At 42.3% G+C, this 144179-nt stretch overlaps 2 protein-coding genes across 2 annotated transcripts; both read right to left on the reverse strand.

Moving 5' to 3' along the window:
* Window positions 1–20338: 20338 nt before the first annotated feature.
* LOC148023062 (pentatricopeptide repeat-containing protein At5g27110-like) lies at window positions 20339–113684 on the reverse strand. The gene is made up of 11 exons (XM_087695304.1): window positions 113550–113684; window positions 107189–108088; window positions 106823–106913; window positions 106462–106554; window positions 92333–93187; window positions 91940–92041; window positions 91558–91610; window positions 21764–21983; window positions 21120–21652; window positions 20717–20807; window positions 20339–20448 (listed from the first exon to the last, which is right to left on the reverse strand). The coding sequence occupies exons 1-11, from the start codon at window positions 113682–113684 to the stop codon at window positions 20339–20341; spliced, it is 3183 nt and encodes a 1060-aa protein (XP_087551430.1).
* Window positions 113685–115487: 1803 nt separating this feature from the next.
* Window positions 115488–120034, reverse strand: LOC148023063 (pentatricopeptide repeat-containing protein At4g18520, chloroplastic-like). The gene is made up of 5 exons (XM_087695305.1): window positions 119957–120034; window positions 116550–117432; window positions 116181–116375; window positions 115737–115829; window positions 115488–115594 (listed from the first exon to the last, which is right to left on the reverse strand). The coding sequence occupies exons 1-5, from the start codon at window positions 120032–120034 to the stop codon at window positions 115488–115490; spliced, it is 1356 nt and encodes a 451-aa protein (XP_087551431.1).
* Window positions 120035–144179: the final 24145 nt, after the last annotated feature.

Below are 144179 nucleotides of genomic sequence, written 5' to 3' on the forward strand. Positions count from 1 at the left end.
ACTCCATAATTCTTAGATTTTATCAGTGAAAGAGCAGATTATAGTGTGTCAAGAGACACAAGTAATGACAATGTGAAAACACACTATGTAAAGACTATGTCCGGGAACTCAAATCTTCTTAGTTCGGGGTCGTTGATCTTCTGTCAATGAATCCAAGCTCTTCTCCTCCTTGATTTGATACTGGGATAGTAGATTGGAGTGGTAGTGGTTTGTTCTAAGTGGCAGGATAGAGAAAATGATGAGATTTTTGAGCTTGGTGAAGTTTTGCTATGGCTTCCTAGATTAGGGTTTTGACCCAGCCTTGGTTTTTTACTGATTGTGGGAGCTATACTTGATCATTTTGAAAATTTCTTATATGAGGATGAAGCTTACTTCATGGGCTATCATTCTCCTATGATGGCAACTAAAATCGTGCTGCACAGAGATGGATCAAAGCATTCGATCAACATGGGCACATATTTTGACAACGTGGCGAATCTCCAGCAATGCTGAAGCATATGATGGCCAATGTTGCAGCATGATGTGCCATAGAGATGCGCCTGATGTTGAGGAAGATTTCCCGAGAAGACATCATGATGAATGGTGTCTTGTAGTGTGAGATCCATAGGCTCCAAGATGCCTAGGTATTGATTGGCTATGGAGGCCACATGATAGATCCTGAGAAAAATGACAATGTTGATTAGTGGACAGGGCAATCTCAAGTTCTAAGGTGATACAGAGAAGCTCTAGGAGCAAAACAACACTTATCCAAAAGAAAGTTTATCAAGATCTCTTCTGGTTGAAGAGTTGTAAGGGCTTGAAGCAGGATATGTGCAGGGTGGCTATGGCTGCCACAAGGTCGAAATTTGGAGAAGAAGGAGTGGGAGATGAGCTCCTAGACTTGATCTGGACTAAGCTAAAGCTAAGCTAGATGAGAGTAGAATGGAGCTGGAGAAGCATGCCCAACTGGTCTCTGATACCGTATTAAAATATGCGGGATCTAGAGCATGGCAGTTGCGAAAGCTATGGAGGTTGAAAGAGGAAGAAGAAACTCATGAAGACATTGACCCAGACAAGGAAAAATTGTCACACAACTGAATTAGGTTCCAAGATTGAGACTTGGACTCATAAACACAAGCTTGTGTGTGTACATTGACATAGACACTTTACTGGAAAGAAAAGAGTACTATCATTGCATTAGAAAACGAGTGCAAGTACAATGCTTTATAGGAATTGAGTGGTGGCACTTTCTCCTACTGTGCATGTATGGGATTTTGGTCATGAGCCCTCATTGCTCCTTACAAAGGGACTGAAGTAGGTGTGATTGCAAAATATCTCAACAATATATTGGGAAGCTCTTCTACACTTACCACTCTGATTGTTCCTTTCATTTTTTTTCTTTGGCTTTCGGGTTTATCAACCTTTTCCATTGACTTGTGCATCTTGGATATAATTCTTCTTATTTCTGCAGGGGAAGGGGGTAAGGTGGAAATAAGAATAAAATGCAAAAGAAAATGAAAACAAATCAAAACCAATTCATGGCTAAGAAAAAGGGTCATAAAATTTGGAATGTATGGACTACTTGAGGGAGACGTTTAATTCTATAATTAAGCATTTCAATTCCATTAGCATCTGATCTTTTTCCTCTGCATATAATTGTTTTGAAAAGAACTAATGGTGAACACGGATTCATGACAGGCACCCAGCATGATGACAGGCCAAGAGAAAGCCAGCAAGTTGCCATTTTCACAAGAAGAGCAAGCAAAATATGGCCTTTCCGTGAAAATAAGGGCCTTTAACCAGTTCAAGTCCAGGCCCTGTCTTGAACTTGGAGGATGTTGCCAGGGAGCAACAAGCAGTGAAGCAGATTGTCGAACAATGCCATCTGCAAAAGTACATGGAGGTAGTTGGTCAAGGAGTGGACTACAGCTAGTGTGTGGAGTTCCTTCGGACCTTTGGTAGGAGCCACGGCACCATGACAGTGCAGAAAATAGAAGAAACCCGCCAAGTCGAGATCGAATTGACTCCAGAGTTGGTGGAGAAAGCATTGGGTCTAGCCAATGATAAGGTGGAAAGGCAGCTGAAGAGAGATGTGTATGCCATGTTAGGAATGGACAAGTTGATGGTCCACATAAATGATGGCATCAACTTGGCAAACATCCCCAACCCCGAAATCCAACTCCAAGCCAAAATGATGCATACACTATTCTCTAGCCAAAGGTACAACTCAATAATGAGCCGAATCAATGTGCCTATGCTGGAGAGCATTGCAGCAAGATCCATTGATGAAGTAAATGTAAATGGCTTTGTGTGGAAGACCATTGAGTCTTCAGCAAAAGAACTAGCTACAGGAGGGAGGAAGACCGCTAGGAGGAGAGTCCCCTACTACCAAGGCAAAAAGAAAAGTGTCATCCTCAAAGGCCTCTACCATCGGATTCGGTGGGGTTTTGACAACTGTAATAAGCGAAGCATTGGGGGAAGGACAGGGTGAAGGAGAAGGAATTGGAGAAACACTAGAGAGGTCACCTCCACAATGAATAGTAGCCACACTCTGGTGAAAGGACAGTGAGTAATGATGAGGAAGGAGAAAAATAAATGCCAAGAAGCCCAACGAAAGCCAAAGAAGAAGGATTTGCAAGAGAAGGATGAGGAGGAAAGCAGGAAGAAAGAAAAATTAGACTTACAAAAAGCTAAAAAAGAGTCTAAGAAGAAAGAGGAAGAGAGGAAGAAGAAAGAAAACGAGGAGTCAGAGAGGCTGAAAGAAGAATCAAGAAAATCTGAGGAGGAGAGAAAAGGGAAGGCAACTGAATAAGAGGAAGAGTTTAAAAGGAAGGAAGATGAAGACATGGTTCTAGAAACACGTATATCTATAGAGGAGCAGTGTAGACAGGATGAGTTGTGTGCCATGAGAGCCGACTAGAGATGAAGACCCTAGCTCAAGCACACAAGCACTAGAGATCACGCCACCCGTAGTGAAAAAAGGCAAGGGCAAGGCCCCAATCGATCCCATCCCTACTCTCCTAGTGCCCACGACCCTAACAACTATATCCACTCTAAGCTCCATAGCCAAAGTGCATGCTAGCAACCTCATGGCTCGGGTACAGTAGTTTGTTAATAAAGAAATGGCCCAAGGAATGGGGGAAGATACCCCCATACCAGGAACTAAAACACCGATGGCAGAGCATAAACCGAGTCTAGGCAAGATTCCAAGAGGTAGAAGGTGGAAACCTCCACAACCTCCATTCCCACGATAAAGTTGCCACACACCTGCAGATACTATGAAAAATACGTTAAGGAGCTTCTTTCAGAGCTAGAGAAGGAAAAGGAGGATAAGAAGATAGTAGTGGGTGGCTGAACTAGAGGCAGAAAAGGAGGCCATGGATGCATCCCAATTAGAGAAAACTTGTCAAGTAGCCATGTGCCAAAGGGAGATAAGTGAGCTGAAGGAGCAACTGCAAGCCAAGGACAAAGAAAAAACCAATTGGCACGCAAGGCTGGATGAAGAGACTCAAGCCTAGTGAGCCTACGATACCATAATGAGTGATGAGCTTGTAGGGCTCTATGAAGATCTGAAAGGGGAGATGGAAAAGTTGCATAAAGCCCAGAAGAGTTAGAGGTGGCAAGAGAGGAAAGGGCACGTAGGTACCGAGAAGAGATAGAGAATTTGAAAAGAGAGGCAACCTCGGAGCAACAGGAGGAACAGAGGCTGGAAAGAGAGATTGAAGATCAAGAGCAAAGGTTGATGATACTAGACAAAGGCAAGGAGAAAGCCTTTGCGGAAATGAAGAAGAGAGCAGAAGACTAGGCAAACCATAATGAGATAAGAGTCAAAGTTTTGGGGCGTCGTCTCGCTCAGGTGGAAAAGAACAAAGTGCTAGCTAAGAGCAAGGCACATGCCGCCCAAGTGAGTTTTGAAGCCTAGCAATGCACCTTCTTGAACACACTACTAGATGTCATTCAAATGGAGGAAGGGGAGGTCGTTGACTCCATAAAGAAGAAGCTAGGGATTGCATGCAAGCCCCTAAGAGCAGGCCTATAGATGTCAGCGCAACCCGTAGGTGCGAGCCTTGCCCTTGAGGAGCAATGAAACTATCTACTACAACAAGCAAGCCTGACCCCACAAGAAGTTGATGCAGTAGGGTTTGTTGAGGGGGACAGAAAAGGAAGACCAACAAGGAGAAGAGGCTAGCACAAGCTTTGACACGGGACCTCATGAAGAAGAAATTGTCCCACAAATTCCTTCCCCAGGCGCAAAAGAACAACAACAATAGGTGGACACCTCTGTTGAAAGAAAAGCGGAGCTTAAAAGGAGGAGACAACAGATGGTGGAGCATGTAAAGAGAAGATTGAATGCCCAGTCAGTAGTGGTGCCCACTATGCCTATCCCACCAAGCCAAGATGACTTTTCAGCAATATTTAATGCTAAACTTATGATTTGGGAGCAACGGGAGAGTGGTAGGGAGCCCTTCGACTTTACTTTTCAATTCCCCACCCACTTGCGTAGAGTACTACCAGTCAAGGTGGTGAAAGAGGGGACTAATGTTGGAAGCAAGCTAGGAGACAAGAAGACAAAGCAGAATCCCACCCTATGAGGGACCGAGGATGTAGATTTTTGGCAAGATAAAGTTTTTGAAGTGCCCAGGGCTGTGAAGGTCCATGGATGCGAACCCACATGGAGGAGGCACATTTTTTATGTAAACATGGATACATGGATAGCTTTTTGTAACACCCCACCCTTTGAGAGGAATAATGCAACCTTCATGCCATATTCAAGAAGGGTAGGAGTGGATTTTAACCCAAGCATCCACAGCCGCTACGACTTTCCATGGAGCTACAATGCCAATGCTACTAAACCCAAAGAGGCCCTCATTTTCATGTTAGAGGACCTATATGATTCAATAGTCTGCTTCATCGACGAATTCTCTTCCTGTCCCGATTCCCACCTTCATCAGAACCTGTAATTATCTAAGATTTCTTAGGATACTACTTAGACAGGATCCCGCACCACAAGAGCATCGCTTCCACCCCTCTTTTTTGATCCCAATGGAATAGATAGTTGTGCCATGGCTAGATTGATGATGCGAGCTGCTCTACTAACTTCATTTTTCTTAGCCCTCTTGGAAGACATGAATGATAGCCGCTTCACCCATTGAAATCATCCATTTCTTTCCACTACCACTCTCCAAGTATGCATGTGAACCTCAGAGGGTACATGTAGAGCTGGAAATTCCTGATTAAATCTCGTAAGCCCCCAACTCCACCCTCTCCCAATAAAATTTAAAAAAACAAAAAGCAAAAGAAAAAGAAAAGAAAGAAGAGAATCAAAATGAAAAGAGAATGAAATCACAAGAAAAGCAATTAACTCCACATTGATACAGTCACTACATCGAGGGGTTCTCAAGTTATGTGTGTCCGATGGCCTCGGTCGGCTAGCTCCATGTCTAACCTCCTAGCCCTTATTTTGATTCCCCACACATCACGCTTAGGGCACATTAAGGGAAATACATACCTAGGAAGGTCACACTTGCCTATGGTTAGACCTGTCACCCTAAGCTACACCCACCGCATCTCCCTTATACACAAACTAGGTCCTCAAGTGTGGGTCAACACCTAGGCTCAACCCAACTTCCAATTCCACTAGCACAAGAAAATTCACCACATGGTAAGGTAGAACCTCCCCATAGGTGGCGCACTTAATGTCTTTTTAGGTAAAGACGAATATTGCAAATCACTAATATCAGAAGCCCCGCCATCCACTCTACATACCCCTGGCCTCCAACAGTGCAACCATTTGCCAAAGCTTCTCACCCAGTGCTAATCCACATAAGGCACCACCATCAACTTGGGAACCACCCTTCAAAGAATCAAGCCCTCATCAATAAACACCCGCAAGTGCCATGGGACTAGCACTCCTCTAGGAACCAGGTAATGTTAACCCCAATTCGAGACGGATAAAAAATAAGTCAAGAATGTAGATGCAAAGGAAGAAGCAAGATGAAGAACAACCAAAAGCATGAGGGCGGCCTCAAAAATCAAGTCAAAGACAAAGGTGAATTTTTAAATGCAAGGCGTCCCTTAAAATTTTGTGAAAGAGCACCAGGATCCAACCTGTGCAGATTGTATAAAAGGTAAACGTGCATAGGTAAAGAGATAGGGCAAATAGAAGGGAATGAGAAAATAGAACCTTGCCACAATGGCTGGTCATGTAAAAAAGGGGATCGGTGCCCAAGGGATTTAGGGCATGTATAAAAGCCAAAAAGTGAATAGAGAAGATCATTCTTTGGTGTGTGGCAAAGTGGACTCATCTTCTTCTCTTCTTATCATCTCCTTCTTGCTTGCTTGTGTGTGCTTGATAGAGGGAGTGTAAGAGAGTGAGTGTGTGAGGGTCAGGGATATTGGAGGTGAAGCTTTCCATCATCTCCTCTCTTCTTCTCTTCTCTTGTCTCGCATGCGGCTATGGAGGATGGAGCTTGGAGGTGGAGGCTTGAGGATGTTTTAGCTCACATCTCAAATCATGGAGCTACTTGTGTGCTTGAGGGAGGGGGAAACTCATTCGGTCATTGAGGTAAGCTCACTATACCCCGGTAGGAGCAAAGGTAAATCAGCTAGGTGAGAGATAGCCATAGGTGTTTGCTTGAAACAATAAGTGGTATATGGATCTTCGCGGTTGAGCATGAGCTCGCATTTACACTTTTCTTTATTTGATGGACCTTGAGATGTCATAGGCTCATAGATTTGACTCTGTAATCTTTTTTTTTTTGTTGGAAAATTTATAAAAAGAGGGTACATATCTATAATAGCCTCCTTCATCCTATCTTCCAACTCTATTCACTCCTTCTTAACCAATCAAATTTATAGGACCATCAAACCCTCTTCTCCAAGATCTACCTTTGATAGCTTCAAGACTCATATTATACATTGTTTCAACTTCTAGAAAATTCTCCATTTTTTGTGACAGTCATTTCCTATCTAGCTAGCAATGAGAAATTGCTACAATCTACTTCTATGGTTTTCTCTCTAGCCCTTAGCATGGGTCTTTTTTCTTTGGAGCTTTTGCTATAATCCCTCTTTCTCATCTATTCCATGTTTATGTTCCTTTTCAATGGATATAGCTAGAACTTCTTTAATTGTGCCAAGGTTCTTAACCTCAAGTTTCATCTTGATGTCTCCATGGGGTTTATCGATAAAATGTTTGATCTAAAACATAGTAGGATCTCCCTCCCCAATTTAAGGAAATCTCAATCTTTCAGTATTGACAAAATATATTTTTATGCTCTTTAATAATTTCTCATGCCTTGAAGCTCATGAAAGACACCTCTTATTGTCGAGTTGTCTTGAAACTTTCCACTCACAATTCCAACTTGCTCCTTGCAATGTTTCCTCAAACAAGCCAAGGATTTTCCTGTAGAAGAATTATTAGGGTCTTTCCTAAATCAAATTATTGCAAAGATGCTCCATTAAGAATCTTTTGAGGGTTTTGTTAAACTTTTTCGTTTCACATTTCAATCATTAGGATTGTAGGGAACAATTGTGGCTCTTTCCTTGGCAAAACGCTTCTTTGATTAAACCCTTAGATAGTTTCTTCCTCGATCTCTTTCAAAAGATCCTGGCTTCCCTTAGTTAGGTGCACTTCCATGGTTTCTTGCTTTACAATCTTTCGTTCGGAACTTATTTGGAAAATTCTCTCAAGATCTTGAACCATGCTTCAAACTTTCCTTTCAGTCTGAGTTGGATTTCAAAGTGTGTTTCCTCCTTTCACATTCCTCTTAAATGCACTTTATACATTCAAATTACGATTACACCACAAAAGAAAACTGCAACTAAACTTTTGCCCTTGACAACTAGCTTTTTAAACCCAAGTAGTAGGTAAAAAAAACTCAAAGACTTGAAACAAACCCATATATAACATGTACATTTTCATAGAAAAAGAGACGTTGAGGTTTTCCATGTTGATCCACTTTCCTAAGACCCTAGAGTGCTCTTTTCCTTGTAAAAGGGTATTGCTCATACTCTAATTCTTTTAGAGACAGTGGGGTTCATCCATATATTCAAACTATCTGGTTCACTCTAATGATTTATCTTATCTTTGAGATGATACAAAATCTAGAAGCAATCATTTCTAGGAAGGCCCTAATCTTGAATGCCAAAAAAAAAACTCTTTTATCTACCACCATTCATTGTTTCTAAGGATGAAGTGTAATCTATGATCACAACCCATAATCTATCCTTCATAATATTCTGAGTGTAGGGTCTCACTCTCTATTCTTGGAACATATTTTCCTATTCTCTTTATGGTCTCTAGGTTGGACTTTATTTTACTTTGTTTCATAGGTTTTCTTCCTAGTGATCAAAGTAAGGATCTAAGGTCTTTTGTTGTATTTTTATTTTAAATTGTTGTTTGTTTGTTTGTTTGGTTGTAGCTTTTATTACCAAGAATATTTAGCTTGGGGCATGAGACACACATAGAAAGCATGCTCCTTTTTTCTCAATAGGTTTTTATGGATTTGTAACTGCTATAATAACTGTTGATTTTTTGGATCCAAGATTTTTTTAAAATATAAAACTATTCAAAGCTTAGGATCAAGAAGAAACTCTTTTCAATTCTTCTTTTTCAAACAAAGTTCATCACAACCTCTTCCTTTTAGCAAGAATATCAACACATCATAAATTACCATTACATGATAAAAACATGTTAAATTTTTTCCTACCCAAAGACATCGAAAGGAAATCTGAGCTCTGGGCGTGCACATGTGGTTTTTCCAATTCCACCTTTTCACAAACTGTTTGGTGAAGACAAGCCTTAAACTTGTCAAGCTTGAGGTTGTTTTCATGTTAAATACGAGTATTCTTCCCTATCTTCAACTAAAGAGCTTCAAATCGATGTAGAAAACTTTGGAAATCCTCTCTTGGATTTTGATGAAGACGTTGAAGCTTCTCATCAACTTGTATTGCTGTTTCATGATGAGCAAAGTGTGATACAAGAGAACTTGTTAGTTTATCCCAATCTTGCTTCACAGCATCATCCAAAGCTTCATACCAAATCTTTACTTCTCCCTACATAACTAGATGAAAATCATAAAGCTTCTCTTCATGAGTTACCATGTGACTCATAAACATAAACCATTCACAATGTGCAAGCCACTTCGTTGGATCTTCCTTACCCATAAACACTCGACTCGATAAGCTCATCATCTTCATACAATTGAAGGTTTCCTTGAGTTCTTAAATAAAAATATATTGAATCCTTTATGGGGGTACCAAAAGATGACAAAAAGAGAGATGATCACAATCTCCAATGTGTAAAATACTCCCTCTATAACTCAATGGCTAACTATTCTGTTCTATTATTGGTAGGATGAGAAAAATTGAGTTGCAAGTGAGATTTCATGTAGAAAAATCATAACTATTCACCTAAGGGAGAATGTGCAAAAGCGTCTCCCCTTCACACGTCCCTCCTAGAAGCACCATAGGTGACAAAATATGGAGGGATGTGCCATGGGATGATTGCCTTTTTTATTGTAACCAATTAGTTGCAAAGCTGATAGCACAGCTTAATCTCAATGGCTGCAACTTTTAGTTGATTTGAACAAGCTATGTAGAGGAGTTGAGTCTGAGTCTCACCCCCTCTATAATTATAAAACTCAGGGGTCATGCATTCTCACCTCTGACAATAGGAACGCTGATCGAGCTACATGTTGAGAGTAACATGGGCAACTACGATGACAATATGTATATGGGTAATCTATTTTTGGACGGGGAGGCATTTTAAAGAAAATGTGGGCTTGACTGACATTCCATTGCCCTTGGTATCACTTACATGAAAAGCATCCAATGGTTTCAAAAAAAAAATCTCTAAAAAAGACAATCATCTTATGGTTGCAAAGGGCCTTATCACTATGGATAGAGAGCATATATGGATTTTTACTTGTGAAACCTTCAACGTTGGGTGTTAAGATGAATCTGGCACATAGCCTCTAAATTTTACCTCATTTGAAGACATTTGAATTGATTACATGGTAGGGAACTTATATGTGCATCATTCAAGAGGGAAAGAAAGATGCCTCCTTAGAAAATAAAGGTTGAGACCTTTTGTAAGATGGAATATTTTAAGGATATGTTGAAGCTTACTTGACATTGTAAAAAAATACGATCATTTTAAAAAGCCTTAGAAAAGAGGACCACCACAAGAACTCTATCTCTCAAAAATTTTCTTGCAAAAGAGGTGAGGTACCCATCTAACACATCCATGGACAAAGGACAATAGAGACATTGAGCAATTATTGCACTAATTTTAAATCATTTTTGTCACAGAGAGGAGTCAAGAAGAAAGTAGCAAGAAGTCAAAGAGAACATGGGAGTATACTCTTAAATAGGATATCTCCGGTCCATTTGATTCTCCTCCCCTCTCTACCATGACAAAGAAGAGTACCAAAATTGAAATTGGTGGCAAGAGAGATAGTGGTAGCAAATTGGGTAACACATTAACGTATCAAACCCCAAGCAAGATAGCATTTTTCCCATGTGATGCTTCTACTGAACAAAGTAAGACCACACAAGCATTGAGGCAAAATAATAGTGAAGGACCTAGGGACCCTTAGGTGTTGAACAAAAGCATGCTCTACCTTCAAAGTCCTCATGTATAAAATGAAAACCTAAAGAGGATCCACTGACATGTAAAACTCAAGAGTCTCCATCAAAGTCCTCATGTATAAAATGAAAACCTAAAGAGCATCCACAGACATGTAAAACTCAAGAGTCTCCATCTAGCTCTTTGACATCAAATTATGCATTCTTGGACAATGCAAATTGTTAGATTTATTGAGTACCCATGAGAAGTTGGACACCTCTTCTTGCATATGAAGTTATTAACCCATATTAGCATTTGAAAATTGTTATTTTCACATTTTTTCATACAAGATTGATATATATGAATAAATTTCTTGTCAATTAAGTATCAAAATTTTGCTAATTAATTTTTTAGGTTTTGAGATAATTATAATGTATCATGCCTAATTTATTATTAATTTCTAGAAAAAATATAAATTTATGCTATATAAACTTTATGATATTAAGATACTACCTTGCTTAGAAAAAAAATCCTTTAAAAATGATCTAGTTTATAAATCAACATCCTTGTGTCATAGTAGTTTTTATTTTGAAATGCACAAAATTAAAATTATCAGAAACTTATATGTTATTTTTTACCCAATTTTTAAAAATGAGTCATTCTCTTAAGTTTTTTTAAAGAATCCAAGGGAATCTCCTTAGGAGAAACATGCAGCTTACTTGACAGGTTTGCAACTATGTTGAAGAACAAACTTAGCGAAAACATGGTCTATAAAGAAAGCCTAGAGAGTCATCCTCATAGTATTCTAATACCCATCTAAGATTTGTCACTTTGCAGCCAATGAAATATGCAAGTAGCAAAAAATTACTTAATTCTAGAGAGGGGTAGTTGCGTCCATTAACCTAGCATTATTTCAGCTCACTCCCCTAAGATAGTATTAGCTTGGGTTCTATCCTACTAAAGGTGATTATGCTCCTATGATTCTTCCTAAAATTTCTTTGATTGAGAAATTAGTCGATTGAGTGTGTCCACCCATCCATAAGAGTTAGTAATTAAGATTGGGCTTGCCACTTTCCACATGCTCACCCAAGGTTTAATTATTAAATCCAATAATTATGTAGATATTTAAGAACATCAAAGGTATTTTTAAATAACTAAGTAAACTATAAACATTCATAATTTTTTCTTACCAAGAGACCTCCATGTTCCTTAAGTCCAAATCCCAAAAAGAAGGTTATGAAACTTACCTGAGTAGCACTAACATTAACTTTATACATGTACTAAGAACTATTGACTAAAGAGTTTTTTTAAAACGATTCTCTCTTGCTTACATTCTAAGCTTTCTTTTTCCAACTTTATAGTGAGTCCACTGTGATAAAAGGATTTATATTCTCTTCCAATTGACTCTCTTCTTCTCAGATTTCCATATAATTTAATCTCTTGCTTTTCTTTTTCATCTCTTACTTTAAAAGTTTGGAGATTTCTTTCTCATCTCTTAAATAAAAGCAGAAGACCTCTTTTATCTTCTATTGGAATCTAATTTTCTATCTCTTTCAACATACGTTTTCATTGATTTCTTAATTACGCTTATCCCTCTTCTCTCTATCATTAGAGAGAGCTCAACTTTGCCAAGCTAATCACCTTCCATACTTTTATTATCATCTTCTATTTCTCAATTACATTTATCTCTCTTCTCTATATCATTAGAGAGACCTCAACTTTACCCACTTCCTCGTCCTTTGATTTCATACTTCAATTTTATTTCTACAGCAAGGGGTGAAACATATGTAGAAATTACATGGCACAACGGGCAGAGTTTGAGCAATGAGTAGAGAACACATAACAACTATAAGGAGAATAAAAACTGCTTTAAGTTCAAACAAACTAATACGAAGATGGTTCTATCCACCCATGTGCTTCTACTTTGAAGCATAGATGGTGATCTATATAGATAATAGGCGAAGAGCTTAAGGATAGCTGGAAGAACTCGAACTAGTTGAAAGATAGATTGATGATAGCTTTGGAAGGATCTTCCTTTTATAGCTTGAGAGAATAGTCTGATCAGCCTCTCTAACTATATTATGAACCTCCCCTAGTTAGCGAGGGAATATTCCATGGACTGTCGACGGCCGCGGACTAGGGGCACTTGTTTATGACATCTAATATCTCTTGCATTTCTTTAGGCTATATACCATAGTAATCTCAAATCCTACTCTAGATATTGAGAGCATGGGTTTGGTAGAAATATATAGCCAATGGTGTTGCATCTTCTACTATGACTAGCAACACTTTATGCACTTGTGAAACCTTTTCATTGGATTTTAACTCAATAACTACATTATATTTTTCAAAATCAGAAAAGATAGAAGCAATTTTGAATGTATTAAAGTTGACCCTAAAAAGATAGAAGCAATTTTGAATTGGCTGATACCTAAAAATGTGCATGAATTACTTTCTTTCTTAGGTCTTGCTAGCTTTTATAGAAAATTTGTGAAAAATTTTTAATTGCTTGCATTACCTTTGACAAAATTATTAAAGAAAGGTATTGTATATCATTGGTTTGAAAATTAAAAAAAGTCTTTTGATTTATTAAAACATGACTTAACACATGCTCCTGTATTGCAACTCCCTGACTTTAATAGGCCATTTTTCCTAGTAGTCACTGACGCTAGTGGATCTGGAATAGGAGCTGTCCTTATGCAAGATTCCCATCCCATAGCCTACTCTAGCCGCAAGCTTAAGCCCTCTAAACTCAAGTATTCTACCTATGATAAGGAATTGCTAGTTGTAGTACAAGCTTTACGTCAATGGAAGCACTATTTAATGGGATCTGAATTCATGATTAAAACTGATAAGATATGATATTTTCATGGGTGACAAGTTTAAGGATCATGGTTTCCTCGATGAGGATATTATTATGGATAACTTGACTTGTTCTTTTTCTGATTTTGAAAAATATAATGTAGTTATTGAGTTAAAATCCAATGAAAAAGTTTCACAAGTGCATAAAGTGTTGCTACTCATAGTAGAAGATGCAACACCATTGGCTATATATTTCTACCAAACCCATGCTCTCAATATCTAGAGTAGGATTTGAGATTACTATGGTATATAGCCTAAAGAAATGCAAGAGATATTAGATGTCATAAACAAGTATTTTAGAAAATGATGAGATTTTTGAGCTTGGTGAAGTTTTGCTATGGCTTCCTAGATTAGGGTTTTGACCCAGCCTTGGTTTTTTACTGATTGTGGGAGCTATACTTGATCATTTTGAAAATTTCTTATATGAGGATGAAGCTTACTTCATGGGCTATCATTCTCCTATGATGGCAACTAAAATCGTGCTGCACAGAGATGGATCAAAGCATTCGATCAACATGGGCACATATTTTGACAACGTGACGAATCTTCAGCAATGCTGAAGCATATGATGGCCAATGTTGCAGCATGATGTGCCATAGAGATGCGCCTGATGTTGAGGAAGATTTCCCGAGAAGACATCATGATGAATGGTGTCTTGCAGTGTGAGATCCATAGGCTCCAAGATGCCTAGGTATTGCTTGGCTATGGAGGCCACACGATAGATCCTGAGAAAAATGACAATGTTGATTAGTGGACAGGGCAATGTCAAGTTCTAAGGTGATACAGAGAAGCTTTAGGAGCAAAATAACACTTATCCAAAAGAAAGTTTATCAAGATCTCTTCTGGTTGAAGAGTTGTAAGGGCTTGAAGCAGGATATGTGCAGGGTGGCTATGGCTGCCACAAGGTCGAAATTTGGAGAAGAAGGAGTGGGAGATGAGCTCCTAGACTTGATCTGGACTAAGCTAAAGCTAAGCTAGATGAGAGTAGAATGGAGCTGGAGGAGCATGCCCAACTGGTCTCTGATACCGTATTAAAATATGCGGGATCTAGAGCATGGCAGTTGCGAAAGCTATGGAGGTTGAAAGAGGAAGAAGAAACTCATGAAGACATTGACCCAGACAAGGAGAAATTGTCACACAACTGAATTAGGTTCCAAGATTGAGACTTGGACTCATAAACACAAGCTTGTGTGTGTACATTGACATAGACACTTTACTGGAAAGAAAAGAGTACTATCATTGCATTAGAAAACGAGTGCAAGTACAATGCTTTATAGGAATTGAGTGGTGGCACTTTCTCCCACTGTGCATGTATGGGATTTTGATCATGAGCCCTCATTGCTCCTTACAAAGGGACTGAAGTAGGTGTGATTGCAAAATATCTCAACAATATATTGGGAAGCTCTTCTACACTTACCACTCTGATTGTTCCTTTCATTTTTTTTCTTTGGCTTTCGGGTTTATCAACCTTTTCCATTGACTTGTGCATCTTGGATATAATTCCATGAGCTAAGAGAAAGATATATTAGCTCTTCTTTCCCTTAAATCATATCATAAATTATAGTCTTCTTCACCCTCTCCTAGGGGTATATTAGCCGCATGACAACGTTTTCAAGGAGCTTCTATTTTTGTCTCCTTTTTCTTTGCATCATTTTTAGCCTTTTCTTTTGTTCTTTAAGATCTTTGTTTGCCTTTGTCCTATGTCATTAACATACTTTGCTAGTTTTGGATTCATCTCTCACATTCTCTCATTCTCTTCGTGCTGGTGCTACATCTACTTGCCCATACACCATTAAGCGCACTCTTATCTTTTTCTTTAGTTGATGGACATTGGGTGGCTATAGCTCATGGATTTGACTATGCAATCATTTTGCTTGAGAATCTTGCCTTTGGAACTTATTAGGAAAATTCTCCCAACAGCTTGGGCCACGCTTCAAACTTTCCTTTCAATCTGAGTAGGATCTCAAAGTGTGTTTCTTCCATTCACATTCCTCTTAAATGCACATTATACATTCAAAGTAGTAGGACTGTGCCACAAAAGAAAATTGCTACTAAACTTTTGCCCTTAACAACTAGCTCTTTAAAGCCTCGCAACGAACCCATATATAACACCGTTCGTTACGTGGGATGGTAGGATGCCTTATCCTTCAACAATGTTGCATCCCGCGTATCCCACATGCATCGGCGTGCAATCCGGGCTTTGCGTATAAATTGTGCGGAGAGCAGCGTCGCCTACCTCGTCTGTCCCCGGTGGGCTCTCCTTGTTGCAGACCCCGCGTTGGTGGAGATACGATGCAACGGAGTCGTCGTTGGCCGAGTGAGCTCTCCATGCCACCCGCCGTCCGAGAGCTTGTCTCTCGCGAGGGGTAAGGCATGGACGGGGATGCTCGGCCTTGTCGCGGGAGGCTTGGGACGGCCCCCTGCCACCACCTTACTTACCTTAACATAACAACGAACGGAACAGCACAACAACAACAAACCACAAGAAGAGAAGAGTAAGAAAAGTAATAATTAATAAAAAAATAAGGAAGCAAAAGAAAGAAATGAAGAAAATTGACCCCCTAGCTGCCCGGCCACGGCCAACGATCCCACCCACCGTTTTCTGTTTTTAGTTTGACTCATACATAAAAACAGATGGATGGTTGAGTTGCCTCCTACGAAGAGGCCGCATGCATTGTACCTGAAGTAACCATTTGCGTATACAAAGACACCGAGTAATGCAATACCCGCCTCGCCAATTTTGAGGTCAGAAGGCCCTTGTAAGCATTTGGATTGATTCATACTTGCATAGAAATAGGAGAATGAGTAATAAATACAGATAAGGAAATAAAAGAAAAAGAAGAATCGTTGCATTCAAGCGAAGCACGTGAAAGAAATGAGGAAAAGTAGAGAAGTACCACCCGTCGGCACGCCGAGAACCAACCACCATTCTCTACTTTGTATTTTCCTCTCCTTTAAATATATGTAATAGCAACTCTCTAGTGGTATTATGTGAGGCTCGTAATGACAACCTTATGATTTTGATCCTTTATGTGGATGATATGTCGATTGTTGGGAGAGCTCATGATGAGTTGAATGCCTTGAAAGGTCAAATTAAGAAGATATTTGAAATCAAGGACATGCGATAGGCCTCACATATTCTTGGGATGCACATTACGCACAATTTCTCTAAGGGGATCCTCTACTTATCGCAGAAGGAGTACATCCAAAAGGTCCTTGAGCAGTTTCATATGTAGGATTGGTTGTCTTTTACCTTCTCACATGAAGGTTAGTCAAGCCGATTTTCCACAATGTGATGAGTAGAAGGCTGAGATGGCCAAGATGCCTTTTGTACAAATGCAAGGCTTGGGGAGAAACAACTGGTTGAGAGAGTGTAGAACCCCACCCTTTGGGGCACAGAGGATACATCTTAGATCGCGCACGTAATGAGGAGCTTGATCTGGGAGGTTTCCCAGAGAAGATCCACCAAATGTTGAATGAATATGACGTTACTCTCTTGGTGGCCACCACTACCACCACCATATCCACACCTAGCTCTACAACCCAGGTGGACACTAGCAACACTCATCGTGTGACATAGCATTTGCAATGGGAGTTGTGACATGCTATATGGCTACACCTGGACGATGGCATTGGGATGCTACCAAGGATATCATAAGATATTTAAAGGGCACAACAGCTATGTGCATCTATTATGGTGGCTAGGATATAGGAGTCATGGGATACATTAACTTTGATTGTGCAGGACATGTAGATAGCAGGAAGAAGTCCACCTTTGGCTATGTCTTTATCTTTGCTGAAGGTGTTGTTTCTTGGATGTCGAAGGTGCAGAAATACATCGCCCTATCTACTATAGAGGCAGATTATATTGCTGCCACTAAGACTTGCAAGGGAAGCCTTTCCTTAGGCTATCTAGTGGTGGCAAAGACCTTGGTATTATTGATGCAATCCCTACACTATATTCAGGTTCTATGAGTGCTATTCACTCAGCCAAGAATCCAGTCTTTCATGTGAAAATGAAGCACATTGAGGTGTGTTACCACTTTATTCAAGAGGTCATTGAGGATAAGTTTATTGAGCTTGTCAAGATCTCAAGTAATCAAAATCATAAAGATATGCTCAATAAAAGTCTCTCAGCAGCAGCGGCGGAGCATTTTTCCTTCCTTAGGAAGTTGATGGCCATTGGATGAGATGACGTCTTTTCTCATCTTGTGGTAATAATGTAGATTTGTACTTTGTCACTTTTTTCTTATTCTCTCCTCATTAGTGGGAAAACTTTCCTTTAAGTGGAAGGTTGTTGGGGATAAAGGTGCCTATGTCTAGCCACTCGTATATTAGTTACACTGGCAGTACCTACATACCCGCACACTTATACATTGCAAGTGGTGGATACCCATCACATTGTCACTTCATTCTTTATTCTTTCAATGACATTTGAATAAAGGAAAGAGTAATCACACATTGTGATTAGTAGAGTTCCCATATCTTATGTGTGTCTCTCTCTCTTACTCTTGCTTCTTCCACCATAGCTCTTGCTTCTGCTCCATGCTTTCACTTTAGGGCTCACTCCCTTCACCTTTATGGTGTGATGCTTTTTGTGAAAATCCTAAAAACCCCTAACTTTGGGTTTTTGAAGACCTTGTACAAAGATTTGGTTAATGCTTGTTGGTTTGGATACCCAATAAAACTCAACCTTCTAACACCTTAGGAGTTCAAATTCTCTTTATTCTTTGAATTTCTATAAATCATAGGAAATTTCTCTTGTCAAATTTGAGTTGTTGTACAAGTTGACCGGTGATGAGTCGGAGGTAAGTTCACACAGTGATCTTGAGGTGCCACAACCACCTAAGACCAGACGCACCAAAGGGGACCTGCCACTCCACCTAAGGCGTCGAAGGTTGAAGGAAGAACAACACAAGTAGTCTAGGGATATACAAGCTGAAGATCAAAGGAAACCACAAGACTTGCCAAAGCAATTTACTAAGTTTAAGAAAGGCAAGAGGGTAGTGATCTTGCTAGGAGCCAAATGACAAGGGCAAGCAAGCGAACTAATAGAGGTGATAACCAAAGTCAATGAGGTTAATCTCCCTAAGGAAGGGGAGATACCCTCACTTGTCTTTATTGCGGATTCCTTGACCAAGGAAGAGGAAGAAAGTCTCATTGCCCTCTTGTGTGAGAGTACATGGATGTCTTTGCTTGGTCCCTCGATGAGCTGAAAGGGGTAGATCCAAGTGTCGTACCTCATAATATCCCCATGACCCCCGATGCAATGCTGATCAAAAGTAGCGATCGTACCCTATGAATCCCAAGCATGCTCACTTTATCAAGAAAGAAATTGACAAGCTGCTAAGGGCACGTTTCATTTATGAGATTGAGCACACAGATTGGGTCTCGCCTATAGTGACCATACTGAAGAAGAATGGAAAGATTAGAGTGTGCGTCAACTACAAGAAGTTAAACGCTGCTACCAAGAGGGACAATCATCCTGGTGATCGAAATCCACACTAGGAGCTGTGTTGTGCTAGCTTGGTGACCACAATCTCGACTATCTACTAAAATTTGCTAGCAAATAACTCATAGTTATACAGAAATGAATTACTCACACAAACAAAGGAGAGGGGCTAGTGATGGTGTTTTTCATAAAGAAAATTCAGCATTATCTTCTGGCTATGCCCTTTATTTTCTTTGTTGACCATCAAGCCTTGCTGTATCTAGTAAACAAACCTTGCGCTATAGGATGCATATAGCTCGACGATTACTTTTGCTTCTTGAATTTGACTTCTTTTTCATCGTACGCAAGGGAAAGAAACACTATATGGCTAATCATATGTCTTACATACCTAGGTGAGAAGTCGTTAGATGATAGGGCATTGGAGACAAATTGCTAGATGCACATCTATACACCCTATCTACTAGCGAAAGAGACATGTTTAGAACCAACTTGATGCCATACTAGGCATACAACATGGTTCAAGTGCTTGAGTATAGACTACTTGACCAACCCATAGAAAAGGCCTGACTGAGGCGACTCATTCTCAAAATCCAACCCTATTAGTTAATAATAGGCCAACTCTATCAGCTAGGGCAAGACAGATTGTTGCGGAGATGCATGTGTGAGCACGAAATGCACCACGTACTAGTCGAGGCGCTATCGAAGGGTTTTCGAAAGCAAAGTCGCAACCACGGAGGACCTTGTCTAATTTTAGGATAGAAGATCAATCTAGTGAGATCAGATTCAATTTGAAAGCTCAATTTCAGATAATATGAGACATACAATCAGCTACATCTGATTGGGAGCATCTCCAATAAACGTCTTGACAAAAACTCATGTCATATAAATAGCATGTCTCTCCCAAAAGGAACAAAGTAATCTGAAGTAAGATCTAAGAGGTTGGAATAGGATCAAGAAGACATCTTTGTATTCAGGTACAGAAGAGTGATTTAATGGCAAATCAGACCAGATCCATCAATGGTTTCTCAAGGGTTTTGGAAGTAATGAGTGGTAAACATGCAGGTAATTGTCAATTTCGCACAATTCCAAAGGTTTGACCCAATTGTTTAAGCCTTGGTGAAGCAGAACTTGGTTGCAAGCAGTGGAAGATTACTATAGAAAGAGTGTTTAATCAAAACCATAAGTAATGCATCAATCAGCATCATTGTATCAATCATTGGGAGTTATCATCTAAAAGCAGAATCTGTTATGGCTGTTCAGTAATTTCCACATCATAATTTGTCCTTGATTTTTACTCCCCCTAGCACTTTGCCGGAATTATGCCACTTAGAAGTGCAGATAGCTCTTTGATTTGCTGAAAGAAAGAACAGTCAGCATAAAGAGGACTTCTTTCTCAACAGGAGTAGCATTGAATTTTAGGATCTGGAAGCTTTCGAACAATTTTGGACCATTTTCCACACCATGTCAAAGTTTCCTTCTCAGTGTAGAATTTCACAGCAAAACCGTGTCTCAGGACTGCCCCGCTCATGAATCACAGTTGAAAACCTGACAAGTAATGGTCTCTGCACACCAGGAGCACGTAGAAAATCTGCACATATGAGGTGTGAAATATCATGAGTCACTTCAAAGAAGCCCTTTGCGCTGGTACCTCTGGCATGGACAATACGTTCAGGAATTCTGCTGGGATCGCAATTGATAATCCCCCTGCTGTTCTGCGAGATTAAACGGGTAATTTTTTTTTAAACGCACAAACTTGGCGTCCTCTCCTTATTAGCAATCATTTGTTTTTTCCCTTCCTGATCACTCTCCTCCTTTTTTCCCAGAAAATCCCACAATAGCCCCCTCCCCTCTTTCACCGTTTTCAACAATTTGCCGCCCACCTCCAGTAATTCCTATGATAAGTGCATTCCATGAAACTATGTCTTGAACTGAACACCTGCCGTGATTCTGTAAACAAGCCACAGCTATGTTGTACAAAGTCACAAGTGTGTTGCCAACATGAAGCTCTTTATCCAGTCCCCTTTTGTATATCTCTACATGGAGTTCTCGGCCTGTATCTAAAGCTCCTAAGGTGGCACAAGCTCTCAAACAAAGAGCAAAGTAATGGCACCCACAGACACACCTTCCACTACCATTTGTTTAAAACAATCTAAAATTTATTCACCAAGCCCATGCTGAGCATAAGATGCAACCAATGCAGCCCATGACACTGCATCTCAAACAAGCAACTGATCAAACACCTCTCGTCCTTCTGCAAACTGATCCACACTTCCCATACATGCCAATCAATGTGTCACCAACAAAAATGTTTTTTTCCAGCCCTGATTTCCTCAACTCTGCATGTATTTCTCGACCTGTCTCCAAGGCTTGAGTAGTATCACAAGCTTTTAACCAGAGAACAACTAGGACAGTATCCACAGATATACCCTGCTCTTTCATTTCCTCAAAACATTGTAAAGCCAAATTGCCCTCATGGTTATCAACGTATGCCTTTATCATTACAGTCCATGAGACAATGTCTTTAACAAGCAGTTTGTCAAACACTTTCTGCCCTTCTGCATACAACCCACATCTGCCATACATGTCTATTAGCATGTTTTCTATTAAAAAATCTGTTTCTAATCCTGATTTCCTGATCTCAGCATGGATCTCTCGACCTGCTTTTATGGCTCCTCTACTGCCACATGCTTTCAAGCAGATAATAAATGTGATAGCATCTGCAGAAATACCATCCAGCTGTAGACGTTGGAAACATTCCAGTACTTTCTCATTGAGACCATGTTCAGCGTATCCTGCAATCAATGCAAATCAGACAACTACATCTCGAACAGGTAGTGCATAAAAAATTTGGCATGCCTTTGCCAATGATCCACAATTGATGTACATGTCTACCAGTGTGTTGCCGATGTACACATCTGTTCCAAATCCCCTAGTAATTACTTCTCTATGTATTTGATAACTTGTTTCTGGAGCTCCTGTGATACTAGATGCCTTCAAGATGGAAACGAATGTGATGGGATCAGGGCTGCAACCTTCAAGTTGCATTTGTTGAGAACATTTCAGTGCCTCATCACCAAGGCCATGTTCCACATATGCTGCAAAATGGCCTTCACTTGATTTATACTTTCAGCATATATTTGCATTATTAACAAATTGATTGCAAATGCAATTCACTGATCTACTAGCAAATCTGACCAGATCTATACCTGAGGCTTTATAAATCCAGGTAATCACTGTCTTGTCCGCTCCTCCTGATGCAAATCTTTTACCATCCCTTGAATAGGCCACACAATACACGATATCTTTGTGCCCCTTAAGACTATGAACAACAATCCCTTGCAAATTTTGAATGTACAAGCTCAGTCTTTCTTCTTCCTCTTCACCTCCATTGCAAGATCCAAGGTAGATGGTAATCGATCTTCTAGTGCTTCTGAAACTGAGCCAAACTTCCCAAAAATCTCCACCACTATGCTTCCCACAAATATATTCACTTCCAAACCCCTCTCCACTATACTAGCACGCAGAACAAAAATGTAAACACAACAATTAAGTATGTACAAAGTAACAAATGTCACACACACAACTTTTTGGTGGATTCCACACCTCGGATGCACAGTAGTACGACAGTGCACGGTGGAATTGCCGCAGAGGACACTTTAGGGGGGAGATACGACACCCCGCAAGGTGCTATAGTCTCAACTCTAGTAGCCCACGCTTTTCCAAGATACAACATGATTTGTGAAACAATGTGATGAGTTCCAATGGACCAAGGTGCCAGTTTTCAAGGACACAATGGAGCTAAGTCCCATCATTGCAAGACAATCATTCGAGAAATGGAGGATTGACTTCATTGGGCCTATCAATCCCACAGCTCAATATTTGAAAGCCAAATACATCATCATTGCCCCAATTATCTCACAAAGTGGGCGAAAGCTCGAGCCACCAGGAAGAGTGACGCACAAGCCACTGCTAAGTTCTTATGTGAGCAAGTAATCTCTCGATTTGGTTGCCCCATCGAACTTGTCAGTGATCAAGGCATGCACTTCATCAATGAGGTGATTGCTCATCTCCTGTCCATTGAAAATCCCCACCCTACTACCCTCAAGAAAATGGTGATGTGGAATTGAAAAATAAGACTCTAGTAAATGTCCTGACCAAGGTATTCTCTTATTCTTGTAGAAACTAGGATAACAAGCTAATGGCAGCCTTGTGGGCCTATCGAATAGCTTATAAAGTAGCTGTGGGATAGACTCCCTTTAGGTTGACCTATGAAACTAAGGAAATTCTACCTGTGGAATTCTCCATTCCTAGCTTGAGAATCGCTATTCAAGAGATATGGGAGGGAAAGAAAGCATGGACAGAATGTCTAGTTGAGCTAAAACTCTTATAAAAAACTTGACTTCTAGCCACCCATGCGCTGATCTGCAAAAAGGCACGATGCAAGAGCTAGTTTGACAAGCATGTCAAGCAGTAAAATTTCAAACAAGGTGACTTCGTATTGTTCTACTCGGTCAAGGGACATAAGCAGAAAATGAATTTTAGGGGGTTAAGACCTTTTAGAGTTCGCACCATACGCCAAACTGGTAATGTAGAACTTGAAACCCTAGAGGGTTAGGGCATAGGCTTCTTTAATGATAGCCACATAAAAAAGTACTACCCTCCCACACATCTACTACATGAACCCCCTATGCTAGAAGCCCCTGTCAATGTAGGAGTAGCCACCATTACGGAGATTAAAGATGAGGATGAGGAAGTTGTAGCTCCGTTGGCTTACCTACACATGACCATTACAACCCAGGAGACACACGCCATTGATGCATTGATCGATGAGGGCATTAACTTTAATATCACGACTCACGATCATTGGACTCAAATTGGCAAACCATAGCTACAGCCCACTAATGCCAAACTTAGCCCATTTGGGGGCCGATCATATGAACTTCTGGGAAAGTGCAAAGTTGCAGTCTCTATCAAGTCAAAAATCTTTCCCATGATCTTTTATGTGTTTCCAAACACGAAAGATGTAGGTGCAAAATCGTTGTTAGGACAAACCTTTAAGAAGTAGGCCCACTGTGATGTTGACTACTAGTCATAGTGTATTCACCTAGCCATCGGCAACGTACAAATCGTCGTAGCTTTCAGCAAGGGCTATGCGACTCCATCACCATCGGTAGAGAAATCCACCATCAAGCCTAAGGAGGGGGATCGTGATTTGTCGCCACCACCCACCAAACCTCAGCACCAAAAAAAAGCCAACCACAAATCTAAAACCCTTGAATACTAGTTCAAATGGGTACAAAAACATCCAAGACTGCCGCCTAGGAGCACCCAACCATGAGCTTGCAAGGCTAGAAACCTCCCCTCAAAACCTAGGACGCCTAGAAGAAACCATATTGCGAGCGTAAGGCTATTATGAAGGTAATACTTGGATTTGGATACCTACAGTGAATATGGCCAAGGACACTATTGAAACGCTACCCTCAAGCATGAGCACACCAAACATCAAGATGAATCAAGCATCAATGCCACAAAAGCCTCTGGCTGTGCTACAAGGCCCATTGCCATTTGAAAACCTAAATCCATCAAGACTCAATAAGTCTATAGATCCAAATCGTAGCCTGCTACTCCTAAACTACCTCAACCTTGCCCTGGTAGTACCCCAACCATCGCCCAAGCATCTAGTAGTGCACCACCAACCTCACTGGCCATGCCAAGTGTACGAAGGCCACAACCCCAACCAGAACCGCAACCAGAGTTGCACCTGTCAGCTACTGAACAGTCAAGCCCAACCAAACCTCAATCACTTGTTAGCCTTAGGGGATCCATTCTAACCTTGGCCACAGACTTAGGTGAGAATACATGTGATGTCTTGGTTGCTTTCCGCAGATGCTTGGATGCCACGTTTACCATGCTTGCTGAAAGCTACGATCGACTAGACTGAGGTCTTTTGGATGAGGCTTTAGCAATGGAAGTGTGAATGCTACCTTGCTCATGGGAGGAATCTGAATTCGTATTTTTCAAAGCATTCGACCACCCTACAACATGGACCAATATGCCCAAATGCAATAAAACCCCAATTTTTATCCTTGGCTTATGCAAAAGTAAGCACACTAACCATGCGTGGAACCCCCTTAATCTATAATCCTAGGAAGGATTCTTCTTATTTCTGCAGGGGAAGGGGGTAAGGTGGAAATAAGAATAAAATGCAAAAGAAAATGAAAACAAATCAAAACCAATTCATGGCTAAGAAAAAGGGTCATAAAATTTGGAATGTATGGACTACTTGAGGGAGACGTTTAATTCTATAATTAAGCATTTCAATTCCATTAGCATCTGATCTTTTTCCTCTGCATATAATTGTTTTGAAAAGAACTAATGGTGAACACGGATTCATGACAGGCACCCAGCATGATGACAGGCCAAGAGAAAGCCAGCAAGTTGCCATTTTCACAAGAAGAGCAAGCAAAATATGGCCTTTCCGTGAAAATAAGGGCCTTTAACCAGTTCAAGTCCAGGCCCTGTCTTGAACTTGGAGGATGTTGCCAGGGAGCAACAAGCAGTGAAGCAGATTGTCGAACAATGCCATCTGCAAAAGTACATGGAGGTAGTTGGTCAAGGAGTGGACTACAGCTAGTGTGTGGAGTTCCTTCAGACCTTTGGTAGGAGCCACGGCACCATGATAGTGCAGAAAATAGAAGAAACCCGCCAAGTCGAGATCGAATTGACTCCAGAGTTGGTGGAGAAAGCATTGAGTCTAGCCAATGATAAGGTGGAAAGGCAGCTGAAGAGAGATGTGTATGCCATGTTAGGAATGGACAAGCTGATGGTCCACATAAATGATGGCATCAACTTGGCAAACATCCCCAACCCCGAAATCCAACTCCAAGCCAAAATGATGCACACACTATTCTCTAGCCAAAGGTACAACTCAATAATGAGGCGAATCAATGTGCCTATGCTGGAGAGCATTGCAGCAAGATCCCTTGATGAAGTAAATGTAAATGGCTTTGTGTGGAAGACCATTGAGTCTTCAGCAAAAGAACTAGCTACAGGAGGGAGGAAGACCACTAGGAGGAGAGTCCCCTACTACTAGGGCAAAAAGAAAAGTGTCATCCTCAAAGGCCTCTACCATCGGATTCGGTGGGGTTTTGACAACTGTAATAAGTGAAGCATTGGGGGAAGGACAGGGTGAAGGAGAAGGAATTGGAGAAACACTAGAGAGGTCACCTCCTCACAATGAATAGTAGCCACACTCTAGTGAAAGGACAGTGAGTGATGATGAGGAAGGAGAAAAATAAATGCCAAGAAGCCCAACGAAAGCCAAAGAAGAAGGATTTGCAAGAGAAGGATGAGGAGGAAAGCAGGAATAAAGAAAAATTAGACTTACAAAAAGCTAAAAAAGAGTCTAAGAAGAAAGAGGAAGAGAGGAAGAAGAAAGAAAACGAGGAGTCAGAGAGGCTGAAAGAAGAATCAAGAAAATCTGAGGAGGAGAGAAAAGGGAAGGCAACTGAATAAGAGGAAGAGTTGAAAAGGAAGGAAGATGAAGACATGGTTCTAGAAACACGTATATCTATAGAGGAGCAGTGTAGACAGGATGAGTTGTGTGCCATGAGAGCCGACTAGAGATGAAGACCCTAGCTCAAGCACACAAGCACTAGAGATCACGCCACCCGTAGTGAAAAAAGGCAAGGGCAAGGCCCCAATCGATCCCATCCCTACTCTCCTAGTGCCCACGACCCCCACAACTATACCCACTCTAAGCTCCATAGCCAAAGTGCATGCTAGCAACCTCATGGCTCAGGTACAGTAGTTTGTTAATAAAGAAATGGCCCAAGGAATGGGGGAAGATACCCCCATACCAGGAACTAAAACACCGATGTGGAGCCCCGAGAGGAACACCAAGGAAAAGGGAATTCTCTTGCAAGAAAATCTATCTTGTAACACCAACAAGCATGTTTATTATGTTTCATATGATCACAATGAAGAAAAGAACACCAAGCACAACAAATCTTCATGCAGCATCATGTAGATCTCCCACGGATTTGATAGAATCAACCATATTCTTCAATATCTTCATAAAATCCATCAATAGAACAAAGAAAGCAAAGGAATACACCATCTTGGAATGGAAATACATCACATAGTATTCATCTTCAATATCTTCATAGTCTTCTCTCTCAATCTCTCATATACAATCACTCTGTTTCAGTAGATTTGGCTATCTCTGACTCTCTCTCTCTCTCTCTCCATCAATAATACATCATATCCTCACTACAATCTCTCAAATCACTCTCAAAAATCCTTCTTAGGTCGTGGATACCCCTCCCAAGAGGTATGTCTGATATGAAGAGTCACCAGAGCCACTACAGTGTCTTTTCATAGCTCACTACTGTCACTTCACTCTAGTCTTCACTTGAGTCTTCAGCAGCTACTTCTTCTAGCTCTTTTTGCACTTGTATTCACCTCTTTCCAAGGCTAGAAAAATTTCCCAAGCTACATATACATTCTACAGAACACATACAGAAGCATACAGAACAGTCACAGAACAGTACCAGAATAGCTACAGTACAGAACAGAAACAGAACAGAGACAGAAGCTCAGAAGACCTACAGAAGGTTACAAAAGGTTATCAAAACCACATAACTCATACTCAAACCATTCCAAAATTTCACAAACCATTCAATAAGCTTTCACAAGATCTCAGTCTTCATCAATCAACACTCCATCCCTCCTTACAGAAGACAATAAGAACAAAACAGACCAAAACAGAGCAAAACAGAAGGTATACAGAACCAATCAGAACCTATCAGAACATCATAGAGCCACCAATAAACATCATGAACTTCCAAAACACAATCAATATCATCCAAAACACTCTCAAACCACTTCCAAACCAATCAAGCATCTCATAAAATCAGCCATTCAGCTCTCAAAAACAACAAAAATCAGCCAAAAAACAAGTCATTTCAACACTCAACATATCCCCACACTTAATAAGGAAGCATCCTCGCGACCCAGGAAAAAGGGAATACAAGTTCAGGGAAAAGCTCAACTTTGATCGTCAATATCTCTTCAAAAAGAATCCATCCACCACGACCCCAACTTTTAACCTGTTTCTGATATAAAAATACAAAGAAAGGAAAACCCTTTTTACAGTAACACTTCTCATCAAACTAAAAAATCACAACAAATTTGTAAAGGATATAAGAGGATTCTTCTTCTTCATCAGCATCAGCTTCAACTCTGCAACCACGACCCAACACAACAATTCTCCAAAATGTAACTCGCACACGAAATCCAATCCAATAGGAAACCACCACGTTCGTTTGACATAAATGAACTCACAACACAAACACTACACACAACACAATCATCTGAATGACTCCTCCAAAAAGAGAGATTTTCATTAAAAAGCATCCACCATACATTGGAAAGGTATCAATGAAGATGATCCCTCTTGAAAGATTGATGTTTTCGGAAACGATCCATAGATAAGGATTCATCTACAAAGTTTTTGGGAGGATTTTGAAAAAACTGAAGACATCACATCCTTTCTAACAGGACCAGGTATCTGCTAGGCAAACAAAGGGCATGAAAATACAAAATATCCAGCTGTTGGGAATCAATGCTCACATTGACATTCATGCACAACTTTGGAATAGGCTTGGAATCATTATGAGAGTGCCTATGCATATACGCCAGGTACCAAGCAAAGTGAGTAGTTAATCTCACTGAGGGATCCGCAGACTGGGAATACTGCTGAGCAAAATGAACATAGTTCTGATAAGCTTGACTGGAAGCTGTCCATTCTCCTGGAATTACTGGCCAATTGATCTGAGGTCTTGTAAGGGAATCATCCGAACTCCATCCCCTTCTCCTGGAAATCTGATTATCAAACCCGTCACAGTCACTAACCAACTGAGGTGGTTGAGATATAGAAGTGTTAGGAGAGGGTAGTGGAATAAGGGAAGGGGATGAAGGGAGGGATAGGCAAAATCATAAAAGGAAGAAAAGGTTAAAGAAGGAGTGGCAGAAATTTGGAGGGAATCACTAAGGAAGGGTGTTAACTGATAAATAGGAAATGTGGAGGGTACATGAATGGATGGAGAAGGACAGGGTGGAGAAGGGGAAAATACCCTATCCTCAATAAAGGAACAGTATGTAAAAATGGGAATTTGAGGGAAAGATGAAGGTTGGAAAAGAAGGGGTAAAATAATTGTGGAATTAGATTGACAAAGGGAAAGATATATAGCATAGCAGTGAGCCATTTGTTGGTAATAGAGGAGGGTAGGAACAGAAGGTCCTAAGAGAGATCGTCGATGATAGGCATCAAAGAAGGAAGCATCAAACGGATTATGTTTTGAAAGATAGGCTAAGAGATCCATCCTCAGTTGATTAGTACTCTGGGCAGAGATAGGAGCTGTGTTTTGTCTTTGATTCAGGACCACAGAATCAATCATGGGATGCCACGAATTATCATGACAATCAGCCACTTTGGAGGAGTAACTCTGGAACATGTCAGCTATGCGCAATTCCAAATGGTTGACATACAAAACAGCCTGTAAGACCACATCCCCCACATACCATGCCATATCCACCTCATCTGGAATTAACAAGTCTCCTCGTAGATACATGTAGGATATCAACATGGTATCTGGCGTGACAGAATCTTCAAACACCATCCTTACTACCTCTGTCAGCAACTCAGCAGACCAAGTCCCACTCCATCCATTCTCTGGAAGAGGTAAATCCATCGTGGAAAGCTTCATGTAGAAGACCAACTTCTGTAAGTGGTAGTGGACAAAGAAAGAATGGTCTGGTGGAACATATTCCTGAAACTGCTCAAATGTAGACCATAACAAGTCTATTCTGGACTGCAATCTTTCCACTTTATCTTGGAATAGAGGACACAAAGTAGCCTGTCTCTGAAGAGCAGCCAAGTCCTGCTGTGAAAGAGAAGGAATCAATGGAACATTAGGGCTTGGAGGAACAGAGTGGGATTTTGCCAGTTGATCTTGCAACTGCTGGATTTGAGAGGCTTGGGAGGCCACTGTGTCATTAGCAATCTGTAAAGCTGAAAGTTTGTCATCTAAGATAGCTTGAAACTCCTGTGCTTCTCTGGACATCCTCTCATTATCCTCTGAAAGGCTAGTAACCTGGGATTGAGCCTCTAGTAACTGGATCTTCAAAGAAGAGATCTCATCGCTTTGGGTGGCAACCAGTTGGGTTTGTTGTTCCATTTTCTTAAACAAATCTGCTAGGGTATCCTTAGCAGAAGCTAACTCGGATGTTGCCTTATGCAACTGGTCCTTAGACTGCATGAGTTCTTCATAAAAAGACGCGTACAGCTGTTGAACGCAGGCTGTCACTGACAACTCAATGGAACTCTGAATATCTTTACAGAGGAAAGGAATTGCATCTCCTGAGACTAGACTGTTCAGTGAGGGAACTGATATGTCCAATGATCCTTCTCGATGTGCTCTGAACAGGTTATTACAAGTGAGATACCCAGGAAGATCACTGCCAGAGGTAGCAAGAATGGGTACTGAAGGAAGTACGGAAGGAGCTTTATCCGCTATCCTCTTCAAGCGTTTGCGCTGGATGACCAGGGGAGGCGGAGAATCATCATCCTCTATGTCAATGGGTTCGGACTCATCTGAAGGTGGAGGAGGAGGTACGGGATCTGATGGAGGAGGTGGAGGCACAGTCTTCGGTAAACCTGAATAGGTCAAGTAGGCAGACAAATATGATCTATATGTGACATTGGTAACATTACCCCTGGTGACTTTGACGAAATGTTGATCCATTTTAGTGAGGAGGTAAGTGCTCCAATCAATAGCAACTCCTTTCAACACCATCCTGGAAGCTGTAAAAAGCTCTTTGGACAAGTATTGGGATGGCATTTTGGCAGGCATAAACCTGTCCTGGAGAAAATGACAGATCGACTTCCATATGGGATCAGTGATCATGGAAAAGGAAACTCCTGAAGAGTTGATCACCTTCTTAACATCCAGCATTTCCCTTGTTTGCTTTTGCAACAGCTTCAGAATCTCTTCATTAGAGAAAAGCTGACGAGTGGTAACAAAAGGTTCACCTTTGGAGGGAAGAGACAGAGCCTTCCCTAAGCCTCGAGGTGTCAAAGTCATAGAAATTCCCTGGACTAGTCCTATCTTCTTGCTGTAGGAGGCCAGAAACTCATCACATAACGATGGATCCTCTGGAAGCAATGGAAAGGAGGTAGCCACAAAAGCAGCGAGTCCCGTCTTCGTGAGAGGCTCAAAAGTAAGTAGGGAAGAGTAATCCCTACTAACTAATGGGACGTACTGGATAGGGGGAGGAGCATGAGAAGGCGCCATTCAGATGGTTACATACACACCACAAACACAGACAATCAAGGAGAATGCCTGCAAAGCAACAGACAAAAATCCAAGGATAAGAGAATAACCAAAACAATAAAACGTGACTCAACCAACTAACCCCAAGCAAACCACAGCCTAGAAAAAATTCGACATGACCTTGAGACAAATGCGACTGAAAGCTTCATGCTATGCATCAGACAAACACCCAGAACCCCGTATCAGGCAATGAAAGAAAAAACTGCATATCGTACCCGTAACCGTATCAAAGACAGGAAACCAAAACAATACCACATCCGACACATATCAAGACTACATAGTTGATAAACCAGTGGTTAACCATGGAAATAACTCCAATGACTGCGCATACCCATCCCACGAAACGGTTCATTAAAAAGGGGAATTAAGTGCAGTGAGGGGGAATCAATTTAATGAAGGGTTGATTTTAATAATTTATTAAGAATGGGTGAATTTTTATTAAGTGATAAACCTTAGCAAGAAAACAGCGGTTCCTTATTATAAATTTAATTACCAATTATTAGGTGAAAACGGTGCATTAATTCGAATCCCGGACTTCGATACCCAGACTGGGTCTCTAAATGGAAGTTCATGGATTACAAATTAAGGTGATGTGGAGCGCTTTTTGCTAGCGCGTGCCCTTGTGACGGCGGGTTTATTTTAATTAAAAATTAAAGTGCCTCTGTAGCGCACGTAGCGCGTGCTAAGTGAACGGCGGGTTTATTTTAATTAAAAAAATATGGTGTAGTTATATAACGCGAATGCGCGTCCCATGGTAGTAGTCAGGTGTCATTTATGTTAATTATGGGTTTCGTTTGTTTGTTGTGGTTGGTTTTCGTGGTGGAGTTTTGTAGTTTTATATTAACCGTGGGTTTTGGGGAGCTTTTGTTATTATTATTATTATTTTTTTTGTTTTAAAAAACATAACAAAAAAAAGGGAAATACCTGGTAGTGGGTGTATGAAAATGCAAAGAATGCGCTCTCCTCAATCCAAAAATATCTGGATTTTTTTTTCCTAGATGGTTAGTGGGTGTGTGGATGAAAAATGAGTTTTTATGTTATTTTTGTTTTTGATTTTTTTTTTATGAATTTAGGTGTTACATGAAGTAGTTGTTCAGCTTAGAAAATATGTCAAAAATAAGTAAAAATGGTAATGGAAGTTTTAGGAAATTTTCGAAAATTAATTTGGAATTTTTAAGCATTTTTAAAGAATTTTTCATGGTTTTGAGTATTTTTAAAAGAACGTTGAATTTTTTTATAAAAATAGGTTGAAGTTTTTTCTTGAAATTGACAGGTTAGAAAAAATAGGCAATTGGTTGCAGAAATAGTAGGAATGTGTCTAGATTTTTCTTTTCTTTTTTTCAAAATTTTAAGTGTTTTTTAATATTTTTTTTAAATTGTCAATGGTTTTGTTTGTTTGTTTTTTTTTTTGAAAGGTTTCGGGTGTTTGAATTAAAAATCTAGGAAAATACCCAGAAATAGGCTGCGTGGCAGCTGCGTGTCAGCAACCGGCTAATGATCTTCCGCACACGATCCCGCACACGAAATCGCACAAGCAATCGCGATCACTCACTCGTGCGTACACACCTGCGCGTGTGTCGACGGCTCGAGGGTGGCTGCAGGTGGGACGGGGGTTTATGGAGGTTTGGGTGTGGTGAGCTGCTTCGGGAGAACAGGGGGCTTACAGCGGGGTAGGGGGGTTGTGTGTGTTTGTGGGCGCGGGTGGGGGTTAGGTGGAGGTGTAATGGTGGGGAGGAACAAGGGCTTGCAGGAGGTAGAGTGTGTGTGTGGAATAGTGGGGGGAAAGAACTGAGATGGGGTAGCTGGGTTTGGTTGCAAGGGGGGAAGGGGGGTTTAGGTGGGGGGGTGTGGTTATGTGTGTGATGGGGGGCTTGGGTGGGGTAATGGGGGTGGGAGGGTTGGTGTGTGTGTTTGGGGGAAGGGGGGCTTAGAGGAGGTAGGTGTGTGCTTAATGGGGGGTGTGAAGGGGGGCTTGTATAGGGGGGGGGGGGGGGGGGGGAAGGGGTGTGTTCTGGGGGAATGAGGGCTAAGATAGGGAAATGGGGGGTGGATGTGGTTGCTAGGGGAATGGGGATTAGTGTGGGGGTGGGGTGGGTGTGTATGTGCAGTGGTGGGAACAAGGGCGTGTGTGGGGGTGAAGAGGAGAGTGTGTGTGCTGGGGGGAAAAGGGGGCCTGGTTGGGGGTGGGTGGGGAGTGTGTGATGGGGGGCTTGGGTGGGGTAATGGGGGTGGGAGGGTTGGTGTGTGTGTTTGGGGGGAAGGGGGGCTTGTATGGGGGGGGGAAGGGGTTTGAACTGGGGGCACGTGGCAGGGCGGATAGGGTGGGAGGAGGTCAACGTGGCGAGAGGTCGTGGCAGAGGCGGGCGGTTGACGTCGTCACGGCGGCAGGCTACACGGTGGAGCGGCGGCGGGGCTCACGTGGCAGCTGTGACGGGCGCTGCGACGGCATTCGCACGGCGAGCAGGGGCAGGCGATCGACGTCGGGCAACGGCATGCTGGAGCAAAGGTGGGGCGGTTGACGTCAGGCGATGGCGGCAGGCTAGAGCAGAGGCGGAGCGGTCCACAGAGGCGGCGCTGCAGGACGCCACAGGAGGGCGTCGTCGTCCCGCACCTAGAGGCGACGGCTACAGGGTGGCGAGGGGAGGGCGCCGGCGACTGCAGGGCTGGCAGAGAAGGGCGCCGGCGACTGCAAAAGAGGACGAGGGGAAGAGGGAAGGGAAGGAGGGCGTCGTGAGGGAGGAGAGAAGGGAGGAGAGAAGGAGGAAGGGAGGAGAGGAAGGAGAAGAAGGAGGGGAGGAGAGGGAGGAGAAGAAGGAGGGGAGGAGAATGGAACAGAGGAGGAGGAGGGAAGGGTAGGAGCAGGGAGATGGAGATGGAGGGAGGGAGGGGGGGACACGCAGAGGGAGAGGGAAAGGTAGTTGGGGTGGGGAGGGTCGGGGAGAGAGAAGGGTGGGGGGATAGGTAAGGGTATGGGGGGGTGGAAAGGGTGGGAGGGTATGGGCAGGGGCCCATGGGTTAGGGTACCCAAGGGATGGGGCAGGGGGGGTCCATAGGGGGGTGCCCAAGGGAGAAAATGGGCGGGGGGCCCAGGCAAGAGAGGCGTACCCCCGTCCCACGCGCGTGCGCGGGGCGGGGTAAAAAAATTTGCTGTGACGGGATTGAAAGGGCGCTCGGATGCGGGGACGAGGCACGTGGATGCGACCGGGGCGCGTTAAGACGCGTAAAATTGAAAACGGGCGCGTTCATGCGCGGGACGGGCGCGCAAAAACACATAAAAATAAAGAAAAATTAATATCTCCCAATCCAGACGTCAAAACGAAATGGCGTAAAAACAAAAAGTGGACAAGACTGCAGGGGGATGACAGGAAAAATAGGCAACGGGGGTTCCGGGAGAAAGACAGGCCGTTCACGTGCAAAAAACACAAAAAAAACGGATCAAAAAACGCAATTAAAAATTAATATCGGAAGATCCGTGCATCGGAATGAGGTGCAAAAAAAAGAAAAATTGTGCATAAAGACGTGCCCGACAATCTTATCACATCAAAACATAATTCCGACGAAGATAAGACGCATTCACGTGGAGAAAACCCAAAAAACAACCCCGAAAATGGGATCGGAAATTAATATCGGACGAACCGTTTGCCGGAATGACATGCAGTAAGAAGGAAAAATGTCCGGAGGAAGGAGTGGCACAGGGTTATCACGTTAAACCGCAGTTCCGGTGGAAGTAGGTGGGGTTCACATGCGAAAAACTCCAAAAATACACCTGAAAACTCACTGAAAAATTAATAAGTAAAAATTCGGAAGTCGAAAGAGGGGGGAGGAAAAAGGAAAAAGGTGGGGGAAGACACGGGGACACGGCTGTCAAATCAAATTGGAATTCCGAGGCACACAGGGTAGGTTCTCATGGAAAAATATCAAAAAGACGCACGAAAAAGTTGTAAAAAACCGAAAAATTAATATTGGACAAACGGTGCATCAAAATGACACAGCATAAAAAGGAAAAATGTCAGGGGAAAAGTGCTTGGTAGGGCTATGACGTCAGATCATGGTTTTGAAGCAAGAAAAGCGCGTTCATATGGAAAACCGGCTAATTTGCGCAAAATGCTTCAAAAATTAATAACGCGAAAATCGTACACCGGAACAAGGGTAGGTAAAAAGGAAAAATGGTCAGTTCAAAGAGAGGAACAGGGCTACAAGGTTGGATGTGGACTTCGGTAAACGTAGGATGCATTCACATGGCAGATCCTCAAAATTAGGGAATGAAGGAAAACTGCAAGGGAACAGCCCCAAGGGTGGGTGGAAAATGAACGGTCGGGTGGGAAGGGACCCCATCAGGGTAACAGCAAGTCATGGCATACATGCATGAGCAGGTTAAGGCATATGCAGAAGGGTATGCAATGTAGACGCGCAGGGACGCGTCCCCACACTTAAGACCTTAACGGATAGGGTTAACCGAGCAACAGGGACCTAGGATCACGCCACAGACCATCCACTAACTTCCCCACACTTAAAACATGAACATTACGGGGAAACAGAAGGTGTAGGGTTAGAAAAACTTGGCCCATTTTGTTGAGGATCAAGGTCAATTGTCGATGGCACTTCCTGTGTTGTTGTTGGCTTCTGGAGGTACCAAGGCATCTTCTCGGCACACATCCATCATAGAAGGGACCACGCGGCAGCACCCAGGGAGGTAGCTGGTTGAAGGAATCGCAGGAAATTCGTCGATGATGAGGGATATTGCACTCAACTCACAGTCACTCATATGGAATGAAAGAACAGTCACTCGCCCCATGACTAATATCACTTGAGGAATAAGGATTGAAACCCATATCTCGTACCCGGTTGAGGAATCAACATGGGAATGGTGCAGAGGGAGTATGCCAGGGTGCACAGTTGATGGTACATTAGTGCGTCCAACCCGTCTGGCATAGGTGCAAGAAGAAAGGCAAGGGAGTCTTACAGTGCAGTGTACAGAACAGGGTGATGTGTCTTGTGATAATGGCAAAGACCCATCCCGTGGGTGCACAAGGAAACGGGAACATACCTGACTCCAAGTATCGTAACGTCCCTCAATCTCACCTCTCGGTAATTGATTGAAGAAACTCCAGTCACACTCAGCCCACCCCCTATGTCTCACGCTCTGTTGAGAGATACAAGAGGGTAGCCTTTTCCTAAAACCCATTGAGGTAATCCTCACGATCACTTGTGCAAAGGTTGTATGCCTTGTGCGCATTCGATGGTGCAACGGTGCATCCCGCCCTGTGCCGGCATACGGTGCGAGAAGGAAGGCCAGGGAGCCTTATAGTGCAGTGCACAAGAACAAATCGTGCCTTGTGCATTGAGAGGCCCATCCCGTGCGTGCAACACTTCATTCACACTTCTCACCTCTCATTTGATTTGAAGGGAAAAGACTGGTCTCTCGGCCCACCCTCTGTCCCACTCATTGTTGAAAGTTACAGAGGGCGACCCCTACTCACGTCCCCATCCGGTTAGGATGAAAGCTCACATCACTTGATTGTTTGTCGATGAAGATCATGTCGTCAGTTGTTGAAGAGGCGTAACCAGGGAGGTAGCCATCAAATCGAACATTGTGTTAGATAGGAACATGTCGTCTGGTAAAGGACAGTTAGATGCTCTGCAGAGAGACCCAGGACATAGCGTACCAAGGGAGGTAGCTTCGAAATGGGATCCTAGGGATATTAATCAATGAATCCACTTTCTGGACTGTTGGGTGTTGCCACCTTTTCCATAGCCAGCTTCCCGCCCAAGGGTGTTTACCACCTTTTCTTGGAACGAGGCCTACTATGACAGGGAATTGCTTCCTTTTCTCCCATAACAGATTTGTTTTTTTTTTTCTCTTTTTTTTTCGTTTCTTTGTTTTTTTTTTTTCTTTCTTTTTTTTTTCTTGTTTTCCCCTATTCCCGAGAGTGTTTCCACCTTTTCTCGAAGAATAGGTCGACATGACAGGGACCTAAGTCCTTTTCTCCCATGACCGATATGTATATATTTTTTTTCTTCTTTTTTTTTCTCTTCGAATTAAGCAAGGGAAGGATAGAGAGACCCTGTATCAGAACCAACCTCGCCACTGTCGCTGGTAGAAAATAGAGGATAAAAGATCAAGGCTGGAAGGGGGTTTGAGGGGACAGAGGATTGCGTCCACCACATCAAGAGTGGCTGAAGAATGGCTATCAGAAGTAGCATCCTAAGATATACAGTGCCGCGCCAATGAGGGAAAAGATCAAGTGACCGTAATTTTCAAGATCCCCAAGGAGGGAAGTACTTCTTCAGGCGATATCTATTGATCAGAAAGGGATCATCAGAGGCATCTATGGTCTGCACTTGGACAGAGCCATTAGGGTTGACGGCAAGTACCTTATAGGGGCCCATCCACCACTGTTGGAGCTTGCCAGGAAACTTGCCAAATCGTGAATCATAGGCTAGGACCAAATCACCTTCTTTGAACTCCTTGTGCTTGATGAAGCTATCATGGTAAGCCTTGCGTCGAGCTTGCGTGGCTTCCATGCACTGTAGAGCCATACTACGAATTTCGTCCAAACATTCCAAGTGCAAGAGATGGCGTTGCAGTGAATCATCATCCCCCAAACGCTCTTTGATAGCCACTCTCAAAGAGGGTAATTCCAGTTCAACAGGAAAAACAGCTTCTGTACCATACACCAGCTGGAAAGGTGTCTGTCCTGTTGCTGCTTTATGGGAGGTTCTGTACTCCCAGAGGGCCCTGTAAGTCGATCATCCCAATCACGACGATGTGCGGCAATCATTCTTGTCAGAATCGAGCAGAGGATGCGATTGGTGACTTCGAATTGGCCGTTGGCTCTGGGGTAATAAGGAGTGGACTTGCGATGGCGGATCTTATACAACTCTGTCAACTCTTCCATGACTTTGTTAAGGAAATGAGTGCCTCTGTCACTTACCAGCTCTAAGGGACTGCCAAAACGGGTGATGATATTCTCGTACATGAACAGGGCCACGCTGTTACCATCATCCCGCTTTAGAGATTTAGCTTCACACCACTTTGTGACATAATCCGTACATACAAGGATGTATCGGTTCTGTTTCCTTCTGGTAGGAGGATCGATTGGACCTACGAAGTCGATTCCCCACTTCTCAAAAGGCTTCAAAGGAAGGATAGGTTGCAGTGGCATGGCACTTTTCTTGGTGGGTTTCCCCATTCTTTGACAAGCATCACATCTTTTACAATAATCATAGGCATCTTTGTAAATTGTAGGCCACCAATATCTTGCTAGCAGAGCCTTTCTGGCTGTAGCTTCTCCTGCAAAGTGGCCTCCACATGGCTCGTCATGGCAAGCCTTCAGAACAATCCCAATTTCATCTCCTGCAACACATCTTTGGAGCACTTCAACTTTGCCTTTCTTGTACAGTGTGCCACCTAGCAGGGTGTAGGGGACTGATTCTAACATGAGCTTTTTCCTTTCCCAACTAGAAATACCAGGAGGATACTGTTGGGTTGCCAGCAGATTGGCAATGTCTGTATACCAGGGAGTTACAGTTTCTACCAGGAATAGAGAAGCATCAGGGAGGTCTGGGTCATCTTGCTCCTCATCTGCAGTTTGTGGGATACGCGACAGATGATCAGCCAGAACATGGGAACGACCAGGCTTAGTAATCACCTCAAAGTCGAACTCCTAGAATAAAAGGAGCCATCTCATCATTCGTCCTTTCACATCTGCTTTGTTCATCAGGAAGGATAGGGCCTCATGATCCACATAAAATTTAAAGTGGGTGGATAGGAGGTAGGGGCGAAACTTCTCTAGGGCAAACACCATTGCCAAGCACTCAAGCTCTGTCACTGTATAGTTCCGTTCCCTATCAGTGACTTTTCGGCTTGCATAATAGATCGGTTGATCCAGCTTCGAGGAGCCCTTCTGGCAAAGGACAACACCTAAGCCTTCAATTGATGCATCAGTGTGTACATGGAACTCTTTCGTCCAATCAGGAGGTTGCAGAATGGGTGCCTCAATCAGACACTGCTTCAGAGTGTGGAAGGCTTTGTCACATTCTTCCGTCCAAGTAAACTCTGCATCTTTCCTCAGAAGCTTGTGCAAGGAGGTTGCCTTTGTTGCAAAATGGGCTATGAACCTTCTGTAGTAACCCACATGGCCTAAGAATCCCCTCAACTGTTTGAGGTTGGTGGGTACTGTCAGAGCTGCAATCTTTTCGATCTTTGCAGGGTCTGTTGATATCCCTTGTGCAGAGACAATGTGGCCCAACAGAACTCCAAAAGAGGCCCCAAAAATGCATTTGTCGGGGTTGAGGGAAATCCCATACTCCCGGCATCGGTCAAAGCATTGTTCCAAGTGTTCCCAATGTTCACGGATCAAACTATAGACACAGAAGTCATCCAAATATACCTCAATAAAGTCGTGCAGATGATTTTGAAATGCAGCCATCATGACTCGTTGGAAAGTAGCAGGGGCATTGCAGAGCCCAAATGGCATCACTCGGTAAGCATAGGTCCCCCATTCTGTGGTGAAGGTTGTTTTGGACTGGTCTTCTTCTGCTATCTGCACTTGGTTATATCCGTTGAATCCATCCAAAAGGGAATAAAGCTCATGTCCTGCCACTGTGTCCAACAGTTGGTCTGTGAAAGGGATAGGAAAGTGATCCTTCTTAATTTTAGAATTGAGCTTTCGGAAGTCAACACATATTCGCAATTTTCCATTCTTCTTGGGTACAACCACGATGGGTGAAACCCATTCACTATTTGCCATTGGATAGATGAACTCGGCTTCCAGAAGCTTCAGCAGCTCCGCTTTCACCAATGTGGAATAATTCGGGTTCATTCACCTCTGTCGTTGCCGTACTGGCTTGCATCAGGCTCCAAGTCAATAGGATGTTGACATATTGTGGGATCAATCCCCTTTAGGTCTTTATAGGACCATGCAAACACGTCCAAATTTTCTTTCAACAAGTTGTACAAGGTTGACAACTCCTCTTCTGGGAGACTGCTACCCACCTTCAAGTGGCGTTCAGTGCCTTCTGCATCCACAAAAGTTAACTGCCTTTCACCTTCTACTTCACGGATGAAGGTCCCATGGACTGCTTCTGGATACAGATCCGACTCCTTCAAGGGAGTGGTGTCCTCTTCTGATATCCCACTAGAACCAACTTCTTCTTTTGGTGGAGACTTAAGTTGCTCCTTGAGATGTTGAAATGGGATTAGAGCTGTTTCGGGTTTGGTTTCAAAATTAATTACCTCTTGGTTTGAAGACTCCTCTTCTGAAGATGACACATCCAAGAACGTCACATAACAGGGACCCTCTGATGCCTGTTGGGTTTGTGGGACTGGTGCTCGTTGGCACGGTGCATCATCATCATCTTTCTTTGGCAAGGATGGGTGAGGGCGGCATGAGCCATTGCTAAAAGACGGCTTGTTCTTCTTAACCCACGTCTTATAGAAATTTTGCATATAAGAAGATCCATTTACCAGACCAAATGGTACCATCGTCATTCTGTCCCATAGCATGAGCTCGTCTACTTCTGATGCTTCTGAAACTTCTTCTTCAAATATATCCTCTGCAGGTGGGATAGATTCTTCTGGCTCACTTTCATAACCTTCTTTGTCCATATCATATTCATCCTCTTCTGTCTCTGTCTCTGCTTCTGCTTCTGCTTCTGTCTCTGTAGGCGCTCTGTAACAAAGAAAAAATTCTCTGTTTCCTCTTCTGCCTCTTGTCTCTGCTTCTGCTATGGCCATGTAACAGGGAGAGTAGTACATCCATGCTTCTATCTCACTGTCAGAAGTGATTTCAGAAGTCATTCCTGGGTCATGCAGGAAGTATTCACCCATTGATAATGGCTTTGTATCTTTTGGAAGTCGGCTTACAGTATCCACTATTAAGGAACGTGTCACTGTTTTCTTGGGAAGGATCTGTTTGACAGCATCTTCGTCTGCTGATGTTCCATCCATAGCCTCATTAGGGGAATCAGAAGATAATTCCAAGGAGGTGGATCCATGTCCTTTTTGAGAACCATACAGTTTCAGCACCACTTTATTGGGCCCTCTACCCAAGGTCAAGGTTCCTTTGAACCAATCCGTCCTTGCTCGGGCTTCAAAAAGCCATGGTCTGCCCAGTAACAGAGGGTAGGATGTACCATAAGAATTTGGCTTCACCACCAGATAGGTTAGCCAATAATCTTTTCCAGCCACTGTAGTCTTCACATATGGGAGAATGCCCAAAGGCTTGATTCTGCTCTGATCCGTCAGTCTGATGAGCCATTGGGTAGGTTGCACACCTTGTAGGCCTAGATCCTTCATTGTCACATCCGTCATAATGTTTACTGATGAGACTCCATCAATCAGTGCATTTGCAATGAAGTAGCCTTCTATCCACGTGTCAGTCTCTGGAGTACCCGGATCTAGAAAGACGTTAGCTACGTCCACTTCTTTGACAGGCTCTGGAGCCTTGTTGGACTTTGTTGCTGTTGAGGGAGCAATCCTTAAACCACGTCTTCTTGTCAGTATACTTTTGAACCTTTTTCGACAACTGGGAGACAACATCAATAATTGTCGGAATGTGAGGTTTGGTTTAAAGGCATCTAGATCTCTGACCAGATCGTATTCCTTAATAGGATCCACTGGCTTCTCTAATCGGTTAGGGAATGGGGCAACACCCATTTTCATTTTCCCTCTTTCTTCCAACAGAGGCATCATGGGAACGTCTTCTACCACTTGTGGCACTTCCTCCTCTTCTGTCTCCTGGACCTCTGCTCTTGTCTCTGTAACTCTCTGTGGCACTGTAGGGCTCTGTACGGCACTCTCAAGCTCTGTTCAGTTCTGTTCTTCTGGTGGAAGATTGAACTTCACTGTTCTGGCAGGAGGGTTATTTTCTTTTTGGATAGGTGGTTCCTTCTGCATTGCACGCGTGATGGCAGCAACTTCCAATTCCACTAAATTGGAGGTAGGCTCTTGGGCCTTGGCCGGACTATCAGTAGCACTGTTTTTCACTGGGGCTGGGCTTGGACAGTCTTTTGCAGTGTGGCCTTCTCCTTTGCATCGACTGCATAAGGGCTTGTAATCCACTGACCTTCGAGGATTTGGACAGTTTGGTGAGATATGTCCCTTTTCTCCACATCTATAACACTCCACTTTTGATCTCTGACCACCACCAAACTGTCTTCCTCTGTAACTTTGAGAAGGAAATATTCTAGGTCCGAAATTAGGGCCAAACTCTCTAGGCTTGGGTCCAATATCCTGTGTTGTCATTTTGGATTCCAGCAAGTTGAATCTTGCGTCTTCTTCCTTCCTTCTCCTATCATGCATCTCCTTCAAAGAGCAAATGTCCTCTGTATGGTTCTTCCGCAAACAGTAGGAACAGAAGGCTCCAGGAATGGTTGGTTTTCGTGTGCATTCAGTGGCTAAATGGCCTGCTTGATGACACTTACCACACCAAGTATTTGACCGCATCACATCTCTTCCTGCTCCTGCAATGTTGGATATGCTAGCGGTATTCACTTTCAGCATCTGTAGCTGCTCTGTAATTACATCCATCAACTCCTTTTTTATGTTTGCAACTGAGTTGGATAAGTAATCCTTCAAGCTTTCTCCTCCGGACGTACTGGCAGGAGGGTTTTGAGGAGTCTCTGTAATCACTGCATAAACAGGTTGGGCTGGTACAGAGGGGTCTCTGTTCTGGTTCTGATTCAGAGCTCCTGTTTGAACTGTTGGCTGTTGGCTCCAGTTGGTAGGGTTCCACTGTTGCTGCTGATTTGTCATGGAGGAAATTGGTTGGGACCATTGTTGTTGTGGTTGAACCATCATTTGAGGCATGGATTGTGGCCACTGTGGATTTGGTGCATTGTACTATGATACCGGGGGCATCTGTTGGTAGGGATAGGAAACAGTCCCAGGAACTGCATTTGGTGGATACATCATTCCTGGCATCAGAGGAGGTAGGACTCCTCTTCCTGTATTCATCGCTAATCTAGCTTCCACTTCATCGTACAATCTTGCACCTTCTGTTGCAGCTTGCAGGGTGGTTGGTCTTTGCAGCTCCACAAACTTACGGACTTTTGGTTGTAATCCTCTGAGAAACACCCCCTTCTGAATGCCATCATCTAGATTATAGTTAGTCCATCTCTTCAGGATGGATTCCATTCGTGAGACATAAGCTTCTACTCTTTCTCCAGAGGACTGACTTAGGTTCATGAATTCCTCTCTCATCCGCTCTTCAAAACCTTCACGCCTGAATTTAGTGAGGAAGGCCAACTTCAGGTCGTCCCATGTGCCAAAAGTTCCTGCTGCTTGTCTCTCATACCACTGAAACGCCGCGCCTTTGAAAGTGGCGGGGAATATTGCTAACCAATGCTCAGGGGTTCTGGCATTGTTAGCCACACATGCTACCATAGACTCTGCTACGTGAAGATCAGAGTCTTCATTGTACTCTCCCTTTAAAACTGGCAATGGGACTACATTCGCTGGCCTGTCATCAATATTTCCAGGACGGATCTGGCTTGGAAGTGGACCTCCAGCAGGAGGAGGAAGGGCTTGATGTGCCATTGGGGCTTTTGTAAAGAGTTCCGCAAGGGCGTCAAAGGCGGCTTCTGCTGCGAGCTCGTTCTCAGCCTTGATTTTTGCTTTCTCTCTTCTCACGTACCTCTGGACTCGTTCTAACGCTTACCTCTTTATTGCGTCATTCATCAGGGGGTTGGCTCCACTATGTTGTTAGTGCTCCACAGAGGGTTAACAGAAGGCTTCAGTCTCTGGAGGACTCTCTTGCCAACATTTCTTCTACTTCTTTCTTTTCAACGTCCCTGAATTTTGCTTTCATGCCACTGCACAGAGGAAGGTATTCGGTTCTGAAGGTGTCAAAATGCATCCGTCTAAGCATTGTGGTGGTGCCAGCATCATAGTAATGCCAGCTTCTGATGGTTTCAACAGTGTATGTTGTGAAAAACACTCTGTCTACCAACTTCCAGTGGGTTGCTAATTGAACAAACAGAAGATTATCAGTGCACCAAGCATCCCATGTATCTTGCTGTTGAGCATCCACGAACAAATTCCAACTCTTTTCCTTCTTGTCTTTGTGAACCTCTACAGACCAAGACTCCTGAAGCTTCTTCAAAACCTCCCACTTGATGTTGTCTGGAAACTTCTCAATGAATGCCAAATCTTCCATTGATGGTCATTCTCTCTGTTTCTTCTCTTTAGTTTATTCCCAAACAGTTGGCCACCAAGATGCAAGTTTCTGCTGCTTCAACAGAAAGAGGAAACTGTCCACCACATAGAGCATGCATCATGATGGTGATGTGTTTCCACCATTGTGGGATGAACTTCTTGTGGAAAGTGGCTTTGATTATGAGAAATTCCAACTCTTCAGTGGAAGAAGGAACTTTACAAACATCCATTGAATTCTTCTCTTCTTGGCAATGCCATTTCCTTCATTTTCAGCCTCTTCTGGTGCTTGTTGATGGCAAGTTTCCCCCGCTGCGCACCAAAAACATGGAGCCCCGAGAGGAACACCAAGGAAAAGGGAATTATCTTGCAAGAAAATCTATCTTGTAACACCAACAAGCTTGTTTATTATGTTTCATATGATCACAATGAAGAAAAGAACACCAGGCACAACAAATCTTCATGCAGCATCATGTAGATCTCCCACGGATTTGATAGAATCAACCATATTCTTCAATATCTTCATAAAATCCATCAATAAAACAAAGAAAGCAAAGGAATACACCATCTTGGAATGGAAATACATCACATAGTATTCATCTTCAATATCTTCATAGTCTTCTCTCTCAATCTCTCATATACAATCACTCTGTTTCAGTAGATTTGGCTATCTCTGACTCTCTCTCTCTCTCTCTCTCTCGATCAATAATACATCATATCCTCACTGCAATCTCTCAAAATCACTCTCAAAAATCCTTCTTAGGTCGTGGATACCCCTCCCAAGAGGTATGTCTGATATGAAGAGTCACCAGAGCCACTACAGTGTCTTTTCATAGCTCACTACTGTCACTTCACTCTAGTCTTCACTTGAGTCTTCAGCAGCTACTTCTTCCAGCTCTTTTTGCACTTGTATTCACCTCTTTCCAAGGCTAGAAAACTTTCCCAAGCTACACATACATTCTACAGAACACATACAGAAGCATACAGAACAGTCACAGAACAGTACCAGAACAGCTACAGTACAGAACAGAGACAGAAGCTCTACAGAAGACCTACAGAAGGTTACAAAAGGTCATCAAAACCACATAACTCATACTCAAACCATTCCAAACTTTCACAAACCATTCAATAAGCTTTCACAAGATCTCAATCTTCATCAATCAACACTCCATCCCTCCTTACAGAAGACAATAAGAACAAAACAGACCAAAACAGAGCAAAACAGAAGGTATACAGAACCAATCAGAACCTATCAGAACATCATAGAACCACCAATAAACATCATGAACTTCCAAAACACAATCAATATCATCCAAAAAACTCTCAAACCACTTCCAAACCAATCAATCATCTCATAAAATCAACCATTCAGCTCCCAAAAACAACAAAAATCAGCCAAAAAACAAGTCATTTCAACACTCAATACGATGGCAGAGCATAAACCGAGTCTAGGCAAGATTCCAAGAGGTAGAAGGTGGAAACCTCCACAACCTCCATTCCCACAACAAAGTTGCCACACACCTGCAGAGACTATGAAAAATACGTTAAGGAGCTTCTTTCAGAGCTAGAGAAGGAAAAGGAGGATAAGAAGATAGTAGTGGGTGGCTGAACTAGAGGCAGAAAAGGAGGCCATGGATGCATCCCAATTAGAGAAAACTTGTCAAGTAGCCATGTGCCAAAGGGAGATAAGTGAGCTGAAGGAGAAACTGCAAGCCAAGGACAAAGAAAAAACCAATTGGCACGCAAGGCTGGATGAAGAGACTCAAGCCTAGTGAGCCTACGATACCATAATGAGTGATGAGCTTGTAGGGCTCTATGAAGATCTGAAAGGGGAGATGGAAAAGTTGCATAAAGCCCAGAAGAGTTAGAGGTGGCAAGAGAGGAAAGGGCACATAGGTACCGAGAAGAGATAGAGAATTTGAAAAGAGAGGCAACCTCGGAGCAACAGGAGGAACAGAGGCTGGAAAGAGAGATTGAAGATCAAGAGCAAAGGTTGATGATACTAGTCAAAGGCAAGGAGAAAGCCTTTGTGGAAATGAAGACGAGAGCAGAAGACTAGGCAAACAATAATGAGATAAGAGTCAAAGTTTTGGGGCGTCGTCTCGCTCAGGTGGAAAAGAACAAAGTGCTAGCTAAGAGCAAGGCACATGCCGCCCAAGTGAGTTTTGAAGCCTAGCAATGCACCTTCTTGAACACACTACTAGATGTCATTCAAATGGAGGAAGGGGAGGTCGTTGACTCCATAAAGAAGAAGCTAGGGATTGCATGCAAGCCCCTAAGAGCAGGCCTATAGATGTCAGCGCAACCCGTAGGTGCAAGCCTTGCCCTTGAGGAGCAATGAAACTATCTACTACAACAAGCAAGCCTGACCCCACAAGAAGTTGATGCACTAGGGTTTGTTGAGGGGGACAGAAAAGGAAGACCAACAAGGAGAAGAGGCTAGCACAAGCTTTGACACGGGACCTCATGAAGAAGAAATTGTCCCACAAATTCCTTCCCCAGGCGCAGAAGAACAACAACAATAGGTGGACACCTCTGTTGAAAGAAAAGCGGAGCTTAAAAGGAAGAGACAACAGATGGTGGAGCATGTAAAGAGAAGATTGAATGCCCAGTCAGTAGTGGTGCCCACTATGCCTATCCCACCAAGCCAAGATGACTTTTCAGCAATATTTAATGCTAAACTTATGATTTGGGAGCAATGGGAGAGTGGTAGGGAGCCCTTCGACTTTACTTTTCAATTCCCCACCCACTTTCGTAGAGTACTACCAGTCAAGGTGGTGAAAGAGGGGACTAATGTTGGAAGCAAGCTAGGAGACAAGAAGACAAAGCAGAATCCCACCCTATGAGGGACCGAGGATGTAGATTTTTGGCAAGTTAAAGTTTTTGAAGTGCCCAGGGCTGTGAAGGTCCATGGATGCGAACCCACATGGAGGAGGCACATTTTTCATGTAAACATGGATACATGGATAGCTTTTTGTAACACCCCACCCTTTGAGAGGAATAATGCAACCTTCATGCCATATTCGAGAAGGGTAGGAGTGGATTTTAACCCAAGCATCCACAGCCGCTACGACTTTCCATGGAGCTACAATTCCAATGCTACTAAACCCAAAGAGGCCCTCATTTTCATGTTAGAGGACCTATGTGATTCAATAGTCAGCTTCATCGACGAATTCTCTTCCTGTCCCGATTCCCACCTTCATCAGAACCTGTAATTATCTAAGATTTCTTAGGATACTACTTAGACAGGATCCTGCACCACAAGAGCATCGCTTCCACCCCTCTTTTTTGATCCCAATGGAATAGATAGCTGTGCCATGGCTAGATTGATGATGCGAGCTGCTCTACTAACTTCATTTTTTTTAGCCCTCTTGGAAGACATGAATGATAGCCGCTTCACCCATTGAAATCATCCATTTCTTTCCACTACCACTCTCCAAGTATGCATGTGAACCTCAGAGGGTACATGTAGAGCTGGAAATTCCTGATTAAATCTTGTAAGCCCCCAACTCCACCCTCTCCCAATAAAATTTAAAAAAACAAAAAGCAAAAAAAGAAAGAAAGAAAGAAGAGAATCAAAATGAAAAGAGAATGAAATCACAAGAAAAGCAATTAACTCCACATTGACTACAGTCACTACATCGAGGGGTTCTCAAGTTATGTGTGTCCGATGGCCTCGGTCGGCTAGCTCCATGTCTAACCCCCTAGCCCTTATTTTGATTCCTCACACATCACGCTTAGGGCACATCAAGGGAAATACATACCTAGGAAGGTCACACTTGCCTATGGTTAGACCTGTCACCCTAAGCTACACCCACCGCATCTCCCTTATACACAAGCTAGGTCCTCAAGTGTGGGTCAACACCTAGGCTCAACCCAACTTCCAATTCCACTAGCACAAGAAAATTCACCACATGGTAAGGTAGAACCTCCCCATAGGTGGCGCACTTAATCTCTTTTTAGGTAAAGACGAATATTGCAAATCACTAATATCAGAAGCCCCGCCATCCACTCTACATACCCCTGGCCTCCAACAGTGCAACCATTTGCCAAAGCTTCTCACCCAGTGCTAATCCACATAAGGCGCCACCATCAACTTGGGAACCACCCTTCAAAGAATCAAGCCCTCATCAATAAACACCCGCAAGTGCCATGGGACTAGCACTCCTCTAGGAACCAGGTAATGTTAATCCCAATTCGAGACGGATAAAAAATAAGTCAAGAATGTAGATGCAAAGGAAGAAGCAAGATGAAGAACAACCAAAAGCATGAGGGCGGCCTCAAAAATCAAGTCAACGACAAAGGTGAATTTTTAAATGCAAGGCGTCCCTTAAAATTTTGTGAAAGAGCACCAGGATCCAACCTAGCAATGCGCCTTCTTGAACACACTACTAGATGTCATTCAAATGGAGGAATGGGAGGTCGTTGACTCCATAAAGAAGAAGCTAGGGATTGCATGCAAGCCCCTAAGAGCAGGCCTATAGGTGTCAGCGCAACCCGTAGGTGCGAGCCTTGCCCTTGAGGAGCAATGAAACTATCTACTACAACAAGCAAGCCTGACCCCACAAGAAGTTGATGCACTAGGGTTTGTTGAGGGGGACAGAAAAGGAAGACCAACAAGGAGAAGAGGCTAGCACAAGCTTTGACACGGGACCTCATGAAGAAGAAATTGTCCCACAAATTCCTTCCCCAGGCGCAGAAGAACAACAACAATAGGTGGACACCTCTGCTGAAAGAAAAGCGGAGCTTAAAAGTAAGAGACAACAGATGGTGGAGCATGTAAAGAGAAGATTGAATGCCCAGTCAGTAGTGGTGCCCACTATGCCTATCCCACCAAGCCAAGATGACTTTTCAGCAATATTTAATGCTAAACTTATGATTTGGGAGCAACGGGAGAGTGGTAGGGAGCCCTTCGACTTTACTTTTCAATTCCCCACCCACTTGCGTAGAGTACTACCAGTCAAGGTGGTGAAAGAGGGGACTAATGTTGGAAGCAAGCTAGGAGACAAACTAACCTCGAAGACAAAGCAAAATCCCACCCTATGAGGGACCGAGGATGTAGATTTTTGGCAAGATAAAGTTTTTGAAGTGCCCAGGGCTATGAAGGTCCATGGATGCGAACCCACATGGAGGAGGCACATTTTTTATGTAAACATGGATACATGGATAGCTTTTTGTAACACCCCACCCTTTGAGAGGAATAATGCAACCTTCATGCCATATTCGAGAAGGGTAGGAGTGGATTTTAACCCAAGCATCCACAGCCGCTACGACTTTCCATGGAGCTACAATGCCAATGCTACTAAACCCAAAGAGGCCCTCATTTTCATGTTAGAGGACCTATGTGATTCAATAGTCAGCTTCATCAACGAATTCTCTTCCTATCCCGATTCCCACCTTCATCAGAACCTGTAATTATCTAAGATTTCTTAGGATACTACTTAGACAGGATCCTGCACCACAAGAGCATCGCTTCCACCCCTCTTTTTTGATCCCAATGGAATAGATAGCTGTGCCATGGCTAGATTGATGATGCGAGCTGCTCTACTAACTTCATTTTTCTTAGCCCTCTTGGAAGACATGAATGATAGCCACTTCACCCATTGAAATCATCCATTTCTTTCCAATACCACTCTCCAAGTATGCATGTGAACCTCAAAGGGTACATGTAGAGCTAGAAATTCCTGATTAAATCTCGTAAGCCCCCAACTCCACCCTCTCCCTAAAAAATTTAAAAAAACAAAAAGCAAAAGAAAAAGAAAAGAAACAAGAGAATCAAAATGAAAAGAGAATGAAATCACAAGAAAAGCAATTAACTCCACATTGACTACAGTCACTACATCGAGGGGTTCTCAAGTTATGTGTGTCCGATGGCCTCGGTCGGCTAGCTCCATGTCTAACCCCCTAGCCCCTATTTTGATTCTCCACACATCACGCTTAGGACACATCAAGGGAAATACATACCTAGGAAGGTCACACTTGCCTATGGTTAGACCTGTCACCCTAAGCTACACCCACCGCATCTCCCTTATACACAAACTAGGTCCTCAAGTGTGGGTCAACACCTAGGCTCAACCCAACTCCCAATTCCACTAGCACAAGAAAATTCACCACATGGTAAGGTAGAACCTCCCCATAGGTGGCGCACTTAATCTCTTTTTAGGTAAAGACGAATATTGCAAATCACTAATATCAGAAGCCCCGCCATCCACTCTACATACCCCTGGCCTCCAACAGTGCAACCATTTGCCAAAGCTTCTCACCCAGTGCTAATCCACATAAGGCGCCACCATCAACTTGGGAACCACCCTTCAAAGAATCAAGCCCTCATCAATAAACACCCGTAAGTGCCATGGGACTAGCACTCCTCTAGGAACCAGGTAATGTTAACCCCAATTCGAGACGGATAAAAAATAAGTCAAGAATGTAGATGCAAAGGAAGAAGCAAGATGAAGAACAACCAAAAGCATGAGGGCGGCCTCAAAAATCAAGTCAAAGACAAAGGTGAATTTTTAAATGCAAGGCGTCCCTTAAAATTTTGTGAAAGAGCACCAGGATCCAACCTGTGCAGATTGTATAAAAGGTAAACGTGCATAGGTAAAGAGATAGGGCAAATAGAAGGGAATGAGAAAATAGAACCTTGCCACAATGGCTGGTCATGTAAAAAAGGGGATCGATGCCCAAGGGATTTAGGGCATGTATAAAAGCCAAAAAGTGAATAGAGAAGATCATTCTTTGGTGTGTGGCAAAGTGGACTCATCTTCTTCTCTTCTTATCATCTCCTTCTTGCTTGCTTGTGTGTGCTTGATAGAGGGAGTGTAAGAGAGTGAGTGTGTGAGGGTCAGGGATATTGGAGGTGAAGCTTTCCATCATCTCCTCTCTTCTTCTCTTCTCTTGTCTCGCACGCGGCTATGGAGGATGGAGCTTGGAGGTGGAGGCTTGAGGATGTTTTAGCTCACATCTCAAATCATGGAGCTACCTGTGTGCTTGAGGGAGGGGGAAACTCATTCGGTCATTGAGGTAAGCTCACTATACCCCGGTAGGAGCAAAGGTAGATCGGCTAGGTGAGAGATAGCCATAGGTGTTTGCTTGAAACAATAAGTGGTATATGGATCTTGGCGGTTGAGCATGAGCTCGCATTTACACTTTTCTTTATTTGATGGACCTTGAGATGTCATAGGCTCATAGATTTGACTCTGTAATCTTTTTTTTTTGCTGGAAAATTTATAAGAAGAGGGTACATATCTATAATAGCCTCCTTCATCCTATCTTCCAACTCTGTTCACTCCTTGTTAACCAATCAAATTTATAGGACCATCAAACCCTCTTCTCCAAGATCTACCTTTTATAGCTTCAAGACTCATATTATACATTCTTTCAGCTTCTAGAAAATTCTCCATTTTTTGTGACAGTCCTATCCTATCTAGCTAGCAACGAGAAATTGCTACAATCTACTTCTATGGTTTTCTCTCTAGCCCTTAGCATGGGTCTTTTTTCTTTGGAGCTTTTGCTATAATCCCTCTTTCTCATCTATTCCATGGTTATGTTCCTTTTCAATGGATATAGCTAGAACTTCTTTAATTGTGCCAAGGCTCTTAACCTCAAGTTTCATCTTGATGTCTCCATGGGGTTTATCGATAAAATGTTTGATCTTAAACATAGTAGGAGCTCCCTCCCCAATTTAAGGAAATCTCAATCTTTCAGTATTGACAAAATATATTTTTATGCTCTTTAATAATTTCTCATGCCTTGAAGCTCATGAAAGACACCTCTTATTGTCGAGTTGTCTTGAAACTTTCCACTCACAATTCCAACTTGCTCCTTGCAATGTTTCCTCAAACAAGCCAAGGATTTTCCTGTAGAAGAATTATTAGGGTCTTTTCTAAATCAAATTATTGCAAAGATGCTCCAATAAGAATCTTTTGAGGGTTTTGTTAAACTTTTTCGTTTCACATTTCAATCATTAGGATTGTAGGGAACAATTGTGGCTCTTTCCTTGGCAAAACGCTTCTTTGATTAAACCCTTAGATAGTTTCTTCCTCGATCTCTTTCAAAAGATCCTGGCTTCCCTTAGTTAGGTGCACTTCCATGGTTTCTTGCTTCACAATCTTTCGTTCGAAACTTATTTGGAAAATTCTCTCAAGATCTCGAACCATGCTTCAAACTTTCCTTTCAATCTGAGTTGGATTTCAAAGTGTGTTTCCTCCTTTCACATTCCTCTTAAATGCACTTTATACATTCAAATTACAATTACACCACAAAAGAAAACTGCAACTAAACTTTTGCCCTTGACAACTAGCTTTTTAAACCCAAGTAGTAGGTAAAAAAAACTCAAAGACTTGAAACAAACCCATATATAACATGTACATTTTCATAGAAAAAGAGAAGTTGAGGTTTTCCATGTTGATCCACTTTCCTAAGACCCTAGAGTGCTCTTTTCCTTGTAAAAGGGTATTGCTCATACTCTAATTCTTTTAGAGACAGTGGGGTTCATCCGTATATTCAAACTATCTGGTTCACTCAAATGATTTATCTTATCTTTGAGATGATACAAAATCTAGAAGCAATCATTTCTAGGGAGGCCCTAATCTTGAATGCCAAAAAAAAAACTCTTTTATCTACCACCATTCATTGTTTCTAAGGATGAAGTGTAATCTATGATCACAACCCATAATCTATCCTTCATAATATTCTGAGTGTAGCTATGGTTGTAATTATCTTGGGGGCCCTAGCAAATGCAGCATTATGCCTTGTTCAATGTTGAAGAGTAGCATGTTGAGTAGTAGTCAAAGGTGATGTTTATTGATGCTAGGATGATCCTATTGTGATGTGTGCTTCCCAAACCCTTATGTATATGTCTAGGGCACATCATTTTATCCACAAAGCTTAAAAGTGTGACATTTTACAAGGCCTTTATCATGGCGTCCCCAAGGTTCTAATTAGTCATCTTCTTGAACTTGTCTAGCCACTCATTGACTTTTGGATCAATGGCTGTGGTACTAGATGAGAAACTAGTTTGTCCTAGTGGTGCATCCTCTTTCATCCTTGCATTGTATATGTCTACTAGGGCACATCATTTTATGCATTCTAAGGCTTAAAAGTGTGACTTTTTACAAGGTCTTTATCATGGCTTCCACAAGGATCTAATCAATCTTCTCCTCGAACTTGTCTAGCCACTCATTGACTTTGGGATCGATGGCTATGGTACTGGATGAGGTACCAATTTGTCCTAGCGTGCATCCTCTTTCATCCTTACATTGTCACCTACAACTATCTATTAAGTGGGTCAACACTCACAGAAGAGGAATCCATGGGTGAGCACTCGAAAAGTGACCTAGATGGGTAGATATATTCATAACTCCGCATCAACCCAAAAAACTCAAGTGTGGATAGAAAGCTTCTCATCCTATAGATCTCCTCAAAGATGCTTGTATAGTACCATAGCCATGGATGCCACTTGTAGGAATAGCTAGGAGGCAACAAAGCAAGGATGTAAGAGGATGCAGGACCATGATGCACAGGTTACTTGTCTCATGCCATAGTCATCGATTCAAAAATCAAGGAGTGGCTAGACAAGTCCGAGGAGAAGAGTGATGAGATATTTTGCATTGAAGTGGAGTCTTATGTACAAATCTATAGACCCATTTAATGGAGAGGACGCCCATATAATGGGGTAGGGGCTGACCCGCTAAAAAGGGTGGCCCTTTTATATAGAGACCCGTAGTATAGGGTGAACACAAAGGCATAGACAGACACAGGAGAGCCAGAGAGAAGGTATCCAAGAATATAGATCCCATGTTTGACTAGGCAACATAGAACCGCTTTCTTTACTTAGGCTTGGTACAAAGACACAAACAGACATAGGAGAGTTGCAAATAAGGTTTTCAACAATGTAGACCTCATGTCTGAGCTCTGGGCATGCACATGTGGTTTTTCCAATTCCACCTTTTCACAAACTGTTTGGTGAAGACAAGCCTTAAACTTGTCAAGCTTGAGGTTGTTTTCATGTTAAATATGAGTATTCTTCCCTATCTTCAACTAAAGAGCTTCAAATCGATGTAGAAAACTTTGGAAATCCTCTCTTGGATTTTGATGAAGACGTTGAAGCTTCTCATCAACTTGTATTGCTGTTTCATGATGAGCAAAGTGTGATACAAGAGAACTTGTTAGTTTATCCCAATCTTGCTTCACAGCATCATCCAAAGCTTCATACCAAATCTTCACTTCTCCCTGCATAACTAGACGAAAATCATAAAGCTTCTCTTCATGAGTTACCATGTGACTCATAAACATAAACCATTCACAATGTGCAAGCCACTTCGTTGGATCTTCCTTACCCATAAACACTCGACTCGATAAGCTCATCATCTTCATACAATTGAAGGTTTCCTTGAGTTCTTAAATAAAAATATATTGAATCCTTTATGGGGGTACCAAAAGATGACAAAAAGGGAGATGATCACAATCACCAATGTGTAAAATACTCCCTTTATAACTCAATGGCTAACTATTCTGTTCTATTATTGGTAGGATGAGAAAAATTGAGTTGCAAGTGAGATTTCATGTAGAAAAATCATAACTATTCACCTAAGGGAGAATGTGCAAAAGTGTCTCCCATTCACATGTCCCTCCTAGAAGCACCATAGGTGACAAAATATGGAGGGATGTGCCATGGGATGATTGCCTTTTTTATTGTAACCAATTAGTTGCAAAGCTGATAGCATAGCTTAATCTCAATGGCTGCAACTTTTAGTTGATTTGAACAAGCTATGTAGAGGAGTTAAGTCTGAGTCTCACCCCCTCTATAATTATAAAACTCAGGGGTCATGCACTCTCACCTCTGACAATAGGAACGCTGATCGAGCTGCATGTTGAGAGTAACATGGGCAACTACGATGACATTATGTATATGGGTAATCTATTTTTGGACGGGGAGGCATTTTTAAGAAAATGTGGGCCTGACTGACATTCCATTGCCCTTGGTATCACTTACATGAAAAGCATCCAATGGTTTCAAAAAAAAAATCTCTAAAAAAGACAATCATCTTATGGTTGCAAAGGGCCTTATCACTATGGATAGAGAGCATATATGGATTTTTACTTGTGAAACCTTCAACGTTGGGTGTTAAGATGAATCTGGCACATAGCCTCTAAATTTTACCTCATTTGAAGACATTTGAATTGATTACATGGTAGGGAACTTATATGTGCATCATTCAAGAGGGAAAGAAAGATGCCTCCTTAGAAAATAAAGGTTGAGACCTTTTGTAAGATGGAATATTTTAAGGATATGTTGAAGCTTACTTGACATTGTAAAAAAATACGATCATTTTAGAAAGCCTTAGAAAAGAGGACCACCACAAGAACTCTATCTCTCAAAAATTTTCTTGCAAAAGAGGTGAGGTACCCATCTAACACATCCATGGACAAAGGACAATAGAGACATTGAGCAATTATTGCACTAATTTTAAATCATTTTTGTCACAGAGAGGAGTCAAGAAGAAAGTAGCAAGAAGTCAAAGAGAACATGGGAGTATACTCTTAAATAGGATATCTCCGGTCCATTTGATTCTCCTCCCCTCTCTACCATGACAAAGAAGAGTACCAAAATTGAAATTGGTGGCAAGAGAGATAGTGGTAGCAAATTGGGTAACACATTAACGTATCAAACCCCAAGCAAGATAGCATTTTTCCCATGTGATGCTTCTACTGAACAAAGTAAGACCGCACAAGCATTGAGGCAAAATAATAATGAAGGAGCTAGGAACCCTTAGGTGTTGAACAAAAACATGCTCTATCTTCAAAGTCCTCATGTATAAAATGAAAACCTAAAGAGGATCCACTGACATGTAAAACTCAAGAGTCTCCATCAAAGTCCTCATGTATAAAATGAAAACCTAAAGAGCATCCACAGACATGTAAAACTCAAGAGTCTCCATCTAGCTCTTTGACATCAAATTATGCATTCTTGGACAATGCAAATTGTTAGATTTATTGAGTACCCATGAGAAGTTGGACACCTCTTCTTGCATATGAAGTTATTAACCCATATTAGCATTTGAAAATTGTTATTTTCACATTTTTTCATACAAGATTGATATATATGAATAAATTTCTTGTCAATTAAGTATCAAAATTTTGCTAATTAATTTTTTAGGTTTTGAGATAATTATAATGTATCATGCCTAATTTATTATTAATTTCTAGAAAAAATATAAATTTATGCTATATAAACTTTATGATATTAAGATACTACCTTGCCTAGAAAAAAAATCCTTTAAAAATGATCTAGTTTATAAATCAACATCCTTGTGTCATAGTAGTTTTTATTTTGAAATGCACAAAATTAAAATTATTAGAAACTTATATGTTATTTTTTACCCAATTTTTAAAAATGAGTCATTCTCTTAAGTTTTTTTAGAGAATCCAAGGGAATCTCCTTAGGAGAAACATGCAACTTACTTGAAAGGTTTGCAACTATGTTGAAGAACAATCTTAGCGAAAACATGGTCTATAAAGAAAGCCTAGAGAGTCATCCTCATAGTATTCTAAATACCCATCTAAGATTTGTCACTTTGCAACCAATGAAATATTCAAGTAGCCAAAAATTACTTAATTCTAGAGAGGGGTAGTTGCGTCCATTAACCTAGCATTATTTCAGCTCACTCCCCTAAGATAGTATTAGCATGGGTTCTATCCTACTAAAGGTGATTATGCTCCTATGATTCTTCCTAAAATTTCTTTGATTGAGAAGTTACTTGATTGAGTGTGTCCACCCATCCATAAGAGTTAGTAATTAAGATTGGGCTTGCCACTTTCCACATGCTCACCCAAGGTTTAATTATTAAATCCAATAATTATGTAAATATTTAAGAACATCAAAGGTATTTTTAAATAACTAAGTAAACTATAAACATTCATAAATTTTTCTTACCAAGAGACCTCGATGCTCCTTAAGTCCAAATCCCAAAAAGAAGGTTATGAAACTTACCTGAGTAGCACTAACATTAACTTTATACATGTACTAAGAACTATTGACTGAAGAGTTTTTTTAAAACGATTCTCTCTTGCTTACATTCTAAGCTTTCTTTTTCCAACTTTATAGTGAGTCCACTGTGATAAAAGGATTTATATTCTCTTCCGATTGACTCTCTTCTTCTCAGATTTCCATATAATTTAATCTCTTGCTTTTCTTTTTCATCTCTTACTTTAAAAGTTTGGAGATTTCTTTCTCATCTCTTAAATAAAAGCAGAAGACCTCTTTTATCTTCTATTGGAATCTAATTTCCTATCTCTTTCAACATACGTTTTCATTGATTTCTTAATTACGCTTATCCCTCTTCTCTCTATCATTAGAGAGAGCTCAACTTTGCCAAGCTAATCACCTTCCATACTTTTATTATCATCTTCTATTTCTCAATTACATTTATCCCTCTTCTTTATATCATTAGAGAGACCTCAACTTTACCCACTTCCTCGTCCTTTGATTTCATACTTCAATTTTATTTCTACAGCAAGGGGTGAAACATATGTAGAAATTACATGGCACAACGGGCAGAGTTTGAGCAATGAGTAGAGAACACATAACAACTATAAGGAGAATAAAAACTGCTTTAAGTTCAAACAAACTAATACGAAGATGGTTGTATCCACCCATGTGCTTCTACTTTGAAGCATAGATGGTGATCTATATAGATAATAGGCGAAGAGCTTAAGGATAGCTGGAAGAACTCGAACTAGTTGAAAGATAGATTGATGATAGCTTTGGAAGGATCTTCCTTTTAAAGCTTGAGAGAATAGTCTGATCAGCCTCTCTAACTATATTATGAACCTCCCCTAGTTAGTGAGGGAATATTCCCTGGACTGTTGACGGCCGCGGACTAGGGGCACTACCTTGACACTCCAAAATAAGGGTCTTGATAAGTTCCACACCCCACAACTCAATACATTATGACTCTAGTTGCTACTAGCATAAGTACTCTATCAAACCCAAAGGCTAGATCCACAAAGGTCACCTTTTTGCCATCCAACCACATTGACCTTATCTAAAATACAAGTCCAGACCCAACCAATATTCATGCTCACACATGGCTTCTCCCTATAATGAGGGCCTTACAACTTAGACTATCATGGACCATTGATGTGGCACCTTACGAAGGTTAGCCATTGAGGATATCTAATATCCCCCCTCAATGTCCTTGAACTACATCGTCAGCCTAATGGTGAGTCTCTAAAGATAAACTCGAAGCAGATCCTTTGTATAAGAGCTTTGATGAAGATATATGCTCCATTATCCTTCCTTGGATAGTAGATGACCTCTACTATCCCATCCTCGATCAAGTCACGCACATAGTGATACTGGATTTGAACGTGTTTAATACGTGATCAAGACTTCAAGCTCCTTTGATTTGAGCTTAGCACCACCATCTATTTTAAACTTCTTCACACTTTGCCCTATTTCATTCTCAACAAGTTTTAGACATCCTTTAAACTTACCAAAATCTTGAGCCTTATCACGAAGGATTTACACCCACATCTTCTTACTATTGTCGTCAACAATCAACATAAAACAAGAGGATCCTCCCAAATTATGCATGTGTAGGCCTTTTACCATACAAGTCAGCATGCACTAACTCTAGAGGATCCCTCACTATAATCTTGCTTTCTTGTCCTTTATTTCAGCTAGTGCAAGTAGGTGAGCAATCATACATTGCTTAAGCATCTCTTTTAACACTGCAAAATCAATGTGACCAAATCTTTCATACCGAGGCTTACTTGCACCCACACCAACACTGGCTGTAAGAGCACTGAGCTAATACATGTTGTTCCTTATTTCTTCTTTGCCAATAGCTTTGCTAGAACTGTAAATGATTTTTACACTTGTCTTAATGAACCTCACCTCATGGCCAATGAAGGATTTTTTAAATCACCATTTGAAAAATAAAGGAAAAAGTACCTGTATCCTTAGTAGGACATTTTGCATTATTTCCAAGAGTCATAGTAATGGATTCTTGCAAAGGCATTATAGAACTATCAGACCTTTCTTATTGGTCATGCAACAAGAGACACAACTATCCAATACCCATCAGTCAATGGTAGATATTTCTTGCACTAAAGGAACAAACTTTCTCAATGCTTGCCATGAATAAATCCAACTCTTGTCAGCCATATTGACTTCTCTCCTTTCCTTTACTCTTCAGGGTGCTATTCTTTTCATCTGCCTTATTAACACGCAATCTACAATCGCATATCCTTACTTCTTGTAGTAGAAGCACTCTTCTTGAAACTTTTTTTTTTCCACACTTCTTCTTTTTGTCACCATTCGTAGAGAAATAATCTTTTCCTTTCATGTTCATAGAAAATGCAACACCTTTTTCTTTCCACCCTTCTTCTTTTTGTCACCATTCGTAGAGAAATCACCTTTGCCTTTCATTTGTAGATAATGCAGCATCTCCACTATTGCTATCTTCTCGTGAGCTTTTACCTGCAACTCCTCCTCCATTTGTAGTGTACAAAACTCCTTAAACATCAAAGCTTGGAATCGCACTTGAGTGTTTAGGGTAGTTATTTGTCGATTAAACTTTAGTGGGAAAATTTGAAGACATCTCTAATCTAGCTCCTCACTAGTCTTTTATATCCTAACATCAACCATCTAGTCACATAAATTCTTGATCACAATGATGAATGCTTCATCTATCTCTCCTTTAGCAAACTTCTCTACTACTAGTCGAGTCTCCAAGTTTTAAATCTATGCTTGATTTTGCGTTTTCTATTTTCTCCTCAGTATGTTTCAAGCTTTTGATGCCTTGGTTGTATGCTGAATCAAGGTCAAAATAAAGTTAGAATATTGTGTAACTAAGTCACACAATGCATCTATATTTGGAGGAATCATGATACTCAAATTTGATGGGCCAGGGATGGGTTGGGGTGTTGGGTATGCCCTCATCATTATCTTAAGAAGCTTATAAGAATCAATGATAGTTGTAATTTTAAACTTTCACAAAGTGTAGTTTCTACCATCTAACTTGCCTTCATTGAAGGCTGGTGGACCAATCCTAAGTGTTTGAATTATCGATACAATACCACTACCACTTGATGTGCCAGCACCACTACCTGATGTAGCAAATGAAATTTCTTATCTTTCATATTGAAGCCCTTGCCTCTCAAGAACTCTTTACTCCTTAGAGCCCCCTACCATGTAGAAACTACACAACGTAATAAACAAAATCTTAGCAAGGAGTAGAGACCATACAACAACTATGAGAATAAAAAAAGTACTTTAATTTCAAACCAATTGATACAAAGATAGATTTAGTCATCCTTGTGCTTTCACTATGAGGCTTAGATGGTGATCCAAAAAAATGATAGACAAAGGCCTTAAGGATAGCTGGAAGAACTCTGATTGGGTGAAAGATAGATTGGTGATGGATTTTGAGGGGCTTTGCTTGTAGTCTAGTCGGCATGTCCAACCATATTATGAACCTTCATTAGTCGGCTAGGGAATATTCCAAGAAATATTTTCTTTAAGGTTGGGCCAAGGGGCCAAGGGTGCTACTCTCCGATCCTTGTCAAGGGGCTTGTTGACCCCCCTAAGATCCCCCTAGCGAAGGACCACTTTGGCGGTCCCTAGATCCCAAAATAGGGGTCCCTGATAACTCCCACACCTACCTGGCAACTCGATGGATTGTGCCTCCAGTTGCTACCATCATAACTACTGTATCTAACCCAAAGGCTAGATCCACAAATGTCACCTTTTTTCCATCTACTCATATATACCTCATCTGATATACAAGTCAAGACCCAACAAATGTCTATGCTCACACATGGCTTCCCCTCATAATGGGGATGTTACATCTTAGAGCACCATGGACCTTTGGTGGCACCTTACAAGGGTGCGACATTGAGCATATCTAAAAACATCGGGCTTCTTGATCTCAGAGCTTTGATCTTCTTTTTCTTCTTCTCTTGAACTTTACAAATCCCTTTTCTCTTCTATATCATCTTGAGTGAATTTCTTTCTTATTGTCATTTAAAATATTCTTAGCACTCTACATTTTTCGTATATTGTTATCAAGTCTTATATCACTCATGTATTTCTAAGATAGTACCTCTCTAATATAAAAGGAAATGATCCTAAACCATATATAGTTATATAACAATTTACCTTGATAGGTGCCTCGTAAATACTTGTTTCAAATATTATGTGTGTATAGTTACATAGACACTTCACTGAAAAGAAAAGAGTACTATCATTGCATTAGAAAAAGAGTGCAAGTACAATGCTTTTTAGGAATTTAGTGGTAGCCCTTTTTTTTAATTGTGCATATGTGGTTCTTGTCCTGAGCCCTCACTGCTCCTTACAAAGGGATTGAAGTAGGTATGATTGTAAAATATCTCAACACCCCTCCTCAATCACAATCAGAAGAACAAAGTGTGTAGAGGCTTTAGTGAGAGCAACACTTGTAAAGTGTTGGCACACCATAAACAAGGCAAAACACCAGAGGCTATCGCAGAAAAGGCTAAGTATGGATACCACAAACATGGTGGTCATCTAGAGGCTGTAGCAGGGGCCTCACAAAGTGTACAGAGGCTGTAGTAGAAGGCTAACTGAGGAGTTTACAAGTTTATGTCTGAAGCATTAGGGCTAGGAAATACAAAGCTAAAAAAGTCTATCTGAATAGAAGGACTGATGAGGTTTGTCTTTCTCGTGGTGGTCTATGTTAGAATATCAAGCTCATTTAGTGTGTGTTGACCGACATGAGCTGGACACAGCTAGTCTAGCCATAGTAGTTAGATACATTAAATAAGTCGGTGCCTTTGGTGTGAATGGTCTTATGACCGTAGGTTGTATCTTTCACTATTGAGTGTGGTATAAATAATAGAGTGTGAGAGAGGAAGCGTGTTGCTTCACTCTGTCTGTCATCTATCTGCCTCTTTGAATCTGAACATGGTATCAGAGCTTCATCCATGAGGCTGTGGGAGAATGGGCATGACAACTTGCAGTGCAAAGGAGATGGAAGTAAGGAATCAGGAAAAATCGTGGACTGCCTCCTGAAACCTGTGTTTGAAAATCGTGGACTGCCTCCTGAAATCTGTGTCCTGAAATCGTGGACTGCAACCTGTGTCCTGAAATCGTGGACTGCAACCTGTGTCTGAAAATCGTGGACTGCCTCCTGAATGGACAGCAACCTGTATCTAAAAATCTGCGCCTGCTGATCTAAATGGATAGCAACCTGTATCTGAAAATCTGCGCTTGCTGATCTGAGCGAATAGCAACCTGTCAATCTTCAGTGGGGCACCTGGACAAGGTTCATAGAGCATGTATGCTCACTATTGAAGGTATTTGAAGTGTGCAAGGAGTAAATGCTTGTGTGGGAGCTCTGTTATGAGCTAGAGTGACAGACACAGACCTGTAATCATTTCTGAACTGCTATAAACATGAATGGACAGCATGCATTCAGTCATTACTGACACACAGGAGCCTTGTACTACACTCAGAAAGCATCTTTGGAGCACAAGAATGTGTCAAAGCATGTATACATTGGATCAAATGTCTTGGAGTTGAGATCTCTTGCTCAGAATACTCAGATCTGAAAATCTGAAAACTGTCATACACAGTCAATGACAGAATACTCAGATCTGAAAATCTGAAAACTGTCATACATAGTCAATGACAGAATACTCAGATCTGAAAATCTGAAAACTGTCATACACAGTCAATGACAGAATACTCAGATCTGAAAATCTGAAAACTGTCATACACAGTCAATGACAGAATACTCAGATCTGAAAATCAATGATAGGCTGAAAACTGTCATACACAGCCAATGACAGAATACTCAGATCTGAAAATCAATGACAAGCTGAAAACTTTCATACACAGTCAATGACAAGTACTGTGCATTACTGAAGCAATACAGGTCATCTTGGGGGTTCCATCATCTATATGAACTGGCCTATACATGCTAATGCATGGAGAATTGAAGCAAGCAATGAGCATCATTGAAAACTGAATTTTGAAGCTGAAGTAAATGCAGTTACACTGTCCTGGCTAATTACAATTTTGGAGCTGCTTGGAGCTTGGTATGCTGAATTCTGGTTGACTGCAACCTGAAACTGAATTTGTTGACACACTCAGTTTTGGACTTGAAATTGCTGCTGGTTACTCACAGTTTACAGTTTTCAGACTGCATGTATGTACCCTCGCAGTGAGGTTACATAAGCTTAAGCTGAAGCAAACACATAGCTTATGTATTGACAGTTATATCTACAGTTGAGACCACTTGTTTGTGGGTTGTTTTGGGGTGTCAGTGGGCTGAAATACTCTGGTTTTTTTACTGCAATTAATTGCAGAAAACTGTCATAAACAGTTTCGGACTGAAGTTGAACTGTTAAGAAAATCTTGGTTTGCAGGTAGTCAGGCAAGGTCTGCAACATGGCAAATGCTGATAGAACTGATAATGTAACCCAGATTGTGGGAGAAAAGCTTGATAGCAACAACTATGCAATATGGAAGTTCCGCATGGAGAACTTTCTGATAAGCAAAGGATACTGGGACTTAGTGACAGGTGTTGAGGCTGAACCTGAAGTTCCAGATAGGAATCCTACAGCTGATCAAAGACGAGCACATCGAGCTTGGACGAAAAGAGCTCGCAGAGTTTTACATTGGCTGTCATTATGTATATCGGATGCTATGGTGATGCAGATCATGAACTGTAAATCCCCAGCAGATGCATGGAACATATTGGTCAGGTACTATGGCACAACTACAAGTGCCAGGAAGATACAACTGAAGCAAAAATTCAACAACATAGAGAGGAAGAACAGATCCATACAGGACTATGTCACGGAGATTAAAACCTTAGCAGATCAGCTCGCATCTGTTGGCTCACAGGTAGAAGATGAGGATATGGTTGCAGTGACCTTAAATGGCTTGGGTCCGGAGTATAAGTCTTTTGACACTTCAGTATCTGTGCGGGCTGAGATGCCTGATTTTAATGAGCTGGTTGCATTATTGATTCATGAAGAGGTGAAGCTTGGCTTAGCTACAGGGTCAAGCAGCTCTAAGAATAAGGATGCAGTTTTTTATTCGAATCAGCGTGGTCGTGGTAGCCGTGGTAGAGGCTATGGATCTGGCAGAGGAGGCCAGCAGAATGCATCCTATAGTAATAGCAATCAGCAGTCATCAAATGCAAGAGGTAGTGGCAGCTTTCGAGGTAGGGGGAGATCGAACTCCCGTGGCAGAGGCTCATGGCAGCAGCAGCGTCAGTCAGACAATCCAAATAAGGACAAGGATTGTCACTACTGCGAAAAGTATGGGCATATTGCAAAGGATTGCTGGAAGAAGCAGGGAAATCAGAAGGGCAAGCAGCATGGACATTATGCTACGTCCAGTCAGGCAGATGACTCTGGTGATAGACTGTTTGCCATGCAATATGTCAAAGATAAGGCTGCTAAAAAATCATATGATGATGTAGTGTGGTACATTGACTCGGGGGTGTCGAATCACATGACCCCTCATGGTGATTGGTTCACGGATATGGTGGCTGAAAAGCATGGCTATGTATGCACAGGTGATGACACGCAACATAGCATTGAGCATAAAGGCAAAGTGCCTCTGGTTGTACATGATGGCAGGAAGAAGAATCTTCATGATGTTTTGCATGTTCCTTCGATTACGAAGAACCTATTGTCTGTGGGTCAAATGACAGAGCAGAACTTGCAGGTTCGCTTCAATAAGCATGGCTGCTTTATTGAAGAGTTTGGCAATGGATGCAAGTTGATCGCGAAAGGCCACAGAAATGGAAGAATGTTCACTCTTGATGCTACACTGCCAGAGCTGAATTCCGCTATGTTTGCTCAGGGTTCTGGCACTATCAGGGACTTAGAGATTTGGCACAAGAGAGTGGGGCATGTCAATTGTTGAGATATCGAGCTCCACTCGTGATACGCCAGGGTGACCGTTGTATATTTATGTCACCGACTTGTCAGTTGCAGACGCGGTTGGTACACCGCCCATGAATAATAGCTACATGATAGCTATCCTTATCTACTCTAGTTCGTGGCTCAGTTAGTATGCCACCTTAGTTAGTTGAGTTTGGTTTGAGACCCATATATAGGGTTCTTCTATTTCTTTGTACTTGAGTTCTTTTGGCTTACACAACTAAGAAGAGGAAAACTGTTTTCAGCCTCCACCCTTGTGTGTCTTCCCCCATTGTGCAAGCAAGAAAGCTTCAAGCGAGACTCCTTCCTTCTCTCCCACAATCTTGTCATGGTATCAGAGCCTTGTTCGTGGTAAGGAGCTCAAGATATCAAGCCAAGCTCGCGGTGGTCTGGTAAGAGGAGCAGTGTTGCTTTCATTTCCTGTTTTGGGAGCAGATCTCTGCAAGTAGCACAGCCGGAAATTGCAGGAGTGCATTGTCTCAGGTTGACCTTGTTTTTTTGATTTGAGGCCATTTCGGGGCCTGTTTTGTAGACGGAAGTTTTCTGCACGCACTCAAGAAAAGGCTCAGTTTTATGCTGTGCGACCACTGTTCTACAGGTCGGTGAAAAGTTACTGTAGAAATTGCATCGTATGCTTGTGCGCAGAGACATTGGGAGTTTCAGAATCATCCTTGGTTCCTGTTTATGCAAAATCGTCACTAGGAAGTGACTGTGTGGTCAAATACCACTTTCGCCAGTTTTGCAGATTTGCCCTTGTGAGGGTGAAGCTATGTTTTTTGCAGTGACAGAATTTCTTGCAGTATTCTGTAATGGCGTCTGATTCTCTTTCACAGATTGTCACTGAAAAGCTTGACAAGAACAACTTCCAGGCATGGAAGTTTAGAATGACAAATTTCCTTATGGGAAAAGGAAATTGGGAATTTGTTGCAGGAAATGAAGAAGAACCAGTTCTTCCTGATGTTCCCAATCAACAACAAATGCAGGCATTTAAAACATGGCATGAGAGAGCCAGGAAAGTTATGTATTGGCTGTCTATCAGTATTTCAGACTCTATGATTGTGCATATTCAGGATGCAAGTACGCCAAAGGAGGCATGGGATACTTTGTCAAAAATGTATAGCACAAATACGCAAGCCAGGAAAATGCAGCTCAAGCAAGAGTTGCATAATGTGCAAAGAGAAAGTATGAGCATCAACGACTACCACATGAAGGTGAAGAAGATTGCAGATGCACTTGCTTCCATTGGGTCGCCAGTGGAAGATGATGATTTAGTTTCCGTGACCTTGAATGGTCTAGGAAAGGATTATGCACAGTTTCGGACATCCATTTCAGTTCGTGAAAGATTTCCTGATTTTGAGGAGTTGATTGCTCTTCTAATTTCTGAGGAACAGAGAAATGGTGGTGCATCTTCTTCAGGAGGAACTTCAAAAGAAGCTGTCTTCTACTCAAATGCTGGAAGAGGTAGAGGCAGAGGTAGAGGAGGCCGATTTGGAGGCCGTGGCAGAAATCAGAATATGCAGCAAACTCAAGAAAACCAGTCCTATGGAGGAGGACGTGGTAACTCTAGAGGCAGGGGGAGCCAAAGAGGTCGTGGTGGATGGCAAAGAGGCCAAAATGCAAACAGTAATGTTGAATGCTACTACTGTGGTAAAATGGGTCATATGGCTAAAGACTGCTATAAAAAGCAGAATGACATCATGAATGGAAAACTGCAACAAGGGAATTATGCATCTTCTAGTAGACAGGGTGATGACAGAAATGAGCATTTGTTCATGGTGCAGCACATGAACAATTCTATGACAAGTGCAGAAGAAAGCAATGATGTATGGTATGTTGACTCAGGTGCATCAAACCACATGACAGGTCATGCAGAATGGATGGAGGATGCAAGGAAAATGGAAAAACCAGGATTTGTGGAGACTGGTGATGATACTGCACATCCTATTGTGCACATTGGAAAAATTCCCTTGTCTATGCAGGGTGGGAAAAAGAAATACCTGTCCGATGTATTTCATGTCCCGAATATCACCAAGAATCTGGTTTCAGTTGGTCAAATGGTTGAACAGGGCTTGCAGGTCAGATTTAATCCTCATGGATGCTTTGTTGAGGATATGAAAAATAAAGGTCGCTTGATAGCAAAAGGAAAGAAGAAGGGCAGAATGTTTACATTGGATGCAGACATGTCTGAATTGAGTGCAGCAATGTTTGCACATGGGACCGGTGTAGTTGCAAATATTGATATCTGGCATAAACGCATTGGTCATGTTAATGTACAGCGACTTAAATCAATGCAGGCCCAAAATATTGTTGCAGGTTTGCCGAAATTCAAGGTTGCAGAAATGCATAAGGTATGTGAAGCCTGTCAGTTTGGAAAACAGGCAAGGAAACCATTTCCTAGACATGTTCAAGAGAGTGAGAAGCCATTGGAATTAATTCACTCTGATGTGTGGACAACTAAAGCTGCATCTCTTGGAGGCTGTCATTATTTTGTCAGTTTTATTGATGACTATAGCAGAAAAGTTTGGGTGTATTTTATGAAAAAGAAAAGTGAAGTTTTTGGGCATTTCAAAACTCTTAAAGCTATGGTTGAAAAAGAAACAGGCTTGCAGATAAAATGCCTAAGGTCAGATGGAGGGGGAGAGTACCTCTCAAATGAGTTTGCAAAGTTCTTGCAGGAGCATGGCATAAAGCAGCAATATTCATGCAGTTATACCCCACAACAAAATGGAATTGCAGAAAGGAAAAACAGGCATATTGGAGAGGTATCTCGTGCCATGCTCAATGAAAAAGACTTGCCAGATTTTTATTGGGCTGAAGCAGTTGCTACAACAGTCTACATAATGAACAGGACTCCCACTGCAGCAATACATGGAATGACTCCAGAGGAGAGGTATACTGGTAGGAAATCAGATATTTCTCATTTGAAAATTTTTGGTTGCATTGCCTATGTACATGTGCCAGATGAGCTGAGATCCAAGTTGGATCCAAAAGCTGAGAAGTGCATCTTTATTGGTTACTCTCTGCAGCAAAAAGGGTATAGATGCTATAACCCTTCTACTCGTAAGTTTACAGTGAGCAGAGATGTTGTTTTTGATGAGATGAGTAGCTGGTATAAACCAGTAAATGTGATTGATGATGAAGATGCACAAAATGGTAATGCTACACAGAATTCACAGCAGCAGTCACAAAATATTAGTGGACCTGGAGCGTCCTCTAGCAGTGGTTCACACTCTTCGCCATGGACAGGCAGATTGAGATCAGGAGAATCTTCTCAAAGCAATGTAGATAGTGGTATGCAGGTATCACGAAAAGGAAAAGAGAAGGTTGATCAGCCCATGTTTGATGTGAATGCAGGTCACTCTTATGTGGATGGTGAATCCAGTGGCTCAGAACAGAGCATTGATGATGAGTTGGGTATTCCTTCTATTGTTACACCTGGAGTAAGGAAGACCAGGGATGTTTTGAGAGCACCTGGGAGTGAACCTACTTTGCGCAGGTCTACAAGAGCTAGGTATCCTATGGATAGGCTGAAATATGATGGATTTACAGCCATTCACTATGCATATATGGTCAAAGTGATACAGGAACCAGAACCCACATCTTTTGAGCAAGCCATGGGAAAAGAAAAATGGGAGAAAGCCATGGATGAAGAAATGGATGCCTTGGAAGCAAATGCTACATGGGAGTTAGTACCTTTGCCTAAAGGTAAGAATGCAATTGGCTGTAAGTGGGTTTATAAGGTGAAGCACAATGCTGATGGTTCTGTGAACAGATACAAGGCAAGATTAGTAGTCAAGGGGTATGCACAAACATATGGCATTGACTATGAAGAAACATTTAGTCCGGTTGCAAGGATGGCAACCGTAAGAGCAGTCATTGCTATGGCTGCATCAAAGGGATGGTCTTTACATCAGATGGATGTAAAGAATGCCTTCTTGCATGGTGATTTGCAAGAAGAGGTCTATATGGAGCAGCCACCAGGTTATGTGCATGCTGTTCATCCTGAGTTTGTTTGCAGGTTGAAGAAAGCCTTGTATGGCTTGAAGCAAGCACCTAGAGCATGGTCTGACAAGATAGGACAGTATCTTGTCACTATTGGCTTTCAGATTTCCAAGGCAGATTTCTCACTTTATGTGAGAAAAACAGAGAAAGGTATTATGCTGCTTGTCATTTATGTTGATGATTTGATTATGACAGGTGACAGTGATGAAGATATCCTTCATGTGAAAATGCTATTGAAGCAGAAGTTTGAGATGAAGGATTTGGGAGAGCTGCGTTATTTCTTGGGCATTGAGGTGATTAGATCACCAAGTGGGATACAGCTCTTGCAGAGGCAGTATGGATTGGACATGCTGTCCAAATATGGGATGACAGGCTGTAAGCCTATTTCAGTTCCTTTGGAGCAAAATGTGAAGCTGAGCACAGATGCAGGTGAGCTTCTAGAAGACCCTACTATGTACAGACGCATAGTAGGAAGTTTGATTTATATGACTATTACCAGGCCAGATTTAAGCTATGCTGTTGGATTGGTAAGTCAGTTTATGCAGGCTCCAAGGAAACCACATTTGGATGTGGCTAGACGCATACTTAGGTATGTGAAGTCCACATTGCAGTATGGACTATTTTATGAGACTGGGGTTCAGATACAGTTGCATGGATACACTGATGCTGATTGGGCTGGTAGTATTTCTGATAGACGATCTACCAGTGGATATGTATTCTCTTTTGGGAGTGCTGCAGTCACTTGGAGCAGCAAGAAACAGCCTACAGTTGCCTTGTCGAGCACAGAGGCTGAGTACAGGGGTGCAGCAATGGCTGCATGTGAGGTAGCTTGGTTGCATAAGCTACTTTATGATATGCATCAGTCTACAGATGGGCCAGTTGTCATTTATTGTGACAACATGAGTAGTATACACTTGGCAAATAACCCAGTCTATCATGCTAGAACAAAGCACATTGAGGTGCATTATCACTATGTGCGAGAGAGGGTTTTACTAGGTCTTATTGATCTAGTTTATGTCAGCACAGAGGATCAGGTAGCTGACATATTCACGAAGGCATTGGGCGCAGAGAAGCTGCGCAAGTTCAGAGACCTGCTTGGTGTGCAGGAATTGGGATTGAGCTCGAGGGGGAGTGTTGAGATATCGAGCTCCACTCGTGATACGCCAGGGTGACCGTTGTATATTTATGTCACCGACTTGTCAGTTGCAGACGCGGTTGGTACACCGCCCATGAATAATAGCTACATGATAGCTATCCTTATCTACTCTAGTTCGTGGCTCAGTTAGTATGCCACCTTAGTTAGTTGAGTTTGGTTTGAGACCCATATATAGGGTTCTTCTATTTCTTTGTACTTGAGTTCTTTTGGCTTACACAACTAAGAAGAGGAAAACTGTTTTCAGCCTCCACCCTTGTGTGTCTTCCCCCATTGTGCAAGCAAGAAAGCTTCAAGCGAGACTCCTTCCTTCTCTCCCACAATCTTGTCATTCAATTTGCAGAGGCTGCAGACCATGCAGAAGAAGCAGCTGGTAACAGGGCTACCTAGATTCCAATATTCAGATGTTGGTCATGTCTGCGAGGCTTGCCAGTTTGGTAAGCAGTCACAATTGCCGTTTGTCAGGCATGTAAGACAGAGTACACGACCACTGCAGTTAGTGCACTCTGATGTTTGGGGACCAGCTCATAATGCATCTATGGGGGGTTCCAGATACTATGTATCCTTCATTGATGACTACAGTCGATATACCTAGCTTTACATATTGAAAACAAAAGATGAGGTCTTTGCTGTTTTTCAGAAATTTAAGGCACAGGTTGAGAAGGAATTTGAGTGTTACATCTCTTGCTTGAGATCTGATAGCGGTGGGGAGTATGTCTCCAATGAATTTGCTGATTTTTTGGCTGAAAATGGCATTCGTAGGCAGCTAACCTGCAGCTATACTCCGCAGCAAAACGGAGTAGCTGAAAGGAAGAACAGGGTTCTAATGGAAGCTGCCAGGGCCATGATGAATGAGAAGCATATGCCGCTTTACTATTGGGCAGAGGCTGTTGTGACAGCCGCATATATTCTGAACAGGACTCCCACTGCAAGCATTCATGACATGACACCGTTTGAGAGGCTCTACGGCTATAAGCCGGATGTAAGACACATGAAGGTCTTTGGCTGTCTTGCTTATGTGCACATTCCAGATGAGAAGAGGAAAAAGCTGGATCCCAAAGCGCATAAGAGTGTGTTCATTGGATACTCGCAGGAGAAGAAGGCATACAAATGTTATGATCCCTCTACCAGGGAGACTTTGGTAAGCAAGGATGTCATCTTTGATGAGCTGGGCTCTTGGTATGTCTCACCAGTTGCAGTGCTATCCGATCTGTCTTCCACTCATGTCTCTACAGTTGATATGCAGCAGAGCACTGCTATGACAGGCCCTATCAGTCAGACAGTATCCCCATGGACAGGGAGATTAATGAGCTCACTGTCCACTGACACGGGTATGTCAGTGAGGGGGAGACATGATGTCTTGGACAGCAAAGGAAAAGAGAAAGTTAGTGAGGATGGTATGATGACACCTGGCAGAATGACTTCGGGCTATGAGTCTAGTGATACTTTAGACAGCGAACTTGGTATTCCGACTGTCTATACGCCTGGCACGAGGCAGAACAGGTACATTCCGCCTCATGAGAGAGGTGAATCGAGTAGTGCACCACAGCCTAGACGATCGCAGAGGGTCAGATACCCTGTTGACAGGTTGACGTACTCTGGTTATTCTGCAAAGCATTATGCATACATGACAAAAGTGATGGAGATCAAAGAACCAGGTACTTATGCTGAAGCTGCAAAGGATGAAAACTGGTGCATGGCTATGGACGAAGAGATGAAAGCCTTGGCTGAAAATCAGACTTGGGATTTGGTACCACTGCCTGAAGGGAAAAAGCCTGTTGGCTGCAAATGGGTGTATAAAATCAAATGTAAGTCTGATGGCAGTGTAGAAAGGTACAAAGCTAGGCTGGTCGCTAAAGGATATGCTCAGCAGTATGGCTTGGATTATGATGAAACATTCAGCCCGGTTGCAAAAATGGCAACCATACGAACTGTTATTGCCTTGGCTGCTGCAAAAGGCTGGAAATTGCATCAGATGGATGTTAAGAATGCATTCCTCAATGGTGATTTAACAGAGGATGTATACATGGTTCAGCCGGAAGGGTATGAGCACCCTGATTTTCAGCATTATGTGTGCAGGCTGAAAAGGGCACTGTATGGGCTGAAGCAGGCTCCGAGAGCCTGGCATGCTAGGATCAGCAGTTACTTGCAGAGTCTTGGATTTGTTGTTGGCAGGGCTGATCAAAGCCTGTTTACAAAGAAGACTGACAGTGGCTTGGTAGTGCTGGTCATATATGTTGATGACTTGATAATCACTGGAAATGATGACATGGGAATTCAGCATGCTATGAAGATGCTGAAATCTGAATTTGACATGAAAGATCTGGGAGATCTGAAGTATTTCTTGGGTATTGAGGTCGTACCAGCTGAAAATGGCTTATGGCTGATGCAGAAGCACTATGCCATGGAAATGCTTAAGAAGTATGGCATGGCTGAATGCAAACCACTGGATACACCTCTGGACCAGAATGTAAAGCTAGACATGAACACTGGGGCTGAAGTAGAAGATGTGACTATGTACAGGCAGATGGTCGGCAGTCTGATTTACTTGACCATCACTAGGCCTGACTTGAGCTATGCAGTAGGGCTTATAAGCCAGTTTATGCAAAAGCCGAGAAAGCCGCACTTGGATGCAGTTAGACGCATCATGAGGTATGTTAAGTCCACTGTAGACTATGGGCTGTTCTATGTCAGAGATAAGCCCTTGATACTGATTGGATACAGAGATGCAGATTGGGCAGGATGCTCAACTGACAGACGATCTACGAGTGGCTATGCCTTTGGCTTTGGTAGCGGCATGATCAGTTGGAGCAGCAAGAAGCAGCCTACGGTTGCTTTATCTAGTACTGAGGCAGAGTACAGGGGGGCTGCATTGGCAGCATGTGAGATTGCTTGGCTGCTCAAGCTTATGGCTGACTTGGATATTCAGGTTGATGCTCCAGTGAAACTGTTATGTGATAATCTGAGTAGTGTACTCCTGGCCATGAATCCAGTTTACCATGCTAGGACAAAACACATAGAGGTACACTACCACTTTATTCGTGAGATGGTCCTTGTAGGAAAGGTTGATCTTATGCATGTGAGGACTGATGAGCAGGTAGCAGATATCTTTACCAAGTCTCTGGGTAAAGATAAGTTCTGTGGTTTTAGACAGCTACTTGGAGTACATATGCTGTCTTGAGCTTGAGGGGGAGTGTTAGAATATCAAGCTCATTTAGTGTGTGTTGACCGACATGAGCTGGACACAGCTAGTCTAGCCATAGTAGTTAGATACATTAAATAAGTCGGTGCCTTTGGTGTGAATGGTCTTATGACCGTAGGTTGTATCTTTCACTATTGAGTGTGGTATAAATAATAGAGTGTGAGAGAGGAAGCGTGTTGCTTCACTCTGTCTGTCATCTATCTGCCTCTTTGAATCTGAACAGTCTACTTCTTCTTCTTCTTTCTTTGGTCCGTTTTATTCTTCTTCTTTGACTGCAACTAGATAGGCCTTTTGAGACCTCTTTTTGGCTTGGTAGAACTTCTCAATGTGTTCGGTCCTTTTGTAGAAGTCACAAAAGAGTTGATCCCTCAAGAGCCTTTGTACATGTTGCCAGCATATAATGCATGTTCATCTCTAGAGATGCTTGGTTCTTCCTTAGTTTTTAGCTTCTTTTCCTCCTCTAACAGTGATGCCTGGATATCAACAAGTTCAGGGTTTGGCATATTGATTAGAGTTGTTGATATATTATTATATTCAGGAGGTAAACTTTTAAGTAGAGCGCTGATGCAAACATCTTCTTCCATTTTAATGTTGATTCCTGCAAGTTGGGTTAGAAGTCCTTCCATGTAATTCAAATGTGTGGCAAGTGATGTTCTGGACTTCATTTCAAGCCTAGAAAACTCAATCAGGAGACCATACTTTGATGATTTAGATTATGCACTAAACAAGGTGTCAAATCTCTTCCATGTATCCTGTAAAGTGTCACAATTATCCACATGGTGGATATAGCTATTGTCTAGCTCCAATTTCATAATGGCATGAGCCTTATCATCATTCTTTTTCCAAGTGATTGCAAGGTCCACATCACGAGGCTTCTTTTCTTTTCCAGTAGTAATGGCCCAGAGGCCCTTCTTCATCAGGATGAGTTTGATGTGGGTCTGCCAGGTATGAAATCCGAATCCTTTGAAGTGAGAAGTTGGAGAGTCTTTGCCCATGTTAAATGGCTAGAGCAATAGAAAATAACTCCATAATTCTTAGATTTTATCAGTGAAAGAGCAGATTATAGTGTGTCAAGAGACACAAGTAATGACAATGTGAAAACACACTATGTAAAGACTATATCCGGGCACTCAAATCTTCTTAGTTCGGGGTCGTTGATCTTCTCTCAATAAATCCAAGCTCTTCTCCTCCTTGATTTGATACTGGGATAGTAGATTGGAGTGGTAGTGGTTTGTTCTAAGTGGCAGGATAGAGAAAATGATGAGATTTTTGAGCTTGGTGAAGTTTTGCTATGGCTTCCTAGATTAGGGTTTTGACCCAGCCTTGGTTTTTTACTGATTTGGGAGCTATACTTGATCATTTTGAAAATTTCTTATATGAGGATGAAGCTTACTTCATGGGCTATCATTCTCCTATGATGGCAACTAAAATCGTGCTGCACAGAGATGGATCAAAGCATTCGATCAACATGGGCACATATTTTGACAACGTGGCGAATCTCCAGCAATGCTGAAGCATATGATGGCCAATGTTGCAGCATGATGTGCCATAGAGATGCGCCTGATGTTGAGGAAGATTTCCCGAGAAGACATCATGATGAATGGTGTCTTGTAGTGTGAGATCCATAGGCTCCAAGATGCCTAGGTATTGCTTGGCTATGGAGGCCACATGATAGATCCTGAGAAAAATGACAATGTTGATTAGTGGACAGGGCAATGTCAAGTTCTAAGGTGATACAGAGAAGCTCTAGGAGCAAAACAACACTTATCCAAAGGAAAGTTTATCAAGATCTCTTCTGGTTGAAGAGTTGTAAGGGCTTGAAGCAGGATATGTGCAGGGTGGCTATGGCTGCCACAAGGTCGAAATTTGGAGAAGAAGGAGTGGGAGATGAGCTCCTAGACTTGATCTGGACTAAGCTAAAGCTAAGCTAGATGAGAGTAGAATGGAGCTGGAGAAGCATGCCCAACTGGTCTCTGATACCGTATTAAAATATGCGGGATCTAGAGCATGGCATTGCGAAAGCTATGGAGGTTGAAAGAGGAAGAAGAAACTCATGAAGACATTGACCCAGACAAGGAAAAATTGTCACACAACTGAATTAGGTTCCAAGATTGAGACTTGGACTCATAAACACAAGCTTGTGTGTGTACATTGACATAGACACTTTACTGGAAAGAAAAGAGTACTATCATTGCATTAGAAAACGAGTGCAAGTACAATGCTTTATAGGAATTGAGTGGTGGCACTTTCTCCTACTGTGCATGTATGGGATTTTGGTCATGAGCCCTCATTGCTCCTTACAAAGGGACTGAAGTAGGTGTGATTGCAAAATATCTCAACAATATATTGGGAAGCTCTTCTACACTTACCACTCTGATTGTTCCTTTCATTTTTTTTCTTTGGCTTTCGGGTTTATCAACCTTTTCCATTGACTTGTGCATCTTGGATATAATTCTTCTTATTTCTGCAGGGGAAGGGGGTAAGGTGGAAATAAGAATAAAATGCAAAAGAAAATGAAAACAAATCAAAACCAATTCATGGCTAAGAAAAAGGGTCATAAAATTTGGAATGTATGGACTACTTGAGGGAGACGTTTAATTCTATAATTAAGCATTTCAATTCCATTAGCATCTGATCTTTTTCCTCTGCATATAATTGTTTTGAAAAGAACTAATGGTGAACACGGATTCATGACAGGCACCCAGCATGATGACAGGCCAAGAGAAAGCCAGCAAGTTGCCATTTTCACAAGAAGAGCAAGCAAAATATGGCCTTTCTGTGAAAATAAGGGCCTTTAACCAGTTCAAGTCCAGGCCCTGTCTTGAACTTGGAGGATGTTGCCAAGGAGCAACAAGCAGTGAAGCAGATTGTCGAATAATGCCATCTGCAAAAGTACATGGAGGTAGTTGGTCAAGGAGTGGACTACAACTAGTGTGTGGAGTTCCTTCGGACCTTTGGTAGGAGCCATGGCACCATGACAGTGCAGAAAATAGAAGAAACCCGCCAAGTCGAGATCGAATTGACTCCAGAGTTGGTGGAGAAAGCATTGGGTCTAGCCAATGATAAGGTGGAAAGGCAGCTGAAGAGAGATGTGTATGCCATGTTAGGAATGGACAAGTTGATGGTCCACATAAATGATGGCATCAACTTGGCAAACATCCCCAACCCCGAAATCCAACTCCAAGCCAAAATGATGCACACACTATTCTCTAGCCAAAGGTACAACTCAATAATGAGCCGAATCAATATGCCTATGCTGGAGAGCATTGCAGCAAGATCCATTGATGAAGTAAATGTAAATGGCTTTGTGTGGAAGACCATTGAGTCTTCAGCAAAAGAACTAGCTACAGGAGGGAGGAATACCGCTAGGAGGAGAGTCCCCTACTACCAGGGCAAAAAGAAAAGTGTCATCCTCAAAGGCCTCTACCATCGGATTCGGTGGGGTTTTGACAACTGTAATAAGCGAAGCATTGGGGGAAGGACAGGGTGAAGGAGAAGGAATTGGAGAAACACTAGAGAGGTCACCTCCACAATGAATAGTAGCCACACTCTAGTGAAAGGACAATGAGTGATGATGAGGAAGGAGAAAAATAAATGCCAAGAAGCCCAACGAAAGCCTGAAGAAGGATTTGCAAGAGAAGGATGAGGAGGAAAGCAGGAAGAAAGAAAAATTAGACTTACAAAAAGCTAAAAAAGAGTCTAAGAAGAAAGAGGAAGAGAGGAAGAAGAAAGAAAACGAGGAGTCAGAGAGGCTGAAAGAAGAATCAAGAAAATCTGAGGAGGAGAGAAAAGGGAAGGCAACTGAATAAGAGGAAGAGTTTAAAAGGAAGGAAGATGAAGACATGGTTCTAGAAACACGTATATCTATAGAGGAGCAGTGTAGACAGGATGAGTTGTGTGCCATGAGAGCCGACTAGAGATGAAGACCCTAGCTCAAGCACACAAGCACTAGAGATCACGCCACCCATAGTGAAAAAAGGCAAGGGCAAGGCCCCAATCGATCCCATCCCTACTCTCCTAGTGCCCACGACCCCAACAACTATATCCACTCTAAGCTCCATAGCCAAAGTGCATGCTAGCAACCTCATGGCTCGGGTACAGTAGTTTGTTAATAAAGAAATGGCCCAAGGAATGGGGGAAGATACCCCCATACCAGGAACTAAAACACCGATGGCAGAGCATAAATCGAGTCTAGGCAAGATTCCAAGAGGTAGAAGGTGGAAACCTCCACAACCTCCATTCCCACGACAAAGTTGCCACACACCTGCAGAGACTATGAAAAATACGTTAAGGAGCTTCTTTCAGAGCTAGAGAAGGAAAAGGAGGATAAGAAGATAGTAGTGGGTGGCTGAACTAGAGGCAGAAAAGGAGGCCATGGATGCATCCCAATTAGAGAAAACTTGTCAAGTAGCCATGTGCCAAAGGGAGATAAGTGAGCTGAAGGAGCAACTGCAAGCCAAGGACAAAGAAAAAACCAATTGGCACGCAAGGCTGGATGAAGAGACTCAAGCCGAGTGAGCCTACGATACCATAATGAGTGATGAGCTTGTAGGGCTCTATGAAGATCTGAAAGGGGAGATGGAGAAGTTGCATAAAGCCCAGAAGAGTTAGAGGTGGCAAGAGAGGAAAGGGCACGTAGGTACCGAGAACAGATAGAGAATTTGAAAAGAGAGGCAACCTCGGAGCAACAGGAGGAACAGAGGCTGGAAAGAGAGATTGAAGATCAAGAGCAAAGGTTGATGATACTAGTCAAAGGCAAGGAGAAAGCCTTTGCGGAAATGAAGAAGAGAGCAGAAGACTAGGCAAACAATAATGAGATAAGAGTCAAAGTTTTGGGGCGTCGTCTCGCTCAGGTGGAAAAGAACAAAGTGCTAGCAAAGAGCAAGGCACATGCCGCCCAAGTGAGTTTTGAAGCCTAGCAATGCACCTTCTTGAACACACTACTAGATGTCATTCAAATGGAGGAAGGGGAGGTCGTTGACTCCATAAAGAAGAAGCTAGGGATTGCATGCAAGCCCCTAAGAGCAGGCCTATAGATGTCAGCGCAACCCGTAGGTGCGAGCCTTGCCCTTGAGGAGCAATGAAACTATCTACTACAACAAGCAAGCCTGACCCCACAAGAAGTTGATGCACTAGGGTTTGTTGAGGGGGACAGAAAAGGAAGACCAACAAGGAGAAGAGGCTAGCACAAGCTTTGACACGGGACCTCACGAAGAAGAAATTGTCCCACAAATTCCTTCCCCAGGCCCAGAAGAACAACAACAATAGGTGGACACCTCTACTGAAAGAAAAGCGGAGCTTAAAAGGAAGAGACAACAGATGGTGGAGCATGTAAAGAGAAGATTGAATGCCCAGTCAGTAGTGGTGCCCACTATGCCTATCCCACCAAGCCAAGATGACTTTTCATCAATATTTAATGCTAAACTTATGATTTGGGAGCAACGGGAGAGTGCTAGGGAGCCCTTCGACTTTACTTTTCAATTCCCCACCCACTTGCGTAGAGTACTACCAGTCAAGGTGGTGAAAGAGGGGACTAATGTTGGAAGCAAGCTAGGAGACAAGAAGACAAAGCAGAATCCCACCCTATGAGGGACCAAGGATGTAGATTTTTGGCAAGATAAAGTTTTTGAAGTGCCCAGGGCTGTGAAGGTCCATGGATGCGAACCCACATGGAGGAGGCACATTTTTTATGTAAACATGGATACATGGATAGCTTTTTGTAACACCCCACCCTTTGAGAGGAATAATGCAACCTTCATGCCATATTCGAGAAGGGTAGGAGTGGATTTTAACCCAAGCATCCACAGCCGCTACGACTTTCCATGGAGCTACTATGCCAATGCTACTAAACCCAAAGAGGCCCTCATTTTCATGTTAGAGAACCTATGTGATTCAATAGTCTGCTTCATCGACGAATTCTCTTCCTGTCCCGATTCCCACCTTCATCAGAACCTGTAATTATCTAAGATTTCTTAGGATACTACTTAGACAGGATCCCGCACCACAAGAGTATCGCTTCCACCCCTCTTTTTTGATCCCAATGGAATAGATAGCTGTGCCATGGCTAGATTGATGATGCGAGCTGCTCTACTAACTTCATTTTTCTTAGCCCTCTTGGAAGACATGAATGATAGCCGCTTCACCCATTGAAATCATCCATTTCTTTCCACTACCACTCTCCAAGTATGCATGTGAACCTCAGAGGGTACATGTAGAGCTGGAAATTCCTGATTAAATCTCGTAAGCCCCCAACTCCACCCTCTCCCAATAAAATTTAAAAAAACAAAAAGCAAAAGAAAAAGAAAAGAAAGAAGAGAATCAAAATGAAAAGAGAATGAAACCACAAGAAAAGCAATTAACTCCACATTGACTACAGTCACTACATCAAGGGGTTCTCAAGTTATGTGTGTCCGATGGCCTCGGTCGGCTAGCTCCATGTCTAACCCCCTAGCCCTTATTTTGATTCCCCACACATCACGCTTAGGGCACATCAAGGGAAATACATACCTAGGAAGGTCACACTTGCCTATGGTTAGACCTGTCACCCTAAGCTACACCCACCGCATCTCCCTTATACACAAACTAGGTCCTCAAGTGTGGGTCAACACCTAGGCTCAACCCAACTTCCAATTCCACTAGCACAAGAAAATTCACCACATGGTAAGGTAGAACCTCCCCATAGGTGGCGCACTTAATCTCTTTTTAGGTAAAGACGAATATTGCAAATCACTAATATCAGAAGCCCCGCCATCCACTCTACATACCCCTGGCCTCCAACAGTGCAACCATTTGCCAAAGCTTCTCACCCAGTGCTAATCCACATAAGGCGCCACCATCAACTTGGGAACCACCCTTCAAAGAATCAAGCCCTCATCAATAAACACCCGCAAGTGCCATGGGACTAGCACTCCTCTAGGAACTAGGTAATGTTAACCCCAATTCGAGACGGATAAAAAATAAGTCAAGAATGTAGATGCAAAGGAAGAAGCAAGATGAAGAACAACCAAAAGCATGAGGGCGGTTATCTTTGAGATGATACAAAATCTAGAAGCAATCATTTCTAGGAAGGCCCTAATCTTGAATGCAAAAAAAAAAAACTCTTTTATCTACCACCATTCATTGTTTCTAAGGATGAAGTGTAATCTATGATCACAACCCATAATCTATCCTTCATAATATTCTGAGTGTAGGGTCTCACTCTCTATTATTGGAACATATTTTCCTATTCTCTTTATGGTCTCTAGGTTGGACTTTATTTTACTTTGTTTCATAGGTTTTCTTCCTAGTGATCAAAGTAAGGATCTAAGGTCTTTTGTTGTATTTTTATTTTAAATTGTTGTTTGTTTGTTTGTTTGGTTGTAGCTTTTATTACCAAGAATATTTAGCTTGGGGCATGAGACACACATAGAAAGCATGCTCCTTTTTTCTCAATAGGTTTTTATGGATTTGTAACTGCTATAATAACTCTTGATTTTTTGGATCCAAGATTTTTTTAAAATATAAAACTATTCAAAGCTTAGGATCAAGAAGAAACTCTTTTCAATTCTTCTTTTTCAAAAAAAGTTCATCACAACCTCTTCCTTTTAGCAAGAATATCAACACATCATAAATTACCATTACATGATAAAGACATGTTAAATTTTTTCCTACCCAAAGACATCGAAAGGAAATCTAAGCTCTGGGCATGCACATGTGGTTTTTCCAATTCCACCTTTTCACAAACTGTTTGGTGAAGACAAGCCTTAAACTTGTCAAGCTTGAGGTTGTTTTCATGTTAAATATGAGTATTCTTCCCTATCTTCAACTAAAGAGCTTCAAATCGATGTAGAAAACTTTGGAAATCCTCTCTTGGATTTTGATGAAGACGTTGAAGCTTCTCATCAACTTGTATTGCTGTTTCATGATGAGCAAAGTGTGATACAAGAGAACTTGTTAGTTTATCCCAATCTTGCTTCACAGCATCATCCAAAGCTTCATACCAAATCTTTACTTCTCCCTGCATAACTAGAAGAAAATCATAAAGCTTCTCTTCATGAGTTACCATGTGACTCATAAACATAAACCATTCACAATGTGCAAGCCACTTCGTTGGATCTTCCTTACCCATAAACACTCGACTCGATAAGCTCATCATCTTCATACAATTGAAGGTTTCCTTGAGTTCTTAAATAAAAATATATTGAATCCTTTATGGGGGTACCAAAAGATGACAAAAAGAGAGATGATCACAATCTCCAATGTGTAAAATACTCCCTCTATAACTCAATGGCTAACTATTCTGTTCTATTATTGGTAGGATGAGAAAAATTGAGTTGCAAGTGAGATTTCATGTAGAAAAATCATAACTATTCACCTAAGGGAGAATGTGCAAAAGCGTCTCCCCTTCACATGTCCCTCCTAGAAGCACCATAGGTGACAAAATATGGAGGGATGTGCCATGGGATGATTGCCTTTTTTATTGTAACCAATTAGTTGCAAAGCTGATAGCACAGCTTAATCTCAATGGCTGCAACTTTTAGTTGATTTGAACAAGCTATGTAGAGGAGTTAAGTCTGAGTCTCACCCCCTCTATAATTATAAAACTCAGGGGTCATGCATTCTCACCTCTGACAATAGGAACGCTGATCGAGCTGCATGTTGAGAGTAACATGGGCAACTACGATGACAATATGTATATGGGTAATCTATTTTTGGACGGGGAGGCATTTTTATGAAAATGTGGGCCTGACTGACATTCCATTGCCCTTGGTATCACTTACATGAAAAGCATCCAATGGTTTCAAAAAAAAAAAACTCTAAAAAAGACAATCATCTTATGGTTGCAAAGGGCCTTATCACTATGGATAGAGAGCATATATGGATTTTTACTTGTGAAACCTTCAACGTTGGGTGTTAAGATGAATCTGGCACATAGTCTCTAAATTTTACCTCATTTGAAGACATTTGAATTGATTACATGGTAGGGAACTTATATGTGCATCATTCAAGAGGGAAAGAAAGATGCCTCCTTAGAAAATAAAGGTTGAGACCTTTTGTAAGATGGAATATTTTAAGGATATGTTGAAGCTTACTTGACATTGTAAGAAAATACGATCATTTTAAAAAGCCTTAGAAAAGAGGACCACCACAAGAACTCTATCTCTCAAAAATTTTCTTGCAAAAGAGGTGAGGGACCCATCTAACACATCCATGGACAAAGGACAATAGAGACATTGAGCAATTATTGCACTAATTTTAAATCATTTTTGTCACACAGAGGAGTCAAGAAGAAAGTAGCAAGAAGTCAAAGAGAACATGGGAGTATACTCTTAAATAGGATATCTCCGGTCCATTTGATTCTCCTCCCCTCTCTACCATGACAAAGAAGAGTACCAAAATTGAAATTGGTGGCAAGAGAGATAGTGGTAGCAAATTGGGTAACACATTAACGTATCAAACCCCAAGCAAGATAGCATTTTTCCCATGTGATGCTTCTACTGAACAAAGTAAGACCACACAAGCATTGAGGCAAAATAATAATGAAGGACCTAGGGACCCTTAGGTGTTGAACAAAAACATGCTCTACCTTCAAAGTCCTCATGTATAAAATGAAAACCTAAAGAGGATCCACTGACATGTAAAACTCAAGAGTCTCCATCAAAGTCCTCATGTATAAAATGAAAACCTAAAGAGCATCCACAGACATGTAAAACTCAAGAGTCTCCATCTAGCTCTTTGACATCAAATTATGCATTCTTGGACAATGCAAATTGTTAGATTTATTGAGTACCGATGAGAAGTTGGACACCTCTTCTTGCATATGAAGTTATTAACCCATATTAGCATTTGAAAATTTTTATTTTCACATTTTTTCATACAAGATTGATATATATGAATAAATTTCTTGTCAATTAAGTATCAAAATTTTGCTAATTAATTTTTTAGGTTTTGAGATAATTATAATGTATCATGCCTAATTTATTATTAATTTCTAGAAAAAATATAAATTTATGCTATATAAACTTTATGATATTAAGATACTACCTTGCTTAGAAAAAAAATCCTTTAAAAATGATCTAGTTTATAAATCAACATCCTTGTGTCATAGTAGTTTTTATTTTGAAATGCACAAAATTAAAATTATTAGAAACTTATATGTTATTTTTTACCCAATTTTTAAAAATGAGTCATTCTCTTAAGTTTTTTTAAAGAATCCAAGGGAATCTCCTTAGGAGAAACATGCAACTTACTTGAAAGGTTTGCAACTATGTTGAAGAACAAACTTAGCGAAAACATGGTCTATAAAGAAAGCCTAGAGAGTCATCCTCATAGTATTCTAATACCCATCTAAGATTTGTCACTTTGCAGCCAATGAAATATGCAAGTAGCAAAAAATTACTTAATTCTAGAGAGGGGTACTTGCGTCCATTAACCTAGCATTATTTCAGCTCACTCCCCTAAGATAGTATTAGCCTGGGTTCTATCCTACTAAAGGTGATTATGCTCCTATGATTCTTCCTAAAATTTCTTTGATTGAGAAGTTAGTCGATTGAGTGTGTCCACCCATCCATAAGAGTTAGTAATTAAGATTGGGCTTGCCACTTTCCACATGCTCACCCAAGGTTTAATTATTAAATCCAATAATTATGTAGATATTTAAGAACATCAAAGGTATTTTTAAATAACTAAGTAAACTATAAACATTCATAATTTTTTCTTACCAAGAGACCTCCATGTTCCTTAAGTCCAAATCCCAAAAAGAAGGTTATGAAACTTACCTAAGTAGCACTAACATTAACTTTATACATGTACTAAGAACTATTGACTGAAGAGTTTTTTTAAAACGATTCTCTCTTGCTTACATTCTAAGCTTTCTTTTTCCAACTTTATAGGGAGTCCACTGTGATAAAAGGATTTATATTCTCTTCCAATTGACTCTCTTCTTCTCAGATTTCCATATAATTTAATCTCTTGCTTTTCTTTTTCATCTCTTACTTTAAAAGTTTGGAGATTTCTTTCTCATCTCTTAAATAAAAGCAGAAGACCTCTTTTATCTTCTATTGGAATCTAATTTCCTATCTTTTTCAACGTACGTTTTCATTGATTTCTTAATTACGCTTATCCCTCTTCTCTCTATCATTAGAGAGAGCTCAACTTTGCCAAGCTAATCACCTTCCATACTTTTATTATCATCTTCTATTTCTCAATTACATTTATCCCTCTTCTCTATATCATTAGAGAGACCTCAACTTTACCCACTTCCTCGTCCTTTGATTTCATACTTCAATTTTATTTCTACAGCAAGGGGTGAAACATATGTAGAAATTACATGGCACAACGGGCAGAGTTTGAGCAATGAGTAGAGAACACATAACAACTATAAGGAGAATAAAAACTGCTTTAAGTTCAAACAAACTAATACGAAGATGGTTCTATCCACCCATGTGCTTCTACTTTGAAGCATAGATGGTGATCTATATAGATAATAGGCGAAGAGCTTAAGGATAGCTGGAAGAACTCAAACTAGTTGAAAGATAGATTGATGATAGCTTTGGAAGGATCTTCCTTTTATAGCTTGAGAGAATAGTCTGATCAGCCTCTCTAACTATATTATGAACCTCCCCTAGTTAGCGAGGGAATATTCCCTGGACTGTCGACGGCCGCGGACTAGGGGCATTTGTTTATGACATCTAATATCTCTTGCATTTCTTTAGGCTATATACCATAGTAATCTCAAATCCTACTCTAGATATTGAGAGCATGGGTTTGGTAGAAATATATAGCCAATGGTGTTGCATCTTCTACTATGACTAGCAACACTTTATGCACTTGTGAAACCTTTTCATTGGATTTTAACTCAATAACTACATTATATTTTTCAAAATCAGAAAAGATAGAAGCAATTTTGAATGTATTAAAGTTGACCCTAAAAAGATAGAAGCAATTTTGAATTGGCTGATACCTAAAAATGTGCATGAATTACTTTCTTTCTTAGGTCTTGCTAGCTTTTATAGAAAATTTGTGAAAAAATTTTAATTGCTTGCATTACCTTTGACAAAATTATTAAAGAAAGGTATTGTATATCATTGGTTTGAAAATTAAAAAAAGCTTAAGCCCTCTAAACTCAAGTATTCTACCTATGATAAGGAATTGCTAGCTGTAGTACAAGCTTTACGTCAATGGAAGCACTATTTAATGGGATCTAAATTCATGATTAAAACTGATAAGATATGATATTTTCATGGGTGACAAGTTTAAGGATCATGGTTTCCTCGATGAGGATATTATTATGGATAACTTGACTTGTTCTTTTTCTGATTTTGAAAAATATAATGTAGTTATTGAGTTAAAATCCAATGAAAAGGTTTCACAAGTGCATAAAGTGTTGCTACTCATAGTAGAAGATGCAACACCATTGGCTATATATTTCTACCAAACCCATGCTCTCAATATCTAGAGTAGGATTTGAGATTACTATGGTATATAGCCTAAAGAAATGCAAGAGATATTAGATGTCATAAACAAGTATTTTAGAAAATGATGAGATTTTTGAGCTTGGTGAAGTTTTGCTATGGCTTCCTAGATTAGGGTTTTGACCCAGCCTTGGTTTTTTACTGATTGTGGGAGCTATACTTGATCATTTTGAAAAATTCTTATATGAGGATGAAGCTTACTTCATGGGCTATCATTCTCCTATGATGGCAACTAAAATCGTGCTGCACAGAGATGGATCAAAGCATTCGATCAACATGGGCACATATTTTGACAACGTGACGAATCTTCAGCAATGCTGAAGCATATGATGGCCAACGTTGCAGCATGATGTGCCATAGAGATGCGCCTGATGTTGAGGAAGATTTCCCGAGAAGACATCATGATGAATGGTGTCTTGCAGTGTGAGATCCATAGGCTCCAAGATGCCTAGGTATTGCTTGGCTATGGAGGCCACATGATAGATCCTGAGAAAAATGACAATGTTGATTAGTGGACAGGGCAATTTCAAGTTCTAAGGTGATACAGAGAAGCTCTAGGAGCAAAACAACACTTATCCAAAAGAAAGTTTATCAAGATCTCTTCTGGTTGAAGAGTTGTAAGGGCTTGAAGCAGGATATGTGCAGGGTGGCTATGGCTGCCACAAGGTCGAAATTTGGAGAAGAAGGAGTGGGAGATGAGCTCCTAGACTTGATCTGGACTAAGCTAAAGCTAAGCTAGATGAGAGTAGAATGGAGCTGGAGGAGCATGCCCAACTGGTCTCTGATACCGTATTAAAATATGCGGGATCTAGAGCATGGCAGTTGCGAAAGCTATGGAGGTTGAAAGAGGAAGAAGAAACTCATGAAGACATTGACCCAGACAAGGAAAAATTGTCACACAACTGAATTAGGTTCCAAGATTGAGACTTGGACTCATAAACACAAGCTTGTGTGTGTACATTGACATAGACACTTTACTGGAAAGAAAAGAGTACTATCATTGCATTAGAAAACGAGTGCAAGTACAATGCTTTATAGGAATTGAGTGGTGGCACTTTCTCCTACCGTGCATGTATGGGATTTTGGTCATGAGCCCTCATTGCTCCTTACAAAGGGACTGAAGTAGGTGTGATTGCAAAATATCTCAACAATATATTGGGAAGCTCTTCTACACTTACCACTCTGATTGTTCCTTTCATTTTTTTTCTTTGGCTTTCGGGTTTATCAACCTTTTCCATTGACTTGTGCATCTTGGATATAATTCCATGAGCTAAGAGAAAGATATATTAGCTCTTCTTTCCCTTAAATCATATCATAAATTATAGTCTTCTTCACCCTCTCCTAGGGGTATATTAGCCGCATGACAACGTTTTCAAGGAGCTTCTAGTTTTGTCTCCTTTTTCTTTGCATCATTTTTAGCCTTTTCTTTTGTTCTTTAAGATCTTTGTTTGCCTTTGTCCTATGTCATTAACATACTTTGCTAGTTTTGGATTCATCTCTCACATTCTCTCATTCTCTTTGTGCTGGTGCTACATCTACTTGCCCATACACCATTAAGCGCACTCTTATCTTTTTCTTTAGTTGATGGACATTGGGTGGCTATAGCTCATGGATTTGACTATGCAATCATTTTGCTTGAGAATCTTGCCTTTGGAACTTATTAGGAAAATTCTCCCAACAGCTTGGGCCACGCTTCAAACTTTCCTTTCAATCTGAGTAGGATCTCAAAGTGTGTTTCTTCCATTCACATTCCTCTTAAATGCACATTATACATTCAAAGTAGTAGGATTGTGCCACAAAAGAAAATTGCTACTAAACTTTTGCCCTTAACAACTAGCTCTTTAAAGCCTCGCAACGAACCCATATATAACACCGTTCGTTACGTGGGATGGTAGGATGCCTTATCCTTCAACACTGTTGCATCCCGCGTATCCCACATGCAACGGCGTGCAATCCGGGCTTTGCGTATAAATTGTGCGGAGAGCAGCGTCGCCTACCTCGTCTGTCCCCGGTGGGCTCTCCTTGTTGCAGACCCCGCGTTGGTGGAGATACGATGCAACGGAGTCGTCGTTGGCCGAGTGAGCTCTCCATGCCACCCGCCGTCCGAGAGCTTGTCTCTCGCGAGGGGTAAGGCATGGACGGGGATGCTCGGCCTTGTCGCGGGAGGCTTGGGACGGCCCCCTGCCACCACCTTACTTTACCTTAACATAACAACGAACGGAACAGCACAACAACAACAAACCACAAGAAGAGAAGAGTAAGAAAAGTAATAATTAATAAAAAAATAAGGAAGCAAAAGAAAGAAATGAAGAAAATTGACCCCCCCCCTAGCTGCCCGGCCACGGCCAACGATCCCACCCACCGTTTTCTGTTTTTAGTTTGACTCATACATAAAAACAGATGGATGGTTGAGTTGCCTCCTACGAAGAGGCCGCATGCATTGTACCTGAAGTAACCATTTGCGTATACAAAGACACCGAGTAATGCAATACCCGCCTCGCCAATTTTGAGGTCAGAAGGCCCTTGTAAGCATTTGGATTGATTCATCCTAGCTACATAGAAATAGGAGAATGAGTAATAAATACAGATAAGGAAATAAAAGAAAAAGAAGAATCGTTGCATTCAAGCGAAGCACGTGAAAGAAATGAGGAAAAGTAGAGAAGTACCACCCGTCGGCACGCCGAGAACCAACCACCATTCTCTACTTTGTATTTTCCTCTCCTTTAAACATATGTAATAGCAACTCTCTAGTGGTATTATGTGAGGCTCGTAATGAAAACCTTATGATTTTGATCCTTTATGTGGATGATATGTCGATTGTTGGGAGAGCTCATGATGAGTTGAATGCCTTGAAAGGTCAAATTAAGAAGATATTTGAAATCAAGGACATGCAATAGGCCTCACATATTCTTGGGATGCACATTACGCACAATTTCTCTAAGGGGATCCTCTACTTATCGCAGAAGGAGTACATCCAAAAGGTCCTTGAGCAGTTTCATATGTAGGATTGGTTGTCTTTTACCTTCTCACATGAAGGTTAGTCAAGCCGATTTTCCACAATGTGATGAGTAGAAGGCTGAGATGGCCAAGATGCCTTTTGTACAAATGCAAGGCTTGGGGAGAAACAACTGGTTGAGAGAGTGTAGAACCCCACCCTTTGGGGCACAGAGGATACATCTTAGATCGCGCACGTAATGAGGAGCTTGATCTGGGAGGTTTCCCAGAGAAGATCCACCAAATGTTGAATGAATATGACGTTACTCTCTTGGTGGCCACCACTACCACCACCATATCCACACCTAGCTCTACAACCCAGGTGGACACTAGCAACACTCATCGTGTGACATAGCATTTGCAATGGGAGTTGTGACATGCTATATGGCTACACCTGGACAATGGCATTGGGATGCTACCAAGGATATCATAAGATATTTAAAGGGCACAACAGCTATGTGCATCTATTATGGTGGCTAGGATATAGGAGTCATGGGATACATTAACTTTGATTGTGCAGGACATGTAGATAGCAGGAAGAAGTCCACCTTTGGCTATGTCTTTATCTTTGCTGAAGGTGTTGTTTCTTGGATGTCGAAGGTGCAGAAATACATCGCCCTATCTACTATAGAGGCAGATTATATTGCTGCCACTAAGACTTGCAAGGGAAGCCTTTCCTTAGGCTATCTAGTGGTGGCAAAGACCTTGGTATTATTGATGCAATCCCTACACTATATTCAGGTTCTATGAGTGCTATTTACTCAGCCAAGAATCCAGTCTTTCATGTGAAAATGAAGCACATCGAGGTGTGTTACCACTTTATTCAAGAGGTCATTGAGGATAAGTTTATTGAGCTTGTCAAGATCTCAAGTAATCAAAATCATAGAGATATGCTCAATAAAAGTCTCTCAGCAGCAGTGGCGGAGCATTTTTCCTTCCTTAGGAAGTTGATGGCCATTGGATGAGATGACGTCTTTTCTCATCTTGTGGTAATAATGTAGATTTGTACTTTGTCACTTTTTTCTTATTCTCTCCTCATTAGTGGGAAAACTTTCCTTTAAGTGGAAGGTTGTTGGGGATAAAGGTGCCTATGTCTAGCCACTCGTATATTAGTTACACTGGCAGTACCTACATACCTGCACACTTATACATTGCAAGTGGTGGATACCCATCACATTGTCACTTCATTCTTTATTCTTTCAATGACATTTGAATAAAGGAAAGAGTAATCACACATTGTGATTAGTAGAGTTCCCATATCTTATGTGTGTCTCTCTCTCTTACTCTTGCTTCTTCCACCATAGCTCTTGCTTCTGCTCCATGCTTTCACTTTAGGGCTCACTCCCTTCACCTTTATGGTGTGATGCTTTTTGTGAAAATCCTAAAAACCCCTAACTTTGGGTTTTTGAAGACCTTGTACAAAGATTTGGTTAATGCTTGTTGGTTTGGATACCCAATAAAGCGCGTGGAACCAAGGGATGATGGGACGTCATCAAGCGCGTGGAACCAAGGGATGATGGGACGCGAGCTGTGGAAGAATAATGGGACGCAAGCCGTGGAGCACTATGTACCCTTATAGTAGCAAATTGTTGGAGCACTATGGCAACCACTATATGCACTGGACTATCTAAATAGAAATTTAGATGCAACCTCCGATATTGCCCCCGATAAAACCCCCGAAAATGCCACGGGGCAATACCGGGGGTTTTACTAGGGGTTTTACCAAGGGCATTACGAGGGACGTACTTTTTTTAAAAAAACCCTAAAAATTTTCCCCCTCTTTTGTTTTATAGGTGCGCAAAGCCAAACTAGAGGAGGCAAGCAAGATCTGCACTGCAACAACCTCCGAACCTTTCACCTCTCCTCTCCTTCAACCTCTCCTCAACCTCCTCTGAAACTCTCACCTCTCCAACAATTCTTCTAAGTATGCAACCCACTCACCATTCTTTCTCTCTCTCACACACACATCCACACACACAAACACAAATCCACACACACACACAAGTTAGTGTGTATGCACACACATACACCAAAATTTGGGTGTATATGAGTGTGCATACACACTAATTTCTATGTATGCATAATCACATACACCCAATTTGGGTGTATGTGAGAGTGTATACTCACATACACCCAATTACGGTGATCGAAATCCACACTAGGAGCTGTGTTGTGCCAGCTTGGTGACCACAATCTCGACTTTGTACTAAAATTTGCTAGCAAAGAAAGAACAGTGAGCATAAAGAGGACTTCTATCACAACAAGAGTAGCATTGAATTTCAGGATCTGGAAGCTTTCGAACAATTTTGGACCATTTGCCACACCATGTCAAAGTTTCCTTCTCTAGTGTAGAATTTCACAGCAAAACCGTGTCTTAGGATTGCCCCGCTCATGAATCACAGTTGAAAACCCCACAAGTAATGGTCTCTGCACACCAGGAGCACGTAGGAAATCTGCACATATGAGGTGTGAAATATCATGAGTCACTTCAAAGAAGCCCTTTGCGTTGGTATCTCTGGCGTGGACAATACGTTCAGGAATCCTCTACTAATGAGCAGAGCAGAGGAGAAGAAGGAAAGAATTCCCATTTCTGCTGGGATCGCAATTGATAATCCCCCTGCTGTTCTGCGAGATTAGATGGGTAATAATTCTTTTTTTTAACGCACAAACTTGGTGTCCTCTCCTTATTAGCAATCGTTTTTTTTTTCCCTTCCTGATCACTCTCCTCATTTTTTCCCAGAAAAGCGGCCTCCTCCCACAATAGCCCCCTCCCTTGTTTCACCATTTTCAACAATTTGCCGCCCACCTCCAGTAATTCCTATGATAAGTGCATTCCATGAAACTATGTCTTGAATCGGAAGCTTGCTGAACACCTGCCGTGATTCTGTAAACAAGCCACAGCTGTGTTGTACAAAGTCACAAGTGTGTTGCCAACATGAAGCTCTTTATCCAGTCCCCTTTTGTATATCTCTACATGGAGTTCTCGGCCTGTATCTAAAGCTCCTAAGGTGGCACAAGCTCTCAAACAAAGAGCAAAGTAATGGCACCCACAGACACCTTCCACTACCATTTGTTTAAAACAATCTAAAATTTATTCACCAAGCCCATGCTGAGCATAAGATGCAACCAATGCAGCCCATGACACTGCATCTCAAACAAGCAACTGATCAAACACCTCTCATCCTTCTGCAAACTGATCCACACTTCCCATACATGCCAATCAATGTGTTACCAACAAAAATGTTTTTTTCCAGCCCTGATTTCCTCAACTCTGCATGTATTTCTCGACCTGTCTCCAAGGCTTGAGTAGTATCACAAGCTTTTAACCAGAGAACAACTAGGACAGTATCCACAGATATACCCTGCTCTTTCATTTCCTCAAAACATTGTAAAGCCAAATTGCCCTCATGGTTATCAATGTATGCCTTTATCATTACAGTCCATGAGACAATGTCTTTAACAAGTAGTTTGTCAAACACTTTCCGCCCTTCTGCATACAACCCACATCTGCCATACATGTCTATCAGCGTGTTTCCTATTAAAAGATCTGTTTCTAATCCTGATTTCCTGATCTCAGCATGGATCTCTCGACCTGCGTTTATGGCTCCTCTACTGCCACATGCTTTCAAGCAGATAATAAAAGTGACAGCATCTGCAGAAATACCATCCAGCTGTAGACGTTGGAAACATTCCAGTACTTCCTCATTGAGACCATGTTCAGCGTATCCTGCAATCAATGCAGACCACACAACTGCATCTTGAACAAGTAGTGCATAAAAAATTTGGCATGCCTCTGCCAATGATCCACAATTGATGTACATGTCTACCAGTGTGCTGCCCATGTACACATATGTTCCAAATCCCCTAGTAATTACTTCTCTATGTATTTGATAACCTATTTCTGGAGCTCTTGTGATACTAGATGCCTTCAAGATGGAAACGAATGTGATGGGATCAGGGCTGCAACCTTCAACTTGCATTTGTTGAGAACATTTCAGTGCCTCATCACCAAGGCCATGTTCCACATATGCTGCAAAATGGCCTTCAATTGATTTATACTTTCAGCATATATTTGCATTATTAAAAAATTGATTGCAAATGCAATTCACTGATCTACTAGAAAATCTGACCAGATCTATGCCCGAGGCTTTATAAATCCATGTAATCACTGTCTTGTCCGCTCCTCCTGATGCAAATCTTTTACCATCCCTTGAATAGGCCACACAATACACGATATCTTTGTGCCCCTTAAGACTATGAACAACAATCCCTTGCAAATTTTGAATGTACAAGCTCAGTTTTTCTTCTTCCTCTTCACCTCCATTGCAAGATCCAAGGTAGATGGTAATCGATCTTCTAGTGCTTCTGAAACTGAGCCAAACTTCCCAAAAATCTCCACCACTATGCTTCCCACAAATATATTCACTTCCAAACCCCTCTCCACTATACTAGCACGCAGAACAAAAATGTAAACACAACAACTAAGTATGTACAAAGTAACAAATGTCACACACACAACTTTTTGGTGGATTCCACACCTCGGATGCGCAGTAGTACGACAGTGCACGGTGGAATTGCCGCAGAGGACACTTTTGGGGGGAGATACGACACCCCGCAAGGTGCTATAGTCTCAACTGTGGTAGCCCACGCTTTTCCAAGATACAACATGATTTGTGAAACAATGTGATGAGTTCCAATGGACCAAGGTGCCAGTTTTCAAGGACACAATGGAGCTAAGTCCCATCATTGCAAGACAATCATTCGAGAAATGGAGGATTGACTTCATTGGGCCTATCAATCCCACAGCTCAATATTTGCAAGCCAAATACATCATCATTGCCCCAATTATCTCACAAAGTGGGCGAAAGCTCGAGCCACCAGGAAGAATGACGCACAAGCCACTGCTAAGTTCTTATGTGAGCAGGTAATCTCTCGATTTGGTTGCCCCATCGAACTTGTCAGTGATCAAGGCATGCACTTCATCAATGAGGTGATTGCTCATCTCCTGTCCACCTTCGTGATCATCCATTGAAAATCCCCACCCTACTACCCTCAAGAAAATGGTGATGCGGAATCGAAAAATAAGACTCTAGTAAATGTCCTGACCAAGGTATTCTCTTATTCTTGTAGAAACTAGGATAACAAGCTAATGGCAGCCTTGTGGGCCTATCAAATAGCTTATAAAGTAGCTGTGGGATAGACTCCCTTTAGGTTGAACTATGGAATTCTCCATTTCTAGCTTGAGAATCGCTATTCAAGAGATATGGGAGGGAAAGAAAGCATGGACAGAATGTCTAGTTGAGCTAAAACTCTTATAAAAAACTTGACTTCTAGCCACCTATGCGCTGATCTGCAAAAAGGCACGATGCAAGAGCTAGTTTGACAAGCATGTCAAGTAGTAAAATTTCAAACAAGGTGACTTCGTATTGTTCTACTCGGTCAAGGGACATAAGCAGAAAATGAATTTTAGGGGGTTAAGACCTTTTAGAGTTTGCACCATACGCCAAACTGGTAATGTAGAACTTGAAACCCTAGAGGGTCAGGGCATAGGCTTCTTTAATGATAGCCACAAAAAAAAGTACTACCCTCCCACACATCTATTACATGAACCCCCTATGCTAGAAGCCCCTGTCAATGTAGGAGTAGCCACCATTACGGAGATTAAAGATGAGGATGAGGAAGCTGTAGCTCCGTCCGCTTACCTACACATGACCATTACAACCCAGGAGACGCACGCCATTGATGCATTGATCGATGAGGGCGTTAACTTTAATATCACGACTCACGATCATTGGACTCAAATTGGCAAACCATAGCTATAGCCCACTAATGCCGAACTTAGCCCATTTGGGGGCCGATCATATGAACTTCTGGGAAAGTGCAAAGTTGCAGTCTCTATCAAGTCAAAAATCTTGCTCATGATCTTTTATGTGTTTCCAAACACGAAAGATGTAGGTGCAAAATCGTTGTTAGGACAAACCTTTAAGAAGTAGGCCCACTGTGATGTTGACTACTAGTCATAGTGTATTCACCTAGCCATCGGCAACGTACGAATCGTCGTAGCTTTCAGCAAGGGCTATACGACTCCATCACCATCGGTAGAGAAATCCACCATCAAGCCTAAGGAGGGGGATCGTGATTTGTCGTCACTACCCACCAAACCTCAGCACCAAAAAAAAGCCAACCACAAATCTAAAACCCTTGAATACTATTTCAAATGGGTACAAAAACATCCAAGACTGCCACCTAGGAGCACCCAACCATGAGCTTGCAATGCTAGAAACCTCCCCTCAAAACCTAGGACGCCTAGAAGAAACCATATTGCGAGCGTAAGGCTATTATGAAGGTAATACTTGGATTTGGATACCTACAGTGAATATGGCCAAGGACACTATTGAAACGCTACCCTCAAGCATGAGCACACCAAACATCAAGACGAATCAAGCATCAATGCCACAAAAGCCTTTGGCTATGCTACAAGGCCCATTGCCATTTGAAAACCTAAATCCATCAAGACTCAATAAGTCTATAGACCCAAATCGTAGCCTGCTACTCCTAAACTACCTCAACCTTGCCCTGGTAGTACCCCAACCACCGCCCAAGCATCTAGTAGTGCACCACCAACCTCACTGGCCATGCCAAGTGTACGAAGGCCACAACCCCAACCAGAACCGCAACCAGAGTTGCACCTGTCAGCTACTGAATTGTCAAGCCCAACCAAACCTCAATCACTTGTCAGCCTGAGGGGATCCATTCTAACCTTGGCCGCAGACTTAGGTGAGAATACATGCGATGTCTTGGTTGCTTTCCGCAGATGCTTGGATGCCACGTTTACCATGCTTGCTGAAAGCTACAATCGACTAGACTTAGGTCTTTTGGATGAGCCTTTAGCAATGGAAGTGTGAATGCTACCTTGCTCATGGGAGGAATCTGAATTCGTATTTTTCAAAGCATTCGACCACCCTACAACATGGACCAATATGCCCAAATGCAATAAAACCCCAATTTTTATCCTTGGCTTATGCAAAAGTAAGCACAATAACCATGCGTGGAACCCCCTTAATCTATAATCCTAGGAAGGATTCTTCTTATTTCTGCAGGGGAAGGGGGTAAGGTGGAAATAAGAATAAAATGCAGAAGAAAATGAAAACAAATCAAAACCAATTCATGGCTAAGAAAAAGGGTCATAAAATTTGGAATGTATGGACTACTTGAGGGAGACGTTTAATTCTATAATTAAGCATTTCAATTCCATTAGCATCTGATCTTTTTCCTCTGCATATAATTGTTTTGAAAAGAACTAATGGTGAACACGGATTCATGACAGGCACCCAGCATGATGACAGGCCAAGAGAAAGCCAGCAAGTTGCCATTTTCACAAGAAGAGCAAGCAAAATATGGCCTTTCCGTGAAAATAAGGGCCTTTAACCAGTTCAAGTCCAGGCCCTGTCTTGAACTTGGAGGATGTTGCCAGGGAGCAACAAGGAGTGAAGCAGATTGTCGAACAATGCCATCTGCAAAAGCACATGGAGGTAGTTGGTCAAGGAGTGGACTACAGCTAGTGTGTGGAGTTCCTTCGGACCTTTGGTAGGAGCCATGGCACCATGACAGTGCAGAAAATAGAAGAAACCCGCCAAGTCGAGATCGAATTGACTCCAGAGTTGGTGGAGAAAGCATTGGGTCTAGCCAATGATAAGGTGGAAAGGCAGCTGAAGAGAGATGTGTATGCCATGTTAGGAATGGACAAGTTGATGGTCTACATAAATGATGGCATCAACTTGGCAAACATCCCCAACCCCGAAATCCAACTCCAAGCCAAAATGATGCACACACTATTCTCTAGCCAAAGGTACAACTCAATAATGAGCCGAATCAATGTGCCTATGCTGGAGAGCATTGCAGGAAGATCCATTGATGAAGTAAATGTAAATGGCTTTGTGTGGTAGACCATTGAGTCTTCAGCAAAAGAACTAGCTACAGGAGGGAGGAAGACCGCTAGGAGGAGAGTCCCCTACTACCAGGGCAAAAAGAAAAGTGTCGTCCTCAAAGGCCTCTACCATCGGATTGGGTGGGGTTTTGACAACTGTAATAAGCGAAGCATTGGGGGAAGGACAGGGTGAAGGAGAAGGAATTGGAGAAACACTAGAGAGGTCACCTCCTCACAATGAATAGTAGCCACACTCTGGTGAAAGGACAGTGTGAGTGATGATGAGGAAGGAGAAAAATAAATGCCAAGAAGCCCAACGAAAGCCAAAGAAGAAGGATTTGCAAGAGAAGGATGAGGAGGAAAGCAGGAAGAAAGAAAAATTAGACTTACAAAAAGCTAAAAAAGAGTCTAAGAAGAAAGAGGAAGAGAGGAAGAAGAAAGAAAACAAGGAGTCAGAGAGGCTGAAAGAAGAATCAAGAAAATCTGAGGAGGAGAGAAAAGGGAAGGCAACTGAATAAGAGGAAGAGTTGAAAAGGAAGGAAGATGAAGACATGGTTCTAGAAACACGTATATCTATAGAGGAGCAGTGTAGACAGGATGAGTTGTGTGCCATGAGAGCCGACTAGAGATGAAGACCCTAGCTCAAGCACACAAGCACTAGAGATCACGCCACCCGTAGTGAAAAAAGGCAAGGGCAAGGCCCCAATCGATCCCATCCCTACTCTCCTAGTGCCCACGACCCCCACAACTATATCCACTCTAAGCTCCATAGCCAAAGTGCATGCTAGCAACCTCATGGCTCGGGTACAGTAGTTTGTTAATAAAGAAATGGCCCAAGGAATGGGGGAAGATACCCCCATACCAAGAACTAAAACACCAATGGCAGAGCATAAACCGAGTCTAGGCAAGATTCCAAGAGGTAGAAGGTGGAAACCTCCACAACCTCCATTCCCACGACAAAGTTGCCACACACCTGCAGAGACTATGAAAAATACGTTAAGGAGCTTCTTTCAGAGCTAGAGAAGGAAAAGGAGGATAAGAAGATAGTAGTGGGTGGCTGAACTAGAGGCAAAAAAGGAGGCCATGGATGCATCCCAATTAGAGAAAACTTGTCAAGTAACCATGTGCCAAAGGGAGATAAGTGAGCTGAAGGAGCAACTACAAGCCAAGGACAAAGAAAAAACCAATTGGCACGCAAGGCTGGATGAAGAGACTCAAGCCTAGTGAGCCTACGATACCATAATGAGTGATGAGCTTGTAGGGCTCTATGAAGATCTGAAAGGGGAGATGGAAAAGTTGCATAAAGCCCAGAAGAGTTAGAGGTGGCAAGAGAGGAAAGGGCACGTAGGTACCGAGACGAGATAGAGAATTTGAAAAGAGAGGCAACCTCGGAGCAACAGGAGGAACAAAGGCTGGAAAGAGAGATTGAAGATCAAGAGCAAAGGTTGATGATACTACTCAAAGGCAAGGAGAAAGCCTTTGCGGAAATGAAGAAGAGAGCAGAAGACTAGGCAAACCATAATGAGATAAGAGTCAAAGTTTTGGGGCATCGTCTCACTCAGGTGGAAAAGAACAAAGTGCTAGCTAAGAGCAAGGCACATGCCGCCCAAGTGAGTTTTGAAGCCTAGCAATGCGCCTTCTTGAACACACTACTAGATGTCATTCAAATGGAGGAAGGGGAGGTCGTTGACTCCATAAAGAAGAAGCTAGGGATTGCATGCAAGCCCCTAAGAGTAGGCCTATAGATGTCAGCACAACCGGTAGGTGCGAGCCTTGCCCTTGAGGAGCAATGAAACTATCTACTACAACAAGCAAGCCTGACCCCACAAGAAGTTGATGCACTAGGGTTTGTTGAGGGGGACAGAAAAGGAAGACCAACAAGGAGAAGAGGCTAGCACAAGCTTTGACACGGGACCTCATGAAGAAGAAATTGTCCCACAAATTCCTTCCCCAGGCCCAGAAGAACAACAACAATAGGTGGACACCTCTACTGAAAGAAAAGCGGAGCTTAAAAGGAAGAGACAACAGATGGTGGAGCATGTAAAGAGAAGATTGAATGCCCAGTCAGTAGTGGTGCCCACTATGCCTATCCCACCAAGCCAAGATGACTTTTCATCAATATTTAATGCTAAATTTATGATTTGGGAGCAACGGGAGAGTGCTAGGGAGCCCTTCGACTTTACTTTTCAATTCCCCACCCACTTGCGTAGAGTACTACCAGTCAAGGTGGTGAAAGAGGGGACTAATGTTGGAAGCAGGCTAGGAGACAAGAAGACAAAGCAGAATCCCACCCTATGAGGGACCGAGGATGTAGATTTTTGGCAAGATAAAGTTTTTGAAGTGCCTAGGGCTGTGAAGGTCCATGGATGCGAACCCACATGGAGGAGGCACATTTTTTATGTAAACATGGATACATGGATAGCTTTTTGTAACACCCCACCCTTTGAGAGGAATAATGCAACCTTCATGCCATATTCGAGAAGGGTAGGAGTGGATTTTAACCCAAGCATCCACAGCCGCTACGACTTTCCATGGAGCTACAATGCCAATGCTACTAAACCCAAAGAGGCCCTCATTTTCATGTTAGAGAACCTATGTGATTCAATAGTCTGCTTCATCGACGAATTCTCTTCCTGTCCCGATTCCCACCTTCATCAGAACCTGTAATTATCTAAGATTTCTTAGGATACTACTTAGACAGGATCCCGCACCACAAGAGCATCGCTTCCACCCCTCTTTTTTGATCCCAATGGAATAGATAGCTGTGCCATGGCTAGATTGATGATGCGAGCTGCTCTACTTCCTTCATTTTTCTTAGCCCTCTTGGAAGACATGAATGATAGCCGCTTCACCCATTGAAATCATCCATTTCTTTCCACTACCACTCTCCAAGTATGCATGTGAACCTCAGAGGGTACATGTAGAGCTGGAAATTCCTAATTAAATCTCGTAAGCCCCCAACTCCACCCTCTCCCAATAAAATTTAAAAAAACAAAAAGAAAAAGAAAAAGAAAAGAAAGAAGAGAATCAAAATGAAAAGAGAATGAAATCACAAGAAAAGCAATTAACTCCACATTGACTATAGTCACTACATCGAGGGGTTCTCAAGTTATGTGTGTCCGATGGCCTCGGTCGGCTAGCTCCATGTCTAACCCCCTAGCCCCTATTTTGATTCCCCACACATCACGCTTAGGGCACATCAAGGGAAATACATACCTAGGAAGGTCACACTTTCCTATGGTTAGACCTGTCACCCTAAGCTACACCCACCGCATCTCCCTTATACACAAACTAGGTCCTCAAGTGTGGGTCAACACCTAGGCTCAACCCAACTTCCAATTCCACTAGCACAAGAAAATTCACCACATGGTAAGGTAGAACCTCCCCATAGGTGGCGCACTTCATCTCTTTTTAGGTAAAGACGAATATTGCAAATCACTAATATCAGAAGCCCCGTCATCCACTCTACATACCCCTGGCCTCCAACAGTGCAACCATTTGCCAAAGCTTCTCACCCAGTGCTAATCCACATAAGGCGCCACCATCAACTTGGGAACCACCCTTCAAAGAATCAAGCCCTCATCAATAAACACCCGCAAGTGCCATGGGACTAGCACTCCTCTAGGAACCAGGTAATGTTAACCCCAATTCGAGACGGATAAAAAATAAGTCAAGAATGTAGATGCAAAGGAAGAAGCAAGATGAAGAACAACCAAAAGCATGAGGGCGGCCTCAAAAATCAAGTCAAAGACAAAGGTGAATTTTTAAATGCAAGGCGTCCCTTAAAATTTTGTGAAAGAGCACCAGGATCCAACCTGTGCAGATTGTATAAAAGGTAAATGTGCATAGGTAAAGAGATAGGGCAAATAGAAGGGAATGAGAAAATAGAACCTTGCCACAATGGTTGGTCATGTAAAAAAGGGGATCGATGCCCAAGGGATTTAGGGCGTGTATAAAAGCCAAAAAGTGAATAGAGAAGATCATTCTTTGGTGTGTGGCAAAGTGGACTCATCTTCTTCTCTTCTTATCATCTCCTTCTTGCTTGCTTGTGTGTGCTTGATAGAGGGAGTGTAAGAGAGTGAGTGTGTGAGGGTCCGGGATATTGGAGGTGAAGCTTTCCATCATCTCCTCTCTTCTTCTCTTCTCTTGTCTCGCACGCGGCTATGGAGGATGGAGCTTGGAGGTGGAGGCTTGAGGATGTTTTAGCTCACATCTCAAATCATGGAGCTACCTGTGTGCTTGAGGGAGGGGGAAACTCATTCAGTCATTGAGGTAAGCTCACTATACCCCGGTAGGAGCAAAGGTAAATCGGCTAGGTGAGAGATAGCCATAGGTGTTTGCTTGAAACAATAAGTGGTATATGGATCTTCGCGGTTGAGCATGAGCTCGCATTTACACTTTTCTTTATTTGATGGACCTTGAGATGTCATAGGCTCATAGATTTGACTCTGTAATCTTTTTTTTTGTTGGAAATTTTATAAGAAGAGGGTACATATCTATAATAGCCTCCTTCATCCTATCTTCCAACTCTGTTCACTCCTTCTTAACCAATCAAATTTATAGGACCATCAAACCCTCTTCTCCAAGATCTACCTTTTATAGCTTCAAGATTCATATTATACATTCTTTCAGCTTCTAGAAAATTCTCCATTTTTTGTGACAGTCATTTCCTATCTAGCTAGCAATGAGAAATTGCTACAATCTACTTCTATGGTTTTCTCTCTAGCCCTTAGCATGGGTCTTTTTTCTTTGGAGCTTTTGCTATAATCCCTCTTTCTCATCTATTCCATGTTTATGTTCCTTTTCAATGGATATAGCTAGAACTTCTTTAATTGTGCCAAGGTTCTTAACCTCAAGTTTCATCTTGATGTCTCCATGGGGTTTATCGATAAAATGTTTGATCTTAAACATAGTAGGAGCTCCCTCCCCAATTTAAGGAAATCTCAATCTTTCAGTATTGACAAAATATATTTTTATGCTCTTTAATAATTTCTCATGCCTTGAAGCTCATGAAAGACACCTCTTATTGTCGAGTTGTCTTGAAACTTTCCACTCACAATTCCAACTTGCTCCTTGCAATATTTCCTCAAACAAGCCAAGGATTTTCCTGTAGAAGAATTATTAGGGTCTTTCCTAAATCAAATTATTGCAAAGATGCTCCAATAAGAATCTTTTGAGGGTTTTGTTAAACTTTTTCGTTTCACATTTCAATCATTAGGATTGTAGGGAACAATTGTGGCTCTTTCCTTGGCAAAACGCTTCTTTGATTAAACCCTTAGATAGTTTCTTCCTCGATCTCTTTCAAAAGATCCTGGCTTCCCTTAGTTAGGTGCACTTCCATGGTTTCTTGCTTCACAATCTTTCGTTCGAAACTTATTTGGAAAATTCTCTCAAGATCTTGAACCATGCTTCAAACTTTCCTTTCAGTCTGAGTTGGATTTCAAAGTGTGTTTCCTCCTTTCACATTCCTCTTAAATGCACTTTATACATTCAAATTACGATTACACCACAAAAGAAAACTGCAACTAAACTTTTGCCCTTGACAACTAGCTTTTTAAACCCAAGTAGTAGGTAAAAAAAACTCAAAGACTTGAAACAAACCCATATATAACATGTACATTTTCATAGAAAAAGAGAAGTTGAGGTTTTCCATGTTGATCCACTTTCCTAAGACCCTAGAGTGCTCTTTTCCTTGTAAAAGGGTATTGCTCATACTCTAATTCTTTTAGAGACAGTGGGGTTCATCCATATATTCAAACTATCTGGTTCACTCTAATGATTTATCTTATCTTTGAGATGATACAAAATCTAGAAGCAATCATTTCTAGGAAGGCCCTAATCTTGAATGCCAAAAAAAAAACTCTTTTATCTACCACCATTCATTGTTTCTAAGGATGAAGTGTAATCTATGATCACAACCCATAATCTATCCTTCATAATATTCTGAGTGTAGGGTCTCACTCTCTATTCTTGGAACATATTTTCCTATTCTCTTTATGGTCTCTAGGTTGGACTTTATTTTACTTTGTTTCATAGGTTTTCTTCCTAGTGATCAAAGTAAGGATCTAAGGTCTTTTGTTGTATTTTTATTTTAAATTGTTGTTTGTTTGTTTGTTTGGTTGTAGCTTTTATTACCAAGAATATTTAGCTTGGGGCATGAGACACACATGGAAAGCATGCTCCTTTTTTCTCAATAGGTTTTTATGGATTTGTAACTGCTATAATAACTCTTGATTTTTTAGATCCAAGATTTTTTTTAAATATAAAACTATTCAAAGCTTAGGATCAAGAAGAAACTCTTTTCAATTCTTCTTTTTCAAACAAAGTTCATCACAACCTCTTCCTTTTAGCAAGAATATCAACACATCATAAATTACCATTACATGACAAAAACATGCTAAATTTTTTCTTACCCAAAGACATCGATGTTCCTTTCAATCCACCCCCCCCCCCCCCCCCAAAAAAAAAAGGGAAAACACTTTGGACGAGTCTTCTCAACAAGGCTTTTCTCTTACTTACATCATAAGATTTCTTTCTACAACTTTACAGGGAGGCTACAATGATAAAATAATTTTTGTTAAAGTGCCTAATAAATTCATAGCCCACTATGCATGGCTATCTGATGAGGTGTGCTCCCTCTTCTACCTTGTTTTATCTAGGCATCCTACCCTTAAGAGGTTGGTAGGTAGGTGTTTTTCTTTATAACCATCACTCTAGCTTATATACAAATTGTAGTGTTTATTTGTTTTTCCTAAATCAAATCATTTCATGCTTTTACATTTCCAGTAACAAATTTTGTACAAAAAAAGGGTTATATATTTGATGTTCGAATTGCCAACTTGTATTGCAACTTTGTGTCTTGAGTATGGTGTAATCACTAGGGTCTTGAGGATGCCATATCTTTAGATCGTGAGGCTTTATGAGAGAGTGGCCAAATACATGGATTGAGATGGAGTTGCAATATGAAGGGGCCGCTCTTATGACTCAGCCACTTGGAAAAGTAGAACTACCTGCAGAATAAGAGAAAACAAGAGGTAGTTTAGTAGCCATGTTGGTATATTTTTAAAGAAAGATACATCTTAGATCAATAAGGTGTGATTGGAATAATTCCACAAGTATCCGAGGCTATGGTTATCTTGGGGGGATACACTACTAGAGTCGGAGACTAGCCTACTACACAAATTGAAGCCGAGGGTTCTACAGTCTTTGGTAACATAGTCATGTGAGTAGGAGGAAATCCCTAGGGGGCCTTATTGCTAGAAGACATAGGTTCACACAATGATCTTGAGGTGCCACAACCACCTAAGACCAGACGCACCAAAGGGGACCTGCCACTCCACCTAAGGCGTCGAAGGTTGAAGGAAGAACAACACAAGTAGTCTAGGGATATACAGGTTGAAGATCAAAGGAAACCACAAGACTTGCCAAAGCAATTTACTAAGTTTAAGAAAGGCAAGAGGGTAGTGATCTTGCTAGGAGCCAAATGACAAGGGCAAGCAAGCGAACTAATAGAGGTGCTAACCAAAGTCAATGAGGTTAATCTCCCTAAGGAAGGGGAGATACCCTCACTTGTCTTTATTGCGGATTCCTTGACCAAGGAAGAGGAAGAAAGTCTCATTGCCCTCTTGTGTGAGAGTACGTGGATGTCTTTGCTTGGTCCCTCGATGAGCTGAAAGGGGTAGATCCAAGTGTCGTACCTCATAATATCCCCATGACCCCCGATGCAATGCTGATCAAAAGTAGCGATCGTACCCTATGAATCCCAAGCATGCTCACTCTATCAAGAAAGAAATTGACAAGCTGCTAAGGGCACGTTTCATTTATGAGATTGAGCACACAGATTGGGTCTCGCCTATAGTGACCATACTGAAGAAGAATGGAAAGATTAGAGTGTGCGTCAACTACAAGAAGTTAAACGCTGCTACCAAGAGGGACAATCATCCTGGTGATCGAAATCCACACTAGGAGCTGTGTTGTGCTAGCTTGGTGACCACAATCTCGACTATCTACTAAAATTTGCTAGCAAATAACTCATAGTTATACAGAAATGAATTACTCACACAAACAAAGGAGAGGGGCTAGTGATGGTGTTTTTCATAAAGAAAATTCAGCATTATCTTCTGGCTATGCCCTTTATTTTCTTTGTTGACCATCAAGCCTTGCTGTATCTAGTAAACAAACCTTGCGCTATAGGATGCATATAGCTCAACGATTACTTTTGCTTCTTGAATTTGACTTCTTTTTCATCGTACGCAAGGGAAAGAAACACTATATGGCTAATCATATGTCTTACATACCTAGGTGAGAAGTCGTTAGATGATAGGGCATTGGAGACAAATTGCTAGATGCACATCTATACACCCTATCTACTAGCGAAAGAGACATGTTTAGAACCAACTTGATGCCATACTAGGCATACAACATGGTTCAAGTGCTTGAGTATAGACTACTTGACCAACCCATAGAGAAGGCCTGACTGAGGTGACTCATTCTCAAAATCCAACCCTATTAGTTAATAATAGGCCAACTCTATCAGCTAGGGCAAGACAGATTGTTGCGAAGATGCATGTGTGAGCACGAAATGCACCACGTACTAGTCGAGGCGCTGTCGAAGGGTTTTCAAAAGCAAAGTCGCAACCACGGAGGACCTTGTCTAATTTCAGGATAGAAGATCAATCTAGTGAGATCAGATTCAATTTGAAAGCTCAATTTCAGATAATATGAGACATACAATCAGCTACATCTGATTGGGAGCATCTCCAATAAACGTCTTGACAAAAACTCATGTCATATAAATAGCATGTCTCTCCCAAAAGGAACAAAGTAATCTGAAGTAAGATCTAAGAGGTTGGAATAGGATCAAGAAGACATCTTTGTATTCAGGTACAGAAGAGTGATTTAATGGCAAATCAGACCAGATCCATCAATGGTTTCTCAGGGGTTTTGGAAGTAATGAGTGGTAAACATGCAAGTAATTGTCAATTTCGCACAATTCCAAAGGTTTGACCCAATTGTTTAAGCCTTGGTGAAGCAGAACTTGGTTGCAAGCAGTGGAAGATTACTATAGAAAGAGTGTTTAATCAAAACCATAAGTAATGCATCAATCAGCATCATTGTATCAATCATTGGGAGTTATCATCTGAAAGCAGAATCTGTTATGGCTGTTCAGTAATTTACTCCCCCTAGCACTTTGCCAGAATTATGCCACTTAGAAGTGCAGATAGCTCTTTGATTTGCTGAAAGAAAGAACAGTCAGCATAAAGAGGACTTCTTTCTCAACAGGAGTAGCATTGAATTTTAGGATCTGGAAGCTTTCGAACAATTTTGGACCATTTGCCACACCATGTCAAAGTTTCCTTCTCAGTGTAGAATTTCACAGCAAAACCGTGTCTCAGGACTGCCCCGCTCATGAATCACAGTTGAAAACCTGACAAGTAATGGTCTCTGCACACCAGGAGCACGTAGAAAATCTGCACATATGAGGTGTGAAATATCATGAGTCACTTCAAAGAAGCCCTTTGCGCTGGTACCTCTGGCATGGACAATACGTTCAGGAATTCTGCTGGGATCGCAATTGATAATCCCCCTGTTGTTCTGCGAGATTAAACGGGTAATTTTTTTTTTAACGCACAAACTTGGTGTCCTCTCCTTATTAGCAATCATTTGTTTTTTCCCTTCCTGATCACTCTCCTCCTTTTTTCCCAGAAAATCCCACAATAGCCCCCTCCCCTCTTTCACCGTTTTCAACAATTTTCCGCCCACCTCCAGTAATTCCTATGATAAGTGCATTCCATGAAACTATGTCTTGAACTGAACACCTGCCGTGATTCTGTAAACAAGCCACAGCTATGTTGTACAAAGTCACAAGTGTGTTGCCAACATGAAGCTCTTTATCCAGTCCCCTTTTGTATATCTCTACATGGAGTTCTCGGCCTGTATCTAAAGCTCCTAAGGTGGCACAAGCTCTCAAACAAAGAGCAAAGTAATGGCACCCACAGACACACCTTCCACTACCATTTGTTTAAAACAATCTAAAATTTATTCACCAAGCCCATGCTGAGCATAAGATGCAACCAATGCAGCCCATGACATTGCATCTCAAACAAGCAACTGATCAAACACCTCTCGTCCTTCTGCAACTGATCCACACTTCCCATACATGCCAATCAATGTGTTACCAACAAAAATGTTTTTTTCCAGCCCTGATTTCCTCAACACTGCATGTATTTCTCGACCTGTCTCCAAGGCTTGAGTAGTATCACAAGCTTTTAACCAGGGAACAACTAGGACAATATCCACAGATATACCCTGCTCTTTCATTTCCTCAAAACATTGTAAAGCCAAATTGCCCTCATGGTTATCAACGTATGCCTTTATCATTACAGTCCATGAGACAATGTCTTTAACAAGCAGTTTGTAAAACACTTTCTGCCCTTCTGCATACAACCCACATCTGCCATACATGTCTATCAGCGTGTTTCCTATTAAAAAATCTGTTTCTAATCCTGATTTCCTGATCTCAGCATGGATCTCTCGACCTGCGTTTATGGCTCCTCTACTACCACATGCTTTCAAGCAGATAATAAATGCGACAGCATCTGCAGAAATACCATCCAGCTGTAGACGTTGGAAACATTCCAGTACTTCCTCATTGAGACCATGTTCAGCGTATCTTGCAATCAATGCAGACCACACAACTGCATCTCGAACAAGTAGTGCATAAAAAATTTGGCATGCCTCTGCCAATGATCCACAATTGATGTACATGTCTACCAGTGTGCTGCCCATGTACACATATGTTCCAAATCCCCTAGTAATTACTTCTCTATGTATTTGATAACCTGTTTCTGGAGCTCCTGTGATACTAGATGCCTTCAAGATGGAAACGAATGTGATGGGATCAAGGCTGCAACCTTCAAGTTGCATTTGTTGAGAACCTTTCAGTGCCTCATCACCAAGGCCATGTTCCACATATGCTGCAAAATGGCCTTCACTTGATTTATACTTTCAGCATATATTTGCATTATTAACAAATTGATTGCAAATGTAGTTCACTGATCTACTAGCAAATCTGGCCAGATCTATGCCCGACGCTTTATAAATCCAGGTAATCACTGTCTTGTCCGCTCCTCCTGATGCAAATCTTTTACCATCCCTTGAATAGGCCACACAATACACGATACCTTTGTGCCCCTTAAGACTATGAACAACAACCCCTTGCAAAGTTTGAATGTACAAGCTCAGTGTTTCTTCTTCCTCTTCATCTCCATTGCAAGATCCAAGGTAGATGGTAATCGATCTTCTAGTGCTTCTGAAACTGAGCCAAACTTTCCAAAAATCTCCACCACTATGCTTCCCACAAATATATTCACTTCCAAACCCCTCTCCACTATACTGGCACGCAGAACAAAAATGCAAACACAACAACTAAGTATGTACAAAGTAACAAATGTCACACACAACTTTTTGGTGGATTCCACACCTCGAATGCGCAGCAGTACGATATCCACCCCCTCTGATCCTACGCATCCTCCGGATGGGCCAACTATCCAGGATCATTATCATCAAGATCCATGAATAGATCAATCTGTTCATTGTGTATTTCCGGTATATCAGCAAGATTATCTGTCATATCATCTGTCTCTTCTATTGGAGTTTCTTCTCGTTGCTCTTCTCTTGCAAATTCTTCCAATGCATAATCCTCATCATCTCTTTTCTTGAAAATCTTTATTCTTTTTCCTGCAATAGGCACTCTAAGCACTGTCCCATCCAATTCTATTAGCTCATATGTTGCATTATCAAAGACATGTCTGACTATGTACGGCCCAAACCATCTTTTCACCATCTTCCGAAGTGCAGTATGCTGGTTTTCAAGGCTGCTATCAAAGATTAATACCCAGTCTCCCTCTTCTATTGCTCTAGGCTGCAATTGATGCCTGTTGTCAAACCTGTCCTTATTTCTTAGTCTAGCAACCTTCAACCTGTCAATAGCTAGCTGAATATCCTCTGGTCTTCTCTCCAACTACCGAATCTGAAGAGCTAAAAGTTCCTCTCTCATCAAATCCTCCTGCCAAGGTAAAACTGACCAAGTCAAAGCACAAGTCTCAGTCGGCATAATCGGTTTCTGACCATACATCAACTCTGCACGCATATATCTTGTGGTAACACTGAGTCGTACGATCAGCCCACAAAGCAAATGGTAGAAGTCTCGGCCATTCTCCAAACCTTCCTCTGCATGCTTTGGCTAATGCTTTCACTATCAACGGATGCCCTCTTTCACTCTTTCCATTTCCCTCTGGATTATATGCTGTGGTTAGAGTCAACTTGATTCCTAGTTGAGAGAAAAACTCCCTAGCTTCATCTGCATCCAATTCTCCACGATCTGCAGTGACCTTACCCACACAGCCATACATGCAGAAAATTTCTTCCAATAAGAACTTACACACTGCACTAGTGGTCTTCGTTCTCAAAGGTCTACCCTCAACATGATTGGTAAGATCCTCTCTAGCCAAAACAATATACCTCATCTGCCCTAGACCCATTGGCATAGTAACCAAGTCAACTACCCACTTGTAATGAACGCATAATGGATAGGTCGGATGAAGCTCATCTCGATGACGCACTACGGAATACATCTGATAGTCTCTGCAAATCTCTACAAAGTGAGAAACATCTTTATACATGTCTTTTCACCAATATTTCTCCTTGATTTTCTCATAAGTAGCCCACACTCCTCTATGACCAGCCCAAGGACTCTTATGAAACTCCCTCATCACCTGTAACTGGGTCTCTTTATCGCAGACAACCCGCAATGGTAATCCACCTCTTTTCTTCGGGTGCTTCCAAAGAAATCCGTCTTTGAGGAAATAACCATAGGCTTTTCTTCTTATCTTCTTGAACTCTTTATCTGTCCATTCATCTCTTTTGCTTAGTGTACTAAGCTATTTGCCAATTTGCAACCAATCTCCAACATAGAGTTCTTCTATAAAAGCCACAATATCATAGACATGACAAACATGATCAACCATAGCGACTGAAATTTTTGCATCATCCTCTTCTGCAAATAGTGTCTCCTCATCATCATATCTGGCTCTAGACAGCATATCTGCCACTGGATTATCCTTCCCTGCTATGTGTTTAGATTCTGGATTTAATGACTTGATGTATGCAATCCATCTCAGCATAGCTATATCCGAAGTAGAGCAACTCATAATCATACCTATCAATGGCAAGCAATCTGTCTCTACCACAACTAAGGCTCCAATAAAGTACTCCTTGTCACATTTGAAAGCTGTAACAATTCCCAATAATTCCCTCTTGATTTGCAGAAACCTCCTCTGTCTCTCGTTTAGGACTTTCGCCCCAAACCGAATAGCATACATGTTTCCATCTGCATCATCTTGACCCATAGCCCAACCTATGCCAATTGGACTAGTGTCAACTGTCAATACAATAGGCCTTCCCCAATTATAATCTGCTTTCCTGAGAGTAGGAGCAATCTGCAATAACTTCTTCAATTTTTGCATGGCTCTAGTGTGGCTCTCATCCCAATAAAAATTTTGCCCCTTTCGAAGCAGTTGATATAAACAATCTGCTATGTGTGTAAAATGGGGAATCCAAATCATGTAAAACACACAGGCTCCAATGAATCTCTGTACCTCTGAAGTGGTAGAACAATACTCCGTAATCTTGCCTATAGCATCCATCTTCTCAAGTGAAGGTTTCCTGCCATAATACCCACACATATGTCCAACAATGACAACCTCATTTACTCCAAAAACAGATTTTTGCCCTGATAGTGTCAAGGTCACTTCTTCTAACCTGGCCAAAATCTTCTCACAAGCTGAAATATGATCAGCCACAAAGTATCTGCATCCCTGCTCATTTAGACTCTCATTCTTCTCTTCTTCTGCACACCCCCTAATGGGCACATCATCCAAGAAAGGCATGGTAAGCTGAGGTATATACTCACGAAGGACCTTATGCATGGCATTCATCATATGCGCAACAGAATTAGTGGCACCTTGAGGCAAGGTATACATCTTGACAAGCCCAATAGGAGTTCTCATAGTGGTTATGTCCCTGCTTTCCAAAGCCAGCTGAAACTGGTCATATCCCGAATACAGATCACCTAAAGAATAGATGGCACATCCAGCAAATGCTTCTGCAAACTCATCCACAACTGGACCTATACCAACATTTCTGATAATAATTATGTTTATTGGCTGCATGTCCTGTATAAATCGGAGAGTACCATTCTTCTTTGGAACCGTAAACCACCTATTTGAGTATGGTGCAGATGACGGATCTAGGATTCCCATCCTCATTTTCTCATTCCACAAGTCAATTAACTTTGGCAGGTGTGCCTTAGGCACTGGAATAGGTCAGAGGTTCCATGGAATATGAGGAATAGTAAAGATCACCATAGGAGCAATAATATTTGGATTCACACATCCAATCTCATGCGAGAAAAAAGCAAACCCCCTTCCATGTCGCTCAAGCATATCCTGAAAGCATTGCTTCTCTGTGGGTAGCAAGAAATCACCATTTCCAATTTTTAATTCAGCAAGAGTCTTTGTTGAAAATTAGCTGTTTGGCAGCCCTCTCTATTTGCTGATCACTGTCAGGTGGAAGCGTACAGCTACCGGCTTCACCTTCTTATCCACAGTCTTGTATTTCATGTCAACCCTGGCTTCATTATGATCCTCTGCATTACTCAAATCTTGTTGTAAATCAGTAATTCAGCACTCTGGTGGTTGAATATCCTCATCCCTCTACTCTATGGACTGCATAGGAACAGCCCTAAACTCTGGATGCTGAAATATTTCAATAGTAAACTCAGTTGGCTGAAAGTTTTCAGTCCTCTGTGTCTCTATAGGCTGATCATAATCAATCGGAAACTTTGTTTGCTGAATTTCTTCAACACTCAACACTTTTTGCTGAGTCACCTCAGCCTCTGACTCTATTTGTGACACAAAATCTAAAATTTCATGAAACATCTCTAGAGATTGCACTGATACATTACTGTGACAACTCTGCATATCAGTTTTCAGCATATTTTCCATCTCTATCATCGTATCTGCACAAACCATACTATCATACATCCCATCTATATGCTCATCATCCTCTAAAATACCTGCATTTTTCAAAATTTTATCATTCCTGCATATGTACTGCCTGGCAACTCTAGCAAACTTAGAAATCTTCTAATAACTCATCGAACTGTTTGCTGAAATTCCAACAAAACTGGAGGAGCAAACACTGCTACCAGGAGGCGAGAACTCCAATCTCCTCTACTCTGTACCACCGTCGTCTCGCGGGACAGCAGTACCTAATGAAAACCTGAATCCCTCACAGTGGGCAATGGTGCATCTCGAAGAGTATCCCTGTTTCTTGCATGGTTAACACACACAGTCATAAACTAAATTGCTCTCATACCATCTTTACTTCGAATCCGTACATAAGCAGATCCATCATCCACTACTTTCGTCTCCATGCGCATCTCTGTGATGAATGGCTGTCCAAGAATTATGGGATAAGAGCATGAATCCTACACAAAGAAATGGAAATCCTCCTCTACATCTCCAGTAGAAATCCTGACACTGGGACAGGCAGCATACAAATCACCTGCAGTATTGTTGTCGGCTCTCATACGCCACCCATGCTCTGCATCCATAGGCCATCTATTACTTTCATAAACTCCACAAACTATGAGATTAATCTCTGAACCATGATCCACCAAAGCAACATAAGGCACATGTTTCTCTCCAATTTTTACCATTGTTTCTGTAGTTTCTCTAGCCCAATGACTCCGCGAAAAGTGACTACGCGATACCAAGATAGGCTCATCAGTTTCAACATAATGCATAGGCTGAACCCTCTTCTCTGTCTGCAGAAAAACAGAAGCATTCTCAACCATAACCTCATCCTCATCCTCATCCAACTCCCCAATCAAAACTCGCTGTGTATCAATAGTAGGCAATGCATGTCTTTTCCTCTTCAGGACTTCTTGGAACTGATCTTGAAACTCTCTTTTCGAGATGCCCAAAACCTCAAAAATAGTAAAAGTCACCTCACTGCCAAGTATCTTATCATTAAAGATTTTCTTCATGTCCGTAGATGTCTCAATATCGGACATCAATCTAAAGCCTGGCTGCTTTCTCTCTCTAGGCTCTTGCCTATTTTCTTTCTTTTGAGCATCTTCCATCTGTTGTTCTGGGCCTCGTCTCAAAGACGACCCTGCAATAGGTGGAATAACAAACTCACCCCCTCTAGTCTTTTTAGCTGCATTTGGATTCTCTTCATCCCTCTTACGCTTCTCCTCAACAAGTACATCTGCTCCCTGAGACTTAGCCAAGTAGGCATAAATAGTGTACCTGTCAACAGGCGAATCCCAACCTGTCTCAGATCTGATGCTAGAACCTGCACTAGTCAAAACAGTCTGTTGAATTTTCCCCTTGTTTGCCGTCTCCATAGCATAGGTCTGTAATGCTGGCTGATTCTCTAATCCTTTCTCAATCTGGACTGCATATGCAGAAGCATCTCCTCTAGTTGCCACAAAAGAAGTACGCACAGCCATATCATCTACTAATTTCTTCATTCCGCCTTTCCCAAAATTGGTAGCAAGCGGAGCTCCTGTTTCAGTCAACCAGATCTTGCCATCTTGTCCCCAAAATACCAAATTCTTCCTCCTTGCATCTTGAAAAGATTCACAATCCCTGCAATGCTGATGATCTGTACTTTCACACAAAATACATCTTCGATCTCTCCTAGGTACAATAGGAGCACTAGAAGAAATAGTAGGCGCAGTCGAAGCAAACTGCTCTTTCAATTTTCCCACCAATTTTGCTTTAACTGACTCCAGTGTCAAATCCGTTATGCCTTTGATTATGTCATCAAGAGAGGAAGGAACTGATGGAGCGGATGGTTTTGGAGCAGAAGGAGTAGGCATCGGTCTTGGAACAGGAGGAACAGGAGGAGTAGAAACAGTAGGCACTGGCATAGGCCAAGTAATTAGATGAGGAAGAGAAGAAATGATAGGGGTAGAAGCAGACATAGGAGCAGAAGACAGCGTCGGTGTCATGGATTCATTCTGTAAGCGGGTCTTCCATATCTGCCTCTTGGTCAAAGTCGAGACCGCATCTGGGCATCTTGCCAATCCGTTTTAAGACCCATAGGCTTCGTGCAATCCTCAAGAAGCTCTCCTAATTCTTCCTGAAGAGCAGGATCTGCAGCTTGCAAGAAAAGCTCAACTTTCTCAACATCCAATGATCTTTGTTCAATGGCATCAACCTGACTATACAACTCTTCAAATTCTTGTATCAATTCTGAAGCAGCTAGACCTTTGTTTAGCATGTAGACCCACTCTCGGAATGACTACCGAGTAGCCATCCCAAAGTCCTCAAGGAAATGCTATTCTTTCAGGGCCTTCTTAAAATCTTGCCAATGCGAATTTTGAAGGAAAAGATCAGTCACTTTTACCCTCAAGGCAGGTGTGACAAGGCAGAGAAAATACTTACTCATAAGTCCTGTTGGTACTCCAAAAAATCCCATCTTGATCTCATACATCTTCAAATAAGCCGATACATTATGGCCATCAAATAGCTTCTTTTCATTCTCAACTGCTTCAATCGTCTTAGTCGCGCTGATTGCATTCTCTTGCTCTAAATATAGTTGCCTTTGCTGAGACAACTACTGTTGATGCAAACGCTGCTGCTGCTGCATATACAATTGTGTCTACTGATTTTGAAGCTGCATATACATAGACATATTCTGCAAAATCTGCTTTAAATCATCCGTTGAAGTACTTGAAGCAGCAGTCAATGACAGAGCTGAAGTAGAGGACAAAGCAAGAATCGTAGAAGAGGCTGAAATTGATGCTGAAGTATCTCCCATCCTGAAATTTTTTTAATGCGACGCTTTCACGTCGGGTTCACCAAAGATATCGAAGGGTTTTGGAGAGAAAAGTCGTGACCACGGAGGACCTTGTCTAATTCCAGGATAGAAGATCAATTAGTGAGATCAGATTCAATTTGAAAGCTCAATTTCAGATAATATGAGACATACAATTAGCTACATTTGATTGGGAGCATCTCTAATAAACATCTTGACAAAAACTCATGTCATATAAACAGCCTGTCTCTCCCAAAAGGAACAAAGTAATCTGAAGTAAGATCTAAGAGGTTGGAATAGGATCAAGAAGACATCTTTGTATTCAGGTACAGAAGAGTGATTTAATGGCAAATCAGACCAGATCCATCAATGGTTTCTCAGGGGTTTTGGAAGTAATGAGTGGTAAACATGCAAGTACTGTAGAAAGAGTGTTTAATCAATACCAGAAGTAACGCGTCAATCATCATCATTGTATCAATCATTGGCAGTTATCATCTGGAAGCAGAATCTGTTATGGCTGTTCAATAATTTCCACATCATAATCTGTCCTTGCTTTTTCTTCCCCCAGGCACTTTGCCAGAATTCTGCCACTTAGAAGTGCAGATAGCTCTTTGATTGCTGAAAGAAAGAATAGTGAGCATAAAGAGGACTTCTATCTCAACAAGAGTAACATTGAATTTCAGGATCTGGAAGCTTTCGAACAATTTTGGACCATTTTCCACACCATGTCAAAGTTTCCTTCTCTAGTGTAGAATTTCACAGCAAAACCGTATCTCAGGATTGCCCCGCTCATGAATCACAGTTGAAAACCTCACAAGTAATGGTCTCTGCACACCAGGAGCATGTAGGAAATCTGCACATATGAGGTGTGAAATATCATGAGTCACTTCAAAGAAGCCCTTTGCGCTGGTATCTCTGGCGTGGACAATACATTCAGGAATCCTCTACTGATGAGCAGAGCAGAGGAGAAGAAGGAAAGAATCCCCATTTCTGTTGGGATCGCAATTGATAATCCCCCTGCTGTTCTGCGAGATTAGATGGGTAATAATTCTTTTTTTTAACGCACAAACTTGGCGTCCTCTTCTTATTAGCAATCGTTTTTTTTCCCTTCCTGATCACTCTCCTCCTTTTTTCCCAGAAAAGCGGCCTCCTCCCACAATAGCCCCCTCCCTTGTTTCACAGTTTTCAACAATTTGCCGCCCACCTCCAGTAATTCCTATGATAAGTGCATTCCATGAAACTATGTCTTGAACCGGAAGCTTGCTGAACACCTGCCGTGATTCTATAAACAAGCCACAGCTGCTGTACAAAGTCACAAGTGTGTTGCCAACATGAAGCTCTTTATCCAGTCCCCTTTTGTATATCTCTACATGGAGTTCTCGGCATGTATCTAAAGCTCCTAAGGTGGCACAAGCTCTCAAACAAAGAGCAAAGTAATGGCACCCACAGACACACCTTCCACTACCATTTGTTTAAAACAATCTAAAATTTATTCACCAAGCCCATGCTGAGCATAAGATGCAACCAATGCAGCCCATGACACTGCATCTCAAACAAGCAACTGATCAAACACCTCTCGTCCTTCTGCAAACTGATCCACACTTCCCATACATGCCAATCAATGTGTTACCAACAAAAATGTTTTTTTCCAGTCCTGATTTCCTCAACTCTGCATGTATTTCTCGACCTGTCTCCAAGGCTTGAGTAGTATCACAAGCTTTTAACCAGAGAACAACTAGGACAGTATCCACAGATATACCCTGCTCTTTCATTTCCTCAAAACATTGTAAAGCCAAATTGCCCTCATGGTTATCAACGTATGCCTTTATCATTACAGTCCATGAGACAATGTCTTTAACAAGCAGTTTGTCAAACACTTTCTGCCCTTCTGCATACAACCCACATCTGCCATACATGTCTATCAACGTGTTTCCTATTAAAAAATCTGTTTCTAATCCTGATTTCCTGATCTCAGCATGGATCTCTCGACCTGCGTTTATGGCTCCTCTACTACCACATGCTTTCAAGCAGATAATAAATGCGACAGCATCTGCAGAAATACCATCTAGCTGTAGACGTTGGAAACATTCCAGTACTTCCTCATTGAGACCATGTTCAGCGTATCTTGCAATCAATGCAGACCACACAACTGCATCTCGAACAAGTAGTGCATAAAAAATTTGGCATGCCTCTGCCAATGATCCACAATTGATGTACATGTCTACCAGTGTGCTGCCCATGTACACATATGTTCCAAATCCCCTAGTAATTACTTCTCTATGTATTTGATAACCTGTTTCTGGAGCTCCTGTGATACTAGATGCCTTCAAGATGGAAACGAATGTGATGGGATCAGGGCTGCAACCTTCAAGTTGCATTTGTTGAGAACATTTCAGTGCCTCATCACCAAGGCCATGTTCCACATATGCTGCAAAATGGCCTTCACTTGATTTATACTTTCAGCATATATTTGCATTATTAACAAATTGATTGCAAATGCAATTCACTGATCTACTAGCAAATCTGACCAGATCTATGCCCGAGGCTTTATAAATCCAGGTAATCACTGTCTTGTCCGCTCCTCCTGATGCAAATCTTTTACCATCCCTTGAATAGGCCACACAATACACGATATCTTTGTGCCCCTTAAGACTATAAACAACAATCCCTTGCAAATTTTGAATGTACAAGCTCAGTCTTTCTTCTTCCTCTTCACCTCCATTGCAAGATCCAAGGTAGATGGTAATCGATCTTCTAGTGCTTCTGAAACTGAGCCAAACTTCCCAAAAATCTCCACCACTATGCTTCCCACAAATATATTCACTTCCAAACCCCTCTCCACTATACTAGCACGCAGAACAAAAATGTAAACACAACAACTAAGTATGTACAAAGTAACAAATGTCACACACACAACTTTTTGGTGGATTCCACACCTCGGATGCACAGTAGTACGACAGTGCACGGTGGAATTGCCGCAGAGGACACTTTAGGGGGGAGATACGACACCCCGCAAGGTGCTATAGTCTCAACTCTGGTAGCCCACGCTTTTCCAAGATACAACATGATTTGTGAAACAATGTGATGAGTTCCAATGGACCAAGGTGCCAGTTTTCAAGGACACAATGGAGCTAAGTCCCATCATTGCAAGACAATCATTCGAGAAATGGAGGATTGACTTCATTGGGCCTATCAATCCCACAGCTCAATATTTGCAAGCCAAATACATCATCATTGCCCCAATTATCTCACAAAGTGGGCGAAAGCTCGAGCCACCAAGAAGAATGACGCACAAGCCACTGCTAAGTTCTTATGTGAGCAGGTAATCTCTCGATTTGGTTGCCCCATCGAACTTGTCAGTGATCAAGGCATGCACTTCATCAATGAGGTGATTGCTCATCTCCTGTCCACCTTCTTGATCATCCATTGAAAATCCCCACCCTACTACCCTCAAGGAAATGGTGATGTGGAATTGAAAAATAAGACTCTAGTAAATGTCCTGACCAAGGTATTCTCTTATTCTTGTAGAAACTAGGATAACAAGCTAATGGCAGCCTTGTGGGCCTATCGAATAGCTTATAAAGTAGCTGTGGGATAGACTCCCTTTAGGTTGACCTATGAAACTAAGGAAATTCTACCTGTGGAATTCTCCATTCCTAGCTTGAGAATCGCTATTCAAGAGATATGGGAGGGAAAGAAAGCATGGACAAAATGTCTAGTTGAGCTAAAACTCTTATAAAAAACTTGACTTCTAGCCACCCATGCGCTGATCTGCAAAAAGGCACGATGCAAGAGCTAGTTTGACAAGCATGTCAAGCAGTAAAATTTCAAACAAGGTGACTTCGTATTGTTCTACTCGGTCAAGGGACATAAGCAGAAAATGAATTTTAGGGGGTTAAGACCTTTTAGAGTTCGCACCATACGCCAAACTGGTAATGTAGAACTTGAAACCCTAGAGGGTCAGGGCATAGGCTTCTTTAATGATAGCCACATAAAAAAGTACTACCCTCCCACACATCTACTACATGAACCCCCTATGCTAGAAGCCCCTGTCAATGTAGGAGTAGCCACCATTACGGAGATTAAAGATGAGGATGAGGAAGTTGTAGCTCCGTTGGCTTACCTACACATGACCATTACAACCCAGGAGACACACGCCATTGATGCATTGATCGATGAGGGCATTAACTTTAATATCACGACTCACGATCATTGGACTCAAATTGGCAAACCATAGCTACAGCCCACTAATGCCAAACTTAGCCCATTTGGGGGCCGATCATATGAACTTCTGGGAAAGTGCAAAGTTGCAGTCTCTATCAAGTCAAAAATCTTGCCCATGATCTTTTATGTGTTTCCAAACACGAAAGATGTAGGTGCAAAATCGTTGTTAGGACAAACCTTTAAGAAGTAGGCCCACTGTGATGTTGACTACTAGTCATAGTGTATTCACCTAGCCATCGGCAACGTACAAATCGTCGTAGCTTTCAGCAAGGGCTATGCGACTCCATCACCATCGGTAGAGAAATCCACCATCAAGCCTAAGGAGGGGGATCGTGATTTGTCGCCACCACCCACCAAACCTCAACACGCCGCCTAGGAGCACCGAACCATGAGCTTGCAAGGCTAGAAACCTCCCCTTAAAACCTAGGACGCCTAGAAGAAACCATATTGCGAGCGTAAGGCTATTATGAAGGTAATACTTGGATTTGGATACCTACAGTGAATATGGCCAAGGACACTATTGAAACGCTACCCTCAAGCATGAGCACACCAAACATCAAGATGAATCAAGCATCAATGCCACAAAAGCCTCTGGCTGTGCTACAAGGCCCATTGCCATTTGAAAACCTAAATCCATCAAGACTCAATAAGTCTATAAACCCAAATCGTAGCCTGCTACTCCTAAACTACCTCAACCTTGCCCTGGTAGTACCCCAACCACCGCCCAAGCATCTAGTAGTGCGGATCCATTCTAACCTTGGCCACAGACTTAGGTGAGAATACATGCGATGTCTTGGTTGCTTTCCGCAGATGCTTGGATGCCACGTTTACCATGCTTGCTGAAAGCTACGATCGACTAGACTGAGGTCTTTTGGATGAGCCTTTAGCAATGGAAGTGTGAATGCTACCTTGCTCATGGGAGGAATCTGAATTTGTATTTTTCAAAGCATTCGACCACCCTACAACATGGACCAATATGCCCAAATGCAATAAAACCCCAATTTTTATCCTTGGCTTATGCAAAAGTAAGCACAATAACCATGCGTGGAACCCCCTTAATCTATAATCCTAGGAAGGATTCTTCTTATTTCTGCAGGGGAAGGGGGTAAGGTGGAAATAAGAATAAAATGCAAAAGAAAATGAAAACAAATCAAAACCAATTCATGGCTAAGAAAAAGGGTCATAAAATTTGGAATGTATGGACTACTTGAGGGAGACGTTTAATTCTATAATTAAGCATTTCAATTCCATTAGCATCTGATCTTTTTCCTCTGCATATAATTGTTTTGAAAAGAACTAATGGTGAACACGGATTCATGACAAGCACCCAACATGATGACAGGCCAAGAGAAAGCCAGCAAGTTGCCATTTTCACAAGAAGAGCAAGCAAAATATGGCCTTTTCGTGAAAATAAGGGCCTTTAACCAGTTCAAGTCCAGGCCCTTATTTGCAAAAGTAGTGAAGCAGTGAAGCAGATTGTCGAACAATGCCATCTGCAAAAGTACATGGAGGTAGTTGGTCAAGGAGTGGACTACAGCTAGTGTGTGGAGTTCCTTCGGACCTTTGGTAGGAGCCACGGCACCATGACAGTGCAGAAAATAGAAGAAACCCGCCAAGTCCAGATCGAATTGACTCCAGAGTTGGTGGAGAAAGCATTGGGTCTAGCCAATGATAAGGTGGAAAGGCAGCTGAAGAGAGATGTGTATGCCATGTTAGGAATGGACAAGCTGATGGTCCACATAAATGATGGCATCAACTTGGCAAACATCCCCAACCCCGAAATCCAACTCCAAGCCAAAATGATGCACACACTATTCTCTAGCCAAAGGTACAACTCAATAATGAGCCGAATCAATGTGCCTATGCTGGAGAGCATTGCAGCAAGATCCCTTGATGAAGTAAATGTAAATGGCTTTGTGTGGAAGACCATTGAGTCTTCAGCAAAAGAACTAGCTACAGGAGGGAGGAAGACCGCTAGGAGGAGAGTCCCCTACTACTAGGGCAAAAAGAAAAGTGTCATCCTCAAAGGCCTCTACCATCGGATTCGGTGGGGTTTTGACAACTGTAATAAGTGAAGCATTGGGGGAAGGACAGGGTGAAGGAGAAGGAATTGGAGAAACACTAGAGAGGTCACCTCCTCACAATGAATAGTAGCCACACTCTAGTGAAAGGACAGTGAGTGATGATGAGGAAGGAGAAAAATAAATGCCAAGAAGCCCAACGAAAGCCAAAGAAGAAGGATTTGCAAGAGAAGGATGAGGAGGAAAGCAGGAAGAAAGAAAAATTAGACTTACAAAAAGCTAAAAAAGAGTCTAAGAAGAAAGAGGAAGAGAGGAAGAAGAAAGAAAACGAGGAGTCAGAGAGGCTGAAAGAAGAATCAAGAAAATCTGAGGAGGAGAGAAAAGGGAAGGCAACTGAATAAGAGGAAGAGTTGAAAAGGAAGGAAGATGAAGACATGGTTCTAGAAACACGTATATCTATAGAGGAGCAGTGTAGACAGGATGAGTTGTGTGCCATGAGAGCCGACTAGAGATGAAGACCCTAGCTCAAGCACACAAGCACTAGAGATCATGCCACCCGTAGTGAAAAAAGGCAAGGGCAAGGCCCCAATCGATCCCATCCCTACTCTCCTAGTGCCCACGACCCCCACAACTATATCCACTCTAAGCTCCATAGCCAAAGTGCATGCTAGCAACCTCATGGCTCGGGTACAGTAGTTTGTTAATAAAGAAATGGCCCAAGGAATGGGGGAAGATACCCCCATAGCAGGAACTAAAACACCGATGTGGAGCCCCGAGAGGAACACCAAGGAAAAGGGAATTCTCTTGCAAGAAAATCTATCTTGTAACACCAACAAGCATGTTTATTATGTTTCATATGATCACAATGAAGAAAAGAACACCAAGCACAACAAATCTTCATGCAGCATCATGTAGATCTCCCATGGATTTGATAGAATCAACCATATTCTTCAATATCTTCATAAAATCCATCAATAGAACAAAGAAAGCAAAGGAATACACCATCTTGGAATGGAAATACATCACATAGTATTCATCTTCAATATCTTCATAGTCTTCTCTCTCAATCTCTCATATACAATCACTCTGTTTCAGTAGATTTGGCTATCTCTGACTCTCTCTCTCACTCTCTCCATCAATAATACATCATATCCTCACTACAATCTCTCAAATCACTCTCAAAAATCCTTCTTAGGTCGTGGATAGCCCTCCCAAGAGGTATGTCTGATACGAAGAGTCACCAGAGCCACTACAGTGTCTTTTCATAGCTCACTACTGTCACTTCACTCTAGTCTTCACTTGAGTCTTCACCAACTACTTCTTCCACTTCTTCCAGCTCTTTTTGCACTTGTATTCACCTCTTTCCAAGGCTAGAAAACTTTCCCAAGCTACACATACATTCTACAGAACACATACAGAGGCATACAGAACAGTCACAGAACAGTACCAGAACAGCTACAGTACAGAACAGAAACAGAACAGAGACAGAAGCTCAGAAGACCTACAGAAGGTTACAAAAGGTCATCAAAACCACATAACTCATACTCAAACCATTCCAAACTTTCACAAACCATTCAATAAGCTTTCACAAGATCTCAATCTTCATCAATCAACACTCCATCCCTCCTTACAGAAGACAATCAGAACAAAACAGACCAAAACAGAGCAAAACAGAAGGTATACAGAACCTATCAGAACATCATAGAACCACCAATAAACATCACGAACTTCCAAAACACAATCAATATCATCCAAAACACTCTCAAACCACTTCCAAACCAATCAAGCATCTCATAAAATCAACCATTCAGCTCTCAAAAACAACAAAAATCAGCCAAAAAACAAGTCATTTCAACACTCAACATATCCCCACACTTAATAAGGAAGCGTCCTCGCGACCCAAGAAAAAGAAAATACAAGTTCAGGGAAAAGCTCAACTTTGATCGTCAATATCTCTTCAAAAATAATCCATCCACCACGACCCCAACTTTTAACCTGTTTCTGATATAAAAATACAAAGAAAGGAAAACCCTTTTTACAGTAACACTTCTCATCAAACTAAAAAATCACAACAAATTTGTAAAGGATATAAGAGGATTCTTCTTCTTCATCAGCATCAGCTTCAACTCTGCAACCACGACCCAGCACAACAATTCTCCAAAATGTAACTCGCACACGAAATCCAATCCAATAGGAAACCACCACGTTCGTTTGACATAAATGAACTCACAACACAAACATTACACACAACACAACCATCTGAATGACTCCTCCAAAAAGAGAGATTTTCATTAAAAAGCATCCACCATACATTGGAAAGGTATCAATGAAGATGATCCCTCTTGAAAGATTGATGTTTTCGGAAACTATCCATAGACAAGGATTCATCTACAAAGTTTTTGGGAGGATTTTGAAAAAACTGAAGACAGCACATCCTTTCCAACAGGACCAGGTATCTGCTAGGCAAACAAAGGGCATGAAAATACAAAATATCCAGCTGTTGGGAATCAATGCTCACATTGACATTCATGCACAACTTTGGAATAGGCTTGGAATCATTATGAGAGTGCCTATGCATATACGCCAGGTACCAAGCAAAGTGAGCAGTTAATCTCACTGAGAGATCCGCAGACTGGGAATACTGCTGAGCAAAATGAACATAGTTCTGATAAGCTTGACTGGAAGCTGTCCATTCTCCTGGAATTACTGGCCAATTGATCTGAGGTCTTGTAAGGGAATCATCCGAACTCCATCCCCTTCTCCTGGAAATCTGATTATCAAACCCGTCACAGTCACTAACCAACTGAGGTGGTTGAGATATAGAAGTGTTAGGAGAGGGTAGTGGAATAAGGGAAGGGGATGAAGGGAGGGATAGGCAAAATCATAAAAGGAAGAAAAGGTTAAAGAAGGAGTGGCAGAAATTTGGAGGGAATCACTAAGGAAGGGTGTTAACTGATAAATAGGAAATGTGGAGGGTACATGAATGGATGGAGAAGGACAGGGTGGAGAAGGGGAAAATACCCTATCCTCAATAAAGGAACAGTATGTAAAAATGGGAATTTGAGGGAAAGATGAAGGTTGGAAAAGAAGGGGTAAAATAATTGTGGAATTAGATTGACAAAGGGAAAGATATATAGCATAGCAGTGAGCCATTTGTTGGTAATAGAGGAGGGTAGGAACAGAAGGTCCTAAGAGAGATCGTCGATGATAGGCATCAAAGAAGGAAGCATCAAACGGATTATGTTTTGAAAGATAGGCTAAGAGATCCATCCTCAATTGATTAGTACTCTGGGCAGAGATAGGAGCTGTGTTTTGTCTTTGATTCAGGACCACAGAATCAATCATGGGATGCCACGAATTATCATGACAATCAGCCACTTTGGAGGAGTAACTCTGGAACATGTCAGCTATGCGCAATTCCAAATGGTTGACATACAAGACAGCCTGTAAGACCACATCCCCCACATACCATGCCATATCCACCTCATCTGGAATTAACAAGTCTCCTCGTAGATACATGTAGGATATCAACATGGTATCTGGTGTGACAGAATCTTCAAACACCATCCTTACTACCTCTGTCAGCAACTCAGCAGACCAAGCCCCACTCCATCCATTCTCTGGAAGAGGTAAATCCATCGTGGAAAGCTTCATGTAGAAGACCAACTTCTGTAAGTGGTAGTGGACAAAGAAAGAATGGTCTGGTGGAACATATTCCTGAAACTGCTCAAATGTAGACCATAACAAGTCCATTCTGGACTGCAATCTTTCCACTTTATCTTGGAATAGAGGACACAAAGTAGCCTGTCTCTGAAGAGCAGCCAAGTCTTGCTGTGAAAGAGAAGGAATCAATGGAACATTAGGGCTTGGAGGAACAGAGTGGGATTTTGCCAGTTGATCTTGCAACTGCTGGATTTGAGAGGCTTGGGAGGCCACTGTGTCATTAGCAATCTGTAAAGCTGAAAGTTTGTCATCTAAGATAGCTTGAAACTCCTGTGCTTCTCTGGACATCCTCTCATTCTCCTCTGAAAGGCTAGTAACCTGGGATTGAGCCTCTAGTAACTGGATCTTCAAAGAAGAGATCTCATCGCTTTGGGTGGCAACCAGTTGGGTTTGTTGTTCCATTTGCTTAAACAAATCTGCTAGGGTATCCTTAGCAGAAGCTAACTCGGATGTTGCCTTATGCAACTGGTCCTTAGACTGCATGAGTTCTTCATAAAAAGACGCGTACAGCTGTTGAACACAGGCTGTCACTGACAACTCAATGGAACTCTGAATATCTTTACAGAGGAAAGGAATTGCATCTCCTGAGACTAGACTGTTCAGTGAGGGAACTGATATGTCCAATGATCCTTCTCGATGTGCTCTGAACAGGTTATTACAAGTGAGATACCCAGGAAGATCACTGCCAGAGGTAGCAGGAATGGGTACTGAAGGAAGTACGAAAGGAGCTTTATCCGCTATCCTCTTCAAGCGTTTGCGCTGGATGACCAGGGGAGGCGGAGAATCATCATCCTCTATGTCAATGGGTTCGGACTCATCTGAAGGTGGAGGAGGAGGTACGGGATCTGATGGAGGAGGTGGAGGCACAGTCTTCGGTAAAAACCTGAATAGGTCAAGTAGGCAGACAAATATGATCCATATGTGACATTGGTAACATTACCCCTGGTGACTTTGACGAAATGTTGATCCATTTTAGTGAGGAGGTAAGTGCTCCAATCAATAGCAACTCCTTTCAACACCATCCTGGAAGCTGTAAAAAGCTCTTTGGACAAGTACTGGGATGGCATTTTGGCAGGCATAAACCTGTCCTGGAGAAAATGACAAATCGACTTCCATATGGGATCAGTGATCATGGAAAAGGAAACTCCTGAAGAGTTGATCACCTTCTTAACATCCATCATTTCCCTTGTTTGCTTTTGCAACAACTTCAGAATCTCTTCATTAGAGAAAAGCTGACGAGTGGTAACAAAAGGTTCACCTTTGGAGGGAAGTGACAGAGCCTTCCCTAAGCCTCGAGGTGTCAAAGTCATAGAAATTCCCTGGACTAGTCCTGTCTTCTTGCTGTAGGAGGCCAGAAACTCATCACATAACGACGGATCCTCTGGAAGCAATGGAAAGGAGGTAGCCACAAAAGCAGCGAGTCCCGTCTTCGTGAGAGGCTCAAAAGTAAGTAGGGAAGAGTAATCCCTACTAACTAATGGGACGTACTGGATAGGGGGAGGAGCATGAGAAGGCGCCATTCAGATGGTTACACACACACCACAAACACAGACAATCAAGGAGAATGCCTGCAAAGCAACAGACAAAAATCCAAGGATAAGAGAATAACCAAAACAATAAAACGTGACTCAACCAACTAACCCCAAGCAAACCACAGCCTAGAAAAAATTCGACATGACCTTGAGACAAATGCGACCGAAAGCTTCATGCTATGCATCAGACAAGCACCCAGAACCCCGTATCAGGCAATGAAAGAAAAAACTGCATACCGTACCCGTAACCGTATCAAAGATAGGAAACCAAAACAATACCACATCCGACACATATCAAGACTACATAGTTGATAAACCAGTGGTTAACCATGGAAATAACTCCAATGACTGCGCATACCCATCCCACGAAACGGTTCATTAAAAAGGGGAATTAAGTGCAGTGAGGGGGAATCAATTTAATGAAGGGTTGATTTTAATAATTTATTAAGAATGGGTGAATTTTTATTAAGTGATAAACCTTAGCAAGAAAACAGCGGTTCCTTATTATAAATTTAATTACCAATTATTAGGTGAAAACGGTGCATTAATTCGAATCTCGGACTTCGATACCCAGACTGGGTCTCTAAATGGAAGTTCATGGATTACAAATTAAGGTGATGTGGAGCGCTTTTTTGCCAGCGCGTGCTCTTGTGACGGCGGGTTCATTTTAATTAAAAATTAAAGTGCCTCTGTAGCGCACGTAGCGCGTGCTAAGTGAACGGCGGGTTTATTTTAATTAAAAAAATATGGTGTAGTTATATAACGCGAATGCGCGTCCCATGGTAGTAGTCAGGTGTCATTTATGTTAATTATGGGTTTCGTTTGTTTGTTGTGGTTGGTTTTCGTGGTGGAGTTTTGTAGTTTTATATTAACCGTGGGTTTTGGGGAGCTTTTGTTGTTATTATTATTATTATTTTTTTTGTTTTAAAAAACATAAAAAAAAGGGAAATACCTGGTAGTGGGTGTATGAAAATGCAAAGAATGCGCTCTCCTCAATCCAAAAATATCTGGATTTTTTTTCCTAGATGGTTAGTGGGTATGTGGATGAAAAATGAGTTTTTATGTTATTTTTGTTTTTGATTTTTTTTTTATGAATTTAGGTGTTACATGAAGTAGTTGTTCAACTTAGAAAATATGTCAAAAATAAGTAAAAATGGTAATGGAAGTTTTAGGAAATTTTCGAAAATTAATTTGGAATTTTTAAGCATTTTTAAAGAATTTTTCATGGTTTTGAGTATTTTTAAAAGAATGTTGAATTTTTTTATAAAAATAGGTTGAAGTTTTTTCTTGAAATTGACAGGTTAGAAAAAATAGGCAATTGGTTGCAGAAATAGTAGGAATGTGTCTAGATTTTTCTTTTCTTTTTTTCAAAATTTTAAGTGTTTTTAATGTTTTTTTTTAAATTGTCAATGGTTTTGTTTGTTTTTTTTTTTTTGAAAGGTTTCGGGTGTTTGAATTAAAAATCTGGGAAAATACCCAAAAATAGGCTGCGTGGCAGCTGCGTGTCAACAACCGGCTAATGATCTTCCGCACACGATCCCGCACACGAACACGCACAAGCAATCGCGATCACGCACTCGTGCGTACACACCTGCGCGTGTGTCGACGGCTCGAGGGTGGCCGCAGGTGGGACGAGGGTTTATGGAGGTTTGGGTGTGGTGAGCTGCTCCGGGAGAACAGGGGGCTTACAGCGGGGTAGGGGGTTGTGTGTGTTTGTGGGCGCGGGTGGGGGTTAGGTGGAGGTGTAATGGTGGGGAGGAACAAGGGCTTGCAGGAGGTAGAGTGTGTGTGTGGAATAGTGGGGGGAAAGAACTGAGATGGGGTAGCTGGGTTTGGTTGCAAGGGGGGAAGGGGGGTTTAGGTGGGGGGGTGTGGTTATGTGTGTGATGGGGGGCTTGGGTGGGGTAATGGGGGTGGGAGGGTTGGTGTGTGTGTTTGGGGGGAAGGGGGGCTTAGAGGAGGTAGGTGTGTGCTTAATGGGGGGTGTGAAGGGGGGCTTGTATGGGGGGGGGGAAGGGGTGTGTTCTGGGGGAATGAGGGCTAAGGTAGGGAAATGGGGGGTGGATGTGGTTGCTAGGGGAATGGGGATTAGTGTGGGGGTGGGGTGGGTGTGTATGTGCAGTGGTGGGAACAAGGGCGTGTGTGGGGGTGAAGAGGAGAGTGTGTGTGCTGGGGGGAAAAGGGGGCCTGGTTGGGGGTGGGTGGGGAGTGTGTGATGGGGGGCTTGGGTGGGGTAATGGGGGTGGGAGGGTTGGTGTGTGTGTTTGGGGGGAAGGGGGGCTTGTATGGGGGGGGGAAGGGGTTTGAACTGGGGGCACGTGGCAGGGCGGATAGGGTGGGAGGAGGTCAACGTGGCGAGAGGTCGTGGCAGAGGCGGGCGGTTGACGTCGTCACGGTGGCAGGCTGCACGGTGGAGCGGCGGTGGGGCTCACGTGGCAGCTGTGACGGGCGCTGCGACGGCATTCGCACGGCGAGCAGGGGCAGGCGATCGACGTCGGGCAACGGCATGCTGGAGCAAAGGTGGGGCGGTTGACGTCGGGCGATGGCGGCAGGCTAGAGCAGAGGCGGAGCGGTCCACAGAGGCGGCGCTGCAGGACGCCACAGGAGGGCGTCGTCGTCCCGCACCTAGAGGCGACGGCTGCAAGGTGGCGAGGGGAGGGCGCCGGCGACTGCAGGGCTGGCAGAGAAGGGTGCCGGCGACTGCAGAAGAGGACGAGGGGAAGAGGGAAGGGAAGGAGGGCGTCGTGAGGGAGGAGAGAAGGGAGGAGAGAAGGAGGAAGGGAGGAGAGGAAGGAGAAGAAGGAGGGGAGGAGAGGGAGGAGAAGAAGGAGGGGAGGAGAATGGAACAGAGGAGGAGGAGGGAAGGGTAGGAGCAGGGAGATGGAGATGGAGGGAGGGAGGGGGGGACACGCAGAGGGAGAGGGAAAGGTAGTTGGGGTGGGGAGGGTCGGGGAGAGAGAAGGGTGGGGGGATAGGTAAGGGTATGGGGGGGTGGAAAGGGTGGGAGGGTATGGGCAGGGGCCCATGGGTTAGGGTACCCAAGGGATGGGGCAAGGGGGTCCATAGGGGGGTGCCCAAGGGAGAAAATGGGCGGGGGGCCCAGGCAAGAGAGGCGTACCCCCGTCCCACGCGCGTGCGCGGGGCGGGGTAAAAAAATTTGCTGTGACGGGATTGAAAGGGCGCTCGGATGCGGGGACAAGGCACGTGGATGCGACTGGGGCGCGTTAAGACGCGTAAAATTGAAAACGGAAGCGTTCACGCGCGGGACGGGCGCGCAAAAACACATAAAAATAAAGAAAAATTAATATCTCCCAATCCAGACATCAAAACGAAATGGCGTAAAAACAAAAAGTGGACAAGGCTGCAGGGGGATGACAGGAAAAATAGGCAATGGGGGTTCCGGGAGAAAGACAGGCCGTTCACGTGCAAAAAACACAAAAAAAACGGATCAAAAAACGCAATTAAAAATTAATATCGGAAGATCCGTGCATCGGAATGAGGTGCAAAAAAAAGGAAAATTGTGCAGAAAGACGTGCCCGACAATCTTATCACATCAAAACATAATTCCGACGAAGATAAGATGCATTCATGTGGAGAAAACCCAAAAAACAACCCCGAAAATGGGATCGGAAATTAATATCGGACGAACCGTTTGCCGAAATGACATGCAGTAAGAAGGAAAAATGTCCGCAGGAAGGAGTGGCACAGGGTTATCATGTTAAACCGCAGTTCCGGTGGAAGTAGGAGGGGTTCACATGCGAAAAACTCCAAAAATACACCTGAAAACTCACTGAAAAATTAATAAGTAAAAATCCGGAAGTCGAAAGAGGGGGAAGGAAAAAGGAAAAAGGTGGGGGAAGACACGGGGACACGGTTGTCAAATCAAATTGGAATTCCGAGGCACACAAGGTAGGTTCTCATGGAAAAATATCAAAAAGACGCATGAAAAAGTTGTAAAAAACCGAAAAATTAATATTGGACAAACGGTGCATCAAAATGACACAGCATAAAAAGGAAAAATGTCAGGGGAAAAGTTCTTGGTAGGGCTATGATGTCAGATCATGGTTTTGAAGCAAGAAAAGCGCGTTCATATGGAAAACCAGCTAATTTGCGCAAAATGCTTCAAAAATTAATAACGCGAAAATCGTACACCGGAACAAGGGTAGGTAAAAAGGAAAAATGGTCAGTTCAAAGAGAGGAACAGGGCTATAAGGTTGGATGTGGACTTCGGTAAATGTAGGATGCATTCACATGGCAGATCCTCAAAATTAGGGAATGAAGGAAAACTGCAAGGGAACAGCCCCAAGGGTGGGTGGAAAATGAACGGTCGGGTGGGAAGGGACCCCATCAGGGTAACAGCAAGTCATGGCATACATGCATGAGCAGGTTAAGGCATATGCAGAAGGGTATGCAATGTAGACGCGCAGGGACGCGTCCCCACACTTAAGACCTTAACGGATAGGGTTAACCGAGCAACAGGGACCTAGGATCATGCCACAGACCATCCACTAACTTCCCCACACTTAAAACATGAACATCACGGGGAAACAGAAGGTGTAGGGTTAGAAAAAATTGGCCCATTTTGTTGAGGATCAAGGTCAATTGTCGATGGCACTTCCTGTGTTGTTGTTGGCTTCTGGAGGTACCAAGGCATCTTCTCGGCACACGTCCATCATAGAAGGGACCACGCGGCAGCACCCAGGGAGGTAGCTGGTTGAAGGAATCGCAGGAAATTCGTCGATGATGAGGGATATTGCACTCAACTCACAGTCACTCATATGGAATGAAAGAACAGTCACTCGCCCCATGACTAATATCACTTGAGGAATAAGGATTGAAACCCATATCTCGTACCCGGTTGAGGAATCAACAGGGGAATGGTGCAGAGGGAGTATGCCAGGGTGCACAGTTGATGGTGCATTAGTGCGTCCAACCCGTCTGGCATAGGTGCAAGAAGGAAGGCAAGGGAGTCTTACAGTGCAGTGTACAGAACAGGGTGATGTGTCTTGTGATAATGGCAAAGACCCATCCCGTGGGTGCACAGGGAAACGGGAACATACCTGACTCCAAGTATCGTAACGTCCCTCAATCTCACCTCTCGGTAATTGATTGAAGAAACTCCAGTCACACTCAGCCCACCCCCTATGTCTCACGCTCTGTTGAGAGATACAAGAGGGCAGCCTTTTCCTGAAACCCATTGAGGTAATCCTCACGATCACTTGTGCAAAGGTTGTATGCCTTGTGCGCATTCGATGGTGCAACGGTGCATCCCGCCCTGTGCCGGCATACCGTGCGAGAAGGAAGGCCAGGGAGCCTTATAGTGCAGTGCACAAGAACAAATCGTGCCTTGTGCATTGAGAGGCCCATCCCGTGCGTGCAACACTTCATTCACACTTCTCACCTCTCATTTGATTTGAAGGGAAAAGACTGGTCTCTCGGCCCACCCTCTGTCCCACTCATTGTTGAAAGTTACAGAGGGCGACCCCTACTCACGTCCCCATCCGGTTAGGATGAAAGCTCACATCACTTGATTGTTTGTCGATGAAGATCATGTCGTCAGTTGTTGAAGAGGCGTAACCAGGGAGGTAGCCATCAAATCGAACATTGTGTTAGATAGGAACATGTCGTCTGCTAAAGGACAGTTAGATGCTCTGCAGAGAGACCCAGGACACAGCGTACCAAGGGAGGTAGCTTCGAAATGGGATCCTAGGGATATTAATCAATGAATCCACTTTCTGGACTGTTGGGTGTTGCCACCTTTTCCATAGCCAGCTTCCCGCCCAAGGGTGTTTACCACCTTTTCTTGGAACGAGGCCTACTATGACAGGGAATTGCTTCCTTTTCTCCCATAACAGATTTGTTTTTTTTCTTTCTTTTTTTTTCGTTTCTTTGTTTGTTTTTTTTTCTTTCTCTTTTTTTTTTTTTTTTTTCCCCTATTCCCGAGGGTGTTTCCACCTTTTCTCGAAGAATAAGTCGGCATGACAGGGACCTAAGTCCTTTTCTCCCATGACCGATATGTATATATTTTTTTTCTTCTTTTTTTTTCTCTTCGAATTAAGCAAGGGAAGGATAGAGAGACCATGTATCAGAACCAACCTCGCCACTGTCGCTGGTAGAAAATAGAGGATAAAAGATCAAGGCTGGAAGGGGGTTTGAGGGGACAGAGGATTGCGTCCACCGCATCAAGAGTGGCTGAAGAATGGCTATCAGAAGTAGCATCCTAAGAAATACAGTGCCGCGCCAATGAGGGAAAAGATCTAGTGACCGTAATTTTCAAGATCCCCAAGGAGGGAAGTACTTCTTCAGGTGATATCCATTGATCAGAAAGGGATCATCAGAGGCATCAATGGTCTGCACTTGGACAGAGCCATTAGGGTTGACGGCAAGTACCTTATAGGGGCCCATCCACCACTATTGGAGCTTGCCAGGAAACTTGCCAAATCGTGAATCATAGGCTAGGACCAAATCACCTTCTTTGAACTCCTTGTGCTTGATGAAGCTATCATGGTAAGCCTTGCGTCGAGCTTGTGTGGCTTCCATGCACTGTAGAGCCATCCTACGAATTTCGTCCAAACATTCCAAGTGCAGGAGACGGCGTTGCAGTGAATCATCGTCCCCCAAACGCTCTTTGATAGCCACTCTCAAAGAGGGTAATTCCAGTTCAACAGGAAAAACAGCTTCTGTACCATACACCAGCTGGAAAGGTGTCTGTCCTGTTGCTGCTTTATGGGAGGTTCTGTACTCCTAGAGGGCCTCTGTAAGTCGATCATCCCAATCACGACGATGTGCGGCAATCATTCTTGTCAGAATCGAGCAGAGGATGCGATTGGTGACTTCGACTTGGCCATTGGCTCTGGGGTAATAAGGAGTGGACTTGCGATGGCGGATCTTATACAACTCTGTCAACTCTTCCATGACTTTGTTAAGGAAATGAGTGCCTCTGTCACTTACCAGCTCTAAGGGACTGCCAAAACGGGTGATGATATTCTCGTACATGAACAAGGCCACGCTGTTACCATCATCCCGCTTTAGAGATTTAGCTTCACACCACTTTGTGACATAATCCGTACATACGAGGATGTATCGGTTCTGTTTCCTTCTGGTAGGAGGATCGATTGGACCTACGAAGTTGATTCCCCACTTCTCAAAAGGCTTCAAAGGAAGGATAGGTTGCAGTGGCATGGCACTTGTCTTGGTGGGTTTTCCCATTCTTTGACAAGCATCACATCTTTTACAGTAATCATAGGCATCTTTGTAAATTGTAGGCCACCAATATCCTGCTAGCAGAGCCTTTCTGGCTGTAGCTTCTCCTGCAAAGTGGCCTCCACATGGCTCGTCATGGCAAGCCTTCAGAACAATCCCAATTTCATCCCCTGCAACACATCTTTGGAGCACTTCATCTTTGCCTTTCTTGTACAGTGTGCCACCTAGCAGGGTGTAGGGGACTGATTCTAACATGAGCTTCTTCCTTTCCCGACTAGAAATACCAAGAGGATACTGTTGGGTTGCCAGCAGATTGGCAATGTCTGTATACCAGGGAGTTACAGTTTTTACCAGGAATAGAGAAGCATCAGGGAGGTCTGGGTCATCTTGCTCCTAATCTGCAGTTTGTGGGATACGCGACAGATGATAAGCCAGAACATGGGAACGACCAGGCTTAGTAATCACCTCAAAGTCGAACTCCTAGAATAAAAGGAGCCATCTCATCATTCGTCCTTTCACATCTGCTTTGTTCATCAAGAAGGATAGGGCCTCATGATCCACATAAAATTTAAAGTGGGCGGATAGGAGGTAGGGGCGAAACTTCTCTAGGGCAAACACCATTGCCAAGCACTCAAGCTCTGTCATTGTATAGTTCCGTTCCCTATCAGTGACTTTTCGGCTTGCATAATAGATCGGTTGATCCAGCTTCGAGGAGCCCTTCTGGCAAAGGACAGCACCTAAGCCTTCAATTCATGCATCAGTGTGTACATGGAACTCTTTCGTCCAATCAGGAGGTTGCAGAATGGGTGCCTCAATCAGACACTACTTCAGAGTGTGGAAGGCTTTGTCACATTCTTCCGTCCAAGTAAACTCTGCATCTTTCCTCAGAAGCTTGTGCAAGGAGGTTGCCTTTGTTGCAAAATGGGCTATGAACCTTCTGTAGTAACCCACATGGCCTAAGAATCCCCTCAACTGTTTGAGGTTGGTGGGTACTGTCAGAGCTGCAATCTTTTCGATCTTTGCAGGGTCTGTTGATATCCCTTGTGCAGAGACAATGTGGCCCAACAGAACTCCAGAAGAGACCCCAAAAATGCATTTGTCGGGGTTGAGGGAAATCCCATACTCCCGGCATCGGTCAAAGCATTGTTCCAAGTGTTCCCAATGTTCACGGATCAAACTATAGACACAGAAGTCATCCAAATATACCTCAATAAAGTCGTGCAGATGATTTTGAAATGCAGCCATCATGACTCGTTGGAAAGTAGCAGGGGCATTGCAGAGCCCAAATGGCATCACTCGGTAAGCATAGGTCCCCCATTCTGTGGTGAAGGTTGTTTTGGACTGGTCTTCTTCTGCTATCTGCACTTGGTTGTATCCGTTGAATCCATCCAAAAGGGAATAAAGCTCATGTCCTGCCACTGTGTCCAACAGTTGGTCTATGAAAGGGATAGGAAAGTGATCCTTCTTAATTTTAGAATTGAGCTTTCGGAAGTCAACACATATTCGCAATTTTCCATTCTTCTTGGGTACAACCACGATGGGTGAAACCCATTCACTATTTGCCACTGGATAGATGAACTCGGCTTCCAGAAGCTTCAGCAGCTCCGCTTTCACCAATGTGGAATAATTCGGGTTCATTCACCTCTGTCGTTGCCGTACTGGCTTGGCATCAGGCTCCAAGTCAATAGGATGTTGACATATTGTGGGATCAATCCCCTTTAGGTCTTTATAGGACCATGCAAACACGTCCAAATTTTCTTTCAACAAGTTGTACAAGGTTGACAACTCCTCTTCTGGGAGACTGCTACCCACCTTCAAGTGGCGTTCAGTGCCTTCTGCATCCATAAAAGTTAACTGCCTTTCACCTTCTACTTCACAGATGAAGGTCCCATGGACTGCTTCTGGATACAGATCCGACTCCTTCAAGGGAGTGGTGTCCTCTTCTGATGTCCCACTAGAACCAACTTCTTCTTTTGGTGGAGACTTAGGTTGCTCCTTGAGATGTTGAAATGGGATTAGAGCTGTTTCGGGTTTGGTTTCAAAATTATTTACCTCTTGGTTTGAAGACTCCTCTTCTGAAGATGACACATCCAAGAACGTCACATAACAGGGACCCTCTGATGCCTGTTGGGTTTGTGGGACTGGTGCTCGTTGGCACGGTGCATCATCATCATCTTTCTTTGGCAAGGATGGGTGAGGGCGGCATGAGCCATTGCTAAAAGACGGCTTGTTCTTCTTAACCCACGTCTTATAGAAATTTTGCATATAAGAAGATCCATTTACCAGACCAAATGGTACCATCGTCATTCTGTCCCAAAGCATGAGCTCGTCTACTTCTGATGCTTCTGAAACTTCTTCTTCAAATATACCCTCTACAGGTGGGATAGATTCTTCTGGCTCACTTTCATAACCTTCTTTGTCCATATCATATTCATCCTCTTCTGTCTCTGTCTCTGCTTCTGCTTCTGCTTCTGTCTCTGTAGGCGCTCTGTAACAGAAGAACAAATTCTCTGTTTCCTCTTCTGCCTCTGTCTCTGCTTCTGCTATGGCCATGTAACAGGGAGAGTAGTACATCCATGCTTCTATCTCACTATCAGAAGTGATTTCAGAAGTCATTCCTGGGTCATGCAGGAAGTATTCACCCATTGATAATGGCTTTGTATCTTTTGGAAGTCGGCTTACAGTATCCACTATTAAGGAACGTGTCACTGTTTTCTTGGAAAGGATCTGTTTGACAGCATCTTCGTCTGCTGATGTTCCATCCGTAGCCTCATTAGGGGAATCAGAAGATAATTCCAAGGAGGTGGATCCATGTCCTTTTTGAGAACCATACAGTTTCAGCACCACTTAATTGGGCCCTCTACCCAAGGTCAAGGTTCCTTTGAACCAATCCGTCCTTGCTCGGGCTTCAAAAAGCCATGGTCTGCCCAGTAACAGAGGGTAGGATGTACCATAAGAATTTGGCTTCACCACCAGATAGGTTAGCCAATAATCTTTTCCAGCCACTGTAGTCTTCACATATGGGAGAATGCCCAAAGGCTTGATTCTGCTCTGATCCGTCAGTCTGATGAGCCATTGGGTAGGTTGCACACCTTGTAGGCCTAGATCCTTCATTGTCACATCCGTCATAATGTTTACTGATGAGCCTCCATCAATCAGTGCATTTGCAATGAAGTAGCCTTCTATCCACGCGCCAGTCTCTGGAGTACCCGGATCTAGAAAGACGTTAGCTACGTCCACTTCTTTGACAGGCTCTGGAGCCTTGTTGGACTTTGTTGCTGTTGAGGGAGCAATCCTTAAACCACGTCTTCTTGTCAGTATACTTTTGGACCTTTTCCGACAACTGGGAGACAACATCAATAATTGTCGGAATGTGAGGTTTGGTTTAAAGGTATCTAGATCTCTGACCAGATCGTATTCCTTAATAGGATCCACTGGCTTCTCTAATCGGTTAGGGAATGGGGCAACACCCATTTTCATTTTCCCTCTTTCTTCCAACAGAGGCATCATGGGAACGTCTTCTACCACTTGTGGCACTTCCTCCTCTTCTGTCTCCTGGACCTCTGCTCTTGTCTCTGTAACTGTCTCTGTAACTCTCTGTGGCACTGTAGGGCTCTGTACGGCACTGTCAGGCTCTGTACTGTTCTGTTCTTCTGGTGGAAGATTGAACTTCACTGTTCTGGCAGGAGGGTTATTTTCTTTCTGGATAGGTGGTTCCTTCTGCATTGCACGCATGATGGCAGCAACTTCCAATTCCACTAAATTGGAGGTAGGCTCTTGGGCCTTGGCCGGACTATCAGTAGCACTATTTTTCACTGGGGCTGGGCTTGGACAGTCTTTTGCAGTGTGGCCTTCTCCTTTTCATCGACTGCATAAGGGCTTGTAATCCACTGACCTTCGAGGATTTGGACAGTTTGGTGAGATATGTCCCTTTTCTCCACATCTATAACACTCCACTTTTGATCTCTGACCACCGCCAAACTGTCTTCCTCTGTAACTTTGAGAAGGAAATATTCTAGGTCCGAAATTAGGGCCAAACTCTCTAGGCTTGGGTCCAATATCCTATGTTGTCATTTTGGATTCCAGCAAGTTGAATCTTGCATCTTCTTCCTTCCTTCTCCTATCATGCATCTCCTTCAAAGAGAAAATGTCCTCTGTATGGTTCTTCCGCAAACAGTAGGAACAGAAGGCTCCAGGAATGGTTGGTTTTCGTGTGCATTCAGTGGCTAAATGGCCTGCTTGATGACACTTACCACACCAAGTATTTGACCGCATCACATCTCTTCCTGCTCCTGCAATGTTGGATATGCTAGCGGTATTCACTTTCAGCATCTGTAGCTGCTCTGTAATTACATCCATCAACTCCTTTTTGATGTTTGCAACTGAGTTGGATAAGTAATCCTTCAAGCTTTCTCCTCCGGACGTACTGGCAGGAGGGTTTTGAGGAGTCTCTGTAATCACTACATAAACAGGTTGGGCTGGTACAGAGGGGTCTCTGTTCTGGTTCTGATTTAGAGCTCCTGTTTGAACTGTTGGCTGTTGGCTCCAGTTGGTAGGGTTCCACTGTTGCTGCTGATTTGTCATGGAGGAAATTGGTTGGGACCATTGTTGTTGTGGTTGAACCATCATTTGAGGCATGGATTGTGGCCACTGTGGATTTGGTGCATTGTACTATGATACCGGGGGCATCTGTTGGTAGGGATAGGAAACAGTCCCAGGAACTGCATTTGGTGGATACATCATTCCTGGCATCAGAGGAGGTAGGACTCCTCTTCCTGTATTCATCGCTAATCTAGCTTCCACTTCATCGTACAATCTTGCACCTTCTGTTGCAGCTTGCAGGGTGGTTGGTCTTTGCAGCTCCACAAACTTACGGACTTCTGGTTGTAATCCTCTGAGAAACACCCCCTTCTGAATGCCATCATCTAGATTATAGTTAGTCCATCTCTTCAGGATGGATTCCATTCGTGAGACATAAGCTTCTACTCTTTCTCCAGAGGACTGACTTAGGTTCATGAATTCCTTTCTCATCCGCTCTTCAAAACCTTCACGCCTGAATTTAGTGAGGAAGGCCAACTTCAGGTCGTCCCATGTGCCAAAAGTTCCTGTTGCTTGTCTCTCATACCACTGAAACGCCGCGCCTTTGAAAGTGGCGGGGAATATTGCTAACCAATGCTCAGGGGTTCTGGCATTGTTAGCCACACATGCTACCATAGACTCTGCTACGTGAAGATCAGAGTCTTCATTGTACTCTCCCTTAAAAACTGGCAATGGGACTACATTCGCTGGCCTGTCATCAATATTTCCAGGAGGGATCTGGCTTGGAAGTGGACCTCCAGCAGGAGGAGGAAGGGCTTGATGTGCCATTGGGGCTTTTGTAAAGAGTTTCGCAAGGGCGTCAAAGGCGGCTTCTGCTGCGAGCTCGTTCTCAGCCTTGATTTTTGCTTTCTCTCTTCTCACGTACCTCTAGACTCGTTCTAACGCTTGCCTCTTTATTGCGTCATTCATCAGGGGGTTGGCTCCACTATGTTGTTAGTGCTCCACAGAGGGTTAACAGAAGGCTTCAGTCTCTGGAGGACTCTCTTGCCAACATTTCTTCTACTTCTTTCTTTTCAACGTCCCTGAATTTTACTTTCATGCCACTGCACAGAGGAAGGTATTCGGTTCTGAAGGTGTCAAAATGCATCCGTCTAAGCATTGTGGTGGTGCCAGCATCATAGTAATGCCAGCTTCTGATGGTTTCAACAGTGTATGTTGTGAAAAACACTCTGTCTACCAACTTCCAGTGGGTTGCTAATTGAACAAACAGAAGATTATCAGTGCACCAAGCATCCCATGTATCTTGTTGTTGAGCATCCACGAACAAATTCCAACTCTTTTCCTTCTTGTCTTTGTGAACCTCTACAGACCAAGACTCCTGAAGCTTCTTCACAATCTCCCACTTGATGTTGTCTGGAAACTTCTCAATGAATGCCAAATCTTCCATTGATGGTCATTCTCTCTGTTTCTTCTCTTTAGTTTATTCCCAAACAGTTGGCCACCAAGATGCAAGTTTCTGCTGCTTCAACAGAAAGAGGAAACTGTCCACCACATAGAGCATGCATCATGATGGTGATGTGTTTCCGCCATTGTGGGATGAACTTCTTGTGGAAAGTGGCTTTGATTATGAGAAATTCCAACTCTTCAGTGGAAGAAGGAACTTTACAAACATCCATTGAATTCTTCTCTTCTTGGCAATGCCATTTCCTTCATTTTCAGCCTCTTCTGGTGCTTGTTGATGGCAAGTTTCCCCGGCTGCGCACCAAAAACATGGAGCCCCGAGAGGAACACCAAGGAAAAGGGAATTATCTTGCAAGAAAATCTATCTTGTAACACCAACAAGCTTCTTTATTATGTTTCATATGATCACAATGAAGAAAAGAACACCAGGCACAACAAATCTTCATGCAGCATCATGTAGATCTCCCACGGATTTGATAGAATCAACCATATTCTTCAATATCTTCATAAAATCCATCAATAGAACAAAGAAAGCAAAGGAATACACCATCTTGGAATGGAAATACATCACATAGTATTCATCTTCAATATCTTCATAGTCTTCTCTCTCAATCTCTTATATACAATCACTCTGTTTCAGTAGATTTGGCTATCTCTGACTCTCTCTCTCTCTCTCTCTCGATCCATTCAATAAGCTTTCACAAGATCTCAATCTTCATCAATCAAAACTCCATCCCTCCTTACAGAAGACAATAAGAACAAAACAGACCAAAATAGAGCAAAACAGAAGGTATACAGAACCAATCAGAACCTATCAGAACATCATAGAACCACCAATAAACATCACGAACTTCCAAAACACAATCAATATCATCCAAAAAACTCTCAAACCACTTCCAAACCAATCAATCATCTCATAAAATCAACCATTCAGCTCTCAAAAACAACAAAAATCAGCCAAAAAACAAGTCATTTCAACACTCAATACGATGGCAGAGCATAAACCGAGTCTAGGCAAGATTCCAAGAGGTAGAAGGTGGAAACCTCCACAACCTCCATTCCCACAACAAAGTTGCCACACACCTGCAGAGACTATGAAAAATACGTTAAGGAGCTTCTTTCAGAGCTAGAGAAGGAAAAGGAGGATAAGAAGATAGTAGTGGGTGGCTGAACTAGAGGCAGAAAAGGAGGCCATGGATGCATCCCAATTAGAGAAAACTTGTCAAGTAGCCATGTGCCAAAGGGAGATAAGTGAGCTGAAGGAGAAACTGCAAGCCAAGGACAAAGAAAAAACCAATTGGCACGCAAGGCTGGATGAAGAGACTCAAGCCTAGTGAGCCTACGATACCATAATGAGTGATGAGCTTGTAGGGCTCTATGAAGATCTGAAAGGGGAGATGGAAAAGTTGCATAAAGCCCAGAAGAGTTAGAGGTGGCAAGAGAGGAAAGGGCACATAGGTACCGAGAAGAGATAGAGAATTTGAAAAGAGAGGCAACCTCGGAGCAACAGGAGGAACAGAGGCTGGAAAGAGAGATTGAAGATCAAGAGCAAAGGTTGATGATACTAGTCAAAGGCAAGGAGAAAGCCTTTGAGGAAATGAAGAAGAGAGCAGAAGACTAGGCAAACCATAATGAGATAAGAGTCAAAGTTTTGGGGCGTCGTCTCGCTCAGGTGGAAAAGAACAAAGTGCTAGCTAAGAGCAAGGCACATGCCGCCCAAGTGAGTTTTGAAGCCTAGCAATGCGCCTTCTTGAACACACTACTAGATGTCATTCAAATGGAGGAAGGGGAGGTCGTTGACTCCATAAAGAAGAAGCTAGGGATTGCATGCAAGCCCCTAAGAGCAGGCCTATAGGTGTCAGCGCAACCCGTAGGTGCGAGCCTTGCCCTTGAGGAGCAATGAAACTATCTACTACAACAAGCAAGCCTGACCCCACAAGAAGTTGATGCACTAGGGTTTGTTGAGGGGGACAGAAAAGGAAGACCAACAAGGAGAAGAGGCTAGCACAAGCTTTGACACGGGACCTCATGAAGAAGAAATTGTCCCACAAATTCCTTCCCCAAGCGCAGAAGAACAACAACAATAGGTGGACACCTCTGCTGAAAGAAAAGCGGAGCTTAAAAGGAAGAGACAACAGATGGTGGAGCATGTAAAGAGAAGATTGAATGCCCAGTCAGTAGTGGTGCCCACTATGCCTATCCCACCAAGCCAAGATGACTTTTCAGCAATATTTAATGCTAAACTTATGATTTGGGAGCAACGGGAGAGTGCTAGGGAGCCCTTCGACTTTACTTTTCAATTCCCCACCCACTTGCGTAGAGTACTACCAGTCAAGGTGGTGAAAGAGGGGACTAATGTTGGAAGCAAGCTAGGAGACAAACTAACCTCGAAGACAAAGCAAAATCCCACCCTATGAGGGACCGAGGATGTAGATTTTTGGCAAGATAAAGTTTTTGAAGTGCCCAGGGCTATGAAGGTCTATGGATGCGAACCCACATGGAGGAGGCACATTTTTTATGTAAACATGGATACATGGATAGCTTTTTGTAACACCCCACCCTTTGAGAGGAATAATGCAACCCTCATGCCATATTCGAGAAGGGTAGGAGTGGATTTTAACCCAAGCATCCATAGCCGCTACGACTTTCCATGGAGCTACAATGCCAATGCTACTAAACCCAAAGAGGCCCTCATTTTCATGTTAGAGGACCTATGTGATTCAATAGTCTGCTTCATCGACGAATTCTCTTCCTATCTCGATTCCCACCTTCATCAGAACCTGTAATTATCTAAGATTTCTTAGGATACTACTTAGACAGGATCCTGCACCACAAGAGCATCGCTTCCACCCCTCTTTTTTGATCCCAATGGAATAGATAGCTGTGCCATGGCTAGATTGATGATGCGAGCTGCTCTACTAACTTCATTTTTCTTAGCCCTCTTGGAAGACATGAATGATAGCCACTTCACCCATTGAAATCATCCATTTCTTTCCACTACCACTCTCCAAGTATGCATGTGAACCTCAAAGGGTACATGTAGAGCTAGAAATTCCTGATTAAATCTCGTAAGCCCCCAACTCCACCCTCTCCCTAAAAAATTTAAAAAAACAAAAAGCAAAAGAAAAAGAAAAGAAACAAGAGAATCAAAATGAAAAGAGAATGAAATCACAAGAAAAGCAATTAACTCCACATTGACTACAGTCACTACATCGAGGGGTTCTCAAGTTATGTGTGTCCGATGGCCTCAGTCGGCTAGCTCCATGTCTAACCCCCTAGCCCCTATTTTGATTCCCCACACATCACGCTTAGGACACATCAAGGGAAATACATACCTAGGAAGGTCACACTTGCCTATGGTTAGACATGTCACCCTAAGCTACACCCACCGCACCTCCCTTATACACAAACTAGGTCCTCAAGTGTGGGTCAACACCTAGGCTCAACCCAACTCCCAATTCCACTAGCACAAGAAAATTCACCACATGGTAAGGTAGAACCTCCCCATAGGTGGCGCACTTCATCTCTTTTTAGGTAAAGACGAATATTGCAAATCACTAATATCAGAAGCCCCACCATCCACTCTACATACCCCTGGCCTCCAATAGTGCAACATTTGCCAAAGCTTCTCACCCAGTGCTAATCCACATAAGGCGCCACCATCAACTTGGGAACCACCCTTCAAAGAATCAAGCCCTCATCAATAAACACCCGCAAGTGCCATGGGACTAGCACTCCTCTAGGAACCAGGTAATGTTAACCCCAATTGGAGACGGATAAAAAATAAGTCAAGAATGTAGATGCAAAGGAAGAAGCAAGATGAAGAACAACCAAAAGCATGAGGGCGGCCTCAAAAATCAAGTCAAAGACAAAGGTGAATTTTTAAATGCAAGGCATCCCTTAAAATTTTGTGAAAGAGCACCAGGATCCAACCTGTGCAGATTGTATAAAAGGTAAACGTGCATAGGTAAAGAGATAGGGCAAATAGAAGGGAATGAGAAAATAGAACCTTGCCACAATGGCTGGTCATGTAAAAAAGGGGATCGGTGCCCAAGGGATTTAGGGCATGTATAAAAGCCAAAAAGTGAATAGAGAAGATCATTCTTTGGTGTGTGGCAAAGTGGACTCATCTTCTTCTCTTCTTATCATCTCCTTCTTGCTTACTTGTGTGTGCTTGATAGAGGGAGTGTAAGAGAGTGAGTGTGTGAGGGTCAGGGATATTGGAGGTGAAGCTTTCCATCATCTCCTCTCTTCTTCTCTTCTCTTGTCTCGCACGCGGCTATGGAGGATGGAGCTTGGAGGTGGAGGCTTGAGGATGTTTTAGCTCACATCTCAAATCATGGAGCTACCTGTGTGCTTGAGGGAGGGGGAAACTCATTCGGTCATTGAGGTAAGCTCACTATACCCCGGTAGGAGCAAAGGTAGATCGGCTAGGTGAGAGATAGCCATAGGTGTTCGCTTGAAACAATAAGTGATATATGGATCTTGGCGGTTGAGCAT

Source organism: Lygodium microphyllum, chromosome 16, assembly GCF_053477565.2.
Source record: "Lygodium microphyllum isolate KBCC chromosome 16, Lygodium_microphyllum_v1.1.10, whole genome shotgun sequence".
NCBI lineage: Eukaryota > Viridiplantae > Streptophyta > Polypodiopsida > Schizaeales > Lygodiaceae > Lygodium > Lygodium microphyllum.

Coding starts and splice junctions, on each gene's coding strand:
- LOC148023062 (XM_087695304.1), bottom strand. CDS start 113,684: ATGAAGAAATTAGTAGATGATATGGCTGTGCGTACTTCTTTTGTGGCA. Junction 106,914..107,188: donor AGGTGTTTGATCAGTTGCTT/GTTTGAGATGCA, acceptor GCTTGTTTACAG/AATCACGGCAGGTGTTCAGT. Junction 93,188..106,461: donor TCCTGAGACACGGTTTTGCT/GTGAAATTCTAC, acceptor GCCATTTTGCAG/CATATGTGGAACATGGCCTT.
- LOC148023063 (XM_087695305.1), bottom strand. CDS start 120,034: ATGGTAAACGTGGCATCCAAGCATCTGCGGAAAGCAACCAAGACATCG. Junction 117,433..119,956: donor CACCTAAGTCTGTGGCCAAG/GTTAGAATGGAT, acceptor ATATGCTGAAAG/TATAAATCAAGTGAAGGCCA. Junction 116,376..116,549: donor AGTTTGCAGAAGGACGAGAG/GTGTTTGATCAG, acceptor GTGCCACCTTAG/GAGCTTTAGATACATGCCGA.